Below are 121,896 nucleotides of genomic sequence, written 5' to 3' on the forward strand. Positions count from 1 at the left end.
ATCACATGACCCAACTAACTACAAATGCTAATGTAAACTGCATTAACCAATATTCTTGAATTAAACACTGAATTAATTTACTCTGCAGCTGTGCATCAATCAGCCATTTCTAGCTAAAAAGCTCAGATAATGCATGTCACACAGACTGAAATTATGAGCAGCAGAACAGAACAGGGAAAGCTCTGAGATATCAGAAATGTCTGAAAGCCACTACACTCATTGGTGTGAAAATGTTTTTATGAAAGGTGCTATAAAAATATAGTTTGCTACAAAGCCACCATTGCCGGCACATTAATGTAAATAAAATTCAGATATTTTTGACAGGAGTTGGTGGCCATAACCAAGCTAAAAGGGGATAGGGAATATTCGACTTAAATTTGTCATGTGGACAGAAACATACTTTCAAAGGAAAGCTAGTGTGTCTTCGAGTCTGCTGGTAAGGCAAAAACAGGTTAGCCATACATATGTATAAACTGGTGATATTGGTAGCTATATGTGTGAAACCTTGTTTTAATGTTTTTCTGCCCCCTAATGACCAAAAATAGATGAATGCTTTAAGAATTCAATCGCACCACAAGGCATCTCAAACACAGACTCCCACTCCCACTGTTTACCCTCCAAATAAATCAATATCTCACACTGAATGATACAGTAACATCCTGAACCCCCTCTTCTCTCTTGCGCAACATTAATTTTCTGTGAAGCGACCAGCCTCCTCACATCACACTGGTGATCAATAGACCCATGTCCAGTTCAGGTGATGTGTGCAGTGATAACTTGGCATGTTTGCTCACTCCCAACAGTGATAATGGTGAGCCTTTAATGGCCATTGTAATGAGTCACATGCAGAAACAGGAACGACTGATGTCATTTTGCATCACTTCATCTCCACTGGGACCAGACACACTGTGTTTGTGCATGTGTGTGTATGCAAGTCTTTATACAGCTTTATACTGCATATATGTGTGTGATAGTGTTTTAATTGCATGCCTGTGTGTGTGTGTGTGTGTGTGTGTGTGTGTGTGTGTGTGTGTGTGTGTGTGTGTGTGTGTGTGTGTTTAAAGCAGTGCTCATCCTGAGGCGCTGCCTGCTGTTCAAGCCCATACCTGGAGGCTGACCTCATTTGTTGCAGCACTGCAGCTCCGGACACATGGAAGTCACATGACTAAGCCCTCCCAACTCCATATGGAACAAAAGCCTCCTGCTACAGACCCTGCTGACCTTATTATCACAGTGTCCATTCTGAGCTGTATGCAAGGAAACTACTTCCTCTAGCGCAGTGGTTTTTAACCTATTTGCCTTTAAATGAAGCAGTTGCCACTTATAGTCCTTCATCACATGAGATAAGATAAAGTACACTTTATTATTGCATATGTCAGTGAGAAGTGAACAGACTGTTTTTCCCTTCTCAGATTGTTTCTTGTGAATATTTGTTGGAGATCAGGAAGTTAGAAAGCAATGGATAAAGTGTTGTGAGGGGGGGTTCTGTTGATCTCTAATCATTGATCCCTCATTCTCATTTTGTTATGCCTTGGAGGAATCCTGGCCCCCAGGTTGGGAACCACTGAAGTGTTAGTTCAACACAAAAGTGAGAATTGTGCGTTTGAATCCTTTTTAGGATCCACTACAATAACTGAGTGTATTTGAAGTGAACTTAGATAACTTACCCGTTAAGTACACCGTTTTACCCCTTAGAGTCACATTTTTGTGTCTTTGCTGGAATCTCACAGCAGTGAAGTGAAGTTAAGCAGATTGTTACACTGTCAAAGAAAAGAAAAAAGTGTGTATTATCATCCTTGTTCAGTAAAAAATATGGCTCTGCACTGTAGAGTCACTTTCTGTGCTCCTGACAACAAAGGTGATGACTGTCACCCAATCTGTTTTACTGCACGGCCTATTCAGTACATCACTACTGATATTTTGATCCAATTTGTGTTACTTTTATTCAGAAGTCGCAGCCCTTCTGGCCTCCTGGTACCTGTCTGCTGCTTCAGCAGACCCCTGGGACAACCAAGCCCAAGGTTTCTTTCTTCAGCTTGACAGCCTCCTTCACCGTTGGTGTCCACCGTTGGTGTTTACTTTTGGTCAAACACAACTTTGACCAGCCGAAGACGGTGTTTGTTGTGGTCAATACATGACTAGCATAGAAGTCCAATAAGAAAGCACCACTCAGGTTCAGATTGGGCTGGCCATTCCCCTCCAGGTTCCTCCATCGTTGCACATGTGAGCATGTGAGCATTGAAGTCCCCCAGCAGCACTCAGCTGGGGGCTCATGAGTATCCCCACACCCACCTGGCACCTCTCACCCTGGGCAACTCTGGAATAGGAGCGAGTCCTCTCCAGGAGTTTGATTCCAGACCCAGTGCTATATATAGAGGTGAGTCCAACTATCTAGTTGACACCACTCCACCTCTTGCACTAGCTGTGGTTCTTTCCCCACCACAGAGGTGACGTTTCACTACTGATGGCTTATTATATTTTCCAAAAAAACATCTTTATATCTAATTACAAAGCCAAAGTAGTTTAATTTTTTACCTGAACTCTACAGCATTTTCCCACTGTTTTCCAACATGCCATACAAGGCAATATCTAGGCAATGCTGTGGCTCTTCAGTGGCGACCTGCCGAACTGAGACCCGAGCCCTGCTGTCATTCCCACAGGATGTCAGTGTTTGGCTGTGTAACACATAACACTTTCCAATCCTATTGTATTCTCTTCATCCAGTCCAAATGCAGTGTGTGATAAATCCTTGGATATCATACCCTGTGTGTGTTAGACCATTTGCTGCAGATTCACTACAGGAGTATGTGCTACCTTTGAGTAAAAGCTCAGTGGGCATACGCGTGGGAAGATGAAATGTTCTTTGCATGCGGGTATGCAAATTGCATTGAATTAAACCACCTACTATGGCAAAATGTATGCACACCTATGAAATTTATATGCATATGCGTGGACATTTATGTAACAGGCGGTACTGCTAAGGAATTATGGCTTTACAACCCTTACAGCTGTGTCAGCTTTACTGCTGATGCACTGTGAATGATACACAGGCTTTAGTACTTCATTTAACATTTCAGAAATTCCTGATATACTGATATTTCTGTACAAGGTGTGTTTGTGTATGTGTTTCTATGCTACGGATCTTAAGATCCTCTTTTTTATTGCCGGATATTTTTCCCAACCCACCCCTGCGGTCTCACATCCCATCAGCGACGCCCTCACCCTGCCTCATCCCCAGTGTATGATGGGACAGGGAGCAGTTCTCTGTGTCTGAGTGGAGGGTAAGTCATTGCTAACACGTCCCCATGACTCATCCCAGTTGACATTATTCAAGATGAAAGTCAGTCTTGCTGCTTGTCACGAGTTCACTAATATCTAGAGGGCAAAGAAAAGAAAAGAAAGGGAAAAGAAAATGAAAGAGTTCAAAGAAAGGAAAGAAGAAACCTAATATATTATTAATGCTCTGAGCAGGTAATAGAATTATTGGGAATGACCTTAATGGTCTAGACTCACAGGAGAATATTTACTGCAAATAGAAATATGGATTACTTATTTTTTAAGCAGAAAGTTAGCTGTACTTTTCATAAGCTCTCAGTAGTGTCTGCAAGTATTCCTTTCAGGTCGCATACAGCCCCACTAGCCTTCACCAATAAGGTAGGGCAGTCTGTATGTAGCCTGAGAGGTGAAGCCAAGGGCAAAATAAGTCTGCAAAGTATTCGCCACACCACTCACTGCTGCACATTAAGTATTGTTGTGAGTGCATGGTGACAACTGAAGGTGACTCAGATGAGTGTATCATAATTTCTGTCAATTCATATCTGGACTGGTGAATGGACAGTAAGAGGACAATGTTCAGGGGTGCCCTCACTTAATCCCCCCTCTCTCTCTCTCCCGCCCCCCTTTCCTGTCTGCTGTCGCTGTCACATAAAGGCATAAAAAGCCTAAAAAGAGAACAATGTTCAGAGAGACTTTAGTGAAAAAATGTCTTGAAACAATAAAAGTGAGGGGGACAAAAACTGGATTTAGCACTGGTGTGGATGGAAAAACATCTAAATACAGATATACAGTATATATACAGTGTATATATATATATATTTATACTCAACCAACTGTTCCACAATTGGGTCACACGATGACAGCTGCACAAACTCCATCAAGATGTTGAAAGTTCCTGAAAAAACTAGCAAGCAAATCTTTAAACCTGCTTTAATTGATTTTTTGATAATGTGATAATTCTCTATAGGTTCATTACTAAGCGTGACCCCTTTCACATTACACATAGTCATTTGATCTATTAATATAAAAATGTTTAGTGTCCTGGCGCTGACCATGTAATCCCAACATCCTTGGTTTGAATCCGGCCAGAGACCTTTGTTGCATGTCCTTCCCCTGTTCTCTCTATGCCCCCCAGTCTACAACCATGCTAGCAGCTCTGTGAGGCTGTACTTAGGCACAGAGGTCCTTTGAGCTAAATGCTAAAGTCAGTATGCTAACATGCTCACACTGACAATACGCTGATGTTTAGCAGGTATAATGTTAACCATAGTCACCATCTTAGTTTAGCATGTTAGCACATTAACATTCGCTAATTAGAAATAAACACAAAGTACAACTGAGGCTGAAATGTCACACGGGAATGTCATTAGTTTGCAGGTATTTGGTTATAAAATAAAGTAATGGACACAATACCTTTGACCTGATGATGGCGCTAGACCGATCCACTGACCGATTGGCATTGTCATCCATAAAGCCATGCTGTTAGTATGGCTAAAAATGGTGATTTCCACAAGAAATTATATATTCACACAAGAAATGACAAAGAAAAACACAAGAATTTGTCATTTCCATTAGCTCTTGATAGGTACCTGCATATACAAACAAACACACTTAAATTGCTGTATTTCAATCCACTGGGCACCATTCTTTATCATACAGGTAACACCGCCCACCCCCTCAGCCTCACCCTGTCATCATCCTCAGATCAGCAGAAACCATCTACCCTCCACTCCTCACAGTTTTGACACTAATTGCACTTTGTCAAGATCAAACTGCAGTGTTTTCTCTGCTCACCTCCGAAATTCACTCTGACACTTGACAGTCACTGAAAGGGGCTTCATATCTCACACATCAGACAGGTATCTAGTACGATGTGATAAAAGCCAAATTTAATATTCAAACCTCTTTTCCTCCAACCTGTCATCCTCAACCTCCTCTATTCTCAACTTAAGACTCACACTTTAATCTTCCAGGTCTTGTTCAAAGTGGGTAACAGTGGAAAGATACTAGCTGCACTGTTTGATGTACTTTTACTGCTGTGGCGTGTTGTGCATGATTACTGATGAAGATTCCCTTCCGAGAAGAACCAGTCTGGAAATATAAAATAGAGAGGGATCAGGTTATAAAATCTGTCAATCATAAATATCTGTTCCCTTTTTATCATTTAAAAAACAGACTTAAAATTTTTTGTTTAGATGTTTCTGGCATCAATCAGTGTGAAAGAAGCAACATCCTATTTGTCTCATTTTAAAGAAAATCTTATCAGTATGATGAATTTAGAAGATTCACGATATAGTCATGGCAATAAAATCCTTGAATTTAAATATTTCAGCTTTAACATTTTTCCTGTGCGACTTTTCTTTCTATTCAAACTATAGTTAATAATGCACAAATTAACCCATAAAAATCGTTAAAGTAATTTTTTTACATGCATTACAGTATATGGGCATGCTGTCTCACAAACTTGCACCGTGCATCCCTCTTTCTTTCTCTCTCTTGATTTTGTCTCATAAAAAACACCCAGCAGCTCTTCTCCAGCTACAGTCTTGACCCACATGTAAACACCACTACAAGAACAACCACTTTAACTGATAATTGACCCACAACGAGGCCAGCCACTCATCTCTGTGCCTGCAGGACGTCTCCTGCTTGCTCCTCTCTGCCTACCTTGCCAGGAGCGCTGGCAACACCTAGAACAGGGGAAGTGCATAAAGGATTAAATTATGAATGGGGATCCAGCGAGGCAGAAGGAAATGGTTGTGATAATAGCATGACAGCATATTTAATTTGCAGATAATTGCACTTTAGGGGCTTTTAAGGGGCTCGTCACACACTGGCATTTTTAATGAAATGGGCAAATCATGGCTGTTGTCACCTTACAACCTCTAAAGAAACTAAATGTAGATTAAAAAAGAGCTACAACATAAAAGAAAAGTGACTGAATGGACTGTGTCAGCCATTTTAATGATTCAGATTGTCATTTGAAAATGGAAACCGGGCATTTGCACTGCCACTGTCACTCTGCCTTCAGCATTATGAGTATGTTTTTATTATTTTCTGTTTTCATTCGGTAATCTTGTGTTTTCTTCCTGTCAAATCCTGTCCTACATACTGTGCTGTACATCATAAATTGTAATTCTCACATTTTGTCTATAATTGCCTTAGTGAATGTGTTGCAAATCTGGCACGTATCAAGAAATGTTAGGTCAAAAGAAATATTTGTAAAAGTGCAGGCGAGTGTTTCTGAAAAATGTTTCTTGCACAAACAGGCAGTAATTCCAACCTCTTGAATTTGCAAACATTTTACTGTTTTCACCAGAAAAACTACAGCATCTGTTGTTTATTCAAATGCCTAAAATGACCTACATAAAGTATGTTTACGTTTACCGCACACGGACCTCTAGTGGCGATTTCTTTGTCTGTCAGGAGGAAAGGTGGAAGTAAGGTGATGTAGTTGTAATAGCACAAAACCTCATAGAGAGGAGGTTGTGGTTGATCATTTGGTCAACAAAACTAACCTTAATCAAACATCATTTTTGTGTAAATGTAACCAAACTTTAACCAAAATGGTCATATGAATCATTCTTGTAATGGTCATTTGTAACTGAGAAAACAATGTCACCTCAAGGTCTACTGAGTAGCTATTCTGGGGCTTTCAATCATACCAGATGATCTTCCTCAGCAGATTAAGGCCCAGTTGCCATAGAGTTGTAGATGTTTAAATTTCCAGTTTTCTGAGCACTTGCAGCTAAAGTAATTTGTAATGGTCGTCCTCCCGACCGGTGAGTCAGATCAGAAAAGGCTCATGTGGGTCATTTTGGAGGGCAATAACAAATGACTTGTTGGCAAACAACAAGTCCTCTAAACAATAAGTTGTGTATTTTTGTAATTTGCTCACAAATTACAAAAATTGTCACTACTCCTACAAACATTGTAGTGGATTTGTTGAAAAGTTCTACAACTGTAAAACCAGGAGTGTTAGTCAAGTCGTGTGATTGGGGAAAGTGTCTGTGTTACAGGTGATATTGGACAGGTAAAAGTTAAAATGGTTATGTTCAGGTTCACTAATATAACATTCTCTCTTTAAAGATTTTGATTCATGAATAAGAAAATATTTTCTAGAAATACAAACTCCAGTGTGCAAGTGCTCCGAGGGCATCTTCTACATAATGCAACAACCAACACCTGAACAAGTCAGACAGTCTTCCAAGGTTCAGCCTTGAAGAGTTACATGTATTTTATTTTTTCCGGACTACATGCTTCAACTTTTCATTCATATGCATCTGTTTTGCATTAGTGATTTATGTTTACTGGCAACGTTTAGTTCCAGTATGGGAAGGACTGTAATGTTCCTGCAGTATACTTCAGGGGAAAGTGGGAGGTCCGAGAGGAACATAGTTGTACAAAACATTTGACTTTGACACTCTTCACTCAGGTTCGCATCACAAATCTTCTGACGTCAGCGCCAACATTTAGAACATTTAAGAATGACCAAGTTTTCCCTAACCTTAAAGCTGCACTAATCAATATTTTTATATCAACAATGCATCAAATTACTACGTGGAATGTGAAGGGTGTCTAACGTAGTGATGAACCCAGAGATAATCAGCACCCAACTCTGCAGTTTCCCTCTCTTATTTCCAGCCAAAACAGGCAGCTGTTTCCGTAAAGAAGCTCACTGTACACTACGTGCCCAACACCAGATGGCAGACAGACAATGTTAGCAATTAGATGGTGAACATTTAGAGAGCCGGATATTTCCCTCAGGAACTGGTGGAGACTGAAACAGAGCTACAATGAGAGTGAATATGTTGCTGGTTGTAAACTAAAAGTTAAAAATTAGGTACATATTAGGTATAACAAACAAAATGTTTCACTTTCAAGGTGCCTTTTCCCTTGTTTCCGTAATTATGTAGAAATGAATGTCAACACTGTATAATAAAACGTGGTCTCACTAAGGAGATTATTTTTAATAAAAACAGGTGTAAACTGCTCAATGCACTGTGCAATCAAACTGTTTGTTAGAGCGCTTAAGAAATTATTCTTGAAATAAATGTATTATTATTAATGAATCAAGATTTCTTAAACAATTTCTGGTAATTATTGGTAATCTCAATAAAACTCTTTATTAAACAAATTTAATAATAAATTAAATTAAATTAATCATTCTTTTTATATAAATCTGACTGGAACTGTCTCAACACAGTACATGCTGTTGGCCTGCAAGCTAATTTAACAGGGTTGAAGAGGTTATTGTTTGGCTTGAAGTACTGGAGCAAACCTGTTGGAGGCTGTTTTACAGAGTGGAGCCACTAATCACTGCTCATCCTTGTGTTTGATTTTGACAACAGTGTCATCTGTGAAGACTGCAGTGACAGAGATGAGGGCTGATGCTATCCAGCTGATGTTGCTTACTTAGGTTCACTGGATACCTAAAAAAATATCATCAGCTATACTTTGTAATATAATACATGACAATAGTGCAACCCTGTGAGCCAGTGTGCCCTGAAAATAGATGTAATATAATATTCCTGCAAGACCCCACTCAGGGATGAAACCCAACACTCCTCCACCTTCAGTTGTCAACAGCATTTATAGACATTTATAATCTCTTCTGCCTCTGAGCTTTTGGATGCTGGTCAGCTGAACGCTTTGATTCATGTGAACATAGAAGTGGAAAAAGACAATCTGCGTCTCAGGAACCAGTGAGCACACTTGAAGGCTCGCAAAAATTGCAACAAACTGAGGCTGGAGTTTCACATTTTGCCGATTAATGAGGTAATTCATGTAAATGGTTTGTTTTCTCATTCGCATAGTGTAATGAGGTGAGCAACCTACTTCACTCACTGCCCTCTTCTTCTTCTTCTGCCTCAGCATCGACGTGCTACACTGGCATTTACAGGCAAATTAATACAAAGAGACAACCGTGACCTCCTGAAGAGGGACGCTGTGTGTGTGTGTGTGTGTGTGTGTGCGTGTGTGTAGAGAGAGAGAGAGACAGACAGACAGACAGTTCTGTGCTGACCAGCTGTTTCATTCAATCTGTGGTGTCAGATGTTTGTAAGGATGCTGGAAGATTCTCAACCTGGTGTGGCGAGCACAAGCGCACATTTTGAGCATTATTTGACACGCATGCATGCATGTACACACGTGCACACACACACTTTTTTCTTTCTCCCTCTCTTTATGTCATTTCAGCTAAATTCAGTTTAATCTAATTCAACTCAACTCAGTTCAGTTGGTGCTTCCTTGGCGTGAAATTACGTAACTAACTGCCACAGCAGAGGGTGGCAAAATTAATTACTATAAAACAATAATTATTAAAACACAACAGTAACATTATGTGTCAGTCTGTATTGTTGCAAATACATGAAGAAGTTAGTAGATAATATAAAATTTGCAGTAGGGAAACCTAAGTCATGTCTTTAGTTTTTTAATTATTATGACATTTTCAGCTGAATCAATTGTCATGATTGAACAATGTGTAGAAAAGTAATGTTCTAACCCACAACCGCTTCAGTGACTGGACAGCAGAAGATGATGTTTTACTGGCATATATATGAATGTGAAGCAGCGTGATTCTCAGCAAACTGCCATGATAAATACAGGTAAAAAAAATCTGTGTTGCCTCTCAGTTGGACTCTGTCTCATCTTTTCGAAAACGACTCCATAAAGCAAGCTGTTTCCAGTCAGCTGATCGCCCAGATGATGAGAGTAAATGCCAGGACGCTGTAAAGAATTACAGAGCTGATGTCTGAACAGAACAACGGAGCAGAGAGCCGGTGAGATCCTTCCATGTACCTGTCAGCCTGAAATGATGGCTGACTTCCTGTGGGCTGGAGAAACACTAATAGTCTCCAGCTGGACAGAGCGAAATCTTCACTGTGTGTGTGTGTGTGTTTGCTTCTAACAGCAGGAAACTTTACACCTACTTTAGGTCAGAGGATGACTTAAACATATGTGAATTTCTGGTGTTCACCTGGTGTGGTACTTTCCCAGCAGAAGAAAAGATCTGACTGTTAAGGGTTGAGAAAGAAGCCAGAGGTGACTTCATGAACACTGCTGGGAATTTCTCTCCTTCTGTCAGGTAGACAATACTGTGGAGGTTTGAAAACACCATGTCTTATTTTCTGGAGACGTTGCAGCTGCATTACAAATATCCTGCCAAAATTGTCTGCTACCATCATGGAGCTCCATTGGAGAATTTCCTTATTTCCTTCCAGATATACTGTATAACAACCAGGCCAGAGTTGGTGAGATACCTGAAAAGATTGTGTTCATGTGGCAGGAGGTGGATGTAGGAAAGACAGACAACTAAACTGTCTTGTTTTCGGCCCTGCATAGTCTCAACTGCAAAATACTTGTAGCATCAGCAGTGCCACCCTGAACAAATAGTTAAGTGAAAGTACATGTTGTAACAGGGATTTTCCATAGTAGGGGACATAGTCACACTGAGCCAATGCCGTGTGGTGTCCATGTGTGGTTGATTTGACCTATTTTTATTAAAGAATAGTACTGCTAATGAAGTTCACTTAGTTTGGTGACAAAGAAATTGCATTTTTTTTTTATAACTTCTTCACAAAAAAAAAGCATCCTGCTGGTTCGCCAGTGGAAGGCTTTTAATGTGAAGCAGCAACAGCAGGAAAGGTTCTGTTTGCAGCAGTAGCAGTAACTTCACACAGCTCCAATACGGCTGAAAGCGATCAGTAAACTGTAAAGTAAGGCTGATATCTGAGTACAAACAGCAACACAGGAAAGAAACTGAACTTCAAACCACAGAGATTCAGGAAATAGTAACTCCAGCTGTCAAGCTATATTGAGTGGAGCAAAATGTTCATTATTCCTTTTTGAAATGCTGTGCAGTAAGAGTAGTAGCATAAAATGGAGACACTGAAGTAAAGTACAATACACAACATTGCACCAAAGTACAATGCAAGTAACAGTAGTTACTTCTCCACTGATTTAGTTGTCCAACTGAGCTAAGATAAGCTAACTAACTAACAAATAACATCACTAACATTTACTAAAACTAGCCAGTGCATAAATGAAATTTATTTCCCAGATCTTTAGCTGCTGGTTAGCAATCTTTAGAGATGTAGCCAAAAATGAACCTTTTGCTAAGTCTCTGTGGTAAATGGCTCACATCTAAGGGACACAGTGGTTTGTTGTTTGAAGGAAAAGGATCGCACCACACAGCATCTAAACTGACTGATTATGACATTTGCAGAGATTTTACGATGTTGACTACCTCTCTAGTCAGCAAAATGACATTAGCAAGTGCATTTTTCACCATTGGACCTTTGTTTGCTGGCCAAGTGCTAGCTAGGCGCCAGCTACAGTATGTGCCAGTGCTTGTAGATAAGAATGAAACACTGTAAAGCAAAGGCTTTGATTATATTTCTGCAAAGATACATGTAAACGTCTCAGTGGATATACCAAGGGTGTTATGGGTGCCTTGCAAATTCCAACAACACATTGTGTTGACCCTGCACATCAAACAAACTAATTGGTTGATCCAATTTCCAGTCACGCAGAAAAAATAAGGCATGTGAAGGTCTCAAAACATAGCTTCCCCAGTGAGGTTCACTACACGTGGTGTTTTTAATGGCTGTTTTGTGTCCAACATCAGATTTATCATGCAGAATTGACACCACAAAAAAATGCATTTCAATTTCATTTGCACTGAAACCGTTTTGAAGACTTTTTCGAGAAAGAAAGAAAAAAAAGATTTAAGAGGTAAGATTGAGTGCATGCCGTGAAAGCTAAATGCAGGTTGTTAATTTTATACGAGCAATAGGCTAATCCACACTCACCTGCGGTCACAGTGACCTTATCGTAATGGCATCCTAAAGTCTTTACAGTTCACTGTACATGAAAAAGGACACTTCGCTTTCTTCTAACCAAACTTCTTCTCATTCTATGCATTTACTGCTGTAGCATACTGTACATGCGGGTGTAAAATCTGCAAAATTTTTAAAATACAAAGACAGATTTGAAAGGCACAAGCATGTATCTTTGCTTTGTTCTTAGACAATTACCATCCCCAAACTGGTATGGAAAAATGCAAAAATTATTATTATTTTTTTTAGAGCAGAGAAGCTGGATAAAATGTGTCCAACCTCTGGCACAATCTTGAGCTCATTTGACTTTACTGGAGTGAAATTAAACATTATCTATTCATCTCTCCACTTCCGCCTAAAACGTTTTTTTTTTCAGTCATCAAAATTTCTTTCTACTCAAGCAAGAACTTTCTCTTGTGATCCCATCATGTATGTTTCATAGCGCAGACATCCACTCAGCCCTGTCCTATCTAAAATCGCAGCTCAGTTGCTTTGATCTGACAGGGAAAACTACAGTGTCTCTCTGGGGGAAGAGACAAGCATTTCTCATGGGTCTCTAACATGCATCCAAGACTTTCCTCAGAAGATAAACAACTAATACATCAAATAGCAGTTGGAAATAATTCCTTGCATTTATTTTAAAGTGTGTGGTGTATCAGTAATTTGGGGTTTACACAAGAACACGTATCTTTATTTGGAATTTTATTCTCTTCTGATTGTCTGAATTTCTGTCCCTCGCTGCATTGCCCTAAAAGGTACGCAAAAATGATTTAACCCAGGTCTGATCTACTCAAACAGAGGGAATGAAACCATGTTGAAATCATTATCAAACCTGCACGCTTTCGGCTGTATTTCTCAGCCTCTTGCAGGTAAGAGCTGAAGTCAAACCGCAGCGCATACTTGAGATATCTGGCTGGAGGAATGTGTGTGTGCAATGCTGCTTTCCATCCTGAGGTGTGTTTTCAAGGTCTCCAGGCTGCACGGAGGTCCCTGCTGTAGGCCTGCTCCACATTAAAGCCACATGTCTCTGTTTTTCTTTCCTACAGGCATGTCATACCTGCAGCTCTGACACATGCACGCTGCTGTCATAAGGTGAAAACCTCATGATTCCACGCTGGTGATTGTCATGATTTTACTCAATGTGAAAGATTAATTGGTTCACAGTGGTTTTAGAAACATTTATAGCCACATGAAACCTTCTTGAAACATGTATGATGACTCAGAGAAGAGGTGAGGTAACCAGTAATTGATGGAAAAAACGACTGGATACACTAGTTGCATTTCATGTATTTATTGGGAAACACACCATAAAAAACCTGGCAAGAAAAATCTCCACCAGTGCTAATAAAATAACTTTTAAAGCTCATTGCAAAGTTTTATAATTTTGTAATGATTGTTGAAAATGTAAAGATTTTTTTCCTTTCAGAACTCCTGCAATTGTATAAAACATTTCCACAAAATTGCAGCAACACACACTTCCTCTGGAATTAAACACTTGAAAGTTGCATTTTAAAATTGATCTGGCAACTTGTTAGCAAAGTTGCATATATACACTTCTAGCAGATATAGAGCAATCATTTATGCTCATCTGATGAATGTAAGTTCAATCATGACTCTCCTTTTAGTACTATTTTGGTCTCCACCAACTATTTAGGGGAGATATCTGTGTCTTTCGCTCCATAATGCTACTCTATGTTCACCAGCTGTAAACAGCTGCCTGCTGTGGATGAAAACAATGCTATGAGAACTGTGAGAGTGGACCACAACAGTAAAGTTGTGGGCTGTAAAACCAAAACAATGAGCTGAAAGATGCTAAAATGGATGAAGGGAACTGCAGAGTTGGTTATAACTGTCTTTGGATCATCACTACGAGTGACCTCTTTCACACTGTATAGTCATTTGATCCATTGCTAATGTAAAAATATTGATTACAGCAGCTTTAACTCTGACCCTATGTGTAGACATTAGCTGCTGAAATGCACCACAAACTGCAAGTCAAAGCATCAAATCAAAGCTCCCATTTGATTTAAATAAATCAAAATTGCATTGCAGCAATGTGGCCATCCAGTCACGGCTGCTAATGAAACTAATTATTGTTGTATTTTTTAAATTAACGATTTAATGCTTTTACTTGCGGTTTACATAACGTCTCCCTGATTAAATGTTCTGTAGAGCCTTCTGTGGGTCACAAAAGCCCTTCAATAAATATGACCTTACTTAAAATACTGCGCAAAGATCTCATATACAGAGACACCGTGACGAGCACTGACTCCACTGATTGCCTTGATTAAAAACACCTGATTCAGAGGTCATGTGGCATGTTGAAGGTGTGTATATATATATATATCACCTGATGCATGTCTGTACATGGGAATCCATACAATATGAGTAAGACTTGATTAAAGCAAGTAGGTTAACATACATTTATTTATATGCCAAACACATTTGGCAACCATTTATTTTGCAACCTTATTATTGTGGTATGGGTTTGAGCATGAACAGTCTTTATCAGCACTGTCCTGCATCTGTACTGTTAAATATATTCACACACACAATCGTATGAACATGAGATGATATGATCTCTCTCTCTCTCTCTCCCTCTCTCTCACACACACTGAGAGTTGGACAGGAAGGGGTTGGGTTTCATGTTTCCTGTGCTGTATTCCCCAGGCTGTTGCCTGATGTCTTGATGTGAACCGTTCCCAGTTTCCTGCTGCACCCAGGTGAGTGCGTGGCTGCAAACTCATGTTTTTACTGGGAAATCAGAAATCTCCATCTCCTTTTCAGTATTCATTTTGTTCTACCTCACTCACACAAACACAAACATTACATCTTTACATCTTCAACTTACATCCTCTTGCATCTTTACCTCTACTTTAACTAAAATACTAAATTTTTATTTGAATCCCTCCAAGCAAAATATTACTGGTTTAAAAGACATTTGAAAAGATGACCTATACTAGATGACCAGTTTTCTAATATGGTGGAGAGGGGGCATGTTAATGCCTAAAAGCTGATTATTTACACATTTCTAGATGAATTTTGGAATTTCATTTAGTTTTTTCAAATAAGATTGTACAAGTACAATTACAAGTTACGGCAAAATAAAAGTTATTAATTACAAGTAATAGTGAAATAACAAACATATTTCAGTCAAAACTTCCCTGAACAATTTCAGTGGGACATGAAACCCTCTCCCTCGCTCAGGCCCAATTTAACTCATTTGACTCTTTTTAAGTTAATTAAAAAGATTCATTTTTAGAGTAATATAAGGAATTATTTAAGCATGTAAAAGCACAATGCAGGATGCATTCATGAGGTACTCTTCAGATTGTATGAAATTATGCAGGTTTCCAGCAATCCAAAAGTAAAATGGATGTTTATCTTGCACAAAAAAGTCTACAGTTTGACTAGAAGGTCAAAACATCAACAAAAACATGCACATGCATTCAAAACATGTGAAAAATATGTCAAATAGATAGGCAGAGTTAAAGGACTGTACCAACCGCATGTTTCAACCCATTTACAGACTGAGACCTTTCTGTTTGTGTTTTTCCTTCTTTTCAGACAGCCATTCATGTCAGTCGGCCTTACAGTTTGAAAACATGTAGATACTTGAAACTTGCTTGAACATTTTTATGTAATCTTCAATTATAATGACAAAAGTTAAATTTTCTTTGATCAGGAATTGATCAAGTCTGAACTGCACAGAACAATAATGTAACGCTACGCCAAAGATAAAAGTATGCAGTGTTTTTGAGTTTTTACGTATTGATTTCATACTGTGGACCTACTGAAGTGGAAACTATTGTCTACCTGGAAAGTAGGAAAACACTACAGACTAAATGCTGTACATGGATTTGTGCCTGCAGTTTGTCTAAAAGTTTCACTACTAAAACTTACTTTATCTCTGTTTCTCTCAGTCCTTCACCCAGCTGTGACTGAAACTGTCATTCCCATATCCTCTTTCTTTTCCCTCCATCTCCTCCTCTGTCTTTCTGTTTCTTTAAGGCAGTCCTCTCTCCAGTTTTAGTGCTGCTGAGTTGGAGTCGTCTGTCTTTATAATGTGCTGGTTATGATGCCTCGGGGCGCGCCGTCTCCATGTTGATCCTCTCCTGAAAGCAGACGCAGACCTGCTTTGCTGAGCACATTCGATGGCTGTGCTGCATTGCGATACCTGTAATTTGATTCAAAACACATCAGCATATAGAATTGTCAAAAAGAACGAGTGTTAGCATAAAGGACACTCACAAAATATACCATCTCAGGAGTGAATGTAAGATGCCTGCAGCAAACTACTTGGAGGATGAATAGGCTGGAAATTCAGCAGCCTTTTATTAACTGTTTAGATTCACATGGAATAAAACATTATACAATAGCTGTGTTGCCATTCAGTGTAGCAACTTCAGGCTTTTCTAAGGGTTTAATGTGTAAAATGTGTTTATATCAAGACAAAATTTAAAAATAAACAGAAAACAGTATCATTTGTGTATTTCAACAGGTCAAATATCATGACTCTGCTTTAGAAATACGTAAACATAGGTACCACTACACAATACTGCATAGTATCCACAGAACATGATGATGATGTAAAACATAATGACGAATGCAGTTACTGCCCTTTAGCTGTTTAGGACTACATATAGAGTACATTACATACTGCAGGTTGTGCTCATTTTTAACATGTTATTTTGATGCTAATGACCTCATTAAATTAGGTCTCTAAATCTCACCAACAAGCAGAATCTGGTGTTTACATCTAGAATAAAGCAAGAATAAACGTGCATTAAAGCCTGAATATTCTCATTCTTCTACCAGTACGTCTTCTACTACTGTTACTATTATGGCTGCTATTACTACTGATGCATTAGTAATGCTAATGCTACTAGTACTTTTACTGCTAGTACTGTACTATTGCAACTGTTACTACAACTGTCGCCTCTACTACTGAATCCTACTGCTACTATCATCACTGCTACTGCTTGTACTGATATTACTAGTAGTATCATCTACTACTGTAGTACTACCATTACCACTTATACTAATTTGGCACATTTCCCTGTGTGTATTGATAAATATTATGGCTACATCATAAACACTACTACTAAAAGTACTATCATTATTTGTACTTCTACTACTACTATTGCTATTGTTACCACTGAATACTACTGCTGCTGCTTCTACTACTATTAAAACTATTACTAGTAGTAGTATTACTACTGCAGAACCACTGCTTTTACTAATATTATCATCTACTACTACTACTAGTACTACTAGTAGTACTATAATAATAATAATATGATTATGACTGCTTTTACAGCTACTACTATCATTACTGCTACTAGTGCTACTGCCAGCACTATTACTAATTCTACTACTAATTACTACTTTTACTGCGTTTACAGTTATTGCCTCATTATTAATGCTACTACTGGTAGTATTTCTACTGCTACAACTGCCACTACAGCTACTACCAGCAATACTGATACTACCACTAGTATTATTACATCTTCTACTGCTATGGTTAATACTGCTATCACTACACCAGCCATTACTACCACTTGCAACAACAACACAAACACAGTGCAGTGCAGAATCCTATGAATGTGTAAACACTGTGCTGCTCTCTGATGGTCTGATATCATCAAAGCCAGGAGGTGGCGAGGAGTTCTTGTTTTCTATTCCTGTTCTGTTTTCTACATTTAGTTTTGTGGAAAATGTATCAAAGAATCTCAGGTACAGTTGTTCGATACGAACGGGGGAGAAGAAAAAAACCTCTGTAGCAACAGAGGAATTGACCTGACTCTGAATACCTCATTCAGCTAAATATAGCCAGGAGATGCATGTCTGTCAGCCTCCCCCTTCCTCCCCTTCACTGCCCCCTCAAGCCCTTATCTTAATTATTTCCAGACCTTTCAGTCTACACACACACACATACAGCTGGTAAAAAATACCAATGTTGTGTTTACAGGCCTTCCTGCTGATGTTAAAGTCAGGCAAGGGCGTGTCCGTCTGTGTGTGTGACGGCACACGCTTTTTGTTTTCTGTAAGCTATGTGCATGGGAATTTGTCTGTGTTTGTTTCAGTGAATGTGTGCGCACATATGAATAAGGAATATATAAAACTTTAAATTAAATTCTCTTTCTCATTATTATCTTTTATCGATTTCCCTCATTAAATCGTCACCAATCACAAAAGAGAAGAAACAGAAAATGAGAGATTTTTAAAAGACCGTTGTCAAGTTTTAGCTCCTTAACTACAACTCACATGACATTTTCCTGTCAACTTGCTGTCAGTTTTAGATTTTTGGATACATTTTTCCCACCTTTCCATTGGACATGATTTGGGTCACAGAATCAGTTGGGTCACAGATTTTTGAAACGACACATCGAGCTGAAGCTTCCGACCAGTCTTGGGAAATATCTGCGAGTGAATGATGATCACAAGAATTCAATAACAAGGGTAAGACGAGCCAACAACTGCAAAGTCCCTCCGCCCAGGTCAAACTCACAGCATTTTGTAAAGAAAAAAAAATTGAAGAAATGAAGGTGAACTAGTTCATTTTTTGGTACTGTGAATTTAGTTCAAAATTAAAAATTGTGAACTGTGAACTACTCATTTTAATCTGTGTGAACTAAACACACATTTTAATCTGTGTGAACTAAACTAAGCTAGCTCTTATGAAGTGTGAACTTACACAACACTGCTACACTGTGTCACTTCAACACAACAATGTAACTTTGACTACGATTAAACAAGCAGCATTAAAGTGTATTCCACTGATTTAGCATTGCACTCCTGTAACATTGTTGGACTCACGATGGACAGTTAAAAAAGTATCCAAATTGATACAGCAGAACCGGAGATTATACTCCATGCATTCTTCTTCCTTGTCAAAACCTGGTGCCTACATTACCCACAATGCAACGTGACTGCAGACAGTTCAGTTGTTGATACTTGCTAGTAGCAGCTAATATAGCCTTGAGCCACTAGCTTCGACCAGAGATGAGGAGCAGGCTACAGAGGTCTGGTCAGCTCTCTTCTTTCTCTCCACTCATTGTAAACATCATAGCTTCAATGAAGAGCTTGAACAAGCTGGTACAGAATGTATATAATACACACAGTGAGGAATGACATGACTTTTCTTAAAGCATGTTAAGGGAAAATATAAGGGGAAAGTGCATGTTAAGAGGTTAGCAGACTAAAAGTTCATTGTGATGGATTACACAACTTACACTATTTCAAGTAGAAAAAATGCAATCAGGTTTTTAAAACACAGCAGCATGTTTTGGCTAAAACATGGTCTGGTCTTAAACTTTTAGACATATTAGCTGTGCAAAAGGGTCTCATGGTCTTAATATCAGATGAAAAACTAGATCAATTTGTTCAGAAAGTGTCTCTCTATATAGTGTGTGTGTGGCTCCAGGGTAACCAGAGAGTTTGTAGAGATGGCCGTGTGTGTTAGTAGTGATTAGATTATGCCCATCCTCCAGCCTCCAGCCTCTCCTGTGCAGCCCCGGCGTTCCCCCCTGTGTAGAGAGCTCTGAGCAGTGAGGTGTGAGATCCACTTACCAAAACCTGACTCTTTCAAACACCTGAGGAAATACTCCAGCGCGCTCACACATAATGTTACCATGCAGACGCTGAGTTATGACTGCTGCTGGGTCCAAACCTCGTGGCTGCAATATGGAGGAAATTAGCCTTTAACCAAAGTGGCTTCCAGCAGCAGGGTTGCATACTCAGGAACACAATTCATGTAATTGTCTACTCATATTTTCTGAATACCTGTCGATTTTTGAAATTGTAAAATGCATTTGAATAGTTAGCAGCCCCACTCATGACTGTGCGTGTCTTCAATTCAAGCAATAACATTAGATGAAACTTTAATGATCTCAGTGGGGAAATTGAGTTGCTATAGCAGCAAAGAGTAAAATCACACCAAAAATACAAAATGGAGGTTTGATAAACACAACATGACAAAAAATGTTAAATGGCTTCAAGGAACTGCAGCACTGCAGGCTTATTATCTTTCCTACTCAGATGTGTCATATCGAGACAAATTCCCTAATGGCACAGAGATCCACCCATCAATAATTCATCATTTTATTCAGCTAATTAGCTGCTCTTTCAGAAAACACTGTAAATGTCTAACACATTCTAATAATTGGTATGTCTCTGTCATAGTAAATGAACATATGAGTGGTCCTGGACACTGGAAAATGAAAACTGACACTTTTTCCAGAAAGCTCACTAATAATTTGAGTTCAAATCTGTGCCATTTAGAGCGCTCCACTATTTTCACATCGTTGCACTGGGTGTTATTTACTTCAATTCAATTCAATTTTATTTATATAGCGCCAATTCATAACAGAAGTTATCTCATTGCACTTTTCCTATAGAGCAGGTCTAGACCGTACTCTTTATAATATTAATTACAGAGACCCAACAAATACCACCATGAGCAAGCACTTAATTGCGATTCTATGATATGCCAAAAATCAACAATCTGTTATTTGATCCTTTAGTTTTATAGTCTACAACTATCATGCTTATAAATAAATGAAGTCTAATTCCTCCTGATGTTTTCGTCTGGTTTCATATTTGTGATATAATCAGTCTCTCAGTGTTGATGCATATCTGTCTATATTAAATTTGCTTTATGTGTTTGTGAAATGATTGAGAGGACAAATGGTGGCAGTTAGTCTTACTGTCTTTATGTTACCATTAAAATCAGAAACATCTCTGCTGGAGAAAAAAGTTTGACATCTGGGCCCACTGCCTGCTGCTCAATTCCTGATTTCACTGGAAAAGTTGAAAGAGCGATGACAGGATTTATAAGTGTGTTTGACAATGTGTGTGTGTGTGTGTGTGTGTGTGTGTGTGTGTGTGTGTGTGTGTGTGTGTGTGTGTGTGTGTGTGCCCCAACTCTCTGCTAACAATGCCAGGATAAACAGAGAATGGTCAGAAGTTGTGCCTTTGAAGTGTTAAATGTGTCCTAACTGTGACTGAAGGAATCAACATGAAAAGTGAGCTTGAGTTACTCTCTGCATTCTTGAGAAAAACATTGTTGGAAAAAACAGAAAATGTTAATGACAGATTGAAAAAGCCCTATGGTTTATGTATTTCTGTTATGCATTTAAAATTTAGATCAAACAAATGTATAAAAGGAAGGATTTGATTACTTCTGTTGGACTGAATTGGTTAATTTTCCAGAGTCCTGGAGTTTGTTTTAATATAAATCTTTCCCCTAAAACTGAGTGAAAACCTTGCCACTTTATACAGTATATGATACAACAGCCTGCACCTGCTTTAAAACCCACACACTTGCACTTTAGAGTCAGAATTAAAATTAAGACATCAGTAGTCATCTATAGATGCCACCTGCATTATTTTAAGGAATCGGGACATGATTATATTTCTGGTAAGAGTTCAATTGCATTAATTTATTTACAGTGGTGTGAAAAAGTGTTTGCCCCCTTCCTGATTTCTTATTTTTTTGCATGTTTGTCACACTTAAATGTTTCAGATAATCAAACAAATTAAAATATTAGTCAAAGATAACACAAGTAAACACAAAATGCAGTTTTTAAATGAAGGTTGTTATTATTAAGGGAAAACAAAATCCAAACCTACATGGCCCTGTGTGAAACAGTGATTGCCCCCTAAACCTAATAACTGGTTGGGCCACCCTTAGCAGCAACAACTGCAATCAAGCGTTTGCGATAACTTGCAATCTTTTACAGCGCTGTGGAGGAATTTTGTCCCACTCATCTTTGCAGAATTGTTGTAATTCAGCCACATTGGAGGGTTTTCGAGGATGAACTGCCTTTTAAAGGTCATGCCACAGCATCTCAATAGGATTCAGGTCAGGACTTTGACTAGGCCACTCCAAAGTCTTCATTTTGTTCTTCTTCAGCCATTCAGAGGTGGACTTGCTGGTGTGTTTTGGATCATTGTCCTGCTGCAGAACCCAAGTTTGCTTCAGCTTGAGGTCACGAACAGATGGCTGGACATTCTCCTTCAGGAGTTTTTGGTAGACAGCAGAATTCATGGTTCCATTTATCACAGCAAGTCTTCCAGGTCCTGAAGCAGCAAAACAGCCCCAGACCATCACACTACCACCATATTTTACTGTTGGTATGATGTTCGTTTTCTGAAATGCGGTGTTACTTTTACGCCAGATGTATTGGGACACACACCTTCCAAAAAGTTCAACTTTTGTCTCGTCAGTCCACAGAGTATTTTCCCAAAAGTCTTGGGGATCATCAAGATGTTTTCTGGCAAAAATGAGACGAGCCTTGATGTTCTTTTTGCTCAGCAGTGATTTTCGTCTTGGAACTCTGCCAGGCAGGCCATTTTTACCCAGTCTCTTTCTTATGGTGGCGTCATGAGCACTGACCTCAACTGAGGCAAGTGAGGCCTGCAGTTCTTTGGATGTTGTTGTGGGGTCTTTTGTGGCCTCTTGGATGAGTCGTCGCTGCGCTCTTGGGGTAATTTTGTTTGGCCAGCCACTCCTGGGAAGGTTCACCACTGTTTCATGTTTTCGCCATTTGTGGATAATAGCTCTCACTGTGGTTCGCTGGAGTCCCAAAGCTTTAGAAATGGCTTCATAACCTTTTCCAGACTGATAGATCTCAATTACTTTCTCATTTGTTCATGAATTTCTTTGGATCTCGGCATGATGTCTAGCTTTTGAAGATCTTTTGGTCTACTTCACTTTGTCAGGCAGGTCCTATTTAAGTGATTTCTTGATTGAGAACAGGTGTGGCAGTAATCAGGCCTGGGTCTGGCTAGAGAAATTGAACTCAGGTGTGAACCACAGTTAAGTTATGTTTTAACAGGTGGGGCAATGACTTTTTCACACAGGGCCATGTAGGTTTGGATTTTGTTTTCCCTTAATAATAACAACCTTCATTTAAAAACTGCATTTTGTGTTTTCTTGTGTTATCTTTGACTAATATTTAAATTTGTTTGATGATCTGAAACATTTAAGTGTGACAAACATGCAAAAAAAATAAGAAATCAGGAAGGGGGCAAACACTTTTTCACACCACTGTAGATGTTATTTAAAGATTGAACTGAAATATTTACTTTGACTATGCCATGATATAATTTGATGAATTTTCTTCTGCTGGGCTTGGTGACATCTTGTATGTCAAATAGTTTCTGAATTGACATCCAGTTGATGAAGACTCTGAAACCTCCTGTCTGACTAGGGGTTCCCAGCCTGCAGTTCAGAGATGATCACAGAGATAAAGCAGAAAAATAGATATTTCTGTGAAACAAAATTTATTTTTTCTGACTTTTCTCAAATTTTTGTTTTCTTTACTTTTACCTTTTCATCCCTCTAAATGAAACAATGTGAGACAGAAAAATCTCTATTTGCTTGAACAGCTCACAACTCACATCCACACTATGACCATAACATGGGATGATATGTCACTGGTGGAAGTTGCTTCCTTTTAAGGGATCATAAGCAAAAACAGGTGGGAACCACTGGTGTAAAACACAGTGAGGTTAAACAAAGCTATTAAAATCGCATCATTTTGAGTAGAAACTGGGATTTGTAACAAGAAGGTTAACGAGGTTCCTTGGAGACTCACCTAAACTCATTTTATTTCTCTTTTTCATCAAAACCCTGGTTTTCCGCTGCTCCGGGGCGTACTTTGCTCATGGGCACAACAATGGCAACCATTAAGGGAGGTTACATGTATATTCTTGACTTACAAAGTTTCAAACTCGCTGCTGCTTTGCTGCACTTGATGGTTTTATCCTTCACCTAATTTGTTCAGGAACACAAAATCCCACAAGCGACATGCAAATAACTGTACTTTATCTTCAAGCTGTGAGAGCAACTCATTTTGAAAGTGTCATTGTCATTGTCACCGCTCATGATCACGTTATATAATGAAACGTTTTCCCTCTTGACACCTCCTCATCTGTCTTTCCTTTATTCTTATAGGATTCATTATGTAACTGCTGTACTTCCTCTTTCTTTTGAACTCTTGTCTCTTAGCTGTCACAAGCTCTTAGAATGAGGCCAGAGGTTCATTTGAGGCTTCTCTATATTTTTCACACACACCTCTATTTCAATAACGTTTTGTCTCTCATGTAGAACTCATGCTGTGTTGTCATTTGTAGAAGTATGTCCAGAAATAAAAGGAAGATAACATGCATAAATGGTCAGTCCAAACACTCAGCCTTATCATACAGCAATCTTTGCTAATCCATAATCATGCCTGCACTCACATTTTAATGTTAAAATTATGCTTAATTCTTAAATTATGCTTAATAATAAGATACACAAAGATAAAGTTGATGTAGGGACAAAACATTACTGACAAGGAGAAAGTGGGAGTTTTGAATCACCAAAGTATTGGACACATTGAAACTTTGACCTGTTGATGGCACTACACAAAAAGTCAGAGGATCACCAAAGTGTTTACAATTCATTCTGAGGGGGACATGAATGTCCAAATTTCATGGAAATCTATCACACAGTTGAGACATTTCAGCCAAAAGCAGAAATGCAGGGCAGCAGCAGGTCACAAAATATCCTCAATGGAAATGTACTGTTCATTTCACATATGGTGCGTAACAACTGTCACCATTCACCAATATACTCATCTATCAGTTTGTGCACATTAACACAGAATCCAATCAACTTCTTAAACGATCAATCTTTCACTCAATTTTCCTCTAACGCAGTTGTGGTTACCTGAAAGTAATCAGTTTCTTCATTTAAAGACTCACCAGCAGTTAACTGGGAGTCATTCATGCAGACACACGTCTTAATTCTCCTGTTGCACAGCAGTAGGACCAAGAGGGACATGAAGTACACACCTGCAAGGTACTGTCACCTGGGAACTTGGATTTAAAAAGTATATCCTACTTTCAGTGATTTTTTTGCTGAAGTATTGTATTCAACCACTTCCTGTAAGGCAAGAATTACAGATCATCTAAATAGTGCAGGAACCTATTTTGAGTATTCATCTATTTTGTCCTGAGTCCAGTCCAATATGTTCCTTCTGCTAAAGAGCCAGTCTGGGCTCAAAAGCTTGTACTTCTTTTATGTCAAATAATCTAAATAAATAGGAAATACTAACAGTAACATTTGACAATGTTTCAAGTCCTTTAAAGACAGAAAATAACAGTGTAGCTTACAGTTATGGCTCAGTCAGGAGGAACAGATATTGATGTGACTCAAGGTTGTATTGGAACATTGTGTTTGATATTTAATATGGGGCTTTCTCTTTTTCTTCTTATTGACCTGTTGTAGTGTGTTTGTGTGTCTGGTGAGCTGGGGCTGCTATGATTGGTTGATATGAGTGCTAGTCAGCGGTTGGTTCCCTCATGGCAGCCTCAGAGGATATAAGCTGGTTGCAGGTCCTCTTCTGATGCGCCAGCTTGCTGATTGTGTGATATACTGGTTGCAGGATATCCCAATAGTTTGCATTATAAATGGGAGATGTTTTAGTTTATTCTATTTTCTTTAGTTAGAAGTGATAGAAGTAAGGTAGGGTACATGATTTGTATCAGGTTTTTTAGAGCATAAGTATTGGTTTGATTGATTTAAACCCACTTTGTTGATTGTTTTGGGGTATATTCCCAATATGAAGCTAATGGTAGTGTAATTTGGGAAAAACACAAATTTTAAAGGCTGAATTCTTAAATGTTTATTCTTGGAAGTAGGAAAAGATGGAAGTCACATTTTTGAAAAACCAGGGAGCTACTTTTGTATTTTACTTGCAGAGTTTTTACTTCAAGAAATCTTAATTTAGTTAGAGCATTCATGCAAGTCATGCAGGACTCTTTCATGCACCATCCCTCAAAACTGGACCAGTGGCACTCCTGATGTTGTGTTCAAGCTCAAAATGTTCAACCAAAGCACCCTCATGAGGATGTGCAAGGCATTACATCATTAGGAGAAACATGCAATAAACTCCATGAAGACAGTAGTAAAATAGAGTCCTGACTTTCAAATAAGTACCTCTCTCGCTCTTGCTAAAGGGCAGAAGGCTTCATGGAAATCTGGTTTTATGGATGTGATCACATCTTTACAATCTATTAGAGATGGAGAAAATGTGAGTGCATTTTCTCAGCATCCCCATCAACTGTATGTTTGCATAAATACATAAATCTACACAACATTAGCAGACATGACTCAGAAGACTATAAATATGCACACTTCGATGCAGCTCTGACACGTGGAAGTCAATGCAGGACATCCATGTTCCTGAGTCTCAATGAACCTTTGCAGGTCTCACTGGGATCAGTGAGACCTGCAAACGACTGAACCCGTGGGACAAACAAACAATTTTTATGCTTTTACCAGAAACATGGAAGTCTTTGATCTGCTGTTTTCAAAGCCTGGCTCACACGGTTCGTCGTCTGCATCTTGGCGAAGGCCTAAGGAGCGCTGCCAAACACACGGCCACTGAACTGCCGGGGGATTTGAATAAATGTTTCTGGAATCACTAGGCCTACTTCCTTGTGTCCTTGTTAAATGAATTAAGAGGAGATGATAAGATAGTTCTGCTTGTTTTGGATGTATGATGCAGGGAAAGAAACAAGGACCATAGATAGAAAAAGCTTAGAGTCTTGGTTATGTGAATGAAAAGGCAATTAATGTTGTTGGATAAAAAAGTGGATCTGAATTGAACGCTCCTATTTCTTCAGTGAATTTTTATGAATTTTAACGCTATAACAGGGATTTTCTTCATGGGTCATTACAGTTGCTCGAATCATAATGTCCATAAAAGATTTATTTTCAAGTTAGACAAAAAAAAAAATCGTTGCAGCCAGGGCCATACAGAAGCTGCCATTGAGGACACGAAGGTCATGGCATCAATATTTTTAGTTCATTAGTTGTTGTTTTTTAGCAGCCTGGGTGTAGTTGCTCTATATTTTATAGGCTGATTCCAGTATTTTTAGATTCAGCTGATAACAAATCTGTTACAAAAATGACCATTGCTGGCAATTATAAACTTGAATAACTAATAACTATCTAAATGAACTTGAATATTAACACTAATACCATTGATTCAGCTTATTTAAAGGAGTTTGTTTGTATCTGGTTTCATTTGTTAACAAGCCACTACAAACACACAGCTAAAGTAGCTAATTTAGGCTAAATTATGGGACTACAAGACTAGCAATAACCATCTTGGAAAAATGCATGAACACTCTCAAGTCAGAATATGGGAGGTTTTCCTGTTCTTCTAGTTTTGAAGACATTGCGTGAATGCAGCTTTAGCTCCAGGACGGCTTTAGCTTAGCTTAGCATTTACTGGAGGCACACAGCTAACCTAGCTCCATCAAAGGTGACTTCTAACATCTCTAAAACAGTCATTTTCAAAATCATTTTCAACACACTTAGAGATAGAAAATGAGACAAGGTGACTAAATAAGTAGCCAGCATATGAAATACATATCAGAAGTCATGTCCCCTTAGTAAATATGTTGGCTTTGCACTATAACTCTGAACAAAACCCAGCTGACCCTGGCATGTGTTGGAAGTTAGCTTGCTAACAAGATGCAAGATCTAAATATGACAACTGTGGCGCTGCTAATGTTGGAATATTTCTTTAAACAAGATTAATTCTGATGCTTAGTGTGACATGTAATGGAAAAGTACCTTTTAAATAGATTTCAGAGAATACAGAAACAAGACTGACTAACTCACCTTCTCCTTACTACAAATGATATCAGCACCAGTCTCAATCTGTCCTCACATAATGTTAATACCAAAGGATGCTTCAAACAAGCTTGTGACTCCATGTTTGAGTGATTTTAATGTTGTAAATTGAACCCAAATCTTACATGATCTTTTAATAAGCACAATGAACACATTTCGAAGGGCCAAAGGGTACTATCAAATCTAATGATGACATCCAGTTGAACTAATATAAGCAGCTCTGTCTGTGAGATTTCCCTTCAGTCAGTAATCAAGATAACAGATGCTGGAAACCAAAGGCTTCCTTTAAAGCAGCTTGAAAAGCTGAAGAAAAAGCAGTTAACGTCTGTCTATCCCGTCCTTTGATGCTTGAACACCGGTTGTGCTGATGCACAGCATAATTAGAAATACAGGATAGAAAGAAATATTCACAATGATGTCTCTTTATCTTATACAGTCAATCAAATAAATACATAAATCTGCACCAGATGGGAACAGAGATTCTAGCTCCCATCAGCCCTTGTCATTAGCCTGCTGCTAATTACAGTGTAGACTACATGTATACAGCCTAATAATACACAGAGGTGACATGATAGCTTGGTAATTTTCACCACTTTAAAACAGCTGAAACCAACACAGCTCTGCTTCTCACTGTTTTATACTCTGGCTTACCAGCTGGTAGAAAAAGTAATAAGGAAAAAAAGACATCCGCAAAGTTCTATGTGATGTTTTGTTTGTTGCTGCTATTGCTTATATACAGTGATAGTAAGCATGGGGACGCTGATAAAGGCTGTGCACAAAACAGGCTCAGCAGTGAGGGTCATAAATAAATTGAATAAAATCTGTCTCAGGGAGATATTTTGTATTTGAATGTGGAGTACAGCGTGCAATGCACAATAAAAAAAAATCGCCCGTATTGTTTTCTGGTGTAACAGCTTGTTGATTGTTACCACTGACTTAACTGTCCACTATCAGTATAGTAGTAAACATGTCCTAAATATTTTCACAGTATTTACTTTTGAATTGCCACCATCAGCCAAGCTTATCTAAGCAGCCATAATTATAAATGTACCAGTGTGTATTTTTAAAGCCCTGAATAAAATTAGTTAAAAACAGCTGGAGAGACCCCCAATTAGTCGTAACTTAAATCAATCCTGAGTTAAATATATTTCATTATATTTCAGATATATAGTGAGGACTTGTCTTTGTCATAGTTTTGTGATTTGGATGTGGAAGCAACAGTAGGCTGTTGCTTACACTAGACTGTGTTACTAAATATTTTATTCTGTTCATGCTGTATATTTGTAATGGCTGCTAGCGGCACGGCAGTGGTGTTTTGGGGAGGATGGTTTCGTTTAATAGCTGTATGACTGCATTATGTGCTAGAAAGCTTGAAAGAGGACAACCAGAGTAACTAAACTCATATTTTTAGCTGATGAGTCCTGATGAGGTGCAAGGGCCTGTCAGTACATCACAATCTAGATCATGCAAAGAAAATTTTACACACAAATTCTGACACAAAAATACAGTTTCAGTTTAAATGTAATAAACTTCGGCAACAAAGACTGTGCTGCTTGGTTAAACAGTTCTATCTGAAGTTCAGCTTGAAGTTCAAATAAGGCCCATATCACTTTATAAACCTTGTTGCATTATCAGGATGTTTGCACTTTGATTGTGTTTCTCTTTCAGCAATGCTTCCTGCTTCCTTGTCATTAAAAATACAGCAGCTTCTGTACGCAAGGTGCCTGCAGTTACAAAACACAGCATCATGATGGATCTCCTGTCAGAGGCAGACCGGCATTTGTTCTCAACCAGAAAAGCAATGGCAGACTCCTGTAAGCTAAAATAAAAGTGATGAAAACTGCAAAACAACTGTGTGGTAATAGTATGAGGGTATATTTTCTGTTTATGCTGCTGCTGCTGTGACTGTTGGAGCAGTGGGATTTATGATGCAGGTGTATTATGTTCGGTACAGCACACCAGGGATAACACCGGCTGTGTTGAAATTTTCCTAAACCTCCCTTACTCTTCTGTCTCTGGCAAAAGTCACGATTAAACACAGCGAGGAGATGAAGGAAGAGTTAGTGAAGTGAACTCATGACCAGAAGTTCAAAAGTTTAAATGTGGGCGCAGAAGGCAAACAAGCATCACACATATTTAGCATTCAACAACAACATTCATATCGCATGAGTTGTCAATGCCGCATGGGAGGTGTATTTGTCAAATCCTCATGTTAGCAACCAGTGTTTTCAGTATCAGATTCAGATTTATTGGCTAAGTATGTGTACACACATACAAGGAATTTTTATCTTTGTTAAAAGAATGAGGAGCTCAGATTTTACAATTTAGTACATTTGGAATTAGAATCAAGTTTATTGCCCAAATGTGCTCGTAGATACACAAATTTAGCTCTGGTTCTCAGTAGTTCTCAGTGTACTTAAACACAAAGAGCAAAGTGCAAAGAGCAAACTTACAGGAAAGAGATGAAGATAAGCAAGCATAGATACAGATACAGTATTATGTACAGCAAGAAAGTCAACAACATCTGGACAAACAAACTAATTTAGTTTAGAATATAGACTAAAAAACTCAAACATGGAGTTAGGGGCCAACTACTAGAAAGGGCTGAGCCTCACCTCTTAATGGAAACAAAATAAATGACCACATGCTTTTAAGCCCATTTCTTTTATTGTCTTTAAGGACTCAAATATATATTCTTTCTAACAGACTTTACGATACATTTATAGCCAAAGTTTCAATGGGTAACACATAAAACAGGCCTTGGATCTGCTGGTTATCAACCTATTCTGTGATCAATGTGGAAGGACCTCGTTGTGTTTTGCAGCACACTATTCACCCTTAGCAACGTACTGTATATTCCACATGCTTTATCCAAAGCAACCTGCAGTTTTAAAACTACATTATTTGAAACTTTAGTATTTATAGCACAGTGGGCCGCAGTAAAAACGGAATTTCCAGCCCTTTGTGCGTCTCTGAGGCTGGATTAACACATCTGTGTCAGGGTGCTCCAAAGCACAAGCACTCAATCACAGTCTCCTCACTCTGCTCTGTTGCTATGCCGTCACTCCCTAACACACAAATATAAATCTTTTACTGAGGAACCCGGGAGCTCAAATACAACCTCAACCTCAGGTTTCTGATGCTTGTACATCTCTCAGGGCAGGTACAGTAGTGGAACAAATAATTCCCGGCCTTTCAAAAGGCAGAGGCTGACGAGAGCTCCGGCGAACTGAAATGACAGAAAGGGAGCAGTCAGATACATAAACACAAAGAATGGAAGATAGGCAGAGAGAGAGAGCTTTTCAACAATGCTGCTTAATAAAATCGAGGAGGCAGATCAAGGCTGGTACTGCTATCTTGATGAACCTGCACAGTAGCGAGCCTGCTAGGAACAATAACATGTTATCTCTCGTCTCCCAAGACTGAGCGAGATACAAAGATCAGGGTAAGATAGTTACCAGTTAGTCATGCTTTGTTCGCTGCCTTTCATTTCCTTTTTAGTTCTCTTCTATTGTGTTTTGCAAAGGTTGCTTTGAGTGTCGTATGGTGAGTCTGAGGGGAAGGTTGAAACAATTATAAACCTATAAATGCTTCACAATTTTCCATCAATGTCTGAAATTAATAAAAGAGGAGTTGGTTGTAGAAACAACACAACCTTTTCACACATGGATGGAACCTGCCACATTGCTGGGTTAAAATGTCTGTGTAAGGCAGTGTTTGTTTGGCAACCTCAGTTTTCATACAAAAAAAAGTCTGTTCACACATGATCCAACCTTTACAGATAAGATGAGGTTCTTCCTTGTGCACTCCAATGTGTTGCAGTAGCATTCCCATAGCCCCCCCAAAATGTTGTTATCACTCTCACTGTAATGACACAGCATAATGTTAGGGATTTCTGTTGACTATACTCAGTTGAATTGTGGCTCTCATTCAGTTGCTATTTTGCTTGAAAGATGTTACCTATTGAACACATCTTAATTCGTTGTGTGTATGAGATCATCTCATAAAATTTTGTCTCATGAAATCTTACACCTCCATTTTAACTTTTCAAGAAGATGAAATGTGAGGCATATTTTTTTTTTTGGCAGCATTGTGCAGGAGCTTGGATGATTTTCAACTGTAAATCAATCAAAGGCATTATACAGCATGCAGTTCTTGTAAAACACAGTTATCTATATTTTGTACATCTGCATTAAAAGATCTGTTAAAAAATAATTTATTTCCTAAATATTGTGGGCATTATTATCATATTTTGTACCAAGTTCAGAAAATAGAAGTGCACTTTGTTTTCTATACTACTTCTTATACTACTTTAGTGTGCCACTATAATAGCCTACTGGTAAACAGTAAATTTATAGTAAGCAAGATTTTTCTTGGGTGCTATAAAGTGCATAAAATCAGAGCTATAAATTAGACATTCAAATAAAATGGCAGAAAGTAGCAGATAGGATGTGATTTCAAATACAGCCTGGAGTCAAAACAAGACTTTCATATGGCTGAGATACATTGTTACAAATAAATTCTTAATTGTAAAGCAATAAATCAACTTCAGCTTAAATCAACTTTTTTTTGAAGTTTAAATAACAATTTGCATCTATAACTTGGCTTTAGTTTGTGTAGCATCACAGCTCAGGTGAGTTCTGAAGAACTCCTGGATCTTCTTCCACAGGTGGACTTCAGCTGCTGCGTGGGACCTGGGCTCACCCCCCCACAGGACTGGTTTACCCAAAACCATATGTAAGCTGGAGGGGCAGTAGGGTCCATAAGGTGGCTCCAGGTAGTGTCCCGCTCCAGGGTAAGACACGCTCTCGAAGTTGTCCTTCCCATGACGCTTCAGTCTCTCCACCATCTCGTCCACGTAACCCTTGCTGTCCCAGTTGAGGTCGTCCTCCGAAGCCACAAAGAGGAAGTGTCCCTTGGCTTGTTCAACGGGGACCAGGGTGGCCTTGTTCTCCTCTGCCAGAGGATTATGCATAACATGCTTGACAATGCTGGCCCCTGACTCAGTGGGAATCAACTTGCTGATGTCAAACATTAACGCAGGGAGGATCTGGCTCTTCTTATAGTAGAGGGGTAAAACTGTATTGGCAGAGCAGCCATTGATCCACACTGTGGCCTCAATACCTGGCAGGTAAGAGGCTAGTGATAGTGCAATATCAGCACTTTTTGAAAGGGATATCACACCAACTCCTTTACTGCCCACCTGTGGAAAAACATGCAAACTATTAGCTGCTTTTTACTGTTTCTTGTGATGCCACACAGATGAGCTCTTTTGTAGATGAACATACACTGTGTACAGAACTTGAGAATTTTCCAACTTTAGCACCCCCAGTGATGATGTGAAAAATGTTCAAGCACCTCACCTCATTTTGTTGTTTTAAAAACTCTATTGCTTCCTCAAAATAATCCAGATGGACCTCTTTGATCTTCTTCGGCATGTCATCATGGCCGTATAGCGCTACAGTCAGAACCACAAATCCCAGATGGGCGAGCAGAGAGGCCCTTTTCTCCGACAAACCTCCACCAAAGGTGTACAGATCCAACACAGCAGGAAATGGACCTCCTCCTGGACCAGAAGACACAAGAGAACACAAAATGACGTGCATTTTTATGGCATCAAAATAATGGAAATTATAGTAAACCCAGCATACAAGAATTAAAAAGTAACAGTTGCGCCACAACAACTACAGCTGTATGTTTGACTATGGAGGCCCTGAGTGACAGACGGTCATTGGTTGCCTGATTCACACAGTTTAACACTTGTCATAAAAAACTATTCAAAATTGTCACATTCTGCCTCTCTCTCTGTTGCTCCCTCCAGCCACATTCCCACTTCCCCAAAACCATTCATTGTTATTCTCTACCTGTCCACCAGATGCCCTCAGAGTTTTCCACCTGTCCCAGTCACCTGACTCCCTCATCCACCTGCCCTCATCTGCCCTGCAGTATCCCCTTTCCTTCCAGGCCCAGTCACCTGGCCTTCCACGCCCACCTGTTTGCACTTTCCCTCTTCAGCCCTGCAGTATATAACTGGCTAACTCATAAGTTGTTTTCGAGCTGCTGTTATCTGTTAACTAAACTTTAACGTGGACTTTTAACCTGATTTTCTATTTATGCTTCTTGACTTGCAGTACGTGTTTATTGTCATGCACCAATATACCAGGGCAAATTCCCTGTATGTGAAAACCTACTTGGCAGCAAACCTGACTCTGTTACTGCATCTGTTTCCTGGACCCCTTCCTGCCAGCCTACCTGTACCTGCCTGTAAGCCTATACTTTATATACCTTCAGTTTGGCAATAAATCATTGAACCCTCAAACTTAGTTTGCTCTGCACAAGAAGAACATGCTTATGTGAGCCACGCCTCGCCAAAAAGAGCTTTCAGAGGAGCTACGATCAGGAATTGTTGCTTTACATAAAGCTGGAAAGGGTTACAAAGTTATTTCAAAGACTTTAGAAATTCACCAGTCTACAGTTAGGCAAACAATTTACAAATGGAGATGCTTTGAGACTGTTGCCACTCTACCAAGAAGTGGGCGCCCAGTCAAAATGACACCAAGAGCACAACGAAGATTCATCAGTGAGGTAAAGAAACAACCCCGAATGACAGCCAAAGATTTGAAGGCATCATTGGAACTTGCTAACATCTCTGTTCATGAGTCTACAATACGTAAAACACTGAACAAGCAGGGTATCCGCGGCAGGACACCACGAAGGAAGCCACTGCTTACTAAAAAGAACATTGCTATTGTAGAAGGTGGGTGATGCAACAGGACAAGGACCCAAAACACCGGAGCAAGTCCGCAACAGAACGGCTTCAGAAAAACAAAATCCGCCTTTTGGAGTGGCCAAGTCAGAGCCCAGACCTCAACCCAATAGAGATGCTATGGATTGACTTGAAGAGGGCCATACACATGAGACGTCCAAAGAATATGACAGAGCTAAAGCAGTTCTGCCAGGAAGGATGGGCTATAATTCCTCCTGAACGATGTGCACGTCTGATCCACAGCTACAGCGCCTGGCTGAGGATATTGCTGCCATGGGGGGGGTCAACCAGTTATTAATTCTACAGGTTCACTTTTTCCACTGCCATTTTGAATGTTGAATGACTGTGTTCAAAAACGACATGAAAGAGCAGAATTTTTTTGTGTAATTATTTTTAGACACATTATGTTTGTCAATACCCTTGAGTTAGATGAAGATCAGATCACATTTTATGACAAGTTTATTCAGAAAACTATGAAATTCCAAAGGGTTCACATACTTTTCCTTGCCACTGTATGTAAGTATTTCAAGTATCAAAAGCAAAAGTACTCATTCTGCAGAAAAATGGTCCCTGTCAGTGTTTTACTATAATATGAGGTTTTTGGATTAATATTACGGCTGCTTTAATGTGTTGCATTTTACTGCTTTAGATGTTTAAGGTTGAGCTGATTTGAACTACTTTATAGCCTGTTGGGTAGTTTAATCTACAGCAATGCATCATATTCTATAAAATCATGTTTGTAGCATCGCTGTCCTGTGAGAACCACATATCTCTAAAAAAAGTCTACTTTTCACTAGCTCAGAATAACAGCCGTTTTCAGTTTTGTGGCGATGCATATTCCAGCTAATCCAAGTTTTAAGTTTATTTAGCTTAATTTAATACATTTTTCCAACCCACAAAGGAACATTTAATCCTCCAGTTTGCTATAAAATATTAATTCAAAAATCACCAAGCATGGCGATACGTGGTTTTCACTGGACATGAAGGGTATGAAAAATTGTAATCTGAAAAGTAACTAGTAACTAACGCTGTCAGACAAATGTAGTACAGTAAAGAGTAAAGTACAAGTACCTCAAATTTGTACTTACGTAAATGTACTTAATTACATTACACCACTGGTTTTGAGACTTATCCTAGTCTCATCTTATAGCTCTATCTTATTCAGGATATGACGTTTACATGGAATATGAAAATACAGTCTGGTCATATTCATTGTAATGACGACTTGATGTGTTTTTTGTGCTGTTGGTTGAATTCTGTGGCACAAGGAATAAGCTTTATCAGGCTGTGGCCACACAGGTAGTACTTCACTGTTGTTTCGGTCTCTTCAGGTGATTTGTTGATATAATAAAGATAAAATAATGACAGCATTTTCCTTGAACTTGACTAATTGAATGATTTGACAGAGACATAGACCAACCTGGGGGAGTAAACAGGACTCCACGAATATTCCCCTCTTTGACAGGGAGCCGTCTGACCCCTTCTCCAATCAGAAGCCTCTCATTGGTCGCCTCTGCCAGCATCCTGGCCTCCCCCTCCTCATGCACAGAGAACTTCACCACGTGGGGGTTTAGTGAATTTGTTTTTTGAAACCTTCTGTGTAGGGCGTCTGCCCTCATCGACCACAGCAGACCCATGGGTTCAACCCCAACGTAGCTCCCGCTGAGTGAGGGGTCTCTCTTCAGGTCGATCTCCCCGCTCCCATCGGCCCTGTAGGTGGCCGAGGAGCTGAACACCACTCCCCTCTCGTCAGTCGAGCTGGCTCTCATGGTGACCACCTGTCTCGACCTCAGCCCAGCCACCTTCACCTGAACGGGCTCGTCAAAGAAGCATCTGGCACTCGGCAGCAGCTTCAGTCTCACTTGGGAGGACATCTCTCCTGAAACTAAAGATCCATTCTTTGCAAGTTAAGACTTTGCTCCGTAAGAAACTAAAATAAAAAGGCTCATCTGTTTGATTATGAAAAACAGTTTGTCAGAGAAAATGTTCATTTCACACCATGTAAAGAGTGTGTGTGTGTGTGTGTCTTCTTCACCAATCTGTGTTAGACTTTTTACAAGTTTACATTGCTGCAAAAATGTATTTCTTGCTATTACTGTATGGTTAAGCACTTTATGTTTCAAGAGTAGACTATATTAAGTGGGTGGTATTTTTTTTAGGTAAAGCTATTGTAAAGCTGTTGTGTTTATTCTTTGCACTGAACACTCTTGCACTACTTGTACACCACAGCAGTCCTGTATATATAGTTTTCGGTATGTGTATTTACAGTGGTGTGCAAAAGTGTTTGCCCCCTTCCTGATTTCTTATTTTTTTGCATGTTTGTCGCACTTAAATGTTTCAGATAATCAAACAAATTAAAATATTAGTCAAAGATAACACAAGTAAACACAAAATGCAGTTTTTAAATGAAGGTTGTTATTATTAAGGGAAAACAAAATCCAAACCTACATGGCCCTGTGTGAAACAGTGATTGCCCCCTAAACCTAATAACTCGTTGGGCCACCCTTAGCAGCAACAACTGCAATCAAGCGTTTGCGATAACTTGCAATGAGTCTTTTACAGCGCTGTGGAGGAATTTTGGCCCACTCATCTTTGCAGAATTGTTGTAATTCAGCCACATTGGAGGGTTTTCGAGCATGAACTGCCTTTTAAAGGTCATGCCACAGCATCTCATCTTCAGGTCAGGACTTTGACTAGGCCACTCCAAAGTCTGTCAGCCTCACTAGAATGCTGTATCAAATTCGCAACTGAATCCATATAAAGGTTCGGCTATTATGCAACAGATGTTGAATAAACATTTGCAAATAGTTTGCTCAACGTATCTCCACTAGGCCACTCCAAAGTCTTCATTTTGCTGTTCAGCCATTCAGAGACTCCACAACAACATCCAAAGAAATGCAGGCCTCACTTGCCTCAGTTGAGGTCAGTGTTCATGACTCTACCATAAGAAAGAGACTGGGCAAAAATGGCCTGCATGGCAGAGTTCCAAGACGAAAACCACTGCTGAGCAAAAAGAACATCAAGGCTCGTCTCATTTTTGCCAGAAAACATCTTGATGATCCCGAAGACTTTTGGGAAAATACTCTGTGGACTGACGAGACAAAAGTTGAACTTTTTGGAAGGTGTGTGTCCCAATACATCTGGCGTAAAAGTAACACCGCATTTCAGAAAAAGAACATCATACCAACAGTAAAATATGGTGGTAGTGTGATGGTCTGGGGCTGTTTTGCTGCTTCAGGACCTGGAAGACTTGCTGTGATAAATGGAACCATGAATTCTGCTGTCTACCAAAAACTCCTGAAGGAGAATGTCCGGCCATCTGTTCGTGACCTCAAGCTGAAGCGAACTTGTGTTCTGCAGCAGGACAATGATCCAAAACACACCAGCAAGTCCACCTCTGAATGGCTGAAGAAGAACAAAATGAAGACTTTGGAGTGGCCTAGTCAAAGCCCTGACCTGAATCCTATTGAGATGCTATTGCATGACCTTTAAAAGACAGTTCATCCTCCAATGTGGCTGAATTACAACAATTCTGCAAAGATGAGTGGGCCAAAATTCCTCCACAGCGCTGTAAAAGACTCATTGCAAGTTATCGCAAAGGCTTATGTACGTATGTACACACACACACACACACACACACACATATATATATGTATATATATGAAAGACAACCTATAAACAGATTCATTTGTACAGGAAAGTGTTTATACACGTGTTTGTCTGCTTGTCTGTTTATCTTTGTTGTGTTCATGTCTGTATTTGTATCTTATTTTACATTTGTTTTTGACACTGTGTGTAAGTATACTGAGAGCTACTGAGAACCGGGGTCAAATTCCTTGTGTGTCAACATACCTGGCCAATAAAAACTGATTCTCATAAACTAGTTAATGTATGTTGAAGTGTGCCGTGTGAACATCACTGTGTTCTCTGAAAGGATGTGGATTACTTTATCATTAAATGTGAACATTTGTTGGAAATACAGAAAGGAAGCAATAATGCCTCTGTATAATTGCAAGGTGGTTAATTATTTTAAGGTAATCAGCTAAATGATGTTGATCTTGTGCACCTGTGTTGGACATGTACAGTATATATATAATGTCTTTTCACATGATGAAAATGTGGTGGAAAGTACATTTACTCAAGTTAAGTACAATTTTGAGGAACTTGTTTTTGACTATTTCCATACTTCTACCCCACAATTCAGGGGGAAATTGAGCACTTTTTACCCTACTAGATTTATTTGACAGCTGCAGTTACTTACAAAAATATATATGCTTGTAAAATGCAATACATTATTAAAGATTAAACCAACTTTTTGGCTTGTGACTCCTTGCAAAATAATATGTCTACTTACAACCGCCCGTGGCTCAAAACTGACCGGTAGAAACGTCGCTTATCTTCACGGTGATTGCGGTTGATGTCCCCTCCAAAAACGGTGGGCCGTGAGCTGCTTTTTATTTCGGCTCCCTGTAATATTAAAACCACTCCGATAAAAGAAAGTTTCCAAAAGCGAAGTTATTTTACGCACATGAGACGTACGGCTCGCTAATGTCTGTAAACAGCGTTACAGGAAGCTCTAGCTGCTTCACAATAAAAGTCTCACAGTGGTTGATCTGCAGAAAACTGTTTGTGAAGCACAGACAGGAAGTGCGATTTTGTTTTGACCTTCTAGACGACCCAGTTTCTGTGTCCACCCAAATCTGGCCTCGAGATTTAGGCAACAAAACGACTTGGTTATGTTTTGGCAATAAAACTACTTGGTTATGTTAAGGAAGAAAGAATGAAGAAACACGTACAAATCTCGCGAGATTTTCCGCAAATCCAAGGTTACCATAGACACCCAAATGTCACTTAACCCTCACAGACTTTGCAATGAGGTCACCTTTCACTTGATATCATTACAGATGTAATGCTACAACCTCAATTTTCCACTATTAAGGGACATTACAAACTTGCCACGTGTGTTTTATTTTTTTTTTGTATTTATTTATTTATGACAATGAGGTCAACAACAGTCAAAGGGCGCAGAGGGGTACATTGCCAGGGGTCTCACTCAGCCACATCTGGTTTGTTGAACAGTAACTTTCAAAAATGTTTCAGTTTTCAAAGATGACACTTCAAGTTTTCAAGTTTTATTATGCACTTCAAAGTATCACAGCACGTTACAGATCCAAATCGACAACTTGTACACGGTGATGCGGTTCTTTAGCAGACCTCTTCTTACAACTGCCTCTTGCCATGGGACACGTCCCACAGGTGCCTGAAAGAAAGAAGGTTGTCGTCTCCCTCCACATGCCGCCTCCACTCCCCTGGCTCGATGTCTATGTCGATATCTTCTTAACTTGACAGTACTCATTATTGCACTATTACTAATTACTTATATTATTACATTGTAGTATACTGTACATACTTATCAACCTCTAAATCCACTTGGTACTTACACTTATTTTAGCTTTTATACTTATATCCACTTAGTACTTAATTTATCTTGCCTGTATTATAGTGTATTATATTTTGATTTGCTTAGTACTTTATTTCTTCTATTCCTGTGTGCACTGACGTGATAGTGAGCAGCTGTAACGAAAGAGTTTCCACTTGGGGATCAATAAAGTATTTCTGATTCTGATTCTGATTATGGTTGCTGAAGTTGCTGTGTCAGTACATGTCAGGAAATTATGTAGAGCAACACAAGCTTTCACTATATGCACAGTGCTCTCTGGGCTGCAGTCAACTGGACGGCCAAACGCCCTCCACCGTGATGCCAGGACACCAAAAGCATTCTCTGTTATCCTTCGTGACCGGCAGTGGCCGTAGCTGTAGGCTCTATGGTGAGGTTGGACAGGACTATGAATAGTGTATATGATAAGATCACAGTAAACACAAAAGCATTATGCTTATGTAGTCACATCTACTAACATTAATATGACATTAAATGTATTGTCTATGATGCGTATTTAATTTCCATTCTCAAACTTCCATTTCATATCAATTTCAATCCCAAGTTATTTTCCATTTCCTTTTTCCATTTTCAGTTTCAGTCAGATTATAGTAGTCCACTAAATACATTTTACCGATCATAACCTTACAATGTGATGTAATCAGTTATCAATGAAATATTAAATTGTTCTATTTATTACAAAACATTTAACCATCATACATGATTATACTACAGTAAATTGACAGCCATGATATCACGACCTGTTCCTGTGTCTTTCCTATCATCCAATTTGCATCTATAACTTGGCTTTAGTCTGTGCAGCATCACAGCTCAGGTGAGTTCTGAAGAACTCCTGGATCTTCTTCCACAGGTGGACTTCAGCTGCTGCGTGAGCCCTGGGCTCACCCCCCCACAGGACTGGACCTCTAATGAGCCCATGTAAAGCGGAGGGGCAGTAGGGTCCGTACGGTGGCTCCAGTAAGTGTCCAGCTCTCTGGTAAGACACCGCCTCGAAGTTGTCCTTCCCATGACGCTTCAGTCTCTCCACCATCTCATCCACGTAACCCTTGCTGTCCCAGTTGAGGTCGTCCTCCGAAGCCACAAAGAGGAAGCGTCCCTTGGCTTGTTCAATCGGGACCAGAGTGGTCTTGTTCTCCTCTGCCAGTGGATTATGAACACCATACTTGATAATGCTGGCCCCTGACTCAGTGGTAATCACCTTGCTGAAGTCAAACAGTAATGGTGAGAGGATCTGGCGTTTTTTGTAGTAGAGAGGAACGGCCACATTGGCGCTGCAGCCGTTGATCCACACTAGAGCCTCAACACCCGGCACAAAAGCAGCAAGTGAAAGCGCAATATCAGCCCCCTTTGATCGGGATATTATACCAACTCCTTTACTGCCCACCTGTGAAGAAAAACATGCAAATTAGCGGTAGTCTGTATAAACACACAGAGCTTAAGAACTGGTACATGAAGGTGAATCAGGATAACAGTGTAAAAACTGTGGAGGTCTTGAGCATGGTGGCTCAGTCAACTTACAAAAAAAAAAAACAACTGTATTACCAACATAATTAGTCAGTTGTATGATAAAACTGTGCAAGAACATGCATTTAACACCTATTTTGAAAGCAGTACGATATAACTAATATAATATATCGCTAACATAACAAAATGATGAAGCGAGCGATGGAAATTTGTCATACTAAATGGTGAAGAGGCAGCTTAAGGAAGTGGGTTTTGTCATTGTGGACTGCAAAAACTGCCAAAATCTAACTTCAAAATAAACCCTCATGACACAATAATACACATAAATGTAAATGTGCAGCCAAGAAGAGTCCAGCACATAATATATTTAGTGAACAGACAGGACAAGCAAGCCGCAAACAGCCCTTTCGACGTGCCTCCCCCTGCTGATTTTTGAGTGGCCGCAGAGAGAAAAACGAATAATTCGTTCCCATGTTTTGATAAATTTTGTGCGCAAAAGATACAATTCGTTCCCACGGTTGCTCTTGAGATAAGTGTATATATAGCCAGCCCAACAGACCAGCCGTGTTTATCACAGTGTTGAGTAATGGGAAACATTGATTCTGAAGGACTATTAACAGTTAAGTCAAGCAAGCATAGAGGCTGTGTTGTGTGTAGCTCTGGTTGTGTCTGTGTTTTTCTTGTGGTTGGTTTGTAAACCAAACAGACAGTGGCGGTGCTGATACAGCAGATTGTGAGCTGTAGTTTCTCTGGTAAACACACCAACCTCTTCGGCTGTCGCAGTCCCTCCTGCCCAGAGCCAGATATTTCCCTCAGGAGTTGGTGGAGACCAACAACAGAGCTAAAAGACAGTGACTACTGGACTTACATTCACCAGGCGGCCAGAAACACAACTCCAAATGAATGATAATGTTGCTGCGTAACTGCTGGATGTGTAAATAAGCAACTGTTTGCCAACAAGTTCGCCATATTAAACTTAAAAAGTGATGATATGTCAATTTTGTGTTTACAACTTGTTTCCGCTGCCCCAGAGTGGCCAAAAAATGTGTTATTGCAGGTTTAACTTTGTTCAAATCACTAAATAAACCCACCAAATGTGTCAGAATCGAAGGCTTGTGACTTTATGCTGCCGTCAACTCACCTTAGGTTGTTGTTGTAAGTAATCCACTGCTTCTTTAAAGTGGTCCAGATGAATCTCTTTGACGTTGTCAGGGTTATCAGTGTACACCGCTAGAGCCAGAACCACAAACCCTCTGTTGGCCAACAGAGAGGCTCTTTTCTCAGACATAAAGGTGCACAGATCCAACACAGCAGGAAACGGACCTTCTCCTGGAACACACATACGAGTAAATGTCAACAGTAGATCATATAAAATCCTACATCTTACATAATGTGCATCCTTTTGATGCAGCGTCACTAAACTGATATCACTGCTACAACCACGGCTTTATTTGATTTAACTAACTAATGGACTGTATTTAAACTATGATGAGGACAGATAGTGGAGAACCACCTACCGGGGGGAGTAAACAGGACGCCCTGAATATTCCCCTCTTTGACGGGGAGCCGGCTGACCCCTTCTCCAATCAGAAGCCTCTCATTGGTCGCCTCTGCCAGCATCCTGGCCTCCCCCTCCTCTTGCACAGAGAACTTCACCACATGTGGGTTTAAAGAATTGTTCTTGTAAAAGTATTTATGCAGGGCGTCTGCCCTCATCGACCACAGCAGACCCATGGGTTCAACCCCAACGTAGCTCCCGCTGAGTGAGGGGTCTCTCTTCAGGTCGATCTCCCCGCTCCCATCGGCCCTGTAGGTGGCCGAGGAGCTGAACACCACTCCCCTCTCGTCAGTCGAGCTGGCTCTCATGGTGACCACCTGTCTCGACCTCAGCCCGGCCACCTTCACCTGAACGGGCTCGTCAAACAAGCATCTGGCACTCGGCAGCAGCTTCAGTCTCACCTGGGAGGACATCTCTCCTGAAACTAAAGATCCATTTATCCTTTGACTGTAGCAAAGTAAACAGCACAGTCACATTTTTCAGGCAATGCGACATAGAAGACACAAAATCTATCAGTGTCAATATTACCACTGTAAATCTGTTATTGACCTTCACTATTTGTAACATTTTGTTTCGTCTGTACTCCGAACACAGTAGCAACCTTATCACTGCATTAGGAACCAGAGAAATTAAAGGTCCAGTGACTGATACAAATGAAAAAAATAAAATAATACAAAACTAATCACCAAATATTTACCAGCACAAACATAAACTGATTGATAGTCTGGTGCTGGCACAGACTGCACTGTGGAAAGTCTCACATTTTGGGGTAATTTCAAAGATTTCTGAATATGCATTGACTGAAGAATGGAATTCAATTTGTATCTGAATAACTAAGCAGTTTTATTGTCCAGGATGTAATATATATTTCAGTAGCATCAAAATCTACAGTAAATACCAAACACTTTTTTTCCATGAAGGAACTCCATAAGATTATAGGGCTTACACATTAACCTCATACATTCAGTTTAAACTGTATTAAATCGTGTACTAATGAGGTCAAATTACATGCCCTGGGGTCATGATTGTGTTCATGCATGCATACAAATACAACACTATGTGATACCTAAGCCTCCAATCTGGGAAAAACTCCCTTTTCAGTGTTGAACCTGAGCCTGCTGCTCCTTTATGTCCGTGGAGTACGTGAAGACTTTAACACCAAATCCCATTCAAAATTTTGCATTTTAAACTTGCTTTATTAGCAAGCGACAACAATTTTGCATTATAATATATGCTGAATAGTTCGGTCCTTTTTGGTAAATTCGGCATTCGGAAGTGACACAGTACTTCATCTGAACTAATGAACAAAAAGGTAAACCTGTGCATCGAGACAAATCAGGTCATTCTAGCTCAAACTTGAACAATATAAAAGGGGGGCAGACTAGCCACGGACCAAGTTTCTGATGTTCAACTTCTTAATGCAGTGGAGGTGACCATTGATTGTACTAGCTATGAAGTTGCAGTATGTGTCAATGTTAAAAAGACGTTTTAAAAAGGAAATAAAACGGAAAGCTCCTTGATCACATGATCTGCAGGGTACCGAGTGATCTACGATATGATCACACACAGTAGTTTTTGGTGAGTTTGATACATGCCGAATTATAGACTGGGTACTGAGATTTCTCAGTCAATCAATCAATGTATATTGTATGGTGTATGCACTTCTCCCAGAAGAGAAAAGATATATTAGATAAACACAGTTCTGAATGGAGAGGAATGTCTCGAGGTTACCTCAGCCTATTAGTGCGCGTCAGACACTGAAACAGTTGGTAGGAACAAGTTTACAAGCAGCCTACATAGCAGCACAACACGGTATACTTCTTTGTTATAATATGACACTTTTTTAAGCTACTCAGAAAGTAAGAAACAAATACTTACGCAAACAGCAAGTTGGTGTTGTTGAAAAAAAAAAGCTCTGAACAACTCGACACTTTGGCCGGCAGAGGGCGCTCAATTTATTACAAAGTTAGAAATCAGTTGTGGAAAATAACCAAGTTGGGCAACATTTATTTACTCAAGTATAGTACTTAAGCACAATTCTGAGGCCTACTTGTACATGAGTATTTTCATTATATGCTACTTTATAGAGAAATATTGTACTTTTTATGCCACTACATTTCAGTTATTACTTTGAAGATTAAGCTTTTACAGTCAAAATGTATGATTGGCTTAGAGCATATGGTGTATTATAAATGATTAAACCTCCCAATAGTAACCTATATAAAGAAGTCAAAAGTAGCTCCACTTCGACCTGCTACAACATTAAAATGCAGCTTACATATCAATGTATCATTAATATGAATCCAATCATATAATAACATAACACTCTGCAAGGGGCCATTTTACAAAATGGGTATTTTCACTTTTTATTCTTCAAGTATCTTTTGCTGCTAATGCCTCTGTACTTTTACCTCAGTACACTTTTGAATGCATTTACTTGTAATGGCGTATTTTTAAGTTGTGGTATTGCTGTGGTATTGGTATCACTTTTTAAAAAAAAGTGATACGAATACTTCTTCCACAACTCCAAAACATATGTTGTAGATTATTGGTGCAAGGTCTAGTACAATATAATTATTAAATATTCAATGTGTTGCACAGCTGTTATGGGTTTATCTAAGAAGCATTAAAGTGTACAGTAATTGGAAGAAGGACATGAATAATATTTCTTTTAATTTTGGAAAAAGAAATTCTCTCCCAATTCATCTCTATGTTTGCTTTAGGGAACAAGCATGCCATCTCCTTCCATTTTTTTCTGTAAAAATATCACCAATGCCAGTTCTAAACCATCTTCTTCGTCCTATTATTAGTTGTAACTTTTCAGAACAGTCAGAACTTTAATGTTATCGCAATTATTTCTGCCATCATCTCTTTCACCATAACTTGAGAACTTTATTTTCTGGCATTGACGGACAGACCTCCTGTCGCAGTGCACCCGACACTGTTCTCAACAGCTTTTGAGGTAAGAGTTAAAACTCAGTTTCAAGTATTAAATAAATCATGTACTTGAGCCCTTATGATGTGTCAGCATGCATTATGTAATTTTGTGTGTAGAAACTGTACAAGGGCTGTGTTGCACAATGCAAATATAAGGTTCAACAGAGTGTTTCAGTAAACACAAGTATTCTGTCACACTGAACTCTGAGGCTAAAATATGATGATATGGAATATTTAACATAGTGTGTGTTATTCAGTGGTTTTGAAGAAAATTACAGGCTAACACAGGTAGATACAGAACTCCCTTACCTGGGGGATTAACTGCTGCCTGTCCAGTTCAAGCTATTCACAACCAATTACTTATGTACTTTTAGTCAAATTTTAAATGCAGGACTTTAACTTACAACAGAGTATTTCTGCACTGTGGTATTTCTACTTTTACTTAAAGTAAAAGATCTTAGTACATCTTCCACCACTGCAGAGCTCTACCATAGTATTTGTGATGGGGTTGTTGGATATCTTGCATGATGTTTGAACTATTTTTTGTTGCATTTCCAACATCTGCAACATGATTCTGGTTTGGGGTCAGTCCCTCACAATATATTCTAGATATTTGTACAAGTCTAATTTGCCTCCCCATAACAGCCTTGGTAGACCAGGGTGACATGTAGCTGATTAAGTGCCTGTGCTCGTGTAACTGTTGGCAGCAAGACCAGTAACACGGATTTATTCAGCGTGGCTTACATCGCCATCTTGTGGCCATAGTAACTAATGACAGGCTCCTGAGAGAAAACGACGCTCTTGTTGTTATTCACCAGGGGTTTCTCACACTGTGGGGGCTCCTCCTGAGACAAAGTCGAGACAACAGCCCCCAAATGACCCCCCACCCACCTTCACGGGACATTGTGAGTCTCAGTAATGTCAAAAAATATTGATAGTTCAACATAAAAAAAGTTGATGGATTTGTTAACTCCATTTTGTAATGAGTTTGTAACGTTTGTAATTATTCTTTGTCTTACTTAGATAGACCAAGGTAGATAATCATGCTCTAAGTTTGGAACTACAGGTCCCATAATGCTTTGGGGGCTGGAAGTATAATGTTGCCATGGAGTCGATGAGTTAGCCGGCTACAACTTACTGAACCCTGTTTTTTTTTTTTTTTAGCCTATATTTGTTTACATTTAGGCAAATCGACACCATTCAAAGTATGCCGAATTAGCTATTAGCAGCACCTGTTTGCAATGTACCCACGGAAATACACACAACTATCACTGCATTACTTGGATACTGAAGAAAACTTAAAAATGTCATGATTCTCAGGCAAGTTCTGGAGTTATAAGGAGCGTCTTTTTGTCTCTCTCTTCTAAGCGGATTTATGGACATTTATTCGCAATGGACATCAGGACATGCTATCCTCGAAAGTGCAAGTCACAATCTGAATCTAAAAATATGCGTACCATGTTCGTGTGTTCAGATTTGACTTTGATATGACTCCTAGAAGGAGTACAATTTTTGACGCCAATTGCAACAATTGGGCGCTAATTGACTTCCTGTTGTTTTTAGAACACCGGCCGACACATGTCCCTTTCACCTGACCTCTCTGCCTCACGTCTCTCTCCATCCAACACCTTCGGGATGAACTGAAACTGAAGACAGTGAGCCAGGCTTTATCACCCAACATCAGTGTTGGACCTCACTGATGCTTTTGTGGCGGAATGGGAGCAAATCTCTACAGCCAGTTTCCAAAATACGGTGTAAGGCCTGAAACCATTTGGAGTGGAGGCTGTCGTAGCAGCATAGTTAACAAGTTTATTAGTTTATGTGAGACAAATTGTGCACACTGGAACAATACTTTAGGCTTTAGGAATTATTCGTTTTTTCTTGCTAATTCAGTATTCAATTTTGGCAACCCAAGAAACAACTTAAAATGTGCAATATAAATTGTGTCTCTTTGGAACTGTTCTCCTTGTTCAAATGTTTGAACATACATTTCGAACAGCAGACCAAAAGCAAAAGTGATTGGTGGTTCCTAGTTATGTTGTTTTCTTATTATCTAGAACAGATCATTAGAAAACAAGTGAAGTTTCATGTGTTCTGTGATAGGCCTACTGACTTTTTAAAACTGAATAACATTTTGTTGAAAATGAAATACAGTGTTAAAATGCATTAAACAGGAGACACAGAATGACACATGGTTTGAGTTGAGCATTATTGTGATTTAATTCACTATGTCTTATATCTCAAAGAAAGTCTTTAAAAATGCAGACTAGAATTTCTGTATATAAACTGTACACAAAAAGCAAGGCACTATACATTCAGAATCATCAAGCTGCTGCTTCTCCTTCTCATAGAAGTCAAACCTTTAAATTACAACTCTTACATCTCTGCTCTCAGGAGCTTAGTAAGTCAGAGTCACTTAAGCAAGTTTAACACAGTCGAGCAACATGAGTTACCTACGTGGCCTGATAGCATCCAGACACTGTAGACAACAAAAAAAAAAACTTTCCTCACAACATCTGACGTGACAGGATTTGTTTTTACATAGATACAAAGTCACAAACGCACCTACACACACATTTACACAAACAAACATTACATACACACACACGTACAAACATTATATACAATCGCACACACATACATAGCATGGCACTCTGACACCAAGCGTCCTAGTGTGCACATTTTCTTTCGCAAAGTCCATGAGCGGTGACTTGAGTTTGGGGGAGACTCCAAATACACACAAACACCATGTATGAACCAAAGCAAGGTGTTTTTTACCTTCTCTTAAACCACTGAATTTAATTTTGTTATGTATTGACAAAGTTGAAAGGTAAAACATGGCTATAAGCAAGGCGAGTGCATCTCCAGTCTCATCCTTCATGTACGTTTTCTTCAGATTCAGACATTTTGAATTTCTATCCCAATGTCCTCGCATTTTACCACCAAAACAGGTTTATGTGACATTTCCTGTGTCTCCATCTCAATTGTCCACTTTTTATCCGCTTCGCGCACCATCTTCGATTAAAAACTTCCTTAAAACAGTCCTTTGGCCTTCTTTAAATTCACTTGCTTCCACCCTGGTAAACTTTCGTATTCCTCTCGCTTCATTTCCAAAGCTTTCTGCAATTGGAAAAAGAGCAGTTCATTAAGGAAGATAATGACGAAGAGAATTCGACAGGGTCTTTGTTGAATTTCAAATACAGTTTCAAGGGGAAGTATTGGTGTTTTTCCTGTAACTGATTGTAGCTACTAAAGAAAAAGATGCAATTTTATGATCTGCAGAAAGTTTTTTTTTACCTCAAAGAAGCTGTAATTATTCAAATCGTAGTAAATCTTTTCATTTTTAAGCTTTAAAAACATGTCTGAATGTTTCGAGACGTCAAGGGTTCAAATTTGGCAAAGTTCTTCTACACCAGAAAGTCTTATTGTCAGGTACGTTGGATCAAAAATTCAAAAATAAATATTACCTGACGAAGGTCTGAGGACTGAAACACGTTAAATAAAATGAGTGAAAGTGATTTCTTGGTTCTTTCACAGCTAGATGTCAATGAATAGAGTAGACATTTTCATAGTAAAGTACATCATAAGGGGTTTTGTGAGAAAATAAAGCAATATCTTGTACATTTTGGACTTATCTGGTACATATTTTTGACCTTTACATCTGTTAATTCACTGTGTCAATAATAATATACTTGCTGTTTGGTCAAAACTGGGCTATATGACAGCCAATACACTGACGTAATGTTAATAATGTATCTAGTGCTCTGTGGGTTGTTACAATTCTATCTTAAAAGGATAGTTTAGCTGTTTCAGTGTTTTAATGCCTCCATTTTGTGCTCCACAGACAGTGAGTCAGACTGCAGTGTAGCTGATGGTGAATCATAAGTGCATTTATATGAAATAAGAGGAAAGAGTCTCATGTGGAAGGTGTGTGTGTGAGTGTGAAGAGAAGAGTAGCTGCAGCAGAGAAGTGTACAGGAGTGTGGTGTAGTTGAAGGTGTCGATTACAGACGCCTTTTAAAGAGGAGAAGAAGAGAGGAACAGTGGCTGCACAATTTAACGTCTCAATTATAACAACAGTATAAATTTGACAAAAGTGTTTCAACACCTAATTTACAACCTTAGTTGTTCGTATTAAGGAAACGTGTTAAAAACTGTTGAATCCAAGGTAATCATCGAGAGTTATATGGAAGCCCATTCCTGCTAGGAAAAAAACAAGATAAAAAATAAGACATTTTAAAAATAAAATTTAATTTAGTAAAATGTTGAGATAAGGACAACTTGTTGACTTACCAGGGCTGCAACTAACGATTATTTTATCATCAGTTAATCTGCCAATTATTTTCTCGATTAATCGCTTAATCCTTTTGTCTATAAAATGTCAGAAAATAGTGAAAAATCCTCAGTATAATTTTCCAGAGCCCAAAGTGAAATCTCTGTGTTTGACCGACCAACAGACTAAAACCCAAAAGTATTTTATTTAAAATGATACAAAACATAGAGCTGAAAGCAGCAAATCCTCACAGTGGAGAAGCTGGAACCAAACAGTGTTGGATGTTATTGCTTGATGATCAATTATTAAAATAGATGCTGATTTGTGTCAAACGACTAATACATTCATGGACTAATAGTTTCAGTTCTATGAGATATTACACTTACTAATTCAAAATTATAATGACAATTTTGGCTGTTATAAGTATAACTTACTACGTAATATACATTATCACTATTATATAAATAAATACTTGTAATATTGACTCACTAAAGTTAATGCTGCCCTCCTATGAGAGTTTCTTTCTCTTTTTTTCCTTGCAGGAAGGAGATCTAAGTTTGGGTCATGTGTCATTTTAAATTTGTTCATCTACTGTGTGAAGAAGTTGGATTGCTAAATCCTTCGTGACTGCAGCTGATAAACAGGACATGACTGTAGTGTCTAACCAAATAACGAGGATGATCTTTTCAGGCGTAATTGTGCAGCTGAGCGCAAAACTTTCCTCCTCAACCAGCAGCACCACACTTAGGAGACAGAAGTGAAACAGGAGTGACTCAGAGTTTTCAAATCCACATAAAGAAAAACACAGTGCTGACGTGCTCGAGAGAAGGAGAGGGTCGCCAAATGCTGATGAATCATATGAGTGGCTCTTCTTACCTGAATCCACCTACAACTTGGTCTGTAAAGTGAGAGTTAGATGGAGTTAGGGTGGATGATATAAAAGAGGTGTTGTAGTAATCCAGTATAGATTTAGAGGAAAAATCCACCTTTGAATAGTCTTACTATTTTATACATAAACTATGATTAATTTCAACATGGAGAAGAACTGGTGTTGATGTACTCGCTTTATATCAGTCTGCATGTATCTCTACCTCAGTGATGATGGAGTTCTTTCCTGAAGCTGTTTCTGCTCTCCAGCTCTGGAGTAACTTCTGGAAATATGTTGATGTAGCATTACACTGTCAATGTTTAGGCAGTTATCTATGAAATACACCATCGAATAATAAACCGTCACCAACAGACAGTATTAACAAAGTGTCACAGTTTTAAATGTCCTACAGTGGATTTTTCCTTTTAAAGATAATGATGGGACACTGACTAAAAACCTTTATCCTTGAATCACAAACATCTCCACATCGCTTTGTTCTTCATGCTCTAATTTGTCTTGAGTAATAAAACAAACATTCAGTGTAAACCACTCTGTAAGTGTCAGCTTTACTGCAAAACATAAAAAAATGGCCAAAGTTTTATAGTTGCTGAAAATAATTACCAGATCTTTTCCTGTGATGAAGAGCTCAGTTTAATTTGGCAATATCCAATGCACAAGCCTCTTAACATGACCTAAAAAGTCAATGGAGCTCTCTAAAAAAGGATGTTTATTTTTAACTCTGTGTCCAATGTGACAAACAATAAATAAAAATTAAAAAAATCAGATTTTGTGCCGTAGTGTTTGTGGGTTTACTGACCTCAAAGTCCTGGTCGGACAGGTAGATCTCCAGGCGGAGTGGGTCGACTCCCTCTGGGAGTGGCCGGGCCTGCAGCTGAGCCAGAGGGAAGGTGTTCTGACAGAGCCGGGCCAGCACGTCCTCCACCAGGATGATCTGGTTACACACCTCCGCCTCCTGCAGCCAGAGGAGAGGACACTGCATGAAGTCCTTTATAAAGAGAGTAGGTTTGGAAAATTAGTTTACATGTGTGAGACTAAATGTGCGTGGGAAAAGGCTGTGGGTGTATATATACTGTGTAATGTAGGTGTTTTTTCAGTATTTGCAAGCTCAGTATTTCTACTTTAAGTGTGTAGAAAAGAGGGGAGGTGAAAGAGGGAGACCAGATTTGTGTTTATGTGTCATGCATTTTATTTTGATATTAAAGTATTGTCAGTGCGATTGTGTGAAGAGGTAGGATAAAATGAAACGACTGACAGAGGCCAATCTCTATATGTAAGCAGACTGACTAAAAACCCTCCTGGCTGCTTACTGATATCATAACTATATGATATAAATGAGAATATATTTTAACAGCTTCTGTAATTCCACAGTCAAGAGTTCATGTTAGGCACATGTCTGTGTTGCTGACCCTCTCTGTGATCTCAGCCACGTCCTCTCTGTGCTCCCAGCTGGGAAACATGTTGGTGAAGGTGAGCGGCTCCAGACCGGCGTGGATCAGATACGACTTCAAAGGCTTCTTCTCGTTCTTCTCTGGAAGAGAAAACCATAACAATAATTCTGACCTCAAGTTATGAACATTCCTGGCATGACTAAAATTTGCACCACAATTTGGTAATCTAAATATTGCCACTTAATTTCAACAGATTTGAGTAAAGTAATAAGTTCTTAATATTCCAGGTGGAGTGTTTTTTGGTGATCAAACTGTGAACATTACCAGAGTTAAAGTCACAGTAAATAAAAAATTACTTTTTCACCAAAACATTGCCCAAAAAAATGTAGATGTTTTGCTTTCTTGTAATTTTGTGTCAAAATTGTGTCAAAATCATTATTTTTCCTGAAAATGTTCTTTTATCACTTCATGGCCAACCCATCTTATATAATGTGCAGTACAGACTGAAAAGCTGCAACTACACAAATGTGGCAACATGAACAATTTGTGCATTTTTGGGTGTTCTTCAGTGGCTAAAATGTATAATCTAATATATTAATAATATATTAGTGCAGCTATCACCTGTCATTCACTGAAGCATTTCTTTATTGACCACCATCGCCCTAACCTTTGCAGTACTGCAGCACGGTCTCCATCGCACACTTTCTGTCTGCATCCCAGCGCATACGAGCCGAGCCGGTGCTCTCACTGTCCTGAGGCCACCAGCCCTGCCACAGGTAAACCTCATGGAAGTTATCCACCAGGAACAACGCTGTCGGGGAGAGAAATGATTAAATCACTATATGATGTCTGTCAGTATAAGACATGTACACATCCTGCACAAGCTGTAAAGTTGTAGGTGTGTAATTTTAAAGCAAATAACAGTCTTCACTTCATCATGGAGTATTTGTTGCAATTTGCAGTTTGTGTCCAGGCCTCACCAGGTTGTGTTGCGTTGTACAGGTCTTCCTGCAGGAAGGGCAGTGAGCTGACCAGGTCTGGAGCTCTGGACGGGTGGAAGAACTCAGTCGCCATAAACTCTCCAGATGTGCTGCTCAGCTGGAAAAGCCGTGGGGTGAAGTTGAATTTACCTGGATCTAAAAAAGAACACGTAACAAGATAAATCGTTCCCCCATGTTTAGTCAACATTCACATGACAATGTGGCACCAAGGTTTGGAGCTGTGTATTGCTCCTCAAGACTTTATATCCTTTTAATCACTGAAGACTGAACTACCAAAACTTGGCACTGAATGCTTAATGGTCAGTCTTGATCTTTATTCATTTATCTGTTGATCATATATCGTCTGATTTAAATAATCAGTTGTGTTATCTTTATACAATATTGTTTTTAGGCAAAGGTTTTGACCTGCTGTTTAAGACAACATTAAACAATGATGGATTTGAGACTTTTGTCTTCTATTGTTACATTTAAAAAAGAAGCTGTTCATAATGGTACCATATCTTAAGGGTACTGTTGGCACCAGTATCCAGTCATACTAGAGGCCTTTCAAATAGTTGAAATTTGACCTCCATAATTTTATTTGGCCAATTTTAAGTGCCAAATTAGTGTCAAAATACATGATCCCTTCAATTTCTATCAAAAAATAACTGTACTAGCTGTGTCTGAGGTGAGGCATTATGTGATTGATTGAGAGACAGAGAGTAAATGTACAAGTGTATATTATTAAGTAACCAAAGTACATAGGCACAGACTGTACCTTGCAGCATACAGTCATAGGCCTTCCTGTCTTTTCTGCCCAGTGCCTCCCAGAAGCCCGGAGGCTCCACTCCCTCATCACACTCATGGATGGTCACCTTACTGCTGCTGTGGAGACCCGCCTCCAGTGGACACCTGAGAGAAGCAAGACGGAAACAGAATGTGCAAGATATTTAATGATGTTTCATGGAAACCAAATAAGTTGCAACACCCACCAGTGACCATTTGAACTGGTGTTGATTTATTGAGTAATATCTTGAAAGTCATCCTAAAATGTCCTTGTAAAAACTCACTGTTCTTTGATCTTGAGTGCGGCCGTGTTTCCAACACTGCGAGTGTGTAGCTGCGTCTTGCAGCCGTGCCACAGGTAGATGATGGCCTTGTTGATGTTGAGCAGGATCATGGAGGCTCTGGAGCGCAGGCTGCTGCAGTGACACGCCACCTCCAGCAGGTGGCCTTCCACCGGCACCTCGCCCCGCACACAGTACAGACGCCACTCACCTGGACACAGACGAGAAGGTGAATGTGATCAGTGGAGTGATAAGAAGGGTTACACATACACATACATGATATATGTAAAGCTAACAAAACCAAAAGCCAACTGTTTTGTAAAATAACTCACAATAAAAACAATGTTGACCCATTATGTCCTTTACTTTCATACCAGAAACACTTTAATAAAAATAATTAATAGTAATAATAATTAATAATTCCATTCTACTGATTTCTTTTTGGAAATTATATTCAGATCTCAAGTGTCTTAACTGTCAATGTAATGCAAAATAAGCACCGACTTAAGAATGCTAAATATCAAATTTAGAGTTGAATTATTATCAGATATACTGTATATTGCTTTTTATTTCATAAATTGCCACTTGAAATATTTTGGTACAAAGGTTAAAGGCGGTAAGCTTCAGCAGTAGATGATTTTCAGTGACATTTAGTTTTTAACTGCTGCCTAAATTAAAATAATGCACTAAAAATAAGGTACTGTAGGCTGATTTTGGCTGTGGCTAGTTAACCTAACCTCACTTGTTACTTGTCCTCAACCAGCCTCTTTGGCATACAAGCAAACATCATTTGCAGATCCTGTTCTGTTTAAGAAAAACTATTGTCCTGGTAAAATAGTAAATAATGTGCCTCATTAAGGCATTGAACAACCACTGTGCCTTGTAGACAAAAATGTCAGGGACCTCACTTGGGAATCAGAAATGGCAATAGATAAATAACCAGAATAAAAAGCAGAAATGTTAAAACATTTACTCTGAGTGTTCTCCTCCTCCTCCTCCCTCTTGCCAGCGTGGACGATCATCCCTCCGTTGAAGCACTGCAGGAAACATGGAGGCTCCTTTTCTTGCTGCACCTGGACCTGTAACACACAGACACAGGAAACCAATGCAAACCAAACACTACCTTAATGAGTACCATACAGTAGTATGCTCATAGACTAGCAGGAATCTGGAGAACTAATCGCAAGAAACCAACATCAGGAAACATCTGAACATCATTCATTATCTTGTGATGCTACAAAATCAGTATTGACATAAAAAATATGTTTTGTATGTTTTTCCCCACACTCAGTCCTTAATATGATGGTTACTGTGTTATGTTTTTCTGGTGGTCTTCTTCTCAGTGTACAGTATGTCCCCTTCCAGATCTCAACAATTCTATCCAATCCTGCTCTTACATTAGTTGAACAAATTAAAAGAAACACAAGAAATATTTTTTGGCAAACTGACCACATCATAGTAGATAATACTGATACTGTATGGGTGCTGGTGGGAGCAAAAATTCCTGTAATTTACACTAGAAACAAATTAATGACCACATTTTACTCTCTGTTAGATTTATGTTTAGTTTCTGTTTTGATTATCTGGCTGTTGAGAAGCCTTGTCTGCTATACCTGTGCCCCTCTTTCCTCGTCCAGCTCCACCGTCATCAGCGCTGACGTTCCTTTCTCGCTGACGGTGGAGTGTCGACCCTGCCAGAAGAAGTAGCAGCATTTCTCCTTCCCCGGCCCGCTACTCCTCGCCTCAGGGTTCTGCCTACGACCAACTGGGGCACACATACACAAAAATGAAAAAACTATTCTCCCTGTGCAAACTATGAAATCTTAACCTTGAGGCTTTTAAAAATGTCCAGTTGTAGTTATTAATATACCTGGCTTGCATACTTGCATTTACTTTTTACTGTTTGTAATGTGATATGTGGTTTGGGACTTGCCACAATCAATGTCATTACATTTAGATACAAAAAAGTATTTCATATTCAATTGTGTATACGACTATCATTGACTTGTCGTTGGCGTACTTGACTACTTGTATCTGAATTGTCCAGATGTGGCAAAACTCATCCAGCTGGTAATCTGAGCAAGGATAAAAGGTGACTTAGTTTAAAGATTAAGGGCAGACTTCTTTCAAATTTAATGCTTTTGAATTAATGTTCCTCCTACGAGTAACATATTGCTGTTGAGTTTTACAAACACGGAAACAGACTGCCTGATACATTTCTTATTGTCACCTCATTCACTTTCTTTAAAATTCTGCTCAAAACAATCGACTGTAGATTTTCAAAGTCTTAATCAACTGGACTTCTGACATTTCGTGACTCATCCAAGATGCTTCATCAGTTCTCAAAACTGATTATATACTTGCCTTTGATTTTTGTATCACTTATTTTTACTTGATTTGCCTCTTGCCCCTGTTTTTTGTCCATCTTTGTTGCTCAAGTAATTTATTTTTAATAGCTTGCTGCTTTTGTTTTTCTGTGTTTACTTTATTTTGAAAACTGTTACACAAAGTGCCAAAAAATACATATTGTGATTATAATTACGACACCAAAACTCGTTCTGCTGCTGCTGTGACTGACATTTTTTTCTTTTTCTTTCTGTTTTTATAGAGGTTGTAATTTGCATCTACTAGTAAACACAGGTATTGGAGTATAAATAGTCCGCAGTGACTAACCTGAGGTGATGACCATGTACTTCCACTTGATTACGTATGCGTCTCCCTCATGGAACTGGCCGATGCTCTGGCGTGGCAGACGGCTGTAGTCAAACTCTAGGATGTGCCAGACGTCCACTGAAACTGTGCTGATCTCCTGAGTCCTCATGTGGTCCTCGGTCTCCACCGGGCCATAGCCGCGGCCAACATTTACGCCATCTAAGATGGTGGAAATGGCCGACTGGAGGATGGGCAGCATCAGGGCGACGTCGTAAGGCCGGCATTCTCGCCCCGGGGCCTCCTGAGAGAGAGAAAAGGGGCAAAGATCACAGATAGGATTTATGATGAAAGTAAGTTTTAAGAAATGATAATTACAACTTTCATCCTGATCTAACAGGCAGAATAACTCTTATTGCTATTTTAGTTGTTAGTGGTAACAAATGCATTAATTCTTCTCTATGACACTTTGTACAGCATCCACTCAAAGGCATATGCGCCACAGTCCAAAAAATAAACAGATAGGGAGATAGAAAAAACATTTCAAGACTCTCTGACGTGTGTGACCTGTAATGCAATTATCCTCATAAAACATCTGCACCTTCTGCTCAGGTACAAGCTCGCCGCCTTCCTTTGGTGTTGGTGACTTTGCTTCGGTCCAGTCCATGAACTTCTCCTTGAACAAGATCGTCTCGTTGTGCTCGGTCAGCCTGCCAAATATCGCCCAATCAGGACGGCCCTGGCCCTTCCTATCAATGTATGCACACACAGACACAAAGAAAGGGAGAAAAGATGTCAAGATTAAACGCTATGCTATACTATATCAAAGAGACCATGTTCATTACATTCTTGTGTGTGTGAATATGCATATGTAATTATAAATTTTAGAGTTAACAAGAGTTAGCAAGAGAGAGAGAGCTTGTGTAACGTAGCCACTCGCACACATCTCCCAGCTGGAACTACCTGAGCTATACTATCGGAATAGTTATCGCCTCTCCAGGCACAAGTGCTATTACAACACAGGACGGGCCGGGGCTAGCAGGTTAGCATGCAATTTTTTAAAAATGTTTTAAACTAACATTCTGGCAAAATCTTACATACTGCCCCTTTAAAACTCGTTTTTATGGCTAAGGTTAGAATTAGGCTTAGGGTTGCAGATATAGCTGTTGTTAATAGTAATGAGGGTCCTGACAAGTACAGAAATACAAATGTGTTTGTGCGTGTGTGTACTTGTAATAATCATGTTGTGGGGACATAAATGCGTTCACAAAGTCACATTATGGGGACTCATCTCCCATCTGGGGACAAAAAGTTACTACACATGAGACAACCATTTACTTATGAGTTAAGACTTTAAGAAAAGTTTTGGGGTTAAATTTTAAAAATTGGGTTAGGTTAAGGTTAGGGTCAGCCTTCAGAAAATAAATGCAAGTCAATAAAATGTTATTGCAAGTGATAAAACGTGTGTGTGTGTGTGTGTTTCCCACCTGGGTATGAGTGCGTTGCAGCCTCCAGGGTCCAGTGGGTTGATGTCACAGCAGGTGTAGTCAAACATCCCGTTCCAAAGGTGTTTGGCAAGCTGGAAGGCCACTTTCCTCTGGGCCAGAGTCACCTCTTTACCGTGCCACACATACACCTCACTGCCAAAGTCAAACACCAGCACCTGCAGCGTGCACAGAACAACAACAAAGAGAATCGGGAAGCATAGGTGAGTCATTTTTTTGTCCTTGTTAAATAACATTACACGCCTATTTAATTTTTAATAAATGCCAAATACCATGAGGACGATGCAAATTAATAAGTAGGTCTCTTCTAGTTTTTAAACCGATCTATATTACATGTATGTAATACCATATCGAGTGTTAAAAATAAATACAAATAGTAAAATATAAAAACACAAAATATAAACATGAAAGAAAAAAAACACACACAGCACAACAACATAAATCACAACAAACTATATCATGCATACCTCGACCAATATGACCCTAGAAGAAGACAGTTTAGAAAATCTAGTGTAGAATGAAAAGTACGACTGTAAGATGCTCCATCATTTGAATGCAAAATAAGCAATGGAACTGCAGTGCACTCCTTGGTCTGAGCCCCAGTGTCCTGAACCCATTTTTTCAGCAGCAGCAGTGCACAGATGGATGTAGGAGGTGCTTGCCATGGCACCTGCTGTTGCTTAGCAACAAATTAAAACCAGCTTGAAGCAAAGAGCTCCTCTTAAAAAAAAAAATGAAATATTATAAATATTGATATTCAGAGCTTGGTACCTTAAAGGAAAACATCACCATCTGATACTCTTAAACATAATTATATTAAAGCATGATTGAAAGTTACATCGTGTTGATGCTGCAGTACATTCTGGTGTAATGAGGCTTAAGTCAACAGAAAAACAGCTTCCACAGTCAGTCAAAGGGCAACTGAAAGCAAAGCTGAACAGTGCCAGTTAAAAGGCACCACTCTTGCTTACAGTATAAAATTATATTTATCTAATTCAGGTTAAAAACACTGACAGTACATCCTTTCCATTCAAATACAAAAACAAAGAAAGCAAAGGATGTTGAGAGGCTTTTGTGGACCCACAGAAAATCCCACTGACCTCCGTGGACGCCAGCAGAGAGGTGCGAGGGACCTTCCCCCACTCGTCATCATCGGGAACCAGTCTGTCATCCAGCAGTTTGAAGATACAGTTGGTTTCCACAATGGCATTTTCAAACTGCTCATCCTCTTCTGGTGGACCTGATGCTATAGCACAAACACACACGTCTTATAATGTGCCATATATCAATGTAACTGTCTGCATGCATCCAAAAGCACCCAGAAAAAACAATCAGTGTTAACAATCTGTACACTCATTGTAAGACAATCCAACAACCTAAGCTTTCTTGTCAAATCTGACTATTAGGGGCTCATGTCTTACGTTGGTAAGCAGTCTGTCCTCCTAGGATCGTCCAGAACTGCTGGGTATCTGGACCCTGTGGGTTGACCCCTTCCTCGATGGTCTGCACCTGGTTCGCTCTGCAGCCCATGTCCTTCTTCGTCTGGATAAAGGTAGCCAAATCTATTGCCTACAGGCAAGAAACAAAGATCCTTTTTTCTGCATTTAAAAATAACGACAGAGACAGGGATGATGTCTGTGCACTGGGTGACTCATGCTCTCATGTTGACTTTGATGTAAACAATAAGGAAATTTGACTTTTCTTGATTATTCCAGGGATGGTGAACTGACCTCTACAACATCCTGCTTCACATTTATAAATGCATTCTGAGAAAAGGTACAACTTAACAGCTGAGTCAGATACTGAAGACAAAGCAAGCTTACTGTGAAGACACTTGGCTGAATCTTGTTGGGTGTTTTTCAAATTTCATCAAATCATAATGAAATGAGTAAACAGCACTGAATGAGGAGGCGGAGCAGAAAAACAAATGTTTATTAGAAAGTGTCTAGACAGACCTCCTTTGGGGAAATAGAAGAGCTGTAGACTAGCCTGAAAGCATGTGTTTGATGAGGAGCACAGATGTGCCTGTGTGTGTGTGTGTGTGTGTGTGTGTGTGTGTGTGTGTGTGTGTGTGTGTGGGGGGGAATGGAAATGAGAGGCAGGATCATCAATGAATCATCTTTGTTCAAACGCCAATATTACAACAGTAGCCTTGATGCTGGATGTCCAAACCAGAACTCTTGAGTATAAGGCACAGGCTGTAATAATACAGGTACAGCGCTCACCTTAGCCTTCTCGATGACATTTGAGAACTCTCCTATCCAGACGATGCAGTGCTCTGGAGTGACCAACAGGAAACAGTCGCCGCTGTTTAGTGATGATGCTCTCGGCTCCACTAATCTGGTCTGAACGTGACGACGACCTGGAGAGAATAAAGTCAACTTTATTAATTATATTAGTTATACTTTTCAGTTCCTTTAGAGCATATCAGTTCTGTCAAATTAAAAACTCCATATGTCAAAAAAGTTAGTTTATGGCATCTTAGCATTTTTTAAGAAATAGTTCGACACTTTGGGAAATATACTTATTTGCTTTCTTTTGCTGAGTTAGATGAGAAGATCCACTCTCATATCTGTCCTTTAAATATAAAGCTGTCAGCAGCCAGTTAGCTTATCTTAGCACAAAGACAGGAAAGGGGCAAACAACTAGCCTAGCTCAGTCTGAAGGAAACAAAATCGGCCTACCAGCACCAAAGTTCACTAATTAACAGGTTACATCTTGTTTGTTTTAATCTGTACAAAAACTGATGTGTAAAAACAACAATTTGCTGTTTTATGGGTGGCTATGTGCTGGACTATTTCTTGGCTGGGAGCAGTAATTTCTTGGAATCTCCACTGGTTGCCTAGCAACTGCTCCTAGTCAAGAAATAGGTAGCATTTCCCAAAATATCACACTATTCCTTTAAATTGTATGTTTAGTCTATTCCTACTTATCTTTCCCTAAAAAATAATAAATTAACCTAATCATATACAGATTGTCAGTGGACAATTCTGGTTGGCATAAGTCCAGGTTTTAATTAAAGGTTAACATCCATTATCAGTCTAAACCCTGAAAGTAAAGAAAGTGGCAGGGAGGGAACTTCAAAAGATGGCAGCAGGGATCATGCAGGTAAAACCAACCACACAATATAGCTCAACACAGTCAAAGGATTTTTACCTTTGATCTGTATCAGCATGAGGTTCTTGTACGGCATGGCGCTGTTGTTGGACATCTGCTCTGAGATGTTGACGCTGCGCAGACTCACACTGGTGAAGTTTTCTTTACTGGCCAGACCTGCCAGAGCAGCCTCAGAGTACTCAGAGGTTTTATTCACTGGAATGGGAAAGAGTACACATTTTACTAAAGTATAGACCTACAGGGGGTGGAAAAATAACATAAATGCTTCATTAAACTTTAAAGAAACTAAATCCCTACTGTAAACACTGCTACAGAAGTGGGTCATATGAGGCGGCATTCCAATTAGTACTGTTTACCCATTAAACAAAGAGGTGGAGATGGATGTAGTTTTCTGAGCTGTAAACAACGATAATGTTTCCAATTTTCTACTGCGATTTTTGACTACAAACATGGCAAACACAAACATAATAAAACACTCAGTCCTCCTTACACTCACTCTTCTCAGCCTTTATCCTCTTGCTCTCAAGCTGTGCCACATTCAATCTCTGCTCGGTGTACTCGTGTCTGATATCTTCTCTGGCTGCCAGCATCTTCAGAGGGTTTCTCGACGACTGGACGTTCCTGGACGGACGCACTGACCGCTTATGCTGCACCATGGCCGAAGTCAACCTGGAAAGGGAGAAAAGCATGTGTATGAGCAGGTGATGTATGACGTGTATGCGTTATATGCAGCCCTCCACTACAGCCACCATTAGAAGCTTTATAATTTTCTTACTTGGGACCCTGAGAACCAAAGATGGTGTCAAAATCCTCGTTGATGTCGATCCTGGTGGGCATGCGTGGAAATTCAGCAACGCGTCTGTAGAACTTGGAGAAGATTTCGTCATCCAGCTTCATCACTTCCTTTACTGCCTTCTCGGTAACTGTTATGGTGGTTTCCTGCAGACCTGCCACTAATCAACAAAGAAAAACAAATGAGAAACTAGATTAGGCCCCAATACAATAATAAATTCGATGCACAACTTGCAATTTGCTGAAATAGCAGAAAAATAGGCTTTTTCAACTTCAAATGAAAATGTGTAGTTCAGGTGTGATGAAGGACTGCCACGTGCTCTGTAAACACCCACCAAATGAACAGAAATTCGAATTTTACAGATTCTTTAGAGGTTTACTGCAGGTGAAGATGGCACAAAACATTGCTTGATAAAAATATCACTTAAAGAGCTTAAAGGGACAGTTCACCTCAAAATCAAAAATATCTTTCCTCTTACCTGTAGTGCTATTTATCCATTCAGATTGTTTGTTGTGAGTTGCCGAGTTCTGGAGATATTCTGGATCGGCCATAGAGTTGTCTGCATTTTTTTAATATAATGGGACTATATGGCACTCCCTTTAAAGTCAGTAAGGAAGTACATACCTTTGCTATTCAGACGTCCCAAGAAGCTCTCCAACTTGTCTAGCTTCTTATCCAATTCCATGTTTGGTCTGGCCTCAATTTCTATAAATGAAACAATTCAATCTCACTAATGGTGACATACAAGATTAAATTATCTTTAACCAACTAAAAATGTACATAATTTGGTCAATTCCATTAAGATTAGTCAATTATTAGGTTTTTAGGTTATTAAAAGGTAAAAAGGAAATTACAGTTCACTTCTGGCTGAAGCAACAACAAATGTGAAAATTAACTTCAATCCATTCAGTTTTAAACCACACTAGTTGATAAAATCCTCTGACTGGGATTTCTTTTGCTGAGGTGGCAGTGATGACACAAGACTTGCAAATCTGTCTCACCCTCTTGTGGTTTGTTGACAGCAGGCGTGCTGCTCTTGAGTTTGGTAGAGACCGGTGACAGGATGGGACTGATAACTGAGGAGGAGGCTGCCAGGCCTGTGGACACAGAGATAGAAATTCACACGAGAGAGCACAAAATATCTGACACTGTGGAGAGATAACCTGCTGTCTGTACAGGTATATTTCAATCATTATTGTTACTTACATTTAATAATATATAATTCAATGTACTGTGGCGATTTAGTCATGTTTTATTCAAAATCAAAACATAATAAGTTTACCACCTATTTTTGAAAAAATCATTACCTGATTACCTGAAATTTTCAAAGATATTATCAATTTGTCAAAAAAAGACAAAATCTCAGCATGATTTGTTTAAATGCTGTGCATCTCAGATTAGGTGTCTCTTTTAAAACTGCACTGGGCAACTTCACATGTTAGCAGCACTAGATGGTCAAGAAACAATCTTGAATTTTGACAAAGACCAGAAAATCATTTAATGTGACATAAACTTCTGTTAAAAAGACGTTAAGCTACTTTTGGGGCATCCACACACATAGAAGCTGTTTGATAGGAGACAGAAGACACTTTTGCATTTCACTCTTAAGTTTCGATTCCCACTTCCGCTTGTGCACAGAAAATTTTCCATTATTGATCATACTGGGCATTGAAATCTAACACTGGGAAACAAACCTGACTTAGGGTTAGGGAAAGTGCATGGGGGACAATGTCTGTCTGTTGTAGGCCCTTTTAGTGTAATGAAATAGGTGCATTTTGGCATACTCATGCCCAGTGGTATTTCCAAGTGGTGTACACCTCAGTGAAGATGGGTGGAGAACAGCAGGTTTGTGCACTGACCTTTCTTGACCATACGTGCAGCCACAGTGTACTGGGTGGAGTCATTGGCTGCTCCTTTGCCCTTTGTCTTCCAGGCATCCTCACGAATCGAAATCATCTTTTTTCTCTCCTCAATGGTCATCTTGGCCTCGATCTCCTCTCCCACCTTCTGCACAGACAAGAGGAAATCAGACAAATAATCAAATTATGAAAGATTATTAAGTTAAAGTGCCAAGTCTCGCTTGAAAAGCAATAAACTCTGCACAATGAGGCTGACTGTCAGCTTTAATTTCAGGGTATTTTCAGTCATGTTGGAGTTATTTTCTTTTCAGAGCTGCATTAAAACTTAAAACGAGATTTATGGAGGCAAACCAAAAAGCTTCCAAACACCACTGGATCCACTATCCAAGAGTAAGAGAACTAAATCACCTCTCACAGCTTCACTATAACTTAATGTGACTCCACACTTCCCTCAGGAGGAATTATTCATTTAGCCACAGTATCAAACCAAGCAGATATAAAAAGATTTGATGCACTCAAGCGTGCTAGGTGCATGTCCTTTCTAGCCTGTATAATCTACTTTATTCCACAGTAGGAGTGATGGCTTTACACTGAGTTGTACTCATGCAGTCAGAACCAAATAAAACTCAATACCACCCAAAGCGCCCTTCACACCAGTAGCTGTAAACCAAGCAGAAAAGATAAGACTCCAGTACATGCAGCGCATTCGAGCGTGCTAAGTGCATGTCCTTACCTGACTATGATGGTCAATATACTGACACTTTTGGCCAAGGGAGATAGGAGGAGAAAAGGTGGAAGAGAAGACAGGTTCCTGAGGATGTAGAGGTAGATGGAAAAGTGAAAGAAAGGAAAGGTGAAAATGGAAGGGAAAATGACGAGCATGCAGATGTTGGCAGATAAAGGAGGGACGCAAAGGAGAGAAGGAAACTGGGAATGCCACATGACAACTACTAAAACTACTTGCTTTTCTTCAACTTCCAGACCTAATCTAAAAGCTACGTAAACAACGAGGATTTGTGTACCAAATAAACAAAATGTTATCATAAATTTAAATATGTTTTTGGAACATACATGCACAATGTAAATATCAATTTGTTATCTTAAAGAAATTACAAAATCCTTTCAAAAGTAAACATGATTGCTTGTGAATTAAAAGACCATGCATCCCCAAAAACAAATGCACATAAAATCATTAAAGCCCATTAATTACAATGTACATTTTTACTGTTAGTAACAAAGCAGCAAACTGCAAAAGCCATTTTCTCTCTGGTACTTTGTAAGTTGAGACAGGCACAGCTTGTCAAAGGCACAGAAGGTCACAAATTAAATTACTGGTGCAGTGAAAACTTAAAGCTTAAAAGGTGCATTAAGTAATAGTTGGTCTTGTAATATATATATATAATTTATAGCAGTGGTTCCCAACCTTTTTGGCTTGTGACTTAAACAATACAAAGTCAACTCACAAACCCTCAAACCCAAACCCAAACCTAGCACTCCCTCAGATTTATCTTGTGACCCACTGAACTACTGATCTATAGTATAATATAGCACTGACTCAATGAACTGGCAGGTCTTTCAAAAACTTTCTGACCTGTAGTCTTGTTTTTGTTTTTTTTACTTGAAGACATCTTGTTCTCAAGCCACAAAAGCATTGAAAATGCAGCATCAACGTGCTTGTACATTTGTATATTCTTGTGTATTCACTCCTTTATGAAACTGTAAAAATGTATAGCCATCACAGAATAATGACATGTTTGCCAGAAAACTACTGGTGTTGCTGGCCCTGGTCACTAATATCTGGCCATAAAAGTTTATTTTGACTGTGAAGGTTAATCTCAATCATCCAGGTGTTACAATGTCAGGAGAAAGTAGATTCTATATTTTTGGACAACAGTATTAATTGAAGTTGTTTTGTTTATCCAAAAGGCAAAACCAAATTGATTTAGATTTAATACTCCTCAGACAAGTTTACTTTGAATTCAACTGATTACTTAATGCACCTTTAAGACAGAATCAGCTAAAAGCTGAAGAAATCTTTAGCATCAGCAACTTTCCAACTTCCATCCCATCATTTCAGTAGCATTACAGATCGCAAGTAAAGAGCACCCAAAGACCCACATATTCAGGAGAAGCAATCAGCCTCACACAAAGTTGTGATTGGACAACAAAGGTCCCACACAAAGCTGATTGGTTTAGGGTTTGTGTGCTGCCGCCAACAGATCTTACCCACAGCTGTTCAGAAACAGAGACAGCGCAGTACTCTTGAACGACCACCCCTTCCTCCTGAGGGGTTAAACACAGGGGAAGTACTTGGTCAGGGGGCATTGTTGCTCTAAAGGGTTTAGGGGTGAGACTGCCTGGAGGATTACCATCCAGGGTTTAAGCAGACGATTTCACCGAACAGAATACTAATGTGAAGTAGATGAGCTGCAGGAAAAAGTGTAAATCTCGAAATTAGAGGCTCTTTGAGCTTATAAATTGAATTCTAGCTGCCGTTTAAACCAATAGAGATGCATATAAATACATATAAGAGATTCTTAAACCATTTCCTTCTGTCAAATAAGCTTTCAAAGTCATTATTGAAACTTAGCCTGGAGCTTACTCATATCTGATCTTGTAAAAAAGGAGAATCTATTCCCAAATCCCCAGACTGCTAATTCTACAAGCAGACTGTCCCATATGCTTCTTGGTTTACAGACTATGGGGGCTGGATGCTGCACTGATCTGGACCGCTGGGCTCAAACAACAGATGGACTAAAGGGGGAAATGAAAGGAGCACTTAGCTAAAAGAGCGGGGGGACAGGAGCTGGCATGGTAACCATGAAGGATGGGGGATGAAATGTGGCACTTGTGTTTACTCTTTCTACTTTGGTAAGGCTGCTATACCATTATACCCATGATTGTAACAATTTTGATAAATTTATGCATTTTTTAAATTCAGGGTCCCAAAAATATTAACTTAAGCTCCCACTAAGATAACAACACAGTAGCAGGTCAATAGTACATAGTGAAAAGAAGAAAATTAATTTCAACCTGGATCAATTTTCTTTTACTTTTTTGGTCATCATTCTTATTGGTTATAGTAAAATACAACCAGCTGTATTGCAGAGATTTTAGGGATCTCTATTAAACAAAGCTTTACAATGGCGTCCATTAGAGAAAACAACACAAGCTAGCAACTCTTAAATATTTCTATTTCTATTAATTTAACCAAATCTATCCAAATCGCTTATTTAGCAGTAAAATCACAAGTAAATATTCAAAGTTGTAATGTGAAAATTCTATTGTAGTTTTCCATTGCACTGCTGATCTTCTGGTTCAATTTGGAGATTGATCTACCAACCATATTCAAACCATTTTATTTAAAGTAATGTGAAAACAAAATGATAGGTTGACTAAAGAACAGAGGGAGAGGAAGAACAGAAACATGTAGAGCATCCTGTATGATAGTGTACTTGTTGAGACAGGTGGTACTGCTGAGACACGGCGTACACCTGAGCTCTTACAGAATATAAAGTCATGCCCACAGGGGCTATCATTGATGCAAATGTCTCAAATCCAAAACCAAAAGTTACATCAGAGGCACAAATTGGGGCAAGCACACATTTATTTTGCTGCTTGTGCTGTTTGCTATAACGGACATTGCTGTGAATAAAGTAATCCAGAAATAAAAGACAAACTCTGAAATGAGATGATACAAATTATAGACCAGTGTAGATGATAATAGGGGTCACAGATATACACATATTGATAATAAAGATAAAACAAAATCTATATTGTAACACTAATTTTCCATATACAGAGCTTTTTATGTTTATGTTATAACAATTTTTTGAAGATACCACAAATGTGTGACTAAATGTTGTTAATGTTTCCGAAACAAGTATATTGTGTGTGTGGCAGTGTGACCTTGTGGTTATTGTGGGTGTGAATATGATTTATGATGATGACTTTCCATTATTAACACAGGTGTGCAGATCAGACTGACCTTCTTCTGGCAGGTCTGCTCTGTCTCCCATAGCTGAGCCTGCTGCTCGGTGGACGCTACCTGAACCACTTCTTGTTTCTTATTGATCCTGTTCCTCCAGTCCTCCTCACCACTCTTCTTCAGTAGTGCCACTCTGACATAAAACAAAATATACATTTTAATAAGAGCAGTAGGCAAGTAAGGTAATCTCACATGATAAAAAAAACAAAAAACGGCTGATAACCAACCCTGATTTAAACATTCTGTTCTTGATTACACCTCAACTCATTACAAACGCATGCTGTGCAGCCAATCATTGCTCAAACACACTGAAATTTCTTTTAAATTCTGTTTCATAGTTTCAAGATAAAAATACTCTATTTTGGGCTGAATTTGGAGGAACTGTGAGTCTTGGGTTTGAATATTCTCCTCAGTATAAACATCATGTAGCTTAAATGAAGAGCTGGAACAACCTGATACAAAATTTATGTGATACTGTCAGATAATCACAATGGAAATATGTCTTGGACTTCATGTGTCATCCTTAATATTTCTGTAGTTGTGAATGAATTACTGTAATGTCATCATAATAATTGTCTCATAATATCTAATAAACTAAACTGAGCTAAAAAAAAAGATATTTTTCAACCTTAAAGCTACATAAGGGGGAAAAAGTGGGAAAACTGGATTTTAAGAGATTTAAATGCACTACAATAATGTTTTCAATTACAGATGGAAGTTTATGGGAAATGTTTTTCCCTGCCAACCAACTGTATCATAGTGTTATCAGATTAGCCAAACACCATGTACATTTGGAATTAAATCAAAATATTTGTAACAACATGTGAGACCAGAAAGAAGAAAAAACATTGTACCTAACAGGAGCTCAATAACTTTAAAGCCCATTCCATACACTAAAAAAAGACACTGGTCAAGGCAAGTTCAAGGATGAAGCTTAGCAGCAGTCAAATTTCATTCCTGATCTTTTAGCTTATCAAATTTTTAAGTAGTAAAATACCAAAAGGAACAGACAGAGTCATAATAGAAACTAATGTACTTATAAGTGAATTTTATCTCTGTGTCAAACTAGCTGCAAACAGTGTTTTGGTGTAATGGGTTTGGACCTTTTGAATTGCTCTGCCACTGCTAACATGTATGCTAACAGGAAAAATTTCATCAACATTACCATGGGAGTTTATTTTAGGTTCTGACAGTTATTGTAATGAACCTCAAAAAAATCAAATAAAGGAAACAAAAACGTTTTTTGTGTAGAAGTTGCTTTTGTATTATGTATGTATTAGCATTTCCATAAAGGTTTTTCTTTCAAGGATGAAAAACCAGGTCAGAGATTTCTGCTCTACAGACAGAAAACGTGACTTAAAAAAGGTCTTTAAAGCGCTGACAACGGATGGCTGAGGGGTAACAGAAAGTATGCCATCATCTCTGCAGCTTGGGTGTGGACAGGGCAGAAATTAGGTCATTAGGAGGAATCTGCTAAATCTCAGAGGATTTCTCCAGTCCACACAGCTCTCTGCTGGCTGGGAGGAGAAACACAATGTTACTAAAAATGAATCTCTCTCACCTCCAAAAATGTAATAGGGTGGAACAAACCTATATACTGCAAGGACAGGCAGACAGTCACTTCTGCCTGATTCTGTCAAACACTGTAAATTTATAGCCAGGCACTGGCTTTTGACCTAGCCAGCAAAAAATCTCTGTCAGTGTCTGATCTTTGCTGACAACTCAATTTTCACCTTTGTAAACGGATTCAAAGGTTGACTTGCATCTGCAGCTTTGCTAGGTATTAGGTTTTAAGGAGCACAGGCTATTATTGGAAACCCAGTTCTTATTTTACAATTTACAGCAGACTGAAAGTCAAGAAGCAACAAGAGTTGTTCCCCTTACCACTGATCACATGTTCTGACCACAAAGTATGTGTAAAGTGATACTTATTGATGGAAATAATTGGCTTGTTTATCTGTCCTACAATGTCTCTCATACCTTGTACGACTACTAAACATATGTGCAAGATTGTGGCTCTATGTTTGCTCTTTGATGCTTGGACTCCAAAACTTGACATGTACCAACAATTTTTTAGATCAAAGGTTTTCAACCATTTTTGGCATCTCAAACAATTTTTATATTGACAATGTCAAACGTTAACGTGTGTTCTCTGCACCCCATTAGTATGCCCAGTGGAAGATAAAGTTAGGCGGTGGGTCTCCTATTAGTCTGTTTGCAGTTTCGTTTAAGTCATGATTTGTCTTTCTCTGTTTATCCTCCCAACACACATACTGCATAAGCCAGAGCCTTGATACAAGTTAGAAAATGACAGAGACAAAGAGAAAAGAGCACAGAAGAGAAAATGGGCGAGCGTAAAAACTTATACAGAGACTTACTGTACCTACTGTAGTTGCTGTTGTTGTTGGGGGCATGACCGGGAGTAAGGAGATAAAATGCAGCACAGACTGTGCCACATTTAGATTAATTACTGTAAAAATAGCCTTTAAAGTTATATCATTATTATTTTGCTTTTTTGCCAAATCATCCCTTGTAGCAAATATTCCTAGGTCCAGTACTGGTCAAGCTGCATTACACTGTCCACATTTGGTCAATCACCCAGTAAGATAAAATAACACCAAACTGGGCTGTGTATTGCAAGGCACATCTTGAGAAGCTGTTTCTGACAGTGTCAGAAAAGTACACCAGTTTAGATTTTTGTAACTTTTGAAAATGATTTCTGTACTCTTGAAATTATGTTTAATCAGTGTTTTGGCAACTCAGTCAGTTGGGCTCACAACCTTAATAGTGGAGGCAATTAACCTGACTAGTAATGTGTTTTTAACATCTACTATCTATCACTTTCAAACCTTCAGCTGTCACTCACCTCTCCCTGATGGACATCTGTTTGGTGGACATGCTGTCAGACAGTAGCTCTCCAGACTCTGTAGGGGACAGCAGATCCCCAGAATGGACACTGTGCCTGCTGAAGTCCTCACTGTGGTCCAGGGGCAGGGACTGGGACTTGATCAGTGCCTGGGGGAAGGACTGGGGTTTGGGTGGTGTCTGTGGAGGCACCTGGGGTTTGGGCTGAGGCTGGGGGGCTGTCTGCAGGTAAGGCTTAGGGAGAGGCTGGACGAATCCCTGAGGTTTGGGCTGGGTTTGTGGGGACTTAGTGAAAGGTTTGGGGTATGTTGGTGGGGGCTGGGAGGGCTGGGAGTATGGCTGGACCTGGATGTCGGATGGAGGTTTGGGTTGGGTTGTAGGAGACTGTTGTGTGAAGGGTTTGGGAAGAGTTTGAGGAGGCTGGATGTTGGTTTGCTGCTGCTGCTGGCTGCTTGAAACTTGAGACACTGTCCTGGATGACACTTTAGCTATCAGTGGCCTCAGTGGCACAGGATGATCTGGCAAGACTGAAAGAAAAGTATACAGTATATAATCATGTAGTTACAATGTCTGAGATAAACTTTTACTTGTCAAAATGATTTCCGTATTATCATAGATGTGACACCCAGAACATTATTAGTAGTTCCCCCTATTTCTTTTAATGTTTAGAATTGGGCATGAAGTATTAAAATTAACCTTTTATTCAGTAAAGCACATGCTATTTATTTGTTTTCATCATGTATTGCAACAGAACTTAATGTAGCCAAAGCTGAAACTAACTCTGGTATACATAACATTAATGCTGGCTATTTTATACCACAAGTTGTTCAACTGATGTCCTACCAGGCAAATACTGTTTTCTGTTAATTTCACTAAGATTTGAATGGCTCTGCACACTCACACAAGTGTTTTCAGTTATTCTGACTGATTCAAACTCTTTTCAGTTATAAATATGGTACTATTGGATGCAGTACTGAGAGTTTGCTAAGGACAGTCTTAACCGTGTAAGCTATCCCACCCTAAAAGGTACAACAAAACTAATAGAAGAGTCAAAGGATGTCAATCAAGAACAGTTTGTACACACCCACAAAGTCCTGAAAATAAGATCAGCCAAACCAAACAAAGTAAAAAGCCCTGTGTGGGTATACGGGCCTATAAAATCTACTTGCAGCAGATTGAAACTCACTTGACATAATATATCACAGGAAACAATTTTACAACCTTTAGTTAGTTAGAATCAAAATTTAAGATTTATTTCTATTATTTGGGGCATTTTATGCCTTTTAACATATAACTTATAACAATAGTGGAGAGGTGACAGGAAATGAGGCTGGCTGGATTAGAACTGGGGATGTACAGGGAACTACAGGGGTGTCGCAAGAATTTGAGAGTTGGATGCAGTAGTAGTAGTAGTAGAAGTGAACAAATTCTTTTTTTCTCCATTACATGCATTTTTACTTATTGTTTGATTACCATAAATCCCCAGTGTAATCAGTACTCATCCCTGAAACACATGCATGCACATGCACACATGCTACTGGTTTTGTAGGGAAGAAATGTGATTAGTATCATACAAAGCCTGCTATGTATGCTGCAGGTGTCTGTGTGTGTATCGGTATTAATTACACTGGGGGGACAAAAATCTGTTCACGTCGTCACATTTTGGGGACTCATCTTTCATGGGGCGGACAAAAAACTGGTCCCTACAAGGACAACCACTACATCTTATGCTTAAGACTTGTCTTTTGTTAAGGTCAGGGTAAGAGTTGGTGTTTAGCATGTAGTGGTAAATCCCCAGAGAATTAGTGTAAGTCAATGCAAGTCCTACTAGCCTGATGATTATATAGTATAATACACAATATTGTAGTAAAGATCTACCCATACAGAACTAAATAAGAGTACAGCCTGCAGACAAGGCTTCCACTGTGTCCTTCCAGTCCTTTACCTTCTTCATGTAAGTGCCAGCCAATTGTTCTGCACTCTCTCACTGAGTGCTTTCATCTTTCTGTGTGCTGTTTGTGTACATGCATGGAAATAGACCACCCCTGGACACATTCTGCATTAGCACATAAAAACAGGTCAAGCCCATTATACTGTGAAGCATGTGCATGGCTAAGCCACAAGCGTAATATGGTGCAAGGGGACCACAGCCCCATGATAGGCCATGACAGTGAGCACACACAGTTCGATTTAAAAATCTTTGACGTCTGTTAGCTGACAAACAGCATGTCAGGAAAGGGCTTCCTTTTTCTAGACAAAGAGAGGCAAGAGGCAAATACATGGAAAAATATGCTAATTAGATGCAGCCTCAGACGTCTGTCTCTCCTTCACACACTCTCTCGCTCTCTGTTTCAGCCAAATCAAATACCCCCAGCTGGGACAAGTGAGTGTGCAGCCGGCAGAAAGCAATCATGCGTGGGAGCACGCGGCATAAGACAATGAGGATAATGAGCAGCTCCTTCCCTAGACATTGCTTCCTCCTTTTACTGTCACTCCCTTTCTCTCTTTTCTTTATGTCTATTCCATTTTCATTTCTCTTTATTATTCTTTCCCCCACTCCTCTCCATCTCTTTTCTGTGTAAGTCATCAGAGAAGCCTCCTACCTGAAATACCAGCCTGGCTCCGGCCGCTGCTCCTCTCCTGCTCCTGTGTGGAGGAGCTGTGAGCTGCCTCTCTCAGGTAGCCTCCTCGTCCACTTCCTCCTCCCTCTGCTCGATCCTGGGAGTCTCCGTCTGCGGCTCTCCAGCTGGGCAGAGGCTCTGACTCACCCCTCCACAAAGAGGGCTCGGCAGAGTGCTGAGGCTGGGGATGCTGCTGCCGCTGCCTACTGTCCTGGTCCCTGTCGGGGGAGTGCGGCTTTCCCTTAATGCTGCCGTCTTGGCTCTCTTCTCTGGCTCCTCCCTGCTGTCTCCCCCTAACCTCCTCCTCCTGACACTCTCTCCAGCCCTCCTCCACCGCCTCCCTCTGCCGCCTGTGTCCAGCAGAAGAGGTGGGAGCAAGAGGAGCCCCCACTCTCTCTCGGCTCTCGGGGAGGAGAGGGGAGGAGTTGAGCTCAGGCTCAGGGTGGCCTGGGTCCCCGCTCTGGGTCATGGAGAAATACCTCAACGCCCTCTCCTGGTGGCTGCTTGTGGTGCTGGAAGCCTGTTGTTGGGCAGGGATGTAGGGCACGGCGGTGGACTTCCCAGGATGGAGGCCGTCATCATCTCCGACGCCGCTGCTGCCGGGCGTGATGGTTACCGTGGTGACGGAGGCCTGGGAGGTGACGGCTGCCACAGAGCGGACCAGGGAGGCTGACAGGGGCTCCAGTTTGATCTCACCTCCGTTTTTCAGCTGCAGGAACAGCATGAATCATGTCAGAAAGTCAGGATGAATAGAATGACAACAGGAGAGCTGAAGGGATTGATACAGAGAAGGGATGGATTAAATGTGGCTGAGGCAGGGAAGTTAGAGATTAATAGTGATGTATGGATGTTACAGAAGGAATGGAAGGAAGAATAAAGTGGAATGACAAAGAGGATGAGAGGTAGGAAAAAAACAGATGGATGGATGAGGGGAAGGATGGCAAAAATCAAAGCAAATTAGGGAAAAAAGGTTTGCTCATGAAGCCACAGCAACTCTGTCATTCACAAAATGGCAGCAGGAAACACAGACTTTAACACAAGTGAATCATAGAGACAAAACATTTACCCTCATTTATAACAGTTATCATCTCACACTCGTAAGAATCTAAGCTCTGTCATTCATAAACAATTTTAATATCACAATGGCATTCATGTTGCCTGGATCTAGTCCGGTAACTTTTCCATTTTATTTGTGTTCATATTTGCTTGTTAACGAACTTATCATTTGATTTACATAAAGCATGGAATTGTCAATGGTGTCTGTAAAAAATTCTGGTATATTTCGACCTGGTGTATTTCTCATAAATGCGGCCATTGTGACTCTATGGGTCATGCTAACTTGCATCAGGAATGTCTGGATGTGGAAATAAAAATAAATAAATAAAAATGAATAATCAATCAATAAAACTGTTCCTTGCTTGGGGGTACATTAGTTGAAAACTACTGTCAACTACTGTACCCCCAAGCAAGGAACAGTACCTAACGTCAAACTAGAGCTGGATGATAGTTACAAAATCACAAAATAAATACCAATGTGACAATAAAAATGACTTTTGGTGCTTTCAGACAATATTTAATTAGTATGATTAAATAGAGATGTGATCTCCAAGACAAAGGCAGAAATCAGTAATGTCTTCATGATTGAGGCATGTATTGTTCATTTAACTCAGCTGGAAAGATCGAATAAGTTCAGGAAATTATATTACTTACCTGTAATACAGCATTAAAGGTCAGAAAAACACAACATTAAAGCTGTATCAACAGCATCAATATGTGTATTATATATTGAAATGTGACTCATCTCAGCAGCTCTAGTAGAGATGGTGAAACTCTACACCAGATTTCTGTCAATTAATTTTGGTTGCAATACAAGGTCTTGTATTGACCCTCAAACATTTCTGCACACAGTCAAAGTGAAGGCCAGATCCATCAACACACTTATTCCCCAGATAAGCATTTCTTTTGCTAGTTTATTCAGGTTGGGAGGAAGCGTGAATAAACTAGCATGCACCATTTGCAGTCAAATAATCCCATGCTTGTTATGCAGTGAGCAAGCATGTCACAGAAGCTGCTTACGTTCAAAAATGAGGGGCCATGGAAACAAACAAGGCACCCTAAACTTTAAAATCAATTCCTCATGACAAAGAAACATCATTTCAAACTTAAAAATACACGCTGGATTGCATTTATGGACATCATTAAACTCAGCCTAGCTACTGTAAGCAAGACAAGACAACATTGGTCACTAGCGGGACCAATAAGATCAATCAATAGCATGTTCATTCGATGCAATCAATCAGAAGCTCTGCACAAGCATCAGGGATCTTACATGTTCTCCCTGATTGGCCTCTAAGTCACCGTTACACACCGCAGAGGTTACCGGCGGCTCAGCTTCCTGTGTGGACACCATATTGACTATGACTCACTGTTGAGAATATGGTGGAGGTGAAGTCAACCTATTACGAAGCATGTAACACTGTGTTTCTTGGGACATGTTTGGTTTCAGTGCATATAGGTTAGCTGAGGAAGTAATGTCAATTCTTATCCTATTTTTGCACAACACCACACTGTCGGGAGTTATAAGATATGCAATTACGGGATGCAAATTTCACAACTTCTGCACAGAGGACAATATATCTGTCAGGTGATGTTTTGGCAATGTAGAAGGAAAAGTATCCCATCAACAACATCATTATCAGCAACAAAATGAGATCAAATATAATCCTTAAAGCAGGCTGATTCTTCATTATTTAACAACCACCCTGTTGTGCTGTTGTGCATATCCACTGACAAAATGGTTTCCCTGTATATAGTATTTCTGAGCTTCCATATGTGAATTGTTGGTCATTTGTGACATCTAGAGGCCACTGTATTAAAAACAAAAGCAGAATAAATAATTAATTTATGATGTTTTCTGCACACCTGTTCTACTGGGCTACTTTGGCAATCTACACTACTATTGGTATGCTATTGCAATGTTTCACATTGGTCTCTGCACCTCTAACATTTGGCCTGCTCATAAATGTTTTTTTGACCTTTTCCTCTCTTTAAAACGTCATCATATCCATTATTTTGTGGGGTGCCACCAAAGTTGGTGAGTGGGTTTGGGATAAGAAAACTGGGAAAAAGTTATTTTCATCTATTGTGATGTTGTGAACTGAAATCTACTGACCTAATATGTCCGAGAAGCTGCACTCCTTTATCATTGCTGACTGTTGTTAGTTTCTTCTATTTTACAGAACAGAATTTTAGAGAACTTGAAAAATGTTGGTCAGAAGTGTAGAAAAAATGTATTCAAAGAAGTAAGACCTTCCTTGATCGTGAGCATTTTCATGATTTTCTTCAACATTTGTTGGTCACATTTTATTTATGAAAATGCAACTGTTTTTAAAAGAGACCTGCAATGATCTGAAACATTACATGAGGTAAAACCTTTTTTACCTGCTCCACCTCTCCCTGGGTAATGGGTTGAGTCTGAAACCGGGCGTTGGCCCTGCGCTGGCGGGTGTCTCCTCGGGCCCCCTCGGCTGTCTTGCCTGTAGCCTGAGCGAGGCGGTTGAAGAGGGCCATCTTCTCAACCAAGCTTAGGGTGGACAGGTCAGGCTCGTTGGACACAGGCTCCTGGCCATCTCCCTCCACCCTAGCAGTGGGAGCTTGAGCTGGTTTCTGGTGCTCCTGGGTCTCCGTCTCCTGATCCTGGACTGCTGAGCCTGGCTGGGAGGAGGCCTGGATGCTGGGTAGTGACAGGGGGATGTCAGTGGGTGAAGGATGGGTGTAAGTATTCTTATAACCATTTGATTAAAAACGAAAGCTCATCTTGTGGACTGGGAAGTGTTTATATCTTAAACAAACGCGACTATAAATGTCTGGTATTATTTTTACTAGTCATTAAAAATCTTGTCCAACCATTAAAACATGCATTATCATCACCATCCCTGCATACATACGGCAGAAATTTGAGATTTGAAGTATCCAAATATAGGGTTTCTAAATTGTAATAGAGGATAACTTAGTACTTTTAGATATCCTATGACATGGATGACTGAGAATCTAACATAGACAAGAAAAAAATTTCAGCTTTAAATCAAATAACTGTAACCTGCCTCTACTCAAACAAAACACCTGAGTTATTAAATTAAGTTTTTACTAAACATGCAGTCTTGAGGTATCAAAAACTAATTTATTCCTCTGCCAAATATCAAAGAAAGAACTGAACATGCATGTAAATACCAGCTAGCAGGTAAATAACTGTGACAACTGTGCCAGATTACAGGCACAGCAACAGAGACATAAGTAGATCAGAACACATATGCCAGATAATCATATAATGCACTTGGTTGTTTGCAGGGGATATGGCGATCTCCCAGCAATGTGCTAAGTTAAACCAGGGTCCGTAAACAAACTGCAGGACATGTGAACCCAGAAATGCAGAGGGCTTTAACTGGCTCAACCTCTGACCTTTCCATGGGATATGTAACTGACATTTGTGACCTGCATGTGAGAAACACTGCAAGAGGGAATGCTTGGAAACTGGGCATGGATAGTACTGAATGAGTTATTGTGTAAACACCGACTTCCTTGCCCTATAAGGTGCACACAGCTAAGAAGCAGCACATGAGGGGGCAGAAATAACAAGGTAAGATGAGCTGGATGAGCAGATCAGCACTGCAACCAGGAGAGGGAGATGGAGAATAAAACGTCTCTGTGGCACATTTACATTGTTCAGAATCAGTACAAATGACAAATACAGTTCATAGGAGGAAACAGTGACACTTCTGTCACAAACTGGTTCTGGCACTAAATTTCAGTTGGTTGCTCTGCCTCAAAAACAACTACAACAACAACAAAAACAAACTCCAATGTGTTCTTGACACACTGCTGATGTGTTTTGGTAATGAAGCCCTCATCAAAGCATATATATCATGCAATCAACAATTTCCTTTGTAGTATAGTCATACTTTATAGATGTAAAGAGAGGGATATCTTTGTTTTTAGTGTTTTTTTAAATAACAAAGAGCAATGTACAAAAAACAAAAGGATTCGGATTCACTAGGTGAATTAAATACTAGAGTCAAATTCATTAAAATTCTATTACACCCCATTCATGGTCATTTCTAAACCCATAGAGGTCCATCAACTGTTAAAACTTTCACTGAATTGAGATCTTGAAAATCATTCAAACTTAGATGGTTTCACGCAGTAGAGACAGTCGATGGGTTAAAGTATAAAACAACCACATATATACTACATGGGTACAGAGAGCATAGATATACAATATTTAAGTAAGTATACACATGCACACATACAGATACAATACACATACAAGTAAGAAGCCTAGCACAGCTGTACCTGATGCTAGTCACATTGGTGCTGATTACAGTTGGGCTGGGGACGCGAGTTACATTAGTGTGAATGCCCAGAGGTTGTGATGCTGTGGCAGGATCACTTAAAAGTGGAGAAAATTAGGGATAGAGGGAAAAACTGTGAAATATAGATAATACAAGGCAAATAAATAAAATACAGTCCCTGAAAAGGAGGGGAGAGGAGACGTTTGAAAGTAAGACACTTGAAAGAAGTTGGAGAGAAACAGAAAATTATAGATGAGATAAGAAAATATAATATATGTAAAGAAAAAGTCATAGTATATTCTCTTCAAATTGATGCAAAATGTAGCTATACAAGCAAAATCCAAGATCTACCTGGAAGCATTGACCACTTCCTTGTTGGTTACGGGTTGTGTGTGTGAGCGATCCTGAACTCTTCTCAAACGCCTTTCTACAGCAGCATTTCGAGAGCGCGGTTTGGGAACACCTCCTTCTGATGTCCTTTCCAGCTCCTGGAAGAATATGTCAGAAAAACATTAGTATTTAGTATTATTTAGTTTAGTTATAATTGACATAACAGTGATATTTGAAGTGAAAAACAAAAATATCTATTTGAATGTCTATGAACAGTCAGTTAACTTACAGGTATAAAATATGGCACCTGAAATTACACAACAACACTGTGTGCTGTAAATCTGAACAAAGCTCTAGCTATTGATTTTGAGGTTATGAATTTAAAACATTTCTCATTTAAAAATATACAGTACTGATCATCTGTCCTTATGATTGAAATGTTCATAAAGTAGGAAGTGTACCCTGAAGAGAGACCTCTTGGCAGCCACACTCATCTTGGCTCTCTCATCCAGTTTTTCTTCATCTAATGAAAAAAGAGAGAAGAATTATGTCACGTGGCATCAACTGTATTTAAACTTCTGGAAAATTGTCACTAAAATGTATTAAATTATAAAGAATTATGCATATAAATTGTGCATATATGCAATGGACTGAATTTACCTTCGGCATCCTGTAGCTGTGTTGGGCTTAGACGAGACCTGCAGAAAACAATAATATACATCAAGCATCAGTATTTAGACTACATTTTTTAATTTGAGGAACCACTGGATATCATGATCTGAATGCCAACCTAGAACCATGATCTGCCATCCAATTCAGTGTATTGTTCTTTGTAAATAAAATGATTCTGAAGAGCTCCTGCAGAGAGCCCCTCCTGTACCTATCAGACTCCAGCCGCTCTGCAGAGGTGATGGGCTGGGTCCTAAACCTCTCCGACATGCGACTGTCTCCTGGAGTGATGTAGCGTCTAGGCCTCCGAGCACCCCTGTCCCGATCACTGCCGCTAACCGGATCTACCTCCATTGCTGACAGATCTATTTTAGTAGTCTCACTTTTCGAATGGTGAATAGATTTAGAAAGATTGACGAGGACAACAAAAAGGAAAAGTAGAAGCAAGAAAACTATTAACGATGGTTGGTTTTTATGTTGTCTTAGTAGATTAGCAGTTTACCAGAAACTGCACTCAAGTTAGAAGAACAGGGTCTGATGCTGGCACCAGTGTGACCAGCATCAGGCCCTGTTGATAGTGGCGCACACGCTGAGCACAACCTAACTGCAACCGTGAAGAGCCATTACCCAATGTTAACATGCAGCAGCAGACAACTTCCAAAGGGTAACTTGCAAGAACTGATTTTAACTTGCACAAGTCAGTTAAGCTCGTAAAACAAAACTGCATACACTACAATAAACATGATAATGGTAGATATCATAAACACCTTGACACATTTCATGCTACAGAATGACATTCTATTAGTATTATATTCTTGGGTCATTGGATTATTCACTTGCAACAGCTTACTAATGCAGAGTTAGACAGTTATTTAGCGATGCAACACAGAGCCCATGCCAGTGGACCTACAGCTCAGGTTTCCGGTTGGCATTCTCCAGATAAGAGTGCCGCAGCTGTGCTACTGACACCCTGGTGTCTAGGGTGCTCTCCCCATTAGCCATCCCTGATGGAGGGATGGCCCTCGATGTCTCTCTGCTGGCCGCTGCCCTCTCCATACGATACATGGCAGAATGCTGGCTTACACCTATATCTGACATGGAGCGGGTTCGTATCTTCGGTTTGGGCCCTCCGCTTATCTCCATGCTTCTTTGTTTGGCCTGAGGCAGAGAGGAGCCCTTTTGGAGGTAGACGGCAGAGTCAAACCTCTGGTGCCCTGATGGATCCTGCTGCTGCTGCCTCTGAGGCTCAAAGTCTTCATCTAGTTGGGGCTCTTGTTGTTTTCTCTGGGAGTTTTGCTTCTGACTTGGAGGCTCTTGTCTTTGGGGCTCATACTCCTGCTGTCTTTGAGACTGCAGTTGTCTTTGAGGCTCTTGTGGCTGTCTTGAGTGGTCATACTGATGCTGCCTTTGAGGATCTTGCTGTCGAATTTGAGCACCATGTTGTCTCTTTCTGGGTTCACACTGTTGTTGCATTGGAGACTCTTGCTGCAGAATTTGGGGCTCTTGATGGTACACAGGCTCTGAAGACTGATGTTGCCTGGGCTGCTGGTGTACAGAGGTGTGGGAAGGCTGCATAGATCTAGATACTCTCTCCTCTTGGCTGTCATGGCTAGAGAGATGCTCCCTCCCTCTTTCTCTGATCCTCTCGACATTTCTCTCCCTCCCCCTCTCCCTCGGCCTCTCCCTATCCCAGTCTTCCTCGCCTCGACTCATCCTCCTCCATTCTGGGCTGTAGTTCTGCCAGTCCGTGTCTTCGTGCCGGCCCCTATGAGTATCATCCACACTTCTTTCCCTTCGGCGGATCTCTGAGGGCAACACAGCTTTCCTGCTCTTAAGCAGGCCCTCTGTATGGGCCTCTTCTTTCAGGGCCTGTCTGGCCTCCAATCTTGCCTCCTTGTGGGTGGCATAGATTTGGTCAGCACTCACTTTCCTTCGTGGTTGTACTTCAGGGGGTCCAGAAAGTTTGGCAGTGGCCACTGGGGCAGGGATGGCCAAATAGGGTTGAGTGTCCACAGCAGGGCCAGAGTGTTGGTACTCAGGAGTGGAGGGAGGGTAGGTTGTTTGGCCATGGGCAGGATGGTGGCCTGGGCTGTGCTGAGGCTGGAGAACAGTCCTTTGCTGGGTGGGTTCTGAGCGCTGTGGCGTATACTGAGCAGTGTTCCCCTGAGTACGATGTCTGTTAGCCTGGAGCCTGTCTGGACTCAAATCTGGGGGCCTCTGGACAGTTTCATCCCTGGACAATCGTTCCCTTACTCGGATTCTTGGGGAAAGGAATGGACAAGGGACACTGACATTCCAGTTCAATTAAAGAACTACGGCACTCTCCGAACTCAAAACTCATCTGAAACAATAGGTGATCTAAAGAGCATATACCAAGCTTTTTTCCCCCATGGGGTACAAAAGCTAAAAAATGATAAAATAAACCAGCCACAATTTTACTGTTCCACTATATTTTGAGTAGAATGGTGTATCTAAACAATGATTGTCTAATTGTCTAGGTGGCTGGTAGGGCAGACAAACTTCAGCTCACATCTAAAAGTATTTGACTGATTTTAATTTTGCACACACTTAATTTACTTCCCACTAAAAAAATGTATCCCAGCATATCACAAATCTCATCATGATGTGTGCTCCAAGCGCATATTGTGAAACATATTGCACAAAGGTTTATGACATGGGACTGTCATGGGACCAACTTGACATACACTAGAATTGCAACAAGGTCAAGTAGCAGCATGTCCTGGGTTTAAATTTGAGTCTTGGTTCAAACAACTCTCTCTCTCTCTGATGTCTCCGTGCCAAAACCGTAAGCCCAACTATTTTCATCTACAACATTCTAACCCCTGGTAGCCAAAGGTTGCTCTAATCTCATTGTAGACCACTAAGCCAGACATAATTGATGGGCCTCTGCTTTATCTGACATGGCATGAAGGACTTACACAGTGCTCATGCTACATGAGAACACACTAATAGCTGCTAGCTAGCATAAGCAGTTGATAAGACCACAAAGGCAGTCGGTGCCTGTGCCATACATTGGACATATAGCTAAAAAGTGATCAGAATGTCTTCTTTTGAGACACACAAAACAAATAGACTACAGAAAGAGTGTGTTGATTTTAATTTCTTTGGAAAACCTATATTCATAATTTTTGCAAATGGAGCATTAAAGAGAAGCTGTTGTTTATGTGTACCAATGAAATCAGTCAAGCTTTACTAACACTCTCTAGAAAGATTTGTCTGACTGACTGAATTCCATAAAGCTCAAAGGCTGACCATGGGCCTTCATCCTTTCACAGGCTTTCAGCAATCCAGCTACTGTATGTCACGTATCTGGGCCACTGTCCGGCCCAGAAATCTTATGCAACGAAATTGAAAAGTCACTGACAGGGTGCAAGACTCAGATGTAATTTCATAGGGGCTAACAGGCCAGAATCTGAGGAGGGGGTATGAGATGTGAGTGCCGCCTCAGCTGACAAGTGCTGAGTGGGTCTGCGACTGACTGGGTCAGGGCATCCAGCTGACTAATGTTATCACCCCATCAACTCCGGTTCACTAACACCACTCAACTGCTCATGAAACTCAGGCTACACACAGCCACACTAATTTAACAAGGATGTAGGTGCATGGGATGGTATTGTGCTGATGAAAAAATGGTCAGTTTGAGTATGTTAATAGAACGTGATCCGACTTATGTGACAGAAGAGTTGTAACATGAAGTGGGTCAAGGACCCCTGTTTCCCGCAACTGTGACCTTGTGATCTTAGTGCAAGGTCTTTTAGGGACAATAAAGCATAGATAATACCATGTTTTAAGAGAACAATAAAGGACATTTGGAAATATTAACATATATTTAAGAATTTAACCAGAAAATTCCTAGTTTGATTACCAGTTGGGATGTATAGGGGAATTCTGCCACTATTACCGAAAAGCTCTTAAGGAAGGTGCTTATCTGCTTAATTTCAGGCTGGGCCTTAGTTTGCTATTTTGACAATGATTTTTTTTTAAAATTGTTTGATAAAATCATAGCATAAATGAGAGTCATGATCGCAAAATCAAAATGTGAGTTTGAAAAATGCTGCTTCAGAAAAACAGATGAAAATGAGTGTATATTCAGTAAATCTTTTGATGAATAAATGTTAAGTTGTAAGACTAAGTTAGGGATGAAAGTTTGTCTTAAAGTTAACTTAAACCCACTAAGATCCACAAACTTGAAACACCAGTTAATAAGGGAAGTATTACTGAATGAAATATAATATTGCACTGTTATATGGTACTGGAATGACTTAGCTGCATGTCCACCAAGGACGTATTTTTGTGCTGGCTTGTTACTTTCCTTTTTTTAAGGTGTTCCCAGCATTTTTATGACAGCTTATCTGCAGATTTCAGAATATTGAAAACTTTTTAAGACATATAACAATGCTTTGAAGACATTTCTAACATTTTTCATAATTTAAAAGACCCATGAATACCATGTGAAAAAGATATGAGTGCAAGAAAAAGACAATTTCAGCATGGTTTTTAGTGGTTGCATGAAAATATTGTAGAATGAATCAGCACTTCCCTGAATATCAAGTAAATCCTTCCAGCTTTAAGACATATACCTGGTGGACTACAGGGCTTTGTAAGGTCTTTACACTGATGGTATCCTGAGCAGACAGTACCTTGAAGGCCAGCTGAAGGCTGTCTGGGTGTCACTCTTTAAGTCTGTGTTGAGAGACCAGTCGCTCTTTGACAGGGCGGCCAGGCTACAGGATGATGTGGTGACAGTGTAAAACCCTGAGGGAAACTTCTGATCAATCTTTTACAGATCACAGCAAAGTGAGCTGCACTGATCAGCTGAACCATAATCAGGAATATTTTCAGATGTTGCAGATGTTGAGCAGTCTGAGGATCAGTTCAGAAATGGCTGTGTTGTGCACTTTGCACATGTAAAGTGTGACTATTTTCAATTGTTGCAGAATTATTTTTTGCTGATGTCACTTCTTAACCTTCATAAATATGAACAGCAGTATTTATAGGTTTTATTTCATAGTACAGTATGTCACTCTGCTTCAATGTCGTCAGTTTTTTCTCATTGATTTTACATAACAAATATTAAAATTCTCATTCCTTTTGTGGTAGCATATTCAAGTTTATAATAGAAAGTGACATAAGCTCTTCGCTAATGAACCAAGCTGCTGTTAAATCAGGGTTACCTCTCGGGGCAAGCAGGGAAATCATATCCCCTCCAAAAATCAACCCTGCTGCCTTACAACCTTTCCCTGATGAGCTCCCCAGAGCACCTTTCTATGTGAAACTGGAGCAGGGCAAGCGTGACAGTGCTGGATCCACAGGCTAGAAAGATCCTAATACTGGCACAGTGGTAAAAGCAGCAGGCTAGCTAGCTCAGCAGCCAGTGGACAGCCCATACTGCACCAATTCATTTTTTAACGTTGTTTCTATTTGTTCATCTGAGATTTTTCAAACCAAATTCTGGAGTTAAGTATAGCAATAAATAACAAACGTTGTAATGATGAAAAATTTCCAATAAAAAAGTTGTAGAGCATGCTCCTGAAGGAAGTCATTAGCAGTCAGGTTCATGTGATTTAAACTATCTGGGACTACATGTAGTCTAAAAATACATTATAGACACAACATCAGACTTTTCATGGGCAGCAATACACAGCAGACAGCTAGAAGTACTCAGAGGGGAATTTAACAGCTTGTGATAATGATCTAGGCCATTTTGGAGCTATTGTCATGCTCAAATGACTAAAGTATCTGCATAATATGAAAAATATGTCGATTTTTTTACAGGACGTAATACCAAAATCAGGTATGCAAATTTAATTTCTTGGCTTATTCTAGCATTATCATGTCTTAAGTAACAGTTATCCACGGTATCAGACCCATGTCTTTGAGTTTGTTAAGTGGTCAGTCTTACTTCATGTATTTTCTGAATGTTTTAACTGGGTTTTTAAAAACTCACCCCTGCCTGTTGAGGATGCTCTGGGCCTGCTGCTCTATGAATAAATCCCCAGGTGAGATGCCGTAGCGAGTGGAGGGCAGGGAGGCCCGACGGGCAGTGCGAGGGGAGCTGGGCACTGCTGCGATGCTGTAATCCCTGGTGGAGGCGGGGCTTGGCTCCTGGTGGGCGTCTTCCTGGTGGTGATGGGGTTGCTGCTGCTGATGGGCCTGGGGCGGATGCTGCTCTTGGGTTCTGGTTCTAGAAGTGATTGAGCGCTCTTGAGCCCCACCGCGCCGGTAGTTCTCCATGTTCATCACTATTTCCCGCTCCGAGAATCCTCTTGGTCTTTCTTGTGTGGGGGGAGGGGCTTGGTTTGAGTGGGCGGGGCTGGAGGTGGAAACAGGGGCAGGATCTGGGTGAGTCCTCATGTAAACCCTGCCCACTCCAGCGCGATATGGCACTCTGGGCTCCCGCCCTTGTTCCTCCGCTTCCCGTCTGTCTTGCCGGGTAGACGTTTGTCGATCAGAGGCATCTGGATCACGCCGGGAACGGTAGCGTGGTGTGTAATCGATGTCTGCCTCCTGATCCAGGAGGATGCCATAACGCTCTGACAGCTGGCGGCGGCGCTCTGCTTTATAGCGGGCGATGCGTTCAGCCTTGGAACTGAGGCTGGTGGGGTCTGTGGGTCCAGATGTGGGTGTAGAGGAGCTGGATAATGTTATTGGGTCAACGTACACCAACACTGGCTCTGGACGGCTGCTGCCAAGACCACCTTTGACCTGAGGTGATTTGTCTAATGATGACAGCTGCTTCTGGGGTGCCTCCAGCTCCTCTCGACTGTAGCGCCTCACTGTGGTAAATAGTGGAAATACTCCGTTACTTATCAACAACATTCCTTGATGACCAAGAATTATGCCACATTCAAGTCATGTGGGAGTTACTGTAATTACCAGTTTCTGATTTATAAATAATTTCTGATTTGATCTGAAAGTTCAGATCTATCTGACTTGATGCTAAATAATACAGAAGTGCCTAAAAAAGGAAACAAATATGGATTCCTCATGTCACGTACGGTCCACAATTCAAGGTAATGAATTGAATGGATATAGTGCTATATTGACCATGCACAGTACTTTTTAACACTCACACGACCAACTCTGCAATCTTACAGCCGTCGTGAGTTGTCTAATGACGTAAATGCTCGCTACCTTCCATCCCATATGACACAAATGTGGCATTATTCTAACAAAACACATCAAAGATAATCATATCAATTAGTGAATTCACTTCCTGCAAAATGCAACAACATGCAACAACTCTCAGAATGTTTTGCTTTATATTTCCACTGACACAGTCACATTCATTAAACCTACAGTACAGCTGTCAAGTATAACCACAGATATTAACACTGAGCTGCTCCACTAGAGGAACCAGGGATGCTTAACTGCTCAAGAGCATGTTGAGATAACAGTGAAAGAAAGTTCACAGACAAAAAGCCTTTTCAACATAATAAATCATATGGTTTACAAATACTGAATGACAAACATGAGTTAAAAGTTATTTTTCAAATACGAGACACTTTTCAGAGGTATCATCAGAGCATCATATATTTTTGCAGTGCATCGTGCCATGCTTACCCATCACACATGGCTCACAGGGATCTGAGGCGCGGGTGTACCGCGGGGGATCCTCCTCCAGCATTCTGTTGGCTACCAAACCACCGGGCACCAGTGCAGGTGGAGCATCACTTTCAATCCCCTCCAGGCGTCGCGCTATCCTCTCCTTCCTGTCAGAGACAAAAGGTAGTTCAGCTGAGTTAGTCTTTATGAAAATATTTAGATGTGTTTATGTGAAAATACAGTGTAGTGAGCCCTGAAGATACCTGTTCATGCCCAAATCCTTTGTGACAGCTCCCTCAAAGTGTTTCTTCAACTCTGAAACTGAATATTAGAACAGAAAACATACATTTAGTATCATAAAAATGACAAAAGTAACAAACTATTTGTTTTATTCTTATTGTTTTATGAGTTATTGTGTGTGGTTTGAACCAATGCACACCCTTGGGAAGGACAGCCAGAAGTTTGGCATCTGTATCTGAAGCACTCTTGACCAAGGTGGCCTTGTCACCCAATGAGAAGTCACTCTGAAAACTGAATGAGAAGACAGAGTCACAAACCTGCTATCACGATGAAACTACTACATTCTGAATTCCTAATGAATGATAAAAAAATATATTTAATGAAAGTAGCTGATTAGAACTGCTTCCTTGTCAAAAATAAATGGTGATTATAGGAGGATGAGCAGGCGCGTTATTTTAATTTACTCAGTGATAAAAGAGCTGCAAAGTGGTGATACTGAAGGTATAGAATGGCAAAACTATAGTGTTCTACAAATCATTCAGATTAAACGCCAACAGTAAATTGTGCCTAGTTTCCTATTTTAGCCTAAAACACCTTGTCTTGAAGAGGTGATGGCAGGTAAAGGTGAAGCTCAGCTGGTGTCACTTCCAACAGGATCCAGCTTAAGAACTAGGTAATCAAGTCCTGACCCTCCTCCAAGCGGAAACAGAAAATCACGGTCTTCTCTTAATGTGTTTCCATGTCACAATCAACAGGTCACACAAGCCAGGATAAATAAACTCACCTTTCTTTTCTTTCCAAAAGCTTCACAAACTATTTAATTTGTTTGAACAGAGCCGCATTATTTCAGTTTAGAATTCTTCAATTCTCATTTCTTCTCGACACTTCTCTATATATCACTTATGTGCATGTGTGAAGCTCCGGGAACTAAAGTCAGGGGGGTTTCAACCCTCAGTATGAAGTAACCCTAATGCTAGCATACTAGACTGAATTGGTGAGGCGTGTTGTCTTCAGTTTGGATCACCTTTTACTGGTACATTTTTTTAAGGAGCAGATCAGTTAAAAGTGCGTTTATGTTCCAATGTATCAAAAAGTTGTTGTGCATCTTTCTGCCTGCCAACAGTGTCCAACACAGCTTAGAGCTTAAATATGCCTCTACTTATACAAAGTTAAGAAAAATGGGGAGAATATACAGAGGAGCTGCTCATCATGTTGCTTTTTCTCATCATTAAAATCAGAGTTACAATCTTTATTTTCAGAACTGCATACCTGTTATTGAAAAATGTGCATTGTTACATAGGTGAATTTTGTCTTACATTTACTGTAGGAGTGAAGGTAATTTGTTTACTATGCTAAAGCTCTAATGCTAAAACTAATGCAAAAGCAGGCTTTGTGCAATGTACTCCTGAAGGAGGTATTATGGCTCTAATGCCATGTGAACAAAAAAGTGTCTTAGGATAAGCTGTTCCAGGCATCTCCAGCTTTTAATGCTTACTGCGCATGATAAGCTAAAGCACTCTACTGTAGTAAACCTATATCCTTACATATCACTATCTTGATGACAAAGCAAATATGAGACAAATGTAAATGCTCTCAGAAAATAGAACATGCAATTTCTGTAGTTCCACTTTTTGCCTTTAAACTACAGAAAATCTAAAACCGGTAGTCCTTGTGACATAGGGTTAAATCAATCAATCTGCTAAAAAAACTCTGCTATTTGACCCATGTCTATATGTGCTGTAAACAAAAAACTCACCTTAAGGCTTCTGTTGGCAATGAGGTTGAGCTGCAAAGTTTGGTGGGAGCTTTAGATCCAATTCCTATAAAGAGAAACAAGACTCAGACAAACTTGAATAACAAAGAAATCTACACTCCACCTTTCAATTCAATATTCAGGATGTCTGTGCGGACATTGTGAGTATTGGAAGACATTATCCATCCTTGTCAAAATTAATTGTACATTTCTGGCATTTGGAAATAGAGTCGATCTACATAATAAAATGGCTCATTTTATGAGTGATCATAGTACAGCTTGGAAGATAACATTCAGGTGGGTATGGTGGATTACATTACATTTATTTACCTGACGCTTTTATCTAAAGCGACTTACAATAAGTGCATTCAACCATGTGGATGCAACCCAAAAATTGCAAGACTCATGAAAGTACATCACCTTCATCAAATAAGCTGAACTCCTTCAAGTGCTACATTTAGAAACATTAAGAGATAGAGAAAGAAGTTGTTTTTTTGTGGGGTTTTTTTGTTGATGGAAAGAGTAAGGCTGTGTTCAGACCAGTGTAAATAAGATGCAGCCCCCTAATTAATTTAATTGAGACCTGTGTTAACACAGCAAGGGTCCCGACACAGAGGGTTCTGGCAAATAATGTTGGATTGTCCAGCAAAAAAACAAAACTGAATTAAATTTTTGCCGCAACATAATGCAATGCCATCCCGCATGGCACTGAGTGCAAACACACATTCCTGGTAGACTACTTCATAACATAAGCAGCGTAATTCTACCTCGCAAACTGTCAAGATGGAGGATACAATTATTGTTGCTGAGAGTTGTAAAATCCTGTCTAACAGTATTATAAACCATGGATGTATTAACCAAATTTGATCTCCTTAATCTTACTGTTCATTGGCTTTTCAGTATCTGAAGCAACATGTCCTCACAGACGCAGCCCATTGTGTTTTTCTAATGGTTGTTTTTGATCTGAACACTTGGTCAGGCACCTACTAGTGGTTTGTTGGTTTGACTCTGACTCAGGCCACCCATGCAAAAAATGTATACTCTTATGATACTGCATGGTTTCCTAAATACAACAAGTGTTTGACAGACTAGAACAAAATCTTTTACAAACTCTTGAAGTATAGTCCCTAGAAAACTAATAATCAAAGTAATTTTTTAATGGTTGTTTTTGTAAATAGTTATATACATAATGACTATTATTAATGCACTACAACCGCAGTATTCAGTCGGCATATGTACTGTAATAAGATCAATCAACTATTTTGTTACCATTCTACCACTTCTCTAGCAAGTTGTTCATTATTATGATATTAGTAAAAATACAATGCTGATAAAACCATAAATGGTTCATATGCAACTGAAAAGTTCCTTAAGAACTTCGCTTAAGGAACTATTCAGTTGCATATGAACCATTTATTGTTTTTACTCTTCTCTCAGAATAAACACCAATGTGGAGGTGGGTATGGGTAGCTGTCAGCTGCAGAGGGAGAGGTGGTGGAGTGGCTCAGGTGAGCAGCATCAGGGAGAGGTAACTGGCACAGCTGAAACTGGTTAATTAATTATGCTCTCCCTAAATACAGTAGCATGCTAGACCTGAAGAGAGCCACGACAGGCAGCCAGGCTTTTCTCGACACAGAGGAAGAAGCAGAAGCAGAGGCGCAGTCTGAGGAACGGCTGATGCTAGAACGAAAAGATTGTGTGTGGAGAAAAAGAAAAGAATAAAGAATATTGCCTGAAAACGTGGTCTCAGTGTGTGTCTCAGAGCCAAGGGAACTCACGGTAGCGTGATTCTGCTACAACCAACAATGTGTCATTCGGTTCTGACAGCAAAATCCAGCCTCCAGCCTCAGTATGAGTCACTTGTCAAAAAAGGTTACTCAGAAAGTTCACATCCAGTCACCAGCTGATAGATGACCCTCCCACTCTCACGTCAAAGCAACAGCAGCTTGTTGTAAAGTTGTATCCCAGTATAGGAGACAGATCATGTTACTGCTACAGACGCCTTCAGAACACCTCCGGCTTATTTTGGCCTCCAAAGACTGAGTGGCAATACAGCAGGGAACGTTTGGCAGGACAAAAAGTATGGAAGTGAAAGGTGTGGTGGTAGAAGCAGAGTCCTAATGCTCACTTAGACTTCAGGTTCAAGGGCTTCTCAGTGTTTTGTGAAGTGACCCGGTGAAATTCAAGGACTCAAAAGTGACATAATGACACAAGTGAGAATTAGACATAAGCAAAGCCAGAAATCTGGAGGTCTTCATCTTATAACCACTGTGCCATTAATGCTATTCTCCATCATGTTTTCCTTGGGATGTAAAGTACTGATCCTAGATGAAGAGATAGCTGTGACAACTTTGGTGCTCTATTTTCGTACTTGAAAATCCATAAATGTCATAACCTTTTAAAGCATTATTTCATTTCAAATCCACAAACATTCTGGGTTTTTGAAGCCGGGGGGAAGTGTGGAGGTGCGTGTACACAGTATCTGTCCATTATCTGTCTGGAAAGCCCCTTGTACAGAAGTCAGTCAGGCTTTCCTTGGAAACGCCTGCCGGTTGTCAACAAGCAGCACAAGGCTCAAGGCTGGCAGTGCCAGAGAGCAGCTTAGGCTGCTTACCGTCCCAAAGTGAGCGTGGTGAGGAGAGGGACATTCTATAAATATTCAGAGGTGCAAAATAGACTCCCTGAGTGAACTGGGCCTTCACTTAGACACAATCTGTTTGTAAAGGTTGCTGGTTGAACATGAACAGCTCTCTTCCATCTCAACACACAGTGACAGAGGTGGAACATCAGAGAGAAGGAAACAGGAAAAAGCATAACAGATAGCAAATAGCAGCACACACCTGTTGAATATAGAGCACCAAATGAGTGTAGTAAAAATGACCTTTTACTCCTCAATCATACAATCACAAGTAATAGATAAGCATTTAAACCTTCTGTACCTAATCATAATACCCCAAAATCCTTAAATGCACTAGTCAGGGATGAGTAACTCTTACACATGTCATGAATCCTCGTTTCATCTGATCCAACCAAGCAAACAGAAGCAAAATAAGGAGTCAACCAGGAAACTTCCCAGCCTCTTATCCTGTCTTGCCAAGCCGAATCCCCCCGCTTACTGTTTCACTGACAGCCACCAAACTCATCATCGTCATTTATTTCAGTAAGGAGATGAATTGCATTAGCCAAGTCCCCTAAGCAGTCTATAGAGTTAAGGGTATTCAAGTAGGTTAAGCAAGTCAGGACCAAGCCTTCCCCTTTCAAAGGCCTTACCTTGGCCACAGGGCTGCACATGGTTCACATGGTAACTAGAGATCCATGGGTTTCAAAACATGTTTAGGGAGAAGAACAGAAGGATGCCCTGCTGCTAGACTCCCCTCTGGTCACAGCGGTGGTGATGGTGGTGGACAGCAGGAGTGGCAGTGGTGGAGGCGAGGGCTGCTACCGGCAAGCAGGCAGGCAGGGATGGAGGTGGTGACACGAACACACACGCACACGGACAAGCACACAGTCACAGCAGAGTGACTGCCCCCCGGCTACACGACAAGCTACAGCCAACGTGTGTGTCAGTGTGCATGTCAGTGTGTGTGTGCACGCAAGGGAGCTGAGAAAGAGAGACAGCACAGCAGGGTGCTAAAGCAGCTCAGAGCCCTAATCAGATTACAGGCAGAAATTAGCCTTGATGATAAAAACTCTGGAACAGGATTGGAGGAGGGTGCCAGCAGAGCTGCAGGGGGTGGTATGGGGTCCAGGGCTACTGGAAGTCAGATGGTATCCTTAACACACGCACACATCAGGCATGCTTCCGCCATGATGGCCAGGTGCAGAAATTGCATTAATATTAATGTCATTACCAAGCTGTGAGATGGTTAGGCTGTGAGATCTTTGTTATCCTGTTATTAAATGCATTTGGAGTCCACCAGATCATAAAATTCAATGTACCACTGGGAATATGATTAATTATGGTTGTAAGGGTTTTTACTGACAGCCTTGTCTTGATGCCAGTTCATCCAGTAAGAAATTCTTTATTAAGCTGTCAAATGCAATGCAGTAGAACAGTATTTGAAATTTCCTGCCATATTCTAATTTTTTCTCATTAAACACAACACCACTACAGAGGATTTTTGATAATGTTTTTAAAAGTTGTTAAAAATCTTATAAAATGACTAAACCTAATTGATGGGGTGGTAGTTTATTTCAGGTTCTGTCCTTCCTCATCTTGTGCCTCATATTTACGGTCTCTCACTGTCTTCCTCTACCTTCTTGCACTCTACATCACACACATACACTTAGCATAATTCACACACAAGCTTTAACTCTGTTGGCCTGAATTCAGAAGTACAGACACAATCTCATCTAATAAATGGCAAAACCCACTTGGCTAAGTCATCACATCGGGTGGTGTGTGGCAAGTATTGGAGTCACACAGGAGGCAGTGGAGGTTACTGTGAGTGTCCAGTACCAAAACAGTCGCATTACCAATCATCACATCGTAGAGTCCCTAAGTCACTCCTGGACTCTGGCCCTTCTAGTGAAATAAATAAATATCCAAATACCTGCTAAGAGGAAGGAGGAGAAAAAAGCATCTTCCTGGCATTTAATGTTGATATTTTTAACAGTTGACCAATTAACTCCTCCAACTCTGGAAACCTTATTTTCTGTTTCTCCTTTAGCCCATGTCTTTCTGAACTTTCCAAAAGTAAAAGTATATCCTAGGGACTTCCAACTCCAAGTCCAGCTGAAATGAAAGGTACCTATAGAGCTTGGATCACTAAGACAATGTAAAGTAAAATAATTTACTGTCAATTACACAGCTTTTATAAAAAAGTTAAAGCAACAAGAAAAGGTGCAGATGTGCACAGCACACATGCGCTCACATTTCCTCCAAACTCTAAACGCAGCATTTTAAAGCAAAATGAGGGTCAAGAGTAAAAAATACTCACTGATAATTATAAATGCAATATGCAGTTGTTTGCCGTTTACCTTATTCTTTTGTCCAAAGCATCATACAAGTACAATATGTACCTGTATGACACGCAGGCACCTGTGGGCTTAAAATCATATTTTGTTGTATATGTAACTGTTACGACCCAGAAAGCACTAGGGGGTAAAGGAAGCAACATAACGGCAGTGTAATCAGGCAGTTATAGTCAGTTTATTGTTTAGAAGACAATGATTACATTTACAAACTAAGATAACAAATACAAACTGACACAATTTAGAGAACTGAGCTGCACAAACAAAGGAAAGGGGCTGCTAGTGGAGCCAAATCAATGGAACAAATATAACAAAATGTTTACTTCCTATTAACTCAGGATCTCAGCTACCTTTCTGGCTAATCAAAACTAAAATAAAACAAAACCTGTCTGACAGGTTTGGCTAAAAAAATTGTTATATGATGCCCTGCAGAGGCTGGAAGACACTGCCAGATATGAGTACGTGACTGTAATACCATAAATTGTCTTTATCGTTGCCGTAACATACGTTTATCAAGGCCGGCACAAAAAACATAGTGTGCATCACACACAGAAGGCAAAATTCACAGGTACTGAAGCGTGTGGGCTGTACTGTTTCCTTGACATAAGTTAACATGAGTAACATGTTTTTTTTTCAAGAATCCAAAGTTTTACACTTTTGTTATTCAGATTGTGTTGCTGCTCACTGAGGTTTGACTTCAGTGTGTACAACAAATTGAATCCCCTTGAAACCCCCAAAATCACTGTCTTAATCTCAGCCACCTACTTTTCTGTCTTTACTGGAAACCAGAGCTGTATTAGTGGAAATACTAGGAATTACAGTATAACCTACAGCACTGGAAACGCAGGCATCAATAAGAACATGTACAGAAAAGCATTAATTCACACTTTTTTTCTCCTAGAAAAGACCTTATCCTTGAAAATCTACCACTTAATAGGATGTGCATTATCAATGTAATCTACAGTATGTCACAACGGACATGAGAAAACTCCATTCTAATCTAAAAGCTATCTGAACTGTATTGAATAGGTGACCTGATAATAAAAACTCAGCTCTTTTACCCTTGTCATACCCTTTTGGACTTTGTCTTAGTCTTGCTCACTTGCACACTCACTCGCCCTGTCTGTCTGATGCTTTTTCTCACCCTTCCACACAGAAACTCCCCCCACCTTCCCTAGTCTGCCTTGGCTCCCTGTAGACGCCCCTAATAAGGCAACATGTGTTGTGAGTGGCTGCCTCGGGGAGAGGTCACCCTGTCAGCCAGCCTGCCGTGTTTACCAGGGGACCGTCTCCACGCCTGCTCCCTGCTCTGCCTGGTTTTCTTTTCCACTCCTTCTCTCTTTCATTCCCCAGATTTGTCATCCTTGCCATCCATCTCACTCATTCCTCTGACCCCTCCTACTCATTCCTATCAACTCTCTCCTTCCTCTCTTTCTTGCATTCTTTGTGTTGCTGTTGTTTTATTTTTTCTTAATCTATTTGCTTCTTTACACGTCTCTCTCCATTTCACTTTTTATCTCTCTGGTTACCTCTTCTTCCACTGCCAACTCCCATGCCAGCCTGCGCAGCAACAAACATGATACATCCTCCGTCACCCACTCTCTGTCTCGCCGGTTAAATACATTTTACAATTTCACAACAGGACTTATTCGTATTCATAAAACTTTTCAGTTCAATTCAATAAAATTTTATTTATATAGCACCAATTCATAACAGAAGTTATCTGATTGCACTTTTCCTATAGAGCAGGTCTAGACCATACTCTTTATAATATTGCTTATTTTCTTAGAAGTAAACCACACTGGCATAAGACGTAATACTTAAAGCCTTACCTAACCAAACTGAGGTGAACTATGGGTGAGTGAGTCGATGACAACATGGGAACTTTTGTCAGACATCATGGCCAGTACACAGGCTCAACATCTGGATTTGCAGACCTCCTTTATCTCCTAATATACCTCCTATTAGCTTTAATTCTTTCTTTAATTTTGGGGTTGGATGTTTTAAAAAGCCCTTTAAGAGTCTTTTATCTCACTTGCATAATCTGCAACTTGCTCTGCTGTTTTGTACTTTATTTCATTTTCATATACAATAAATAACCTCTTGTTGCTGTAAATGTTTGAATGTAAAGAATATTGATGATCTTGGCCCTAACTCAGGCTTTTCCAACATTGAGAAAACAACATTGTTAATAAAACCACACTGTGCCAACTGTTTTTTCTGTCCATATCTGTCCATAAATCATATAAATAAAAGGCCTGCAGCCTGTTCATTACCATTTTCACCATTATTACTCACCAACTCAGCTGTCAGGTCTCTCTCTATCTCTCTGTCAAATGAAGAATAATTTTCTGATCCTGTCCAGCTACAAACAAAACTGCACCAATGAGACCATTTGCTCTGACTTTAATTGTCTCTTGGCTCGTTGAGTCAAAGACAAACAAAATTGTGAAACTCAGTTCAACTATTTCAACTTGCAACACTGGATGTACAAAACAGTCAATAAAATTCAACACCGAGGACATCATGTAAACACCACAAGGAGAAAAGTACCTCAACAAATCCCTGTGTGACTCAACATCAAAGCATCTCTTTGCTAATCAAACTTTAAGCTGTGAAGCTCAGCAGCACACTGGTCATATGGAGTTTCAGCTAAGGATGGACTTTTCCCTATGGAAACCAACACCACATCATCCTTTGTTTCAGTCTATCTTTATACAGCCTGAGCTTTACAGAGCTTAAGGCTTTATGTGATGTACATTATGACTGACTGGAGTTGAGCACAGACTTTTGTTTTAACAGGCCAAATTTATACCATGGTTTACTTAAGCAATCAACTTTCACGCAATGATCATCCTCAGTGCAACAAATGTTAGTCACTTGCCAAACATTAAACCTTCAATTATTTTACCAGCCACTTTAGGAGTTAAAACAAAGGCATTTTTATAATCATTTCTATCTGGGAAGAGTCATTTGGTTCAAGATTCTCCAGTTACTGTTACTGAATTTTTCACCATTAACACAAATAAACCAGATAACCACAATATTAGTCACAATAAGACAGATTCGCATTAGCACTGGGGATGTTCCTGCAGCTATTGCACACACTTTTTTTATTTGAGCAGAGAAAACTTAAAAATAAACATATAGTCATTCATTATCATTATGTACAATAGTTGTACTTCATACTTATTTTAATTTTATAGTTATACCCACTTGGTACTTAATTTATTTTCTGACCTGTATTATAGTGTATTATATTTGCTTAGTACTGCTTAGTACTTGCTTAGCACTTCTATTCCTGTGTGCACTGACGTGATAGTGAGCTGCTGTAACAAAAAAGTTTCCCCTCGGGGATCAATAAAGTATTTCTGATTCTGATTCTGAGATTGTCACTTATCAAACAGCATATTTAGACAGTGCCAGCTGAGGAAAATGGATAGATGAGACAAGTCATTTAGTCTAAATGTGATGTACAATATTCAGAGCGTGGAAATTATCAATTGTAGTAACAGTTTTTAGAGAAGTTATTGTCTGACCCTACTAAAGATGCTTTGGCACTTAAAAAATCTAAGCTTTATTATACCCAGAGTAACTTCAAATCAGTGAGTTAGTGAGTGAATGTCAAGCTCTAAGACACTTAGAATGGACACGACTGGAAGGTATTGCAAAGACTGATGGTTTTGGAAATCAAACCTGCATTTCGAACCTCTACCTCACGCCCACACAACCTGTTCACCTTACAACAGTTTTGCTACTAAAGCTGGAGTTAGGCATCTTTTTTCCTTTCCTTTCCTTTGTGGACAGTACTCATCTACCTTAAAAGTCAACCTAGGAGGAGAATTGGTACTCACTCATTCATGTGTTGAATGTGTGCTGTTGTTGTTTAAAACTGTGTTTGTTCTTAAGGGAGCATGTCTGTATTCCAAATCAGGTTTCAAGTCAACATACTGAAAAGGCAGTTTCATATTTTGGCAGTATCTTCAGTAACAATCATTCAGTTAGTTGTAATAGTAGAGAACTGCAATTATATTTATTAAATCAACACTGTGACTTTTCTTTTTTCAGGTTTTCTGACATTTTGTAGATGGCTTTTTTTTCTTTGTCTGTTCAGCCATACTGGTACATAGCTACTCATACTAACTAATCACTTATTTTTTGCCAATAAATAAAATGCATGACTTCCTTTAACATCTTGGAGGACTTTTCCCAGATTCCTGGTGTGTAGAACAGCAAAGTGGTTATTGTTTTATGAGGAAAATGAATATTAATTTCAAGACTTCTTTGTACTTTGGGCAGCAGCAGACACTGTGCTCCAAGCAAGCCTGCCTTTATTAGGAGAAACTTTCTCTGTTTATATAAGCTTGTACAAATGCACTAATGTACACTGAAACACAGACACACATGCACTAAAATAAACACATGCACACACATGCAGAAAAGGTACATGATCCAAACTCTGTCTCACACACACACCACACACAAATCCACGGGTCAAGTGAGAGCCTGAGGCAGCAGAGCAGGAACCTTCATCCTTCCTTAAAACATTTACTCTGGCAGTTCACTCTTTAGATCCAGATCTGCGTTCCTCTCTGCTGCCTTACATCAACTCAACCTGACACTCGGCACAGAAATCTGCTTGCTCTGCTCTTATATGGATATCGATGAGCACAGAGCCCGGTGCTAAGGAGAGACACTTAGGAAGCTCTGAAACTCTTAGAGAGGGCAGGAGAAAGGGATGAAAAGGAAATAGAGACAGAGTAAGAGAGAGTGAAGGAGAAGGGAGAGGAGGATTTCATGCCAGAAATGGTTACTTGAGTCTTTTCTTAAAGGTACATCATCCAGGAACATCTTCACAGTATGTAACATAATGAGCTAATATAAGGTAACTCATGAGCAAGCAAAAGAGTCACATCAATTCCTGTGTTCAATCTGATACAATGTGTAGTTAGTTGTTGCTCTAGTATGTCTCAGAATTATTGCAGGGTCCTTTCTGCAACTTTTCTACTTTTGGCTAGATAGAACACAGAAAATTAAGATGGCAGAGAAAAGATGATATGTAACACAAACCCATACTGTCTTCTAAACCACACATTTATTAGTACCCAACAATTGTTTGTATACCATATTAAGTACTTCATTTGGTTGTTATTTATTTTGTTGTTATATTCTACTTTTGTGCTCACACTGTCTTTTCTCTGCTGAATCCTGCTGCAACCACCTTACTTCCCAGTGTTTTAAATTACAATATCTGTGTTTTTCAAAGGAAACCTGACTAGATTTCATTTCTATTGAAATATCTCAGCAACATCCAGAAAGTCTCCTAATACCAATTACTGTATAGCTACTACCAGCATGTTGTTAATTAAAAGTACACACAAAATGATGCAAAGACATACCAGAAAAAGATATATCATTAGTTATAAATGGCACATATGTAACAATGAAGATCCTAGAATACAGGGGCCCATTTAAGAGCAAGGATTTAGTGGCCATCTTTACTGATTCATGCCACATGTAAACAGCAGTCATACATTCAGAAAGATGCCAGCAGGAGCCTGTAGACAGCTCTCTTCCTTCTGACATACTAAGTGGTGACGGTAACAGCAGACAGTGGCAATAATCATGGATGGTGCTGAGTACAGCCTACAAGTTAACTGGTGCATGAGACCATATTCAGCAGGTCACATACCTGTTGAAAACAAATACGAGGGAAGGTCCGTGAGCTGGAGTCAGTTTGGTCATAACAGTTTCTCCTCTAAATAGGAGCAGGAGGATGATGAAAGGATGTAAAAGAAGATGCTGATCGCTTCAAAGAGTTGGATACTTTTGACACTTTGCTGTTCTGAGAACTGAATCTTTGCCCTTTTATTTACAAGAAAGTTATTCTTACAACTATGGCAATCCGCTGCTACGATCTCCAACTTTGCTATTACTCTCATCCTGCAAACACCAATAACAACATAAAAGAGGAGCTATATTTCACCATTGAAAAAGTTTTATTTTTTTAAAGTGCAAGAATCTGCACTTGTTTTGTAAGGGTGAAACATTTCTGAAACTACTTTGTATAAAAACTTTTTGTTCTGGTTTTCATTTCCTGACCAACAAAGGCATACAGCAGCAAAGCATATATGCATTTGTATACATTTAAACCTATTTTAACAAAGAACGTAGGCCTTCAACAAATGAATGCATGTACCACAGCTGAGTGATAATACATGTGTCTACAACACTTGGAGATGTGTGCAAATCCAGTGGCAGAAGGTCAAGCATGTGGCCGGCCAGTAAACCTGTCTGTTCATTTTGATGGGCGCAGCAGGTGTTGAGCACCAAGCAACTGCTGTACAGAGTCACACACACTCACACACACACTATAAAAACAAAGCTGTGACGAAATGACGCCTGGCCAGTGCTGGAACAACACACCAGCTCAACACATAGCCGATAGATCAGCTGCACACACATACCACCATACAGCCATAATCTGGAGCTTGGAATGCTAATACCCATGTGGTTACTTGAGACAGCGCAAAGCAACAAGAGGGAGGCTTGGTTGGGACACTACATTCAGTCCTACAGGGGGGAATTTAAACCAGACACTCGTCAAGTACTGTTGAGTTTTGGTACCAAAGTTTGCCTCCACTTCTGTGCCACACTTCTCCACTGTGCATTTAAATCTCTTGTTATGATTCAGCAAAGGATGGTTTCATTATCTTATCTAATGCCAGAAGTTATTACTTTTTTTTTTGCATTTAAGTCATGGGGACGCTAGTGTAGCACAAATGTAAGTTTAATAGCCTAACATAATGGCCAAACAGCCTTTTATCTATCGTAGAAAAGGTTTCAGTCGTAGTCATCTGGACGCTGTTTTCAGAAACAAGATGTTTTGAAAACAGTGTCCAGATGACTACGACTGAAACCTTTTCTACAATGGAACACTCCTGGACGAATGAGGGACTACACCGTCATCCTTTTATCTACTTATCATGTACCCGAGAATCTACAATTTGCAACTCAACACAAAGCTGAATGATGAATGGTTGTCAGATTCATCATAAAATAACTATCTGCTTACTTGCTGACTTAATATATATAGTAGCATGCATAAGATTAAACTAAGAAAGAGAAAAAAATACTTACAGTGCTTTAGCTCCAATGATAAGGGACTGAGAGAAATGCTTCACAGGTGAAGTCCATTTATCCTGACAGTAGAATTCAGGGATATGAAACTACCAAACAAAGGGTCTCACTAGTTCCTTATTCAGAGCAAAGCAGATGCTGAGTAGGCAGGAGGCGCAGGTGTGAGCAGGTAAACCCAAACAGAAGTTCCAAAGTCATCCACCATGAAGCAGGTCCAACCTCAGCAGCCGACAAATATAGCCTGGTGCTTTCCCACTAGCTCTGCTGCACCGGGCCAAATAAATCAGTCCAGGAAAAGCCGAGCAAAGAAGAAAGAAAAGAGGGGAGAGGGAGAGAGAACGAGAGGGAGTGGGATATGCAGGAGAGGGGTGAAGGAGAGAGACAGGGATGAAGCTGAGAAAAAAAATACACAAGAGGGATGCTAGAACAGACTATAATAAGTGGTTCAATAAGTGGTTCTTCAAACTATTCCAAAAGTCAAAACTGTGGTTCTTAAAATGTCCATTCTTGTAAACCAGGTTTGGGACCCTGGTCTGATAGTTTAGACTGACAGTGAGAGATGACACAACACTACTTCCAAGGGGTTTGGGGAGTGCGGGCCAAAATCGGAGTGGTAACCTCATCCCACAGCAACCATGTATGGACTGAAGAGAGCAGCCTTGATAGAGGGGCATCTGCCATAAATAGCCAGGAAGTGTTGGGCTCCCAGCACAGGGGGATCGAATCAGCTGTTAAACTACAATCCAGCAGCACAGTGTGATCCAGGCTCTGCAGGGGCTGCTGTACTACAGCAATGGGGTCTTACAGCACAGAGCTGGTATAATCTTAATTTTGCTTTGAGCAATGCATGGTTTATCTACACATTGGCATTCTATTTGTTATATTTACATTTGTGAAAATTTGAGCCAAACATCTAATAATGTATCCAAATGTATATACATTAAATTTTTTTGGCTCATCAGTTTTATAAACATTGCATTGTTTTAAAGACCACAACTGACAGAAGTTTCATTTTATCTAAAACTAAAGGGAAAGAGTTGAGCTGCAATCTGCAGTAATTATGATTTAATGCATTACATGATCATGACCCTTGCCAAAATACTCACTACAGGACAGCTGTGAGATGCACAAAACAGGATCTCTTCAGTGCAGCTCATGTCGAGTTGCTCACCTAAAATAAAATAAAATAATAATATAAACTGAAGATGTATAACCCAATAACCTAAGCCTTTGAATATAATAACATTGGCATTTCATTTTAGAGAAAATTGGCAGCATGTTTTACATACATTTTTTACATACATACATTTTTTACATAGATGTGAGCATATCTGGATGATTAAAAAAGCGTCTTAACCTGTATACACTATATTTGACAAAGTGACTAGATGTATGCTATATAGAAATAAACTACTCTGCCTTCTCATCTTGTGGTGGAGAAGAAGCAAGTTGGTTCAGGGTTTTTGGAGTTTTTGGTATTGTATTATTGTAGTTTGACTCCATCTTGTGGATATGAGAAGTACATAACAGTAAATGCAGAGCTATGTGTCTCTATTTCTACAACAGGTGTTTAGACAAACAAATATAAATGTAAGAAGTAATCTACTCCTTTCAGTTTAATCTTCCCCAGTACTGGTGTGTAGTACAGTTGAGAATACAGTCTATGTGTAAGTGACAGAGGAGTGGAGAAGGAGGACAATTGTCACTGTGCCATTAATGGAGTTACTTATTCCCCATGCAACACAGGCGAGCATGCTTAACAGGTGTACAGTAGTGATAGATATGTAGTTTACTTACGTGGTCTGGCTCGGAGACTGAGGCAGCTGTAATGGAGGGATAGCTGGGATTCTGAACCACAGGCACTGGGACTGTTTCCTTCTTCACATATCCACATTCAAACAAAAGTGGGATATATTACTAGCTATTCAGAAAACACAGACAGTTACATCATCTCATATGTGATGAGACTGTATTATAACTACAATATTCTATAATCAGTTTTACATTCATTGGCAAACATAAAATATTAAAATGGTCAATATCTGACTTTGGAATTAAACTCTACAGTTTGCTCACAATGGTGTATAGTGTAACATGACTGAGTCCTGAGTCGGCCACTTTTGTGCTGACATTTATATTAAAATTTCACTACCAATATAAATGATTGTGTAACGTTAATGTTTTCAGTTAATTTAATTGTGTAAAAGTAAAGTCTAACTTCTAATTTTTTACCTTTCTAACTGAATATCGTTTTAACCATTTAGCTTTGTATATACAAGCTATGTGTATATATATATATATATATATATATATATATATATATATATATATATATATTATGTAAGTATATATATTAGTTGTAGTAGGGTAACAGTCAAAATGGTAGTGATATAGTAGCAGTAGTTAGCAGCATATTATTTAGTATCAGCAACAGTATAGTTATAGTAAGCATTATTGAATTACTATCTAATTGAAGCTGCAATATATTTTAGGTCTAATATTTTCACATGACAATAACACAACAAAGTAAAACAAAAATAAAAGTTTTACCTGAGGAAAACGGTTAGCAAGCGGCCACGTTGGAGGACAACTTGACATTAACATAGTAACACTAAAAATACTGCTTTAGCTTTAGCCTACTTTCTGCAAATGTCTCAAGGTCAAGACTAACTTCAGTTTTCCAGAAAACCTGTTCTGAATTGTGGTTAGTAACAAAGGTAAGAACACAACATACCACAACAAAACATCCTGTGGAAAATTACTGTATATGTGTCCAGAAATCATTGTCCAATGTGGGGCTAACTGTTAGCAACAGTAGCTGAACTAGCTTAGCTTAGGTGTGGCAGTAGTATGGGAAATACAACACACCCTTTAAAGTTTTAAAAATACATAACGCTAACTATGCTGAATGAAAGCCTCTTAACTGGTTTTCTGTCAAGTCAAGCTGGTAGACAGGCAGCACCAAATCATTTTCAGTGTTTAGCGTTAAAGTAGCTTAGCTAACTGACACCTGGGTCTGATGTTGCTAGTGATTCTGCCTAACAGGTGCTGTTAAATGAAAACATATGCATTAAAAAAAACTTCAATACACATATATCTTATAAATGAAATTGATATTAGGCTTTTGAAAATAATAGTAATCAAATTGTCTATTAGAAATATTCTTTAAAGCAATATACTGTAGTTCTTTAACTGTTTTGCAGTCATAGCTACATAATGTTTGTCTATATTAGTAGGCTATATCATTATGTTATATGGCTATATATCTAATCATTCTCCATTTAAAGTGGGTTATTTGACTGAAACATTGGCTAATTTGGGGTACATAAATCTAAAGTAAAACAATATAAAGGTTGCTTGAATTTTTGTGGGAATTTATCTGTGAATATACATTTAATAACTGCCTTTTCAGTATTATATAGAGCTAATTTTGCTAAATATGGCTTCTTAAATATGTTCACTAGCACTGACAGATGCTGCATGTCCATTATGTGACAACCTTTAATGTTATCCCTCTATATAACCCCTCCACCTTCTCAGCCCCCCTGCTGTCACAAGCACCTCCCAATGTGCCTTAGGGCAAAGCATTGGGATGTTTGTGAAAAGAAAGCTTACCTATATAGGGAGCAATAAAGTATCACATCAGAGGAAGTACTAATCAGGCTTCTCGCTCTCCTTTTAGAAAACGATGGCACACAGAGGAATTTGAACAGCGTCTAAGGATGGATGGCATCCAAACCTCAGAGAGCATGCTGGGTGGTTTTTACAAGGTTCAGCTCAAGTATTGTCTTTGCCAACGCTTTGATCGAGCAAGTGGAGCTCAGTGTGACAGTCTGGCAGGGTAATTGGGCTGAAATTGCCATGTGTGAAAACACACACATAATTGAGCACATACGCTAGTATCTATTGCCTTAATATTACTTTAAGAATAGAAGTCAACTCTAACGGGAGTTTCATTTGAAAATGAAATATCTATGATTTGAAAAAAAAGACACCAATTATAATAGCATTCTTGGTGAACTTGCGATTTACTACTGTTTGTATGTCTTGCTTCCTTGTGTCCTTCCCATACAATAATATACATTTTAGAGAGAGGAAGTTCTAAATATATAGATGAAACAATTCTTGTAGATGCCCCCCTAGGCAATTGATGACAACCACAACTTTCATGCAAAGAGTTTATTTATGAATCAGACTGCAGTATCATACAACAGTAGCACAATCATATGACTATGGATTATGCTCATATTTATAGATACAAAGATAAAGGCATGTCTTAAAAGAAAAAAAATGAATGAGTTCTCTTTTGATTTACTCTAAAAATAGCATTTAAATACTTGGCATAGTTTTGTAAATTAAATTATGAAACAATGTTTTGCCCATCGGTTTTACTATTGGAGTACCAAATGCAAATATATTTTATGAAAAACATTTTTTTTCCTCCTCTCTCTTGCATTTCATGCAAGGAAGAAAAAAGATGTCCGTGAGTACAAAAAGCACTTAAATCTCATATGAAAATAGAAAATATTACAAGTGTGCATAATTACTTCATGTTGCACATAACCTGCAGTACAAAAAGTCAAATGACACTATGTTCAAGTGTACCTGACATGCCAATTATTTGGTGGGGGGGGGGGCGTATGTACTGAAATAGCTATTTAAATGTTGTCAGGGGCAGTTTACACACAAGACCGAGGCAAGGCCTTTCAGTCTCCAAAATGAATCGAAAATGAGATGTGTTAGTAATTATGGGCGTGCCAGCTTGTCCTCCCTGTCATGCTGACAATGGGCTTGTCTTGAAACACTGAATCTCATCCTGTACTTTTTAAAATTTTGCTATTTGTATTATTTGAAGTTCACAGTTTTGATTCAATGTTCCTACAGATAAACAGCATGAAGAGCAGAAACCATTCACAATGCTACTGTACCTCTCCAGCCAGAGGCATGGCAGAACAGTAAGTTGTTTGTAAAAACCTAAGGTATGAAACAGTGCTTAGTACGTTAGTATTTGGCATTGCCTGGAGTATAATGTAATGCACACATAATAAGGCGACATGATTATTCCAAATTTACAAGAAATGTTTGAAATACTAAGACAAAGTTCTGAGTTGATAAAATGCTACAACTGTAAAATGCTACATAACAATTAAGTGATTCTTGATGAGTGATTAAACAGTGATGGATTCCTATTCTGATTGATACGTTACACCAATGCAGCGCTGCTGTTGAGGAAAAACCACGTAACTGCAAACTTGTTTTTATCCACAGATTTTTTTTTTTAGCATTATTTAGGTTTTAGACTATGATTTGAAATGTATTAAAAACCCTGTATTAAAAAAAATATGTTTTCATACTTTTTGCAAATACGTGGTTTTTAGCCAAAAATAGCATTGTATCCTTTAGTGCAATAAGTATTAGGGACAGCAGAACAATTTACACAAAATGGACACGCTGTGGAATGAAAGAAACAAAGGAGGAAGTTAGGAGGAGGAGGGAAAGAAGAAAGGGAGGGTGGAAGGAAGGAAAAGAAAAACATTTCCCACTTTTATTTCTAAACATGTTTCGAGGAACCAACAACAAAACAATACATGATTTGAATTGGAAGACATACAAAAGACAAAAATAAGACACGTCTGACCACCAACATAGGAAATACAGCTGAGATGGATTGATGTATCAAATATCACAAGGAGCGTCCAACATTGACTGTTAGCGTATGGAAAAGCACTATCAAATAGGAAATCATGGCACAATCAAAACGTTTCCATCACGTCAACACAGCACTGATGAACCCTATCGCTCACTGAAACCGAATCGTGTGATCAAGGCACACCACAGGGCCATCCCTTCTTATATCACTGTTAGATTTTAAAGCACTAGAAAATTATGTTTACTTTCAATATGATACTATACAGACATAATATGATACTTTCAGCTTGATATAAGTGTGGAGAAATAAAATTTCATGGTTAAATACAAAATATCTCTTAAAATATTTAAAATATACTTTATTTTGTACATTATGCAAACTGATAACAAAATAAATATTCCGTGAAATGTTGTCTCTTTGCGATACAGATGTGTGAACATAGATATATATGATGAAGTAAAGCACCCACCCCGTTAAGCCCCTATATACCCTGACACGATTCCATATCCCTGTAATATGATTTGAATGACACGCTCACATTAAAACTCCTGACAATGATTCCTACAGGTAGCTCCACTACACCACTGAGCTGTTTGTACAACAATATTGCTCTACATATCTTTTTTTTTTGTTCTATATCCCTATATCCATCTTTAACGTTTATCAAAGTTGCCAACCACCACTTCAACTTAATCCGTGCCTTTATTGCTTCCTGAAATTACCTGGAAATGGGAGCTATACATCGGATTGATCAGGGGACTAACACACATCTGGTTAAAGAAGGCAACTCTCACTCTCCAGCGTAGAACCAAAGTATCATATAATAGGTCACTAATCTATCATATCATGTGGTGCAGAGTCACTCTTCATTGAAGAGCTCTATGGGTTATGGTTGCAGTGTATACAAAAGCAATGAGACTTGGCACAATGTCATTAAATTTTAAAAAAGAAAGGCTGATTGATCTCATCTGAAAATCAAAACAGTTCTTGAGCCAGAGACAGTGATGTCCAGTTCTGAAACAGCTGTCGCCTCACCTCGACAATCAGATACGCAGTTTATTTTGGTGTAGTTTAAATGCAACAGAACAGGTTTGTGACAATAACCCTTCTATGCCTACGTTAGGTTAAACATAAATGCTTACATTCATATCCTTAACCGCTCGCCCGTAAACAAACAGATTCGTTCAGTATGCGAAAAATGTCTCAACTGTATTCACTATGGACATTTTAGAAGTTCTAGTATGCATGACAGAATTGCATAATGTCTGCCAATGAAAAGCATAGGGAGGATAGAATAGAAAGGACAAGCCGCTACAAGAAGACTAACTAGTAGAAACCCTATAAGAGGATGGGCTTAGGGATGAAGGACAGATGGGGTAGTGGGAAGTCAGTTTGGGAAGTCTGGGGAGGGATTCGGGGTGGAAGTTGCCCCACAAGTTAAAGGGGCACCTCCCTTTGGCAGTGGAACAGCACTCTTAGTAGTCAACGCAGCGCCGAGGGTGAGGGTGTACACAATGCTCTTGTCGGACAAGAAGGCCATTTCAGTGTCAAGATGAGATGAAGGCATTCTAGTAGGCAGCCAGGTCACAGTGTTGGAGCTAAAAACCTCAGATGGAGATGATGGACGCAGTCTTTCTACACTGTCTCGACTCGGCTGGGATCATGGGGTTCTGGGACGAAAAGAAGAAAAATGTTCATTCAGAAAAAGTGTATTTTCATCTATTTCTAATTATCTAAACCGAAGAAGGACATTAAAGTGCAAAGTTTAAAGAAACTGACAAAAACTGCAATATCTATTACAGCAACAGTATCACAGAAAATAATTCCCTTTTGACAGGACAGTAAAACGTGTTTTCAAGTATGGTTTTATTCTATTTATGCAGTGACATAAATGTCAGTGATATATTTAATGGATTTGAATTCGCTGAGGAGAGTAGAAGACTGGCACTATCTTTGGGCACTGAGACCATCTTGTGGCGATGTCTTTAACAGCAAGACCCATAGACAGTCTCTTCAATTTTGATGACTTGTGACCTCCAGAGATAAATGATGCAATTCATTCTTAAGATTTTATGCACATTTGTGCTCCTTTACTTACTGGAGACTATAACTTTTCTTCTAAATTTGCATTATTAAGATTGATGAGGAAAATGCCCATAAAGTATGGAAAAAAACTGTTAATAAATATGGTTTAAATCATCTCTCTTAACACAGTTTGATGTCTCCTTTGCAGAATAAAACCTAAAGCACAATTATGGTGGAAATGACCCATGAAGCATACAATGGCTAAGTTTTCTAAATAGCCATATGCTTATCATTATCAAGCTGTACTGACAGTCCTATAAACGTGACACATTTGCCCACACGGATCCTCAAAGTTTAATTTCCTCTAATCTTACCTGAGAGAGATGACTCCTCCTCATCTTGCAACACTGTCTCCTCAGAGACCTGCTGTGAATGGGTGACCTCTTGATCGTTCTCCTTGTCTCTCTGAAGAGCAAGATGGGGCTCCACCTCTTGTTCGTCCTTGCTCTCTGCCTCTGCCTCCGCCTCCCCCTCCCCAGAGTCAGTACTCCTGATGCTGAGGCGCCTCATACGATACATAACATCCACCTCCCTCATCCGAGCCAGGCGCTCAACTGCCACCCGACCTGGAGAAACAGCCAGCTTGTTCTGCAGCGCTTCAATTCGGTGGGAGGGGCCCCTGCTCCTCCTCTCCCCCTCCAAGCTAAGAGACAGCCTGCGGTCTAGGTTTGGGGGAACAGAAAGTGGCAGTCTATCTGGCGGAAACTCTGGTAACCCTGGGTGGTCTCGCCCCAGATGAGTCCGTCCAAGTTTATGCTCTGGGACAGCAAATGGCTTCTTTTCTTGCTCCTGCTTGTCATCAGGCATTGTATTATCTTGTCCCTCACACTCACTTTTCACTTCAGCTGTCTGTTTGTCTGCACTGCCTTCAGGTGTTTCTCCTATAATGGCTTCCTTCTCTCCTAATTCTGCTTCCTTAGTTACTTTTTCACTAACACTCTGTTCCTCTGTGACTTGGGGGTCTGCAGGCACATTAGTTGCTAATATTGTGGATGCGCTCTCCTCTGTAGCTCCATTTGCTGGTATGCTCTCAGCAGGATGAACTGCGCATAAATTGTCCAAGTTTTCTGCCTGAGCATTGTCTGTTTTTTCACCCCCTCCCACATTTTCCTGTGTCAATGAATGCTGCTCCCTTGTTTCAGCAGACAGGTCAGACCCTGACTGTCTCAAACTTAAGTCATTTGGCTCCTCTGTTTTTGTATCTTCTGCTGGACTTTCTAACGCAGCGCATTGTGGTGGACTGCCATTTTGAGTGGCTGAGCTGTCCGAGCTGTTCTCCTCATGAAGTGGAGGCAATGGGCCCTGTCTCATCTGATTCTCAAGCTCTCTTTTACAGATAGGGCACTCCTCCTCTGATTCAACACTGAGATCTTGAAGAGGCTCTGCGTCATTAGGTTTAAAATTGCCTGCGGACGCTTTATTGACATCCGTCGGGTCTCTAGACTGACGCAAAGTCTGGCATATGTCCTCATAATCAGGAGGACTAGTGAGCGTAGAGGCATCCTGCATGGGCTGTCTATCTGCCCACGGCACCTCAGCTGCTGCAGTGTTTGTTGTTGGACTGAAGTCACAAAGTGGTGTCTCGATAGGCTCATCTGGCAGGTCTAGTTTCACTGTCCTGCCATCATTGCTCCGTCTGCGCGAAAGATGTGCAACAACCCTATATTCTCTGAAGCCTGTCTCCCTAGGTGGGACAGGGAGCTCCTCCCTAAGCTGCTTGCTGAAGGTTACCGACTTTGTTGCAGGCCTGGAGAAGGCGCTCTTGACTTCCCTGTATTCTGGGTCAACAGACCAGCTTACTGCACTGCGCCTAAGGCTGCTGGGCTTATTGAGAGGTTCTGATGTCAATCGGATTTTGATACGTTCAGGGATTTGAACAGAACCATTTGGGACTTTATTGCTGGCAGTGCCTAGCTCCAATATGTCTTTGTAGGCCTCGTTGAGGTCCTCTATGCACTTGTCAACGCTGGGTTGTTTGCTGCTTTGCTGCTGCTGTTGATCCTGGACCTCTTTTTTGATGGTCTCCAGCTCTTTGACAGCATCCCATGGTCGCTGGCTGACCGGTTTCAGCAAGAACTGTTCAAATGCCTCCTGTCCACTGTTTGCTGCTGGTTTGGTCTCCTCCACATCATTTCCTGAGGGTGGTACTGCTGGCTGCTGAGCTGTGCTCTTGTTCAGCTGGTTGGAGAAGTTGGCGGTCAGGGAGAAGGCGCTGTTACTTGACAGTTTCAGGCTCTTCACTCCTTTTATAGGAAAACTGAAGGCAGTGCCCACTACACCACTGCTATCAGGAGGGACTTCAGTGCCGGGAGGGACAGGGTCTTGTTGTGCTTCCTTGTTTTCAGGGGCAGGTTTTCGGGCCTCTGGGCTAGTTTGTGTCTCCTGGTCTCGATACTGGTTTGCAGGCCAGGTTCCCGATAATTTCATCTCCTTATAATGATTTATCTTAGGGGGTCTACAGGGTACTTTTTTAAACATTTTGCTGCTCGCTCTGCTGCTTGTTTTGCTGCTTGCTATGCTACCAGTTAGTGCTTGCAGCTCAGCTTCAGCTGAAGATGTGCTTTGGAGACTTTGGTTTGTTAAATGGCCAGTTTTGTTGTCACTAGGACTGTCCGCTGGGTCTGGTGACTTCTCATTGTTGTTATTCTGATCACGGATCGTCCCACTGAGCTGCGGAGTAACAGGGACAGACACCAAACAAAAAATTGTCTCACTAAGTCTCTTTTTCAAATTCTTGGATTTGTCTTTCTCTGGTGGTTCAGGTTGTTCCACCTTTTTTACTTCTGTCACAGTTTCAGAGACACCCTGGTCAGCCGGTTTGCATGGAGGAGGTGGTGGTTTACCCAGAATAGATGAAGGAAAAAATTGACTACGATTTTGTTCAGGAGCTACACTGTCACTTTTTTTGTTTATTCCCCTGTTGCACCATCGATTACTGCTGTCGTTGTCATTGAGAGCTGTTTTGCGGCTGTTAGTATTGAGAGCTGACCCCTGTTGGGGAGGAAAGGCACTATCATGTGTAGATTGTCCTAAAATCTTAGCGGATGGAGTCTCTTTGTTGATGTTACGGATCTTGTCTGAGTCAGTGAGAGAATTTCCGCTAGGCCCTCCTGAGATTTGCTTCACTCTTGGGTCTTCAGTGGGTAATTGACTGGCATGACCTGGTTGTTCTTCATGTCCAGAATGTACCTGTTTTCGATAGGACGCACCACGTTCTCCATAATGTTCCAGCCATGAACCACCTGCCTGTCTGGAAAACCACCTTCCAGGATCTGAGCTGGGCATCTGCAGAGCTTCCGCTCTCCATCTTAGGTTTGCCACTTCATTGCGGTTGATTGAAACTGCCCTTGGGGGTGGGGCTCTTCTATAAGATGGGGGTGGGATGTAGCCAGGGGGCTCCATTCCAGAGATGCCAGAGTGTTGTGCGAAATAGTCTTGTCTCAGCTCCCCACCCCTTGGATAATAGATAGGCCTGTCTTTTTGTTTGGCACCCTGGTCTATAGCAAGCATTTCTGCGCTACCCCTAGTCTGCTGGTGAATCTCATATGATGGAGGCTTTAAAGGCCTGCTGAACCTGGGCTTTGGTAAAAGTGCAACATGGCTGCTTGGCCCGGCATTCCTACCCCACCGGTCCCTGACAACAGCACCACTATAGATATACCTACTATAGGGCCCAGAGAAGACAGTGCTGTTTATCCTCTGTTGTCTATCAGGTAGGCTAGGCCTGGATGGAATGAGCTCTCTGATGCCAGTTCCATCAGGTGACAAAACTCTGGGGAGAGACTGAGACTTTGCTTTAGTTCTAGGGTGAAAAAACCCCTCAGGTGTCCTCAGGCGGCGGTACTGGTCCTGAGCCCACCTGTCCCCGTCGCCATCCGACAGCTGCCTTCCCAGGCCCACAGCAGGCCTCCACTCCTCTGTACCGAGGCTCTGGCACTTCCTCTCACCAGTCACCCTTAGCTGACCAGGGGCTGCGTCCAGGTCCCTTAGCCAGGAAATGTCCTCCCATAGCTGCTGCGCTTGCCTCTCTGCTCTGTGTTCCTCTGCTGCAATCAGGGCCTGTGGCCTCCATGCACCAGCAGAGGCCCTCAGCTCCCTGCCATCAGCATAATCCAGGAGGATGCTGAAGTCCTGGCCTCGCCTCCGCCAGTAGGAAACATCCCTCTCATCATAGCTCAAGGGCTCTGAATAAGTCAAACTGGGAACATCGTAGAATCTGCAAAGACACAAAAGTTCAGTGTGAATAAGACATTCACAGTGTTACAGAAGGGGAGTGAGGTGGACTCTGAATCTAGGTTGACACTTGCAAACACTTACAGTAGTTACAGAAGTTGCAAGAGTGACATCTGACACACAGTCATTAGGTTTAGACACAGACAAACACAGAATAGTATCTGAAAGGCAATATTCTTTTATATGATTAATAGTTTGCTACTATTCCATAGTTTGAAAGAAACACTAAAAAGAAACTATTACATTAAACTATCTGCAATGAACATACTTTCCCAAAACAAAATGAATTAAATTGAGTATTATCTAATTTTCTATGATAATATAATAAAACAACACTACCCTTTTGAGATTTGATAATTGTCAAATATTAGAAGTAATGTAATGTCCAAGCCAGTCTCAAGCACATGTTTTGGCTTTGGCAGAATTGGCTTTCCAATGCGACTTAATCAAGGAGAGCCAGCACATATGAGACAGAAGTGCTTAAGTCAGCGGCTCCCAAGTCCCTTGAAGAAACCATGAAATTGTGATGCTACTGAAATATGATCTGCATATTAAATTTTGCTGACCTTATCTTGGAAGCTGGTCATCTGGACACTGACTGTAACTCCTGGACGAATGAGGGACTACATTGTCCTGTAGCTCTTAAATTAAGTCTAAGCAAAAACATTCCATTACCTGATCTAACACAAAAGCAAAAGTTCCTCTTTCTCTCTATTTAATTGATCACATAACTCAATTATCAAGATCAAACTGTACCCTTTTAGGAAATACAGTATGACCCACCTATAAAAAATAAACTTTTAAAGCAGTCTGCTTTACTATGTTACAATAAAACATAATTCAGGAGAAAATCAGATTGTTGATTTTGATTGTTGCTAGGGCCAATATGTAATATCAGAAGTATTCATTTAATCTTAAAAATGCTTGCTGAATATAACGTAAAATGGCAAGTGTGTGACGAGTGACTGTTGGCAGGTTCAAACAGTGGTTCCACTGTAGTGTGATAAAGCAGTGCCGCCTGGAGATGATTTTAGTTATGGTTCCATATTTACCTCTTATGTGCAGGATATGGCTGTAATGCATTTTGCACTGCCAAAACAATTATCCTAGAAATAGCATACTTAATCATAACAGATTAAGTCTAAAAAACGGAGCTTCACTTCTTTGTGTTCAAGAGGGTCATTTTGTTAAATTACACTGTAATTTTAACTTTCTAATTTTCTCAAGCACTAGTGGTAATTTTCTTGGTGTGGTGGAACAGCATTGCTGAATGAAGCAGATGAAACACTGTGATATCCATGATATCCGTAGGTCATCAGTTACATCCAAGCATGTTTTAAGCCACCCTGATGACAGTCAGTTATAATGGAACGAGGGTGCGTGGGTTTGAAATAGTTGCTGAAATTCAAATGTAACCATCAGATCTTTCAAATAAAATAAATTAATAATTGTATTTTCTCAGGCTAGTTGATTCATATTTACGATACAGCCACATAAGGCCATGATTTGCAGTTAGCAGTTCCATAAAAAACAAATAAATATCTAACCATAAAATATAAGTTTGTGAAATATCCAGTCTAATTAATTAATAACTAAAAACAAAAACAAAATTAAAGAACCATATACCCTTTTTAAGAGCTTCCTCTCATATCTGTACTGCACTAAATCACTGTGTTAGTCACTGTACTCATTCATTTAAGCAGCAGAGTCAATGGATCATCCACAGCAGCATATGCTACTGTATGGCTGAGGGGAGCCGCGCTGTGCACACTTGCCCAGCAACATGCTTACATCACAGAGCACGTGCTGGGCGTGATTCAGTGTGCCAGTGTTTACAGTGGAGTGATTACGCGCCTGTCTTGAGGCATGTTCAGTCCTCCTCAGTTTGCTCACTGTCTAGGGCTGCTGTTTACATCTGCCTGCCTGGTGGAGGCTGTGGAGACGATTCCAGTGCATGGGTGGGCTCCACAGAGACACAAGCCTCTCTGTGCAGGCATGTAAACAACTCAAACGAGTGCAAAGGCACCTTTCATAATTCCTCATATCCCAGCATAAGATATGTCAGTGGTGCTGCTGCAGCCACAGTGTTCTGCAGCTCTGGAAGGAGGGGAAAGGGAAGAGGAGGGGGAAAAAAAACCTGCGCAGTGCAGACTCAGTTTTGCATGCAATACCAAAGGGCCCCAGTGAGAAAGGGGGGAGAGGAAAAAAAGGGAAGGTAAAGGGTGTGGGGGATTGCAAAAGAGAGGGAAAAAAACACTCACCCACTATCTGTGGCAAGAGAATCACCCAAGGGCTGAGCGTCACCTAGGATACCGATACCGGCTTCTTTTCTCCTTTGGTTCCTTTCCCCGCTCTCGTTGTCTGTGGCGGGGTAGCCCTTCACCAGTGCCTGCCTGCTGCCATAGATGCCTGTGATAGATGCCCCCCGGTCTGCCTCATACCCGTTCAGTGTGCCCCGGCCAGCCCTGTTGTCCACAAGTTCACGCTGGCAATCAGCAGGGCGCTTGTCATAAGGCGTGGCAGACGGAGGGCCGCTCTTGGGCAATTTATATCCGTGCGAAATGAGGAGGTCCTCCACACTATACATGGTGGTGTCTCTCTCACTTCTGGGCAGGAGGGCAAAGGTGGGTGTGTTGCCTTATGCGCAGTGCTGCTGGTGGAAGCTGGAGCACGGTTGCTCAGCAGAGGCCATCACTAAGGGGAGGACAGGGGAGGGAAGAGGTAACATGTGAACAGATTATTTCTGCATGCACCTAAATGGAAGATCTGCCATTTTCAACACTCTAGCTGATGTCAGAAAATACAGATGTTTGTGTTACCTTTCCAGATGTGTTAATGTGTTACTTTTTCAGCATGTGCTTTGTTGAAAGCTCAGTGAGTGTTCTAAATTAAACATGAACATGTGCTAAACATAACACAGTCTTTTGTGCAAACATTATTGTGTCTCCAAGGGCAACTCTGCAACGTACAACTAAAGTTTTAAAGGTGCACACTGCAGAATTTAAGACCCCATGTTTTTTTATTCATACTCTGTAGTGCAGTTTATTTTGATCCCAAATCTAGAAACCAGAAAATGTGTTGTTGGCCACACCCTTCTTTCCTTCCAAAGAGATTTTATCGTCTTTCCAAATTGTCTAAAACCATTATCTAACATAAGAATTGCTATATTGAGAGTTGTTCCCATCCATTAAACCACTGCCTACATAATGATTTCTCTACCCTTTGTCTGGAATAAATACAGTGGAAAATGTGATTTAACCTCAACACAAGCAGGTTCTAGATGAAACATTCGTCATCAGTCACTACAATCACTGTTATTGTTCTCTAGACACTCGGTCAGCTGCACTAATCTATGCATGTGGACAATGCTGTACTTCCTCCAATAGACAAGAATAACTGCGTATGTTAACAGAAACAACAAAGTAATTCTTCAGAATTAAGTAAAGAGAAGAAATTAAATACCTCACCATCACTCTGTGTTAGATACTCTTAAGGTAATCTCGTCCAGTATAGTTTGCATCATATATTTGCCCTTCTGGTAACTTAATACAACTGCAACCATTCTGTATGGGAAAAATGGAATATTCAATGTAAAATAAATTATTGTACATAATGCATACTGTCCTTTGTCTCTGTGCTGTGTGTCACCATGCATGGTATAAGTTCCTAAGTTGCCAGTATTTCTTCTGTCCTAATGGCATCAGGAAAAAATATGGTGCATTTATTACATGTAATTAAAGTGCTCAAGCTCCTGAATCATAAAATCCAGTTCAAAGTTGAAGTCTAACTTGCAGTGTTAACAAAAAATCTAAAATGAACATTAAATATAGGTGTAAAAAGAACTGAAACTAACTCATATAACATGATTCTTAAGATGTTGTCATATTGTAACAAGATCCTTACTTCTATATATATATATATATATATATATTCACCATTTAAATCATCTTAATGAAAAATGTTTTTACCACTGCACAATGAAAAATGGCCATCACAATTTCCTAAAGCGGAAGATAATGTCATCAAATTGCTTGTTTTGTTCAACCAACAGTACAAAACCCAAAGATATCCAGTTTACAATCACAAAATACATAGGAAAGCAGCAAATGATTAATTTTCTGTCGATCATCTAATTGTGTAATCGACTGTTCATTTCAGCTCTAAATATAATGCAACAAGAATATTGTGTTAGAACCGCTTGAACACAGACTAAAAGTTTTATGTGAAGAGTCTATTCTCCTGAGTTCCTCTTCAGTTTGTATTCACTTGTGTGTGTATGTGAATGCAAAAGCAGCCCTGCTTGTCTGATATATTAATTAGTGGCTATAACGGTCTGCCCTGCCTGGATATGACAGTGGATGGCTTATAAAACAGTAACACAGTGATCAAAGGCTTTGCAGACATTAGCATTTTGGCTAATCATGTTTGGACTTGAATAGTGGCTCACTATTCATTTTCCATTATGAAGGTGTCACTTAAAGGACAAGTACAGTGTTGAATGAGTGTTATAATAGTCTTACAAACCACTTCTCACTTAAAGTTGGGGTGATGTGTTGCCAAAATTGTTCATAGCAAACAAAAAAATGTTTTAACTGAAACTACAATGCATTTTTTCAATTACAGATTATAGTATAAATCAAGAATGGAGGTCACGTGACAGAACTAAGATGTATTTGAAGGTAACACTTTACCATTCAAAGATATACAAACAGATTAAAATGTAATACCAAAGATAAGACAGACTGAAAACATTTTATATTACTGCAGTAAACTCCACATCTAGAGTACCTGTTGTCGCAGTGCATTGTGTTTTCCTCTGTGTATGAACAAAATGCACTGGTTTCATATTGTTAGTTTACCATGAACAACAAGTGTGATCTTAATAACAAATTATGTTATATATGACATTGGTCATTGGTGCTACACATTGGTGGTAGTTAAGGTGAGTTTCCCGCCTTCATTGTGAAATGCTTTGAGTATCAAGATAAATTAATTTCATTATCGATTAATCTGCCAATTATTTTCACGATTAATGATGAATCATTTAGTATAATTAATGTATAAAAAAATGTGAAAAATGCCCATCACAACTTCCTAGAGCCCAAAGTGACATCCTTACACTGCTTGTTTTGTTTGACCAACAATCCAAAACCAAAGCACATTTACTATCATATATGATGAAGAAAAGCAGAAAATCCTCATATATGATTAGCAGGAACCAACAAATATTTGGCATTTTTGCATTAAAATAAACTAAACAATACATCGATTATCGAAATAGTTGCTGATTTATTTTCTTTTGATCGTCTAACCGATTAATTGACTAATTGTTGCAGCTACATACATAGGAAACAGTTCCAAAAACAGTAAGCCTAAACCAAGAACTCTGTCAGCAAATAATTTTTTTGCTCCATTTACATCAATGATGCAAAATATTGATTATATAAAGGACCATTTCATTCAAATGATGTGGAAAAATCCCCTCCTCTTCTTTTGACCTTAAGTTGACCTTAACATTTCTCACTCCATAACTTTGTCCACTTTGCAGTTAGGAGTTGCCCCTGGCCTGGGAGCTTATTTCGTACTGTATGATTCACTGTAACACTTTACATATAGCCTGGAGATAATTAATACTATCCAGATGTAAAAGGCTCAGCAGAAAAGACCACACTGTGTGTAACCATATTTTCAAGGACAACAACACATGTGAAAATGGATTAGCCAATGTATGAATGTCATTGTAACTTGACTGACGAGACAAGCCGGAGCAGACATTGACAATCAGCATGTAGAAATCAGGGCTTCTGATGTATAAGTCCTCCAACTATTCCTGGCTCGTCAAGTGGACTGAATAGGTAGTGTGGTGAATGCAGCAAAAATCAACTCAAGGGCTTCTTGAATTAGCCAAATCCAAGTGCAGTCATGACCAGTGAAGATAGAAAAGTAGCTTCCTTTAACGCAGAGTTTTATCAGGGAGAACCAGAGCGAACCAGACACACAGTGGCCCTTTTTGACAAGGTCACAGCTTCAAATGATTGCAGTGGAAATATAGCACATGAACCTCTTTTTTTGCATAGCAACAACAAAACTACCAATAATAATTACAACACAACCAGATTTGTACATGCACATTATTGATATGCTGAGAGATATGATAGTTTTGTGTGTGAGGAGGACTAACAATAAGGTTAGCTGCTGTAAAAGTTGCTGTTGAGGTCATTCATTAGCTGACAATTACTGCTATTAAGAGCTGAGTCCCTTTTCTGCTTTTGAAAACATAGATCAATTTTTATGTGAGGAGCTTTCATTGATAACTTTCCCGTGCAGCCCTAAAAACACAACTTCAACTTGAAGTCTAAATTTACTTTAAACTTTTAGAAATGTAGTTTTATTGACCAGCACCTTCCTGGAGCTGAGGGAGGGTGGCCCCCAATGTACAGCCAGGATAGCAGACTGCATGCACAGGTAGTGGCCACTGTAACACATCAGCACTAGCAGGCAGCACCACCCTAACCGCTAAGGGAGTGTACCTACATCTTACCTAGTGACAGGGGAAACAGAGCGCCACAGACCAGGCTAACCATAAAAAAACTGCTTATGCAAACTCATTTAAAGCTCAAGTTCAGCACGTTTATAGCCTAATTAACAGCACTTTGTGTTAACTAAGACCCCCTGATTCTCTGAAAAAACACCTTCCTCACCATCATGTTGACTGGATGATAACTCACTGTATGAATGAATAATGATTTGAAATAGATCCGTTGTATCATAACATATCTTTCAATAATATATCACTGTTGTAGGAATAGCTGTCTATGCATAGACAAATATGACCTACTATAGTCTTACTATAGCCTACTGCAGTGTTATATGGCACAGCCTACATAAAATTGACTGCTATGAAATGATTTTTCAAATCAGCTCCCAATACCTGCTTCGCCCAGTGCCGCAAGTCCAGCGCCTACCAGAAAAAAAAACCCTCTACCTGCTCGCACTGTAAGTTGAACATATAGTCAGCGGTCATGTTTTGACGAAAGCCTCTTGACCACCAAATCATAACCTCGTTGCAAATTTTGCCCAAGAAATGCACGCAGCGCAGCAGCGAGCGCACATCCCCGCCTCGCCACCAGCAGCGGCGGCTCGGCGCTGATCAGTCGAAGGGCGAACATTTTGAGGTGTGTGCAAGTTGACGCGCGGTTAACGAGGAGGTTTTGCAGATGCGTCTTCGCTGACTGTGAGTGTTTACCAAGACCCGCTGCTCTGCGCTACCGTGGAGGCTACGTGAGCCACACAATAAAAAAATTAAAAAAATAAAAATAAAAAAAGACACAGCAACCCCTCCCTAGAAATAAGCCAATGTCGGCGGAGTGGGAAACAGCATGCAGCAAGATGCCTTAACATTGCAAAAACGAATAAGGGCGTAGCGACAGAGAGACGCATACCTGGGAAGATGCTTGGCGCGGCCGTCGCAGTTCCCCTGCGCCCAGCTTTAGCTGCTGAGACTGAGAGCACTGCACAGAGCCTGAGCCGAGCATGCCTATTGGTAGGCAGAGACGCGCTGGTTGCTGGCTGCCTGGACTGGGCTCTCCTCACTACAGCTGAGGTGGGGTGGGCTCCTCACATGCAGGCAGCTACAGAGAGGGATGTCAGAATGGTTTCTTCCAAACTGTTTCTCCTAACTTTGCTTTTTTTTCATAGCAACAGTCATTTTTTTCATTCAATCTGGCATATTGACTTGAATGATAACTACAGACATGGAGCAGTGAGGTGTGTGTATCTCCTTGTATCTCTGTCACACATGTTTGGTACCTTAAAACCTGACAGGAACACACCTTATGTATTTCTACAAGAAGGGTCAGTCACTGCTTGTTCTCATTTTTGCTGCATTACTCAACTGACTTTCCAATAAAAACTCCAT

General features: G+C 39.9%; 4 protein-coding genes and 1 long non-coding RNA gene across 14 annotated transcripts; 1 reads left to right on the top strand and 4 right to left on the bottom strand.

The window, feature by feature from the left end:
• Positions 1-30,143: 30,143 nt before the first annotated feature.
• Positions 30,144-39,331, bottom strand: LOC122887456 (acyl-coenzyme A thioesterase 5-like). 3 transcript variants are annotated; one of them, XR_006380549.1, is made up of 5 exons: positions 38,934-39,330; positions 36,000-36,464; positions 33,177-33,379; positions 31,272-33,016; positions 30,459-31,042 (listed from the first exon to the last, which is right to left on the bottom strand). XR_006380549.1 is itself a non-coding variant. In XM_044220710.1 (4 exons), exons 2-4 carry the CDS (start codon positions 36,451-36,453, stop codon positions 32,408-32,410), a joined length of 1,266 nt encoding a protein of 421 aa, XP_044076645.1. In that variant the 5' UTR covers positions 36,454-36,464; positions 38,958-39,331; the 3' UTR covers positions 30,144-32,407. The 3 variants fall into 3 exon arrangements, 2 of the variants coding, with proteins under 2 accessions (XP_044076645.1, XP_044076644.1); XM_044220710.1 differs by having other exon boundaries at positions 30,144-33,016; positions 38,958-39,331; XM_044220709.1 differs by having other exon boundaries at positions 30,144-33,016.
• A 364-nt stretch (positions 39,332-39,695) lies between these two features.
• LOC122887457 (acyl-coenzyme A thioesterase 1-like) lies at positions 39,696-45,043 on the bottom strand. Of its 2 annotated transcripts, none has more exons than XM_044220711.1 (4): positions 44,938-45,043; positions 43,019-43,483; positions 42,643-42,830; positions 39,696-41,421 (listed from the first exon to the last, which is right to left on the bottom strand). In XM_044220711.1, the coding sequence occupies exons 2-4, from the start codon at positions 43,470-43,472 to the stop codon at positions 40,813-40,815; spliced, it is 1,251 nt and encodes a 416-aa protein (XP_044076646.1). In that variant the 5' UTR covers positions 43,473-43,483; positions 44,938-45,043; the 3' UTR covers positions 39,696-40,812. The 2 variants fall into 2 exon arrangements, with proteins under 2 accessions (XP_044076646.1, XP_044076647.1); XM_044220712.1 differs by having other exon boundaries at positions 43,019-43,506; positions 44,938-44,988.
• LOC122887461 lies at positions 43,515-48,054 on the top strand. Its single transcript, XR_006380550.1, has 3 exons — positions 43,515-44,637; positions 45,976-46,021; positions 47,560-48,054. It is a non-coding gene; the product is annotated as an uncharacterized LOC122887461 (long non-coding RNA).
• Positions 48,055-48,191: 137 nt separating this feature from the next.
• On the bottom strand, positions 48,192-103,171 carry LOC122887451 (supervillin-like). Of its 5 annotated transcripts, XM_044220696.1 has the most exons (41): positions 103,117-103,171; positions 102,011-102,274; positions 89,900-89,963; positions 88,343-88,434; positions 88,167-88,224; positions 87,922-88,070; positions 86,306-87,134; positions 81,248-82,597; positions 80,549-80,719; positions 80,329-80,366; positions 80,130-80,191; positions 79,690-79,826; positions 79,340-79,435; positions 77,432-77,723; positions 76,320-76,385; positions 73,973-74,699; positions 71,371-71,896; positions 68,505-68,637; positions 66,743-66,799; positions 65,250-65,327; positions 64,517-64,664; positions 63,659-63,754; positions 63,282-63,362; positions 62,640-62,817; positions 62,355-62,533; positions 61,904-62,059; positions 60,973-61,109; positions 60,169-60,316; positions 59,848-59,993; positions 58,730-58,905; positions 57,844-57,991; positions 57,267-57,546; positions 56,207-56,358; positions 55,567-55,672; positions 54,597-54,804; positions 54,305-54,438; positions 53,527-53,682; positions 53,214-53,357; positions 52,565-52,686; positions 51,955-52,143; positions 48,192-49,116 (listed from the first exon to the last, which is right to left on the bottom strand). In XM_044220696.1, the coding sequence occupies exons 5-41, from the start codon at positions 88,172-88,174 to the stop codon at positions 49,030-49,032; spliced, it is 7,890 nt and encodes a 2,629-aa protein (XP_044076631.1). In that variant the 5' UTR covers positions 88,175-88,224; positions 88,343-88,434; positions 89,900-89,963; positions 102,011-102,274; positions 103,117-103,171; the 3' UTR covers positions 48,192-49,029. The 5 variants fall into 5 exon arrangements, with proteins under 5 accessions (XP_044076631.1, XP_044076632.1, XP_044076630.1 ...); XM_044220697.1 differs by lacking the exon at positions 103,117-103,171 and having other exon boundaries at positions 87,940-88,070; positions 102,011-102,565; XM_044220695.1 differs by lacking the exons at positions 102,011-102,274; positions 103,117-103,171 and adding an exon at positions 93,167-93,487.
• A 3,003-nt stretch (positions 103,172-106,174) lies between these two features.
• On the bottom strand, positions 106,175-121,632 carry LOC122887452 (junctional protein associated with coronary artery disease). Of its 3 annotated transcripts, none has more exons than XM_044220700.1 (4): positions 121,421-121,632; positions 116,240-116,672; positions 110,060-113,961; positions 106,175-109,330 (listed from the first exon to the last, which is right to left on the bottom strand). In XM_044220700.1, the coding sequence occupies exons 2-4, from the start codon at positions 116,563-116,565 to the stop codon at positions 109,296-109,298; spliced, it is 4,263 nt and encodes a 1,420-aa protein (XP_044076635.1). In that variant the 5' UTR covers positions 116,566-116,672; positions 121,421-121,632; the 3' UTR covers positions 106,175-109,295. The 3 variants fall into 3 exon arrangements, with proteins under 3 accessions (XP_044076635.1, XP_044076636.1, XP_044076638.1); XM_044220701.1 differs by having other exon boundaries at positions 120,910-121,632; XM_044220703.1 differs by lacking the exon at positions 121,421-121,632 and adding an exon at positions 117,446-117,744.
• Between the last annotated feature and the right edge of the window lie 264 nt (positions 121,633-121,896).

This window comes from Siniperca chuatsi, linkage group LG13 (genome assembly GCF_020085105.1).
Source record: "Siniperca chuatsi isolate FFG_IHB_CAS linkage group LG13, ASM2008510v1, whole genome shotgun sequence".
Taxonomy (NCBI): Eukaryota; Metazoa; Chordata; class Actinopteri; order Centrarchiformes; family Sinipercidae; genus Siniperca; species Siniperca chuatsi.

Bases quoted from the DNA above. Each gene is read 5' to 3' on its own strand.
- LOC122887457 (XM_044220711.1), bottom strand. From the start codon at position 43,472: ATGTCCTCCCAGGTGAGACTGAAGCTGCTGCCGAGTGCCAGATGCTTG. The intron at 42,831-43,018 runs GTAGGTGGTTCT...TGTGTGTTCCAG, and splicing joins CGTCCTGTTTACTCCCCCCG to GAGAAGGTCCGTTTCCTGCT. The intron at 41,422-42,642 runs GTGAGTTGACGG...TTTTCTTCACAG, and splicing joins ACTTACAACAACAACCTAAG to GTGGGCAGTAAAGGAGTTGG.
- LOC122887451 (XM_044220696.1), bottom strand. The intron at 62,534-62,639 runs GTAAGAAAATTA...CTCCCTTTCCAG, and splicing joins TTTGGTTCTCAGGGTCCCAA to GTTGACTTCGGCCATGGTGC. The intron at 52,687-53,213 runs GTTAGGGCGATG...TTTCTCTTCCAG, and splicing joins CGTGCTGCAGTACTGCAAAG to AGAAGAACGAGAAGAAGCCT.
- LOC122887452 (XM_044220700.1), bottom strand. From the start codon at position 116,565: ATGTATAGTGTGGAGGACCTCCTCATTTCGCACGGATATAAATTGCCC. The intron at 113,962-116,239 runs GTGAGTGTTTTT...GTGTCTTTGCAG, and splicing joins TCTCTTGCCACAGATAGTGG to ATTCTACGATGTTCCCAGTT. The intron at 109,331-110,059 runs GTAAGATTAGAG...TTTTCGTCCCAG, and splicing joins GGAGGAGTCATCTCTCTCAG to AACCCCATGATCCCAGCCGA.
- LOC122887456 (XM_044220710.1), bottom strand. From the start codon at position 36,453: ATGTCCTCCCAAGTGAGACTGAAGCTGCTGCCGAGTGCCAGATGCTTC. The intron at 33,380-35,999 runs GTTGGTCTATGT...CTTCTGGTCCAG, and splicing joins AGTCCTGTTTACTCCCCCAG to GAGGAGGTCCATTTCCTGCT. The intron at 33,017-33,176 runs GTGAGGTGCTTG...GTTTTTCCACAG, and splicing joins TTTTAAAACAACAAAATGAG to GTGGGCAGTAAAGGAGTTGG.